We start from the raw sequence: 134,522 nt of genomic DNA on the forward strand, positions 1-134,522 counted from the left end.
CATGTTTTTTACACTTCTTGGAGGATGTAAGGGTTGAGTGGGGTGGGGTGGGGTGGGGAATGGAGGAGACCTGGGAAGAGATTTATTTATTCCAGCATATAACAGAAATTTCTTGAGTACTTACATGTGAGTCATTAGGCGGGGTTCTAGACTACAAGTATGAAATAGACATGGTACTTGCCCTCAAGGCACTTCCAGTCTAGCGGGGGAAACCAAAAAGGCAAAGGAGTTTAGGATAATCAGGAGGAGTGTGAGCTTTCCTGGGAGGGACAACTAACTCATATTTGACAAGTTAGAGAAGGTTTCCTGGAAGAATTCCCTAAAACTGAGATCAGAAGCATGGGAGAGACAGAAGAGGAGAGGAGATTGTTCCTAGGGAGGAAATTGTATGGGTAAGAAGCTCAGAGGCGAGAGAGAGCAAGTGTGGAGTATTTAAGGAAAAGAAAATGGTGCATAGGTGTAGGATTGGGGGACAGTAATGGGAGATAAGGAGTAGGGGTCCTCTAAGCCTGGTTAAGAGTTTCAGGGAATTTCCTGGTCGTCCAGTGGTTAGGACTCCACCCTTCCATTGCAGGAGGCCTGCGTTCAACCCCTAGTTAGGGAACTAAGATCCCGCGAGCAACACAGCGTGGCCCCCCAAAAAAATATTTTAAAAAATAAAAAATAATTGAAAAAAAAAAAAAGAAGTTTGAGTTTCAGCCTGAGGGCAAGAGAGTGGTATGATTACTCCCCCTTTAAAAAAGAGAACTCTGGGGGCTTCCCCGGTGGCGCAGTGGTTGAGAATCTGCCTGCCAATGCAGGGAGACACGGGTTCGAGCCCTGGTCTGGGAAGATCCCACATGCCGCGGAGCAACTGGGCCCGTGAGCCACAATTACTGAGCCTGCGCATCTGGAGCCTGTGCTCCACAGGCCGCGATAGTGAGAGGCCCGCGCACCGCGATGAAGAGTGGCCCCCACTTGCTGCAACTGGAGAAAGCCCTCGCACAGAAACGAAGACCCAACACAGCCATAAATAAATTAATTAATTAATTAAAAAAAAAAAAAAGAGAGAACTCTGGGGAGTTCCCTTGTGGTCCAGTGGTTAGGGCTCAGCACTGAGCAGTGGGACCAAAAAAGAAAAAAAAAAGAAGAGAGAACTCTGGCTTCAGGGGGAGATGGAAAGCTTTTGTCATCTAGGTGGTGAACAATGGTGAGCTGTACTCAGAAAGTTGCAGTGAGGATGGAGAGAATTAAGATCTAGTCAGTAGATCTTTAACAGAAAGAATCTGTAAGATGCTTTGATTACTGATGGATATGGGACATGCTGACAAAGGAAGAGAAAAAGTTTCTGTCTTTGGCAACTAAATGGTCTGACTCACTGAGACAGGAGATTTGGGGTGGGAGGGGAGTGTAAGCAGATAGGGTAGGGGTTCCGCAGAGAACCAGGCATGGCTTTCTTGACATAAGAGAAGCCATTTTTGGCCTAAGCCAATTTTGTGATCTAAGCCTGGGCACAATGCTTGCCCTTGAATGAGTCTCAGTAATTAATGATCTTAAGGGAACAAAAGAATGCAGGAACAAATGACTATTATCAGGCAAGAGAAGTAACAATAAAAAGATAATAAATCTGTTGTAAAGACTCCCAGTTCTGTTTCAATGGTAAAAATTAGCCTGAAGCAATTTCTTGAGTTGTTTTGCCAAATTTAACCTCTGCTCCCACCAGCACTCAACCACCAGATCAATTGGAACTTGAGGGATGAAGATATTGACATTTACTGACCTTCATGACTTCAATCAATGAAAGCTTGGACTCTGTCAACCTTTGCCCCAATTCTATGCTAATTCTCCTCTGCTCAGACCCCTCCATGAATATGCATGTACGCTTAGCTTTAAAATTCCCCAATTATGCTGTTCGGGGAGACACTGCTTTGGGAAGACACTGTTTTGGGAAAGATCCTGATGTTTTTCTTACTTGCTGCAAATAACAAACACTTCTTTCTTACAATTTTTGGCTGGGTTGTGTCTTTTGGCTCCACACCCACCAAGAGGAGAACCTAGTTTTCAGGCAACAAACAGGAGCAGGTTGATTGGGAGGTGGCCGAGGTTGAGATAAAGGCACTGGAGGATATGTTAACTTGAATCTCAGGAGGAGACTGGCTTAGAGGTTTAGGAATCATCTGCATGGGAGGGAAAAGAGAAGATGATTCAAGAACACGGAGAGAGGTCCATGTTGACGAGAAAGAGTTTGTGAAGGTGATTTAGATGATTGAGAGGTGAAAGAGAAACATTGGAAGAAGGTGGTATCAGGGGAACTCAGGGACAAGGGCTTTCCAGAGGGAGGGAGTGATCAGCAATGTTCAATGCCATTGAGAACCAGGTGGTAGCATCAGACAAACTGACACTGAGAGACATTCTACAACATAACTGACCTGTACTCTTCAAAAATGTCAACGTCAAGAATACAAAGACAGAAACGGAGGTTAAAGGAGACTAAAGAGACATGAAAACTGAGAATGCAATGCATGATCCAGGATTTTCTTTTGTTTTATATATATATATATATATATATATATATTTATTTATTTATTTATTTATTTATTTATTTAAATTTATTTATTTTGGTGAGCCACGGGATCTTCATTGAAGCATGCGGGATCCTTTAGTTGCGGCATGCGGGTTCTAGTTCCCTGACCAGGGATCGAACCTGGGCCCCCTACATTGGGAGCATGGAGTCTTAACCACTGGACCACCAAGGAAGTCCTGTAGCAAGTCGTAATTTTTTTGGGGGGCCTCACCTCACAGAATGTGGGATCTTAGTTCCCCAACAAGTTGTTATTTTTAAAGTCAGTTTTAACCGTTGCATAATCAGATAATTAATTTCATTCAATTATATTTGAGTTTGTCATTCCTAAAACGGAAAGGAAAATAACTTAATGTCATTCCAGGCTTTCTCTAATCACAATCTATCATGCTACTTTGGAAGAGTGGTTTTTGTGAGATACACATGGAAAAAAGTGAAATCAAAATTATACACTGATTGGGACTTCCCTGGTGGTCCAGTGGCTAAGACTCTGCACTCCCAATGCAGGGGACCTGGGTTTGATCGCTGGTCGGGGAACTAGATCCCACATGCTGCAACTAAGACCCTGCACAGCAAATAAATAAATAAGTAAATATTTAAAAAAAATTATACACTGATTATCAAAGCACAAAGCTGGAAGCAAAAGTGAAATTTACAGTCGCCTTGTTAGGTTTGTCTAAATATGAAGGAAAGTTCACAATTAGTTTTACTCTAATTATATCTTTAAGTTTGCCTTCAGAGATTTCCCTGGTGGCACAGTGGTTAAGAATCCATCTGCCAATGCGGGGGACACAGGCCCTGGTCCAGGAAGAGCCCACATGCCGTGGAGCAACAAAGCCCGTGCACCACAACTACTGAAGCCCGCACTCCTAAAGCCCGTGCTCCACAACAAGAGAAGCCACCGCAGTGAGAAGCCTGCACACCGCAACAAAGAGTAGCCCCCACTCACTGCAACTTACTAGAGAAAGACCACATACAGCAACGAAGACCCAAAGCAGCCAAAAATAAATAAATAAATAAATTTATTTAAAAAAATTTTTGCCTTCAAAAGGTCACTACATCAGTCAGCTTACTTGCCATAAGCTCAAAGTATCTGGCAGGCAGTTGGCCAAACCTCAGCTAGTGTAGGACTCCTGATTTATGGGGTTCTATCCCAATGTAGGCATCTATAGGAGGCTGTGAGTGTACAGGACGTTTTCAAGAAGATGATGAAATGGAACAATAACCCTCATCTCTTTCGCGTGGTCCTGCAGTTCTGGCAGTTGTGTACAGCTACCTGAATGCAACATGCTGAAATATTAACATTCTCTTTGTTAATTTCACTCTACTTTTTATGTTTTTTAAAATGTAGACGTTCAAGTTTTTAAACGTTTAAAATATTTCTCCTGCTCCCTTTAGTGTCCACCAAGCACATTTATCAATAAACCTCTAGAAATTGCCCAAACTAGCCATTTGCGGAAAGCATTGTTGGCGGGGCCAATGCCCTCAGTCAAGATGGCCGTAACTGCCTTCCCTTGTTCTTTCCTGACCTCAGCAAAGATGGTTCCTGCGACTTCCTTTCAAACTCTGCTTTTCCGGTAACAAACGTGGAGCCACCGCTTCCGGTTTGAGGCGGCTGCTGTTGCGGGGCGGTGAGTGTAATCGGGGCCTGGCGACTTTTCTGGGCCAGTTTTCTCTGCGGACTCACGAGTGGATCGGATTGGGGGAAGGGAGGGGGTCTCCGCAAGGCATCAGGCCGTTCTCTCCTAATTGGGAAGTTACGGCTGCTTTCCCTGGCCTGCTCTCAAACCCCTCCTCCCCCACCACGGGCGGCCTCTGCAGCGAACGCCTTGGGGAAGCCCCAGAATTTGCGTGCAGTGTGTGTAAATGAGCTTAGGTTCTTCTTTTTTTAAAAACAACTTTCTTGAGACATAATTGACATATTATAAAAATTTCCCATTTAAAGTGTAAAATTCAGTGGTTTTTCATATATCCCCAGAACTGTGCATCCATTACCACAATCTAATTTTAGAATATTTTCATCATCTCGAAGAAAAACCTTGTACCCATTAGCAGTCACTCTCTATTCACTATGGCCTCCCAGTCCTAGGCAATTGCTAGTCTACTTTTTTGTCTCTATAGATTTGTCAATTTGCATATTTGATATAAATAGCAGCATACAGTATGTGGTCTTTCTTGACTAGCTTCTTTCACTAAGTATAATGTTTTAAAATTTTGTTCTTGTTGTAGCATGTATCGGAACTTAATTCCTTTATTGCAGAAAAATATTCCTTGTATTCATATACCACATTTTGTTCATCCATTCATCAGTTGATGGACATTTGGATTGTTTCCACTTTTTGGCTCTTATGAATAAAGCTGCTGTGAACATCTGTGTACAGTTTGTGTGGACACATGTTTTTATTTCTCTTGAGCACATATACCTATGAGTGGGATTGCCTGATCCAAGTGTAACTAACCATTTGAGGAACTGCTAAACTGTTTTCCAAAGTACTTGAGCCATTTTATCTTTTTGTATGTGGATATCCAGCTGTCTTAGCGTTGAAAAGACTGTCCTTGCCCTGCGGAATTGTCTTGGCATCCTGGGGAACTTCAGTTGATAACTGTAAGATTTTACTTCTGGACTCTCAATTTTATTCCACTGACTGTTTTTATTCCAATACTACACAGTCTTGATTACTGCAGCTTGTAATTGGTTTTGAAATCAGAAAGTATGAGTACTCCAAATTTGTGTTCTTCGTTTTCAAGATTGGTCTGGTTTTATGGGCCCCTTGCATTTCCATATGTACTTTTAAACAGTTTTGTCAATGTCTGCAAATTTAAAAAAAAAAAACAACTGAGATTTTGTAAGAACCGTATTGATCCGTACATCAATTTGGGCAATATTGCCATTTTAAAATAGTAAGTGTTCAATTCCATGAACATAGGATGTCTTTCCATTCATTTAGAGCTTTAGTTTCTTTCAACATTTTAAAATAGTTCTCAGTGTACATGACTTACATATTTTTCATTATGTGTACCTAAGTATTTTATTCTTTTTGATGCTATTGTAAATGAAATTACATTCTTTTTAAAAAAATTTATTTATTTTATTTATTTTTGGCTGTGTTGGGTCTTCATTGCTGCACGTGGGCTTTCTGTAGTTGCAGCGAGCGAGGGCTACTCTTTGTTGCAGTGCGCGGGCTTCTCACTGCGGTACCTTCTCGTTGCAGAGCATGGGCTCTAGGCACGTGGGCTTCAGTAGTTGCAGCACGTGAGCTCTGTAATTGTGGCTTGCGGGCTCTAGAGCACAAGCTTGGTAGTTGTGGTGCATGGGCTTAGTTACTATGCGGCATGTGGGATCTTCCAGACCAGGGCTTGAACCCCATGTTCCCTGCGTTGGCAGGCAGATTCTTAACCACTGTGCCACGAAGGAAGTCCAAAGTTATATTCTTAATTTCATTTTTAGGTTGTTTATTGCTAGTGTATATAAATACAAATGATTTTTCTGTATTGATCTTGTATCCTGCAACCTTGTTTAACTTTAATTATTCTAGTAGCTTTTTTTTAAGTGGATTCATTGGGACTTTCTATACACAAGATCATGTCTTCTAATAGAAATAGTTTTACCTCTCTCTTTCCAATCTGGAAGCCTTTTATTTCATTTTCTTGCCTAATTGTGCAGCTAAAGGTTTTAGCTTCAGTACAATGTTGTATAGAATTGATGAGAGCAGTTAATATTAAATTGTTCCTGAGCTTAAGGGGAAAGCATTCAGTCTTTCACCATGAAGTACGATGCTAGCTATGGGTTTTTCAAAAATGCCCTTTATCAGATTGAGGAAGTTCCCTTCTATTCCGAGTTTGTTGAGTGTTTTGATCATGAATGGGTATTTGACTTTGTCAGATGATTGTGTGTTTGTGTGTATCTGTTGTGGTTTCTGTCCCTTATCCTAATATAGTGTATTACATTGATTGATTTTCAGATGTTAAAGCAACTTTGCATTTCTGGGATAAGTTCTGCTTGGTCAGGGAGTGTAATCCTTTTTATATGTTGCTCGGTTCATTTTGCTAGTATTCTGTCAAGGATTTTTGTGTCTGTATTCATAATACTGGTCTATAGTTTTCTTGTGATGTCTCTGTCTAGTTTTGGTGTGAGGATAACAGTGGGCTCATTGAGTAAACTGGGAAGTGTTCCCTCTTCCATTTTTTAGAATAGTTATCCACAAGAGGGAAGGACAGGTGCAGCGGAAGAAGCAAGGCTTATTGGAAAACCTGATGGAAAGAAAGCAGTGGGGTCAGAGGTTGGGGGAACTAGGCTAGAAGTTTCTGTGTGGTAATTAATGTTTCAGAGGAGGAAAGAAGAGGAGAAAGCCTTGGGATAATCCTTGAGGAAGTCCAGTTGGAGATGGAAGATGAGCCACAGAGCAGGCAGGAAGGAACAGGCAGAGATGGGATGTCAGCTGGGTGTGTGGCTTCCTGAAAAATAAAGAAAGAATGTCAGAAGAAGGAATTTCTAGAAGTTATGGTGGAGTGACTGAGGTGGTAGAGATGAGAAAATGAGCCAATTCTAGACTCTTGAGAAGTCTGTGGAAGTGAGAGGAAATTGGCTGTGAGGAAGGCAGGTGTCAAAGGTTTTCTTTTTGCTTTTCTTTCTTGACAATTTTCATATTGATATAATTTTATACCTTCAAAAAATTGCAAAACTAGTACAAGGAACTCCCAAATAACATTTTCCAGATTCATCAATTGTCTACACTTGCCCCATTTACTTTATCGTTCTCTCTTTCTCATATATATATATATATATATATATATATATACACATATATATATATATATACACTGCAGACATCATGTCTCCCTAACACTAAATATTTGAGTGGTATTTCCAAAGAATAAGGTTATTCTTTTACACACAGGTTTTATTGAAAATGGGAGTGATTTGGGCCTGTTGAAAAGCGTAAGTGAAGGTCCAGTGGAACAGAAGCCAGAGAAGGGATTATCGTCTCCAAAGGCTTCTGGAAAGGTCCAGAGAGTGGAATCTAAAGCCCAGGTGGAGTGGTTGGCCTTTGCCACACAAGGGACAGCTCCCTGATTTACGGAGAGGTAAAGCAGTGTGCAGACGTGGGAGCCTTTGTTATGTTGATAGAGCTGAAGAAGTTCCTCTCTGCTGGCTTCTGTTTCCCTTGTCAATTACGAAGTGAGATGATATGCTGAAAAGAGGAGGAAGGTGTGTGAGTGATGGAGAGGGTCTGAGTTGAAGAAGAGTGGAGAAAATATGAAAGAGTCAAGGAGGGGGTTGAGAGGAAGTTATGAGATAAACATCTCAGGATTCATTTAGCCAGATAGCCCATTCCAGGTGGGTGCTCAGACACTTAGAGTGAGCCAGCCTGCCCTGACCTGTTTGATGACTCTCATGTCCAGCACACAGAAAATAGGGAGATAGTTGAGGTCGGCTAGGCTGGATTTTGCCAAAGGAGTGTGATGAAAAGACAGAATGGGCAGGGCAGGGAAGTTCAGGGTATTAACAAGACTGTGAACCATAGAATCTACTGGAAAAGAATGAAAGAAGCAAGATGGCTATAGGATGGGAAGTAGAGGGGCAAATGGGCTGGTGGTTGGCTGGGAAGAGAGGAGCCTGTGATTTGTTTTTTAATTATTACTATTTTACTTATTTGAGCTAGCCATCATGAGCGCAGAGACTGTACTAAGTATTTTTTTTTTTTATAAATTTATTTATTTATTTAAGGCTGTGTTGGGTCTTCGTTTCTGTGCGAGGGCTTTCTCCAGTTGTGGCAAGCGGGGGCCACTCTTCATCGCGGTGCGCGGGCCTCTCACTATCGTGGCCTCTCTTGTTGTGGAGCACAGGCTCCAGACGCGCAGGCTCAGTAGTTATGGCTCACGGGCTTAGTTGTTCCGTGGCATGTGGGATCTTCCCAGACCAGGGCTCGAACCCGTGTCTCCTGCATTGGCAGGCAGATTCTCAACCACTGCACCACCAGGGAAGCCTGTACTAAGTATTTTACATGCATTAATTTTATATAATCCTTATGACAACCCTATGAGGTAAGCATAGTAATCAAGCCATTTTTATAGATGAGGAAATTGAGGTTAAGTGACTTGCCCAAGGTGACAGCTAAAAAGTGAGAGCAGTCTCTCCAACTCCAGAGCCCCTGCACATCTCTGGACATTTTTGCAGAGCTTCTTAGCTGTGTTCCTTGTTTCACGTTTACGCTCCTCTCATTTGTGTTTCACTCAGCTGACAGAGTGAACCTTTGAAGATGCAAATTGATTATATCATACACATCCCTTCAGAAGCTTTCCTTATATCAATTTTTAAATGGAAATATGTATAAAAATAAGTAAATTGATGGATGAATAGAGAGTTGGATAGCTGGTTATCTGATAAAGAAAATCATAGTAAAATGTTAATTATGAAATCTAGGAAAAGGCCATATGTGACAAGCCCATAGCTAAGATTAGGAACAAGACAGTGATGCCACTTTTGCCACTTCTTTTTTTTTTTTTTTTTTTTAATTTTTTTTTTAAAATTTATTATTTATTTTTTATTATTTATTTTTGGCTGTGTTGGGTCTTCGTTTCTGTGCGAGGGCTTTCTCTAGTTATGGCAAGCGGGGGCCGCTCTTCATCGCGGTGCTCAGGCCTCTCACTATCGCGGCCTCTCTTGTTGCGGAGCACAGGCTCCAGACGCACAGGCTCAGTAATTGTGGCTCACGGGCCCAGCTGCTCCGCGGCATGTGGGATCTTCCCAGACCAGGGCTCGAACCCGTGTCCCCTGCATTGGCAGGCAGATTCTCAACCACTGCGCCACCAGGGAAGCCCGCCACTTCTATTTAACATAGTACTGGAAGTTCTAGCCAGAACAGTTAGGCAAGAAAAGGAAGTAAAAGGCATCTCTATTGGAAAGGAAGAAGTAAAACTGTCACTGTTTGCAGATGACATGATATTATATATGGAAAACCCTAAAGACTCCATCAACAAACTGTTAGAACTAATAAACAAATTCAGCAAAGTTGCAAGATACAAAATCAACACACAAAAATCGGTTGCATAATGAACTATCAGAGAGAGAAATTGAGAATACAGTCCCATTTACAATTGCATCAAAAATAATAAAATACCTAGGAATAAGTTTTTTCTTTTTAAAAGTTTTTTGTTTTTACCTAGGAATAAATTTAACCAAGAAGGTGAAAGACCTGTACAGTGAAAACTACAAGACATTAATGAAAGAAACTGAAGAAGACACAAATAAATGGAAAGATATTCTGTGCTCATGGATTGGAAGAATTAATATTACAATGTCCATGCTACCCCAAACAATATACAGATTCAATGCAATATCTATCAAAATCCCAATGATATTTTTCACAGTAATAAACAAAAAAAATACAAAAATTTTGGAACTATGAAAGATTCCGAATAGCCACAGCAATCTTGAGAAAGAACAAAGCTGCAGGCATCATGTGCCCTTATTTCAAACTATATAACAAAGCTATAATAATTAAACCAGTATGGTATTGGCATAAAAACAGACACATAAATCAGTGGAACAGAATAGAGAGCTCAGAAATAAACCTATGCATATATCAATTAATTTATGAGAAAGGAGACAAGAATGTCCAATGGGGAAAGGACAGTCTCTTCAATAAATAGTGCTAGGAAAATTGACAGCACATGCAAAGGAATGAAATTGGACCACCATACACAAAAATTAACTCAAAATGGATTAAAGACTTGAGGTTGAGACCTAAAACTGTAAAAATCCTAGAAGAAAATAGAGGTGATAAAGTCCTTGACATAGGTCTTTTTTTAAAATTATTTATTTATGGCTGCGTTGGGTCTTTGTTGCTTCTTGCGGGCTTTCTCTAGTTGCGGTGAGTGGGGGCTACTCTTCATTGCGGTGCGCCAGCTTCTCATTGTGGTGGCTTCTCTTGTTGCGGAGCACGGGTTCTAGGCACAGGGGCTTCAGTAGTTGTGGCTCGCAGGCTCTAGAACGCAGGCTCAGTAGTTGTGCCACACGGGGCTTAGTTGCTCTGCGGCATGTGGGATCTTCCCAGACCAGGGCTCGAACCTGTGTCCCCTGTATTGGCAGGTGGATTCTTAACCACTGTGCCACCAGGGAAGTCCCTTTGACATAGGTCTTGATGATGATTTTTTGAATCTGACACCAAAACCAAAAGCAACAAAAGCAAAAATAAACAGATGGGACTATATTAAACTAAAAATCTTTTGCATGGCAAAGGAAACCATCAACAAATGAAAAGGCAACCTACTGAATGGAAGAAAGTATTTGCAAATCATATGTCTAATAAGGTGCTAATATCTAAAATATATAAAGAACCCATACAACTCAATAGCAAAAAAACAACCATTCCAATTAAAAAATGGGTAGAAGATATGAATAGACACTTTTTCCCAAGAAGAAGTATGGATGGCCAACAGGTACATGAAAAGATGCTCTACATCATTAATCATCAGGGAAATGCAAATCAGAACCACAATGAGATATCACCTCACACCTGTCAGAATGGCTAATATCAAAAAGACTGGTGGTCCAGTGGTTAAGACTCTGCGCTTCCAATGCAGCGGCGCAGGTTCGATCCCTGGTCAGGGAACTAGGATCCCACAGGCCACAGGGTGTGGCCAATAAATAAATAAATAAATAGAGACTAGAAATAACAAGTGTTGGCATAGATGTAGAGAAAATGGAAACCTCATGGCAATGTAAATTGGTGCCACTATAGAAAAGTGTGGAGGTTCCTCAAAAAGTTAAAAATAGAACTACCATATGATCCAGGAATTCCAATTTTGAGTATTTATCCAAAGAAAACAAGAACACTAATTAGAAAAGATATATGCACCCCCATGTTCATTGCAGCATTATTTATAATAGCCAAGATACAAAAACAACCTAAGGGTCCACTGATGAATGAGTGAATAAGGAAGATGTGATATATATGTACAATGTAATATTATTATATTATTCAGCCATTAAAAAGAATGAAATTTTGCTATTTGCAGCAACATGAATGGCCCTGAGAGCATTATATGTGAAATGCGTCAGAGAAATACAAATACTTTATATTAAGCTTATAGATACGGAGAGCAGATTGGTGGTTGTCAGAAGTGGCGGGGGGAGAGTGGTGGAAGAAATGGGTGAACTGTTTTTGGTTTTGTTTTGGTGTTTAAGTAAATTGAGTAAGAATAAAGAAATCTAGGCAGTAGCTATATGGATGGTCATTGTATTAAATTCTTTCCACTATCCTTTGTTTGAAATTTTTCATGTAAAATATTGGGAGGAAAGAGCCTTAATTGGAAAAAAAAAAAAAAAAAAGTACATGGTTCCCTGGCAGTCCAGTGGTTAGGACTTGGCACTTCACTGCCATGGCCTGGGTTCAGTCCCTGGTTGGGGAACTAAGATCCCACAAGCCACATGGTGTGGCCAAAAAAAAGAAAAAGAAAAAAGTAAATGAAATTAAACTGCTTCTTATACATGGACCCTGACTGAGTTGTTTTTGTAGATTTGTAAGAATCTGTAGAGCAACGGCTGCTTTCTCTTGGTAAGCAGGTATTTATGTACTGAGAAATTTCTTGTGCCTGCAGTCACAGGGCATCCTATACTCCCAAGTAATGGAAAATAATACTTAGATTGTGTAATTAAAACACCTTTAAGAGAAGAAAATAAGCACTTCTGGAGAAGGAAATTGAACCGCATATCAAAAGTTTTGGGGCAAAGGATAATCATTGCATTCTACTTGGCCAGCCTAGGTAGTTTCAGATCATTAGAAGGGTCTCATCTGTCCCTATTATTTGATTTCTCCTGTACAAATTCATTGAGTCCCAAATAATGTTTTACACGCCCAGGTACTTATTTTGTAATAAACAGGATTCTGCCTTTCAGTAGATTGTTTTTTTCTTTTTTTGTTCAAATAACCAGTTTGGGATGTATTTGACATTTAATATAAGTGATTATAAAAGAAAAGATAGATATCACATCAAGGTGCTATTTGTTTTCAAAAAGGATTCCTTTTGTTCCATGTCATTAATAATGACTTCTGTTGCTGGCTGATTTCAAGGCACTTTGTAGGCAAGCAGGATACGTGGCTGTCATTCATTAACCTGTTTGTTCCCTTCCAGAAACCTCCAGAGCAGTGTTTGGTAAGATGAGGGCAGAAGGAGGAGCCACAGATGCCTGCAGCAGAGGTGTTTGCTGAAACTTCGGGCTTGGTTGGCCAATATAGCAATGTGCAAAGACAGGATGTTCTTGCTTCTTTGGGAATCTTGATCACCTCACTCCTTCCAGAAGCAATCAGCTGATGTCTTGGCTCACTGTCTGCCTGAGCAAATGTCCACAACAGCATGTGACTGGGTGTCCTCAAATGAGAGGGGTCTCGCCAGGTCTCTCTGTTGATTTGTTTTTATACCTCCTATCTTTGCTTGATCAGGTGGTAGTTTGGGCTGCAGTCGGGAGGCTCTGGAGCTGGGTTCATCCTAGGTTGGTACTTTCTAGATGGGTTTCCTTGGGCTAGTTACTCTACTTCTCCTGTGTTTGGGGCTGACTATCTGACTGTAAATGAGGGTAATAATAAGATTACCTGCTTCATAGGGCTGTTGCAGATGAAGCTCATAGCACAATGCCTGGCAACCAAAAAGCACTTAATAAATGTTAACTACTCATATTATTATACTGTTCATGTTATTCTGAAATTGCTTCTGTCATTCAGACATAGATCTTTCAAGTTCTGACTGTCATTTTAACAGCTGGATAATATCCCATAATTTGGAATACTGCCTCCTCCCAAACCTATCCTTCTGTCTGCTCTCACTTAGTTGATAACACAACCCTGTCACTGAAGCTACCCCTCTTTGTTGACTTCTTGTTCCTCTTTAGCCCTTTTATCCATTCAGTTATTAAGTTCAACTCTTATTTCTGTTCCTAAATATCTTCTTAGTCTGTCCCCTGCTCTTGGCTGCTAGTGCCCTACCCTCATTCACATGCTCTTCCTCTCTCACTGGGACCACAACAGTTGTCTGAATTCCTGTCGCTCCTGAGATTGCCTGCTGTCCGGCTGCCAAATCTGCAGATCTGACCATGTGTCTCCTCTGCATGGTACATGGTGGCCTGTGGTAGTCACAGGGTGTGGTGTTGACCATAGTAAGATTTACTGATGACAACTTAAGAGGCAGAGAGTAGCAGAGGGTCCAGGATCTCCCCAGGCCCATAATTATTTTACAGAGAGGTGGGCAGGGCTGGATGTACTGCAAAGAGCCCTCCAGCCCACAAGTAGACATCAACCAGGAGGGGTAAGGGACACCTAATTTTTAACAAGAAATGTCCAGAACTCTCAACACCTCTTGCCACTTGTGGTTGCCCAAGCTGGTTCCTCTGGGGTTCATACTGTCCCCTGGCCATGGCCTGCCCCACACTTGGGGACAGCCTCCTCCAGAAAGCCTACTGCGCCTCTGTGGGCACCTCTTCATCTTATCATGGTGTTAGCACTGTCTGTCTCTGTGTTTGGATCATCCCAACCTGAGCAACTCAAAGGAAATGTCTATCACATTCATCTTTGCATCCCTGGGGCCTGGCATGTTAACAGTTGTCTGAAGGCCACAGAAGATGATGCAAATCATCTGTAATTTCACTACCCAGAAATTAAACCACTGAGTTAATTATCACTGGAATTAATTTGGGATATACCCTTCCAGACTTTTTTTTCTAGCTATAGGTCTGTATATTTCATACACACACATCCCACACACGATATTTTATAAAATCTGGATCAAACCCTACCTATAGTTTTTAAATCTTTTTCCATTTACTATATCATGGACAGTTTCCCATCTCATTAAATATTTGTGTAGTCCTTGGATTATAGTGCTGCACAGTATTTCATCCTTATCAGACATGCAGTTCACTTTCCAGCTGAAATGATTCATGGTTTCTTTCTGTGCTGAGAGTTATTTGTTTCTCATGATGAAGAAACATGGTAAACAAATACTGGCTCTAAAGCAAAGACAAGGAAGACAATTAATAACAGGAAAGTAAAGCGAAGACAAGGAAGACTGTTAATAACAGGAAAGTAAATTATTTTGGTTCTACTGTTGTTTGGTCTTTAAGGTGCTTTAAGCCATGGCTGTAATGGAGGCTTCTCTTACACAATGCCTTCTTTATTGAATTGTTTTATTTTTTCCATGGCAGGACTATGGCAACTCAGGAAGCCACTCCAGGAAGCCAATCAGAGGAGAGCAATGCTTTGGACCTGCCATCAGCTTGTGACGTAAGGGATTACGTGTTGCAGAGACCCAGCCAGGAGGCCAACAGTGAGGCTTTTAGTTCTGAGGAAGCCCTTTCTATTCCTTGCTCTTCTGATATGGATCCAGGTAAGAAGCACAGTTTAAAACAAACTAACATTGAACAAACAAAAAAATCCTGACATATACCTATATGTGATAGTTTGTTTCTCTGTCTTCCAAAGGCAGATCTCTGAGGAATCATTCATTGTCTCGGGGAGAAAAACATCTTATCTAAGCAAAACTGTTGGGAGAGACTTCAAAGGACAGCCTCCCTGGTGGAACCAGGACAAAGAGCTGTTTCCTGGAGGCCTTTTTGTCTGAGTCCCTTTCTGATCTCCATCCAAATGCATTTAGAGGCAGGGAGCACTTGATTCAGTAGGGAGAGGGTAGAATTGTTTTTTTGTTTTGTTCTTTTAAAACTTCAGAAATAGCCACGTGGGCCTGTTGTGTGTCATAGGGACCTTAGTGTTCCTCTTATGAAGTATACTCTGGATTTAGGTAACAACTTTTCTGTAAGTTTCCCTGACCGAATTGCCAAAAAGTCTGTTTTTTAAGTTTAATGATAATTCTTTGACATAGTTAGTGACCATCTCTGGTTGTAAAGCCAATCTCCTCCCTGTTTATTGCCTAATCCAGGCCTGTAGGTCCACATATTCAAAGCTTTGCCACTTACTGGTTGTGTGACTCAGGTCATACTTCTTAACGCCTCTGAGTTCCAGAATCATCTATCTACAAAATGGGGATCAAAATGCTTGCTTCATGGAGTAGGTTTAACTCAGGGAACAGTGCAGGGACACATCATAGTGTTTGCCATACATTGGCGCTCAGTCAATTGCTATTACAGTATTCTGGTGCTATTATTATTGTTGTTGTTGTTAATATTAAGAAACCCAAATATATATTTTTAAAGAGCACGCAGGTACTAAGAAAATGTGGGCCTTAATGAAGATGAATTCAACATTGGCAGTAAGTAGCGTGTGTACCTGTCATTATCTTTAAGAATTCTATGAAAAAAAAAATACTTTTAAACTCCCTGATGATTCTGTTCTGATTTTCAGGACATAGTAATCAGGACCAGTCAGATTCCTGTTTAATTTAGTTCCAGAGCAAGAATTAGATCATTTCTTATCCTTTTTCTTTCTAGGCTCAGAATCTTAGTTCATTTAACCTTTCCTCTTCCCCTTCCCATCCTGCTGCCTCTACATTACTTTCCATCCCAAAGAAAGCAACTGTTATTAATTTGAATTGAGTTGACCATTGAAATATTTATATTGGAGTATTTGTTTAAAATCTAGACATTTCATGAAAAAAGATTCTTTTGGAAGCCCTTATAAAGGTCTAAACATGGGAAGGAGCACTCAAATCCTGAGACAACCGTTTTGCACGGCATGGGGAGTGGTGGTGCTGCATTTGACTGTCTAGTTTGAATTCTGGTTCTGCTTCTTTCTGTGGTTTGGCCTTGGGCAAGTCACTTGGCCTCCATGTCTTGGTTCCTTCATTTGTAAAATGGAGATAGTAATGCCTATCTTGTCATGGGGCAGCCATAATGAGGGTCAAAGTGTATGAGGTGTAATGCCTGGCATGTGGTGGGCTTTGGAAATCCAGCTCTTCATGAGTTCAGCGCCTGGGCGCCTCAGCACACCACCATGCTGACCAGGCTTCATTTTTTTTTTTTTAATTGAGCTATAATTTATGTGCAATATTATATGTTACACGTGTACAACATAGTGATTCACAATATTTAAAGGTTATACTCCATTTATAGTTATTGTAAAATATTGGCTATATTCCCTGTGTTGTATAATATATCTTTGTAGCTTATTTATTTTGTACATAATAGTTTGTACCTCTTAATCCCCTACGCCATCTTGCCCCTCCTCCCTTCCTTCTCCCCACTGGTAACCACTAGTTTGTTCTCTATATCTGTGAGTCTGTTTCTTTTTTGTTATACTCACTAGTTTGTTTTATTTGTTTATTTATTTTTAAAAATTTATTTTATTTTATTTATTTTTAAAAATTTTTGGCTGCCTTGGGTCTTCGTTGCAGCACGCGGGATCTTCGTTGAGGCATGTGGGATCTTTCGCTGCAGCGCTTGGGCTCTTCGTTGCAGTGCTTGGGCTCTTCGTTGCAGCGCTTGGGCTTCTCTCTAGTTGAGGCCCGTGGGTTTCTCTCTAGTTGTGGTGCGTGAGCTTCTCTCTAGTTGTGGCGCACAGACTCCAGAGCACGTGGGCTCTGTAGTTTGTGGTATGCGGGCTCTCTAGTTAAGGTGCGCAGGCTCAGTAGTTGTGGCGCGCGGGCTTAGTTGCCCTGTGGCGTCTTAGTTCCCCGTCCAGGGATTGAACCTGCATCCCCTGCATTAGAAGGCGGATTCTTAACCACTGGACCACCAGGGAAGTCCCTAGTTTATTTTTTAGATTCTACATGTAAGTGGTCTGACTTCTTTAACTTAGCATAATACCCTCCAAGTCCATCCATGTTGTTGCAAATGGCAAAATTTCATTCTTGTTTATGGCTGGGCAGTATTCCATTGTGCGTGTGTGCGTGTGTGTGTGTGTGTGTGTATACCACATCTTTATCCATTCATCTGTTGATGGACACTTAGGTTGCTTCCATATCTTAGTAATTGTAAGTAATGCTGCTATGAATATTGGGGTGCATGTATCTTTTTTAATTAGTGATTTTGTTTTTTTCAGATAGGTACCCAGGAGTGGAATTTCTGAGTCACGTGGTAGTTCTCCTTTTAGTTTTCTGAGAAAACTCCATACTGTTTTCCACAGTGGTTGCACCAATTTACATTCCCATCAACAGTGTATGAGGGTTCCCTTTTCTCCACATCCTCATGACAAGATCCATTAAATTCATGACCTCCTACCTCAAGTGGAGCCTCCTTGCTGCCCATCCATCACACACTATTTTCCTAGCATGTTCATCCTCCTGCCCTCTTGGATGACTGTGTAGTATCTTCTTCTCTCTTTGCAAACCCCCATTACCTCCTTCAACCTCTCTCTCAGCTGATAATCTTGGTTTCCTATTTAATCAAGAAAACAGAAGCACTCAAAAGAGAATGAGCACACACACTTCACATCCATCAGCTTCCTTCCCTCCTGTTTCCGTGGGAGACCCATCCCTGCCTGTCCTTCTCTTCCTGTCTGCTTTCAGCTACTCAAGGTTGTCACTTCTAGTAATCTCCTGCATCTTTGATCCCACCTCTACTGGTCATTCTCATGATCATACAAACATGCTTTAATAGCTTCCATCTTAACAAAATGCCCACCCTAGACCTCAAATCCCCGTCTAGTTACAGACTCATTCCTCTGTTCTCTTCTACAGAAAACCCTCAGAAGAGTCATCTACACCTGTTGTCCCCAGTTCGTCTCCTCCCAGTCCCTCCTAAAACCCTCCAACCTGGCTTCTATCTCCATCACTCCATGGAAATAGCTCTTGTCAAGGTCGTGACCTCCACATTGTTAAATCCAGTGGTCACTTCTCAAGCGTTCTCCTTCTTGATCTGTCAGCAGCATTGACTTTTTTCCTTCTTGAATTCTTTCTTCAGTGGGCTTTCTGGGAAGCAGCATCTTATGGTTTTTTTCCTTACTTTTCTGTCTTATTTGTTCTCAATCTTCTTTGCCTGATTCCTTCCTCTCCAGCCCCTTAGTGTTGGAGAGCCCAGGGCTGAGTCCTCAGCTCTCCTCTCTGTCATCACACCCTTCCCTGAGTGATCTTATCCAGTCTCGGGGCCTTAAATGCTCTCAGTACCCCGCTCAGTCCCAGATTTCTCTCTCTAGTTTGGATCTCTGGCTTGACATTTATACTATCTATGTATTTCACATCATCATTTAGATTTCTATTAGACTTCCTAAATTTGACATATCCTAAACCAAATTCCTGATTCCTCTACCCTCTCATATATACATAGACACACCTGTTCTTTGAGGCTTTCTCATCTCAAAAAAGTGCTTCCATCCTTCTGTTCACTTAGGCAGAAACCTGGGAGTCATCCTCAACTTCTTTCTTTCTCTTTAATCTTATATCCAGTCCATCAGCAAATCCTGTCAGCTCTCCTTCATCTCCACTGCCACCACCCTGGTCCCTGCCAGTAACATCTGTCTTCTGGATTATTGTTAATCTCATAACTAGCTTTTCTCACATCTGCTCCTTATCCTCCTGCAGTTTCTTCTTCTTTTTTTAAAATTTTATTTATTTCTATTATTATCTTTAATGGAATATATAAAAGCAGAGAAACTTCACTCATAAATTGTGCTTTCACATATTCATATAGAAAGTATATGGAAATACATATACATGGGCTTAGAAATATTTTACTTTTCATGCAGGAATTCCAGTTCTGTTAACCAAAACTAAAGAAATAATTCATAATAAAAATAAGCTTTGTGTATAGTGACATCTATAATTACAGTAAATTGTCACTAAATTAAACATTGAACAGGGACTTCCCTGGTGGCACAGTGGTTAAGAATCCGCCTGCCAATGCAGGGGACACAGGTTCGATCCCTGGTCCAGGAAGATCTGACATGCCACGGAGCAACTAAGCCCGTGAGCCACAACTACTGAGCCTGCACTCTAGAGCCTGCAAACCACAACTACTGAGCCCATGCGCTGCAATTACTGAAGCCAGCACGCTCTAGGGCCTGCGTGCTGCAACTACTGAAGCCCGTACACCTAGAGCCTGTGCTCTGCAATAAGAGAAGCCACTGCAATGAGAAGACCGCGCACCACAATGAAGAGCAACCCTCGCTCGCCGCAACTAGAGAAAGCCTGTGCGCGGCAACAAAGACCCAACGCAGCCAAAATAAATAAACAAACAAATAATTAAATAATTGAATAATAATGGTTAACTAGGTACACCCAGTCAACTAAATATGAATATTCAAAAAAATTGCATTTCTTCTTTTTTTTTTTTTTTAGGTAATTTTAAAATTTATTTATTTATTTATTTATTTACCCTTGGCTGTGTTGGATCTTCGTTTCTGTGCGAGGGCTCTCTCCAGTTGTGGCGAGCGGGGGCCACTCTTCATCGCGGTGTGTTGGCCTCTCACTATCGCGGCCTCTCCCGTTGCGGAGCACAGGCTCCAGGCGCGCAGGCTCAGCAGTTGTGGCTCACGGGCCCAGTTGCTCCGCGGCATGTGGGATCTTCCCAGACCAGGGCTCGAACCCGTGACCCCTGTATTGGCAGGCGGATTCTCAACCACTGCGCCACCAGGGAAGCCCTCTTCCTTTTTTAAAATTAATTTTTATTGGAGTATAGTTGCTTTACAATGTTGTGTTAGTTTCTGCTGTACAGCAAAGTGAATCAGCTATACGTATACATATATCCCCTCTTTAGGTCACCACAGAGCATTGAGTAGAGTTACCTGTGCTATACACTTGGTTCTTATTAGGTATCTATTTTATACATAGTAGTGTATATATGTCAATCCCAATCTCCCAATTCATTCCACTCCCATCTTTCATCCTTGGTAACCATACGTCCATTCTCTATGTCTCTGTCTCTATTTCTGCTTTGCAAATAAGTTCATCTGTATAATTTTTCTAGATTCCACATATAAGCAATATTATACGATACTTGTTTTTCTCTTTCTGACTAACTTCACTCTGTATAACAGTCTCTAGGTCCATCCAGGTTTCTGCAAATTGCACAATTTCATTCCTTTTTACGGCTGAGTAATATTGCATTATATATATGTACCACATCTTCTTTATCTATTCTTCTATTGATGGTCATTTAGGTTGCTTCCAAGTCCTGGCTATTGTAAATAGTGCTGCAATGAACATTGGGGTGCATGTGTATCTTTTTGAATTATAGTTTTCTCCAGATATATGCCCAGGAGTGGGATTGCTGGGTCATATGGTAGTTCTAGTTTTAGTTTTTTGAGGAACCTCCATACTGTTCTCCATAGTGGCTGTAACAATTTACATTCCCACCAACAGTGTAGGAGGATTCCCTTTTCTCCACATCCTCTCCAGCATTTATTGTTTGTAGATTTTTTGATGGTGGCCATTCTGACTGGTGTGAGGTGATACTTTACTGTAGTTTTGATTTCCATTTCTCTAATAATTAGTGAGTGATGTTAAGCATCTTTTCATGTGTTTGTTGGCCATCTGTATGTCTTCTTTGGAGAAATGTCTATTTAGGTCTTCTGCCCATTTTTTGATTGGGTTGTTTGTTTTTTTGATATTGAGCTGCATGAGCTGTTTGTATATTTTGTAATCCCTTGTCAGTTGCTTAGTTTGCAAATAATTTCTTCCATTCTGAGGGTTGTCTCTTTGTCTTATTTGTGGTTTAGTTTGCTGTGCAAAAGCTTTTAAGTTTCATTAGATCCCATTTGTTTATTTTTGTTTTTATTTCCATTACTCTAGGAGGTGGATTGAAAAAGATCTTGCTGTGATTTATGTCAAAGAGTGTTCTTCCTATGTTTTCCTCTAAGAGTTCTATGGTGTCCGGTCTTACACTTAGGTCTCTAATCCATTTTGAGTTTATTTTTGTGTGTGGTATTAGAGAGTGTTCTAATTTCATTCTTTTATATGTAGCTGTCCAGTTTTCCCAGCACCACTTATTGAAGAGACTGTCTTTTCTCCATTGTATATCCTCACCTCCTTTGTCATAGATTAGTTGACCATAGTTGTGTGGGTTTATCTCTGGGCTTTCTATCCTCTTCCATTGATCTATATTTCTGTTTTTGTGCCAGTACCATATTGTCTTGGTTACTGTAGCTTTGTAGTATAGTCTGAAGTCAGGGAGTCTGATTCCTCCAGCTCCATTTTTTTCCCTCAAGATTGCTTTGGCTGTTCAGGGTCTTTTGTGTCACCATACAGATTTTAAGATTTTTTGTTCTAGTTCTGTAAAAAATGCCATTGGTAATTTGATAGGGTTTGCACTGAATCTGTAGATTGCTTTGGGTAGTATAGTCATTTTCACAATATTGATTCTTCCAATCCAAGAACATGGTATATCTCCATCTGTTTGTGTCATCTTTGATTGCTTTCATCAGTGTCTTACAGTTTTCTGAGTAAAGGTCTTTTACCTCCGTAGGTAGGTTTATTCCTAGGTATTCTGTTCTTTTTGTTGCAATGGTGAATGGGATTGTTTCCTTAATTTCTCTTTCTGATCATTCATTGTTAGTGTATAGGAATACAGGAGATTTCTGTGCATTAATTTTGTATCCTGCAACTTTACCAAATTCACTGATTAGCTCTAGTAGTTTTCTGGTAGCATCTTTATGATTCTCTACGTATAGTATCATGTCATCTGCAAACAGTGACAGTTTTACTTCTTCTTTTCCAATTTGGATTCCTTTTATTTTGTTTTCTTCTCTGATTGCCATGGCTAGGAATTCCAAAACTATGTTGAATAAAAGTAGCAAGAGTGGACATCCTTGTCTTGTTCCTGATCTTAGAGGAAATGCTTTCAGTTTTTCACCATTGAGAATGATGTTTGCTGTGGGTTTGTCATATATGGTCTTTATTATGTGTAGGTAGTTTCCCTCTATGCCCACTTTCTGGAGAGTTTTTAATCATAAATGGGTGTTGAATTTTGTCAAAAGCTTTTTCTGCATCTATTGAGATAATCATATGGTTTTTATCCTTCAGTTTGTTAATATGGCATATCACATTGATTGATTTGCATATATTGAAGAATCCTTGCATTCCTGGGGTAAACCCCACTTGATCATGGTGTATGATCCTTTCAATGTGTTGTTGGATTCTGTTTGCTAGTATTTTGTTGAGTATTTTTGCGTCTATGTTCATCAGTGGTATTGGTCTCTTATTTTCTTTTTTTGTGACTTCTTTGTCTGGTTTTGATATCAGGGTGATAGTGGCCTCGTAGAATGACCTTAGGAGAATTTCTCCCTCTGCAGTTTTTTGGAAGAGTTTGAGAAGAATAGGTGTTAGCTCTCCTCTAAATGTTTGATAGAATTCACCTGTGATGCCATCTGGTCCTGGACTTTTGGTTGCTGGAAGATTTTTTTAAATATTTATATTATTTTATTTATTTATTGGTTGCTTGGGTCTTAGTTGTGGCATGTGGGCTCCTTAGTTATGGCATGTGGGCTCCTTACTTGTGGCATGCTGGATCTTTTTTAGTTGAGGCATGCAAGCTCTTAGTTGCGGCATGCATCTGGGACCTAGTTCCCTGACCAGGGATTGAACCCAGGCCCCCTTCATTGGGAGCACCGATTCTTAACCACTGCACCACCAGGGAAGTCCCGTTTGCAGGAAGATTTTTAATCACGGTTTCAATTTCATTACTTGTCATTGGTCTGTTCATATTTTCTATTTCTTCCTGGTTCAGTCTTGGAAGGTTGTACCTTTCTAAGAATTTGTCCATTTCTTCCAGGTTGTCCATTTTTTTGGCATATACCTGCTTGTAGTAGTCTCTTATGATGATTTGTATTTTTGCAGTGTCAGTTGTAACTTCTGCTTTTTCATTTCCAATTTTATTGATTTGAGTCCTCTTCCTTTTTTCTTGATGAGCCTGGCTAAAGGTTTATCAATTCTGTTTATCTTCTCAAAGAACCAGCTTTTAGTTTTATTGATCTTTGCTATTGTTTTCTTTGTTTCTATTTCTGCTCTAATCTTTATGATTTCTTTCCTTCTACTGACTTTGGGTTTTCTTTGTTCTTCTTTCTCTAGTTGCTTTAGGTGTAGGGTTACATTGTTTATTTGAGATTTTTCTTATTTCTTGAGGTGAGATTGAATTGCTATAAACTTCCCTCTTAGAACTCCTTTTGCTGCATCCCATAGGTTTTGGATCGTGTTTTCGTTATCATTTGTCTCTAGGTATTTTTTGATTTCCTCTTTGATTTCTTCACTGATCTCTTGGTTATTTAGTAATGTATTGTTTAGCTTCCATGTATTTCTGTTTTTTACAGTTTTTTTCCTGTAATAGATTTCTAATCTCATAGTGTTGTGGTTGGAAAAGATGCTTGATATGATTTCAATTTTCTTAAATTTACGAAGGCTTGATTTGTGACCCAAGATATGATCTACCCTGGAGAATGTTCCATGTGCACTTGAGAACAGAATGTATTCTGCTGCTTTCAGCTGGAATGTCCTATAAATATCAATGAAGTCTGTCTGGTCTAATGTGTCATTTAAGGCTTGTGTTTCCTTACTAATTTTCTGTCTGGATGATCTGTCCATTGGTATAAGTGGAATGTTAAAGTCCCCCACTATTATTGTGTTACTGTCGATTTCCCCTTTTATGGTTGTTAGTATTTACCTTATGTATTGAGGTGCTTCTCTGTTGGGTGCATAAATATTTACAATTGTTATATCTTCTTCTTGGATTGATCCCTTGATCATTATGTAGTGTCCTTCCTTGTCTCTTGTAACATTCTTTATTTTAAAGTCTATTTTGTCTGATATGAGTATTGCTACTCCAGCTTTCTTTTGATTTCCATTTTCATGGAATATCTTTTTCCATCCCCTCAGTTTCAGTCTGTATGTGTCCCTAGGTTTGAAGTGGGTCTCTTGTAGACAGCATATATATGGGCCTTGTTTTTTATCCATTCAGCCAGTCTGTGTCTTTTGCTTGGAGCACTTAATCCACTTACATTTAAGGTAATTATTGACATGTATTTTCCTATTATCATATTCTTAATTGTTTTGGGTTTGTTTTTGTAGGTCTTTTCCTTCTCTTGTGTTTCCTGCCTAGAAGTTCCTTTAGCTTTTGTTGTAAAGCTGGTTTGGTGGTGCTTTATTCTTTTATCTTTTGCTTGTCTGTAAAGCTTTTGATTTCTCTGTCGAATCTGAATGAGATACTTGCTGGGTAGAATAATATTGGTTGTAGGTTTTTCCCTTTCATCACTTTAAATATATCTTGCCACCTCCTTCTGGCCTGCAGCGTTTCTGCTGAAAGATCATCTGTTAACCTTCTGAGGATTCCCTTGTATGTTATTTGTTGCTTTTCCCTTGCTGCTTTTAATATTTTTTCTTTGTATGTAATATTTTTTGTGTATTTAATATGTCTCGGCATGTTTCTCCTTGGTTTTATCCTGTATGGGACTCTCTGTGCTACCTGGACTTGGGTGGCTATTTCCTTTCTCATGTTAGGGAAGTTTTTGATTATAATCTCTTTAAATATTTTCTCAGACCCTTTCTCTTTCTCTTCGTCTTCTGGGACCCCTATAATTCGAATGTTGGTGCACTTATTGTTGTCCCAGAGGTCTCTGAGACTGTCCTCATTTCTTTTCATTCTTTTTTCTTTATTTTGCTCCTCAGCAGTTATTTCCACCATTTTATCTTCCAGCTCACTTATTCTATCTTCTGTGTATTTTTCATTTCAGTTATTGTATTATTTATCACTGTTTGTTCCTTGAAAGTTCTTCTAGGTCCTTGTTAAACATTTCTTGTATCTTCTCGATCTGTGCCTCCATTCTATTTCCAAGATCTTGTATCATCTTTATTATCATTACTCTGAATTCTTTTTCAGGTAGACTGCCTATTTCCTCTTCATTCATTTGGTCTTATGGATTTTTACCTTGCTCCTTCGTCTACAACATATTTCTCTGTTGTCTCATTTTGTGTAACTTACTGTGTTTATGGTCTCCTTTCCACAGGCTTCAGGGTCGTAATTCCTCTTGCTTCTAGTGTCTGCCCCCTGGTGGGTGAGGTTGGTCCAGGCACTTGTGTCAGCTTCCTGGTAGGAGGGACTGGTGCCGGCACTTTGTTGATTGGAACTGAGTCTTTTCCCTCTGCTGGGCTGGGCTGTGTTAGGTAGTGTGTTTTGGTGTGTCTGTGAGCTTAGTACGACTTTTAGGCTGCCTGTCTGCTAATGGGTGGGGCTGTGTTCCTGTCTTGCTGGTTGTTTGGTGTGAGGCATCCAGCACTGGAACCTGCAGGCAGTTTGGTGAAGCTGGGTCTTAGTGTCAAGATGGAGACCTCTGGGAGAGCTCACGCTGACTAATATTCTCTGGGTCCGGGAGTTTTCTGGTGGTCTGGTGTCCTGGACTTGGCACTCTTATCCCAACACCTGGCTGGGGAACTGAGACCCCACAAGCTGCACAGCCAAAAAAAGAAGAGAAGAAAACAAGCAGACAAGCAAAACCCAAGAAAAGTGATAAAAGCAAAACCAAACAGACAAACAGAAAAAAAGAAAATACAAACAAACAAAAAAACCCAAGAGAACAACCAAACAAAAGAACCCAAAAACAAACAATAAAAAACTAACAAAAACAACAAAACAAAACAAAATCAGAAAGCAAACTAAAATAAGCAAAGATAACATAAAACAAACACACAAAGATGATTAAAAAAAAGAACAAAAAGAAAAACAAGAAAAAAACCAGAAAACCACAATAAAGTAAAAATAGAAAAGTAAAAAATATATTTAAAAATTAAATAAAATTAAAACAGAAAACAACAACAGAACAAAATGAAACAAACAAACCAAAAAAGAGTGCTTGCTTTGGTAGCACATATACTAAAATTGGAATGATACAGAGAATATTAGCATGGCCCCTGTGCAAGGATGACATGCAAATTCATGAAGCATTCCATACTGTTTTGCTGTACAGTAGAAATTAAGACAACATTGTAAAGCAACTATACCCCAATAAAAAGTAATTAAAAAATAGAAAAACAATCTTATAAATTTATTTATTTATTTATTTATTTATTTTTGGCTGTGTTGGGTCTTCATTTCTGTGCGAGGGCTTTCTCTAGTTGCAGCGAGTGGGGGCCACTCTTCATCGTGGTGTGCGGGCCTCTCACTATCGCAGCCTCTGTTGTTGCGGAGCACAGGCTCCAGACGCGCAGGCTCAGTAGTTGTGGCTCACGGGCCCAGTTGCTCCGTGGCATGTGGGATCTTCCCAGACCAGGGCTTGAACCCGTGTCCCCTGCATTGGCAGGCAGATTCTCAACCACTGTGCCATCAGGGAAGCCCAAAAAACAATCTTAATAATGATATTTTCCTGAGGCCTCCACTCTCAGTGTCCTTGACCCCACAGTGAGCCACAGCCAACCCCTGCCTCCCCAGGAGACCCTCCAATACCTCTAGGTAGGTCTCTGGACCGGCTGTGGGCCCTGTGAGGGCAGCTCAGACTCTGACCTTGCCCATCTCCCACGTGTACTTGCCCCCAGAGTCCACAGCTGCTAAAGCTAGACTGGTCTCAGTTGTGGGAGCACATGTCCATTCAGATATTCCTCAGATGCAGGGTTTACCAAGCAGATCCCAGGGATTTAATCCAAAGCTTGTGCAGCTGCACAGAGAGAATTCCATTCCTCTTCCTTAGTAGCACAGCCCCTGGGGCTCAGCTTTGGTTTTGGTCCCACCTCTGCATGTGGGCTACCGTTAGGTGTCTTTTCCCCGCCCAGGCGAGAGGTGACGAAAACAACGGTGATTGAGGCACCCAGGCTGACTGGGGAACTTATTCACTCAGGCTGTGGAGGGATAAGGCAGCCACAACTGGGTCGTGTGAAGTGTCTGTGGTGACAGAGACTGGCAGGAAGTTGCAACAGACTGGGACACGCTCGCTCTGGTGGGAGTCCCTCCCAGGGCCCGTGGAGGCAGGGGCCAGCAGGGGGGGAAGGGAGTTGCAATGGCGGCCCCGCTCCTTGTGTGCCACTCAACAATGATACCTTGCTTCTATAGCAGCCCGGGTTTCTTCCAAAAACCTTCCCTGTTGTGGAGCTCCTTACTCCTGTCCCTGCAGGCTGTCTCTTCACAGCCAATCGCTGTCCCCCCTGGGTCCACTCTCCAAACCCTAGTTTCCAGCACCCAGCCCCCTCCACACCAGGAGACATGTGACTCAGGCTGGGGTGCGCAGGGCTGTTACATGGACCATGCGCGCAGTTCTTACTTTGTCCTGCCTTCCACAGACCGGTTGCTGTGTTCACCTCCAATCCCCCAAAGGTCCCTTTCTGCCCCAGCTGACTTTCCTGCCATGAATGGGCTTTTCTGAGTGCAGGAACCTCTCCCCACCTTCATTTCCCTGCCAGGGATGCTGTCCCTTCTCGTTTCTTTTCTTTTGTTTTTTCTTTCTTTCATCCTACCCAGTTGTGTGGGGATTTTTAATTGCATTTTTAGGTGTCCGAGGTCTTCCGCTAGTGTTCAGCAGATGCTCTGTGAGAACTGTTGCATTTGTAGAGGTATTCCTTTTTTTTTTTTTTAGGGGAGTATTTATTGATATTTCCAGCAGCCATCATATCTCTCCAGTAAGATCTAATTTAAAAAAAAGTCTCAAGTTCCAAAAAATCAATCCACTCTCTACAATCAGATGTAAAACTATGACCAACAGAAAATACAACATCTGGGCTTCCCTGGTGGCGCAGTGGTTGAGAATCTGCCTGCTAATGCAGGCGACAGGGGTTCGAGCCCTGGTCTGGGAAGATCCCACATGCCGCGGAGCAACTAGGCCCATGAGCCACAACTACTGAGCCTGCGTGTCTGGAGCCTGTGCTCCTCAACAAGAGAGGCCGCAATAGTGAGAGGCCCGCGCACCGCGATGAAGAGTGGCCCCCACTTGCCGCGACTAGAGAAAGCCCTCGCACAGAAACGAAGACCCAACACAGCCGAAAAATAAACAAGTAAATAAATTAATTAAATAAGTTTAGAAGACTTTAAAAAAAAAAGAAAAAAAAAGAAAATACAACATAAACTTTTGTCATGTTAACAGAGTAAATGGTTTTACTAAAAGCTGCTGACATTTCTATCAGTAGTAGCCATAGGGAGGTTGTTGGTTGTGACCATAGTGTCCATACTGATGGGGGTAGTAAGGTTCTTGTCTGTGCTGCGGGTAATTGTTACCCCAGGATCATCCGTGCCACTGATTGGATCAATTGTCACTTGGCCACCCCTGTCTGCTATTCCTACCTCTAAACTGTCTGTTATCTTGCAACCGATTGCCTCTATTTCTTTGGTTCCCACCACCTCTGCTATTCCATTCCTCAACAATTGGAGGGGACTCAGGAGGGCATTTCAGGTATTCCTGGTACTCTTTGTCATCTTCTGTGAATCTACTGGCAAACATCTCTTCAGAATTTGGAACAGCTTCAGAAGTGTCAGTTATTCTGAAATCCCCAGGGATTTGAAGCAGCTGTACTGTTTAATGTTTTGATTGTTTAGATCTCCGGCCCAGAACACCATCACAGGACCTCCAGACCCCTTCAGCTCTCCAAGGTAACAGGACCACACCTGTAGATGTATTCTTGATGTACTTGTGAGGAAGGGTGAATTCCGCATCCCCCTATTCTGCCATCTTGATTCCTCCCTCCTACAGTTTCTTCTTAACACAGAGACCAGAGGATCCTTTTAAAGTGTAAATCATATTATGTTAGTCTTTGGTGGCTTCTTACCTGACTCAGAGCTGAAGCCAAACTTACCAGGACTTAACCTGGCCCCATGTCCCTGGGGCCCTGGGCCTGGCCTCTCTGACCTCACCTTGTACCATCACCCACCCTTCCCACCCCGGGCTGGGCTGCTGCCTCACATGTTCACCCTTCAGAGAGGCCCAGCCTTGCCCCTCTCCTGCTGATGCTCCCTCATCATGTCCTTCCCTGGCTTTATTCTTTTCCACAGCACCAGTGTCATTGGGCACCCTATGTATTTTATTGTTACTTTATTTGTTTGTCTCCCACAACGAGAACATAAATTCCAGGATAGCAGGTACTGTATGAAGAATGGATGAGTAAAAATAAAAACAACAACAACAACAAAACAAAAATTAAAAAGAAAGAATGGATGAGTAAATGCTAACTTATTATTTCATTACGAGACAGGCCCACATTTATTTAGGGCTGCAGTTGATCACAACATAAAATGTCTCCATTCCCCTCCCTCCCCACTCCTCATGCACATACATAGCTTAAGGCTGCTTATGGGTAACTTTGGAAGGTTCCAGTATAAGGGTTGGGAGTCATAGGCAGCACTGAATTAGGTGAAGCTGATGCTGAAAGTTCAGCCTCTCTGTACACCAGTGCCGAACTGAATCTTGGAGACAGAGTTTTGGGTGAAGTAGAAAAGGATAGCTTTATTGCTTTGCTGAGCAAAGGGGGACACAGCAGGCTCCTGTCTTGAAAAACTATGTGTCCCCACCTGGGAGGATTTGATGAGGAGTTTATAGCAATAGTTCAAGGGTGGGGTTGCTGACAAGATGAGGGTGTGTGCAGGGTCCCTTAATCTTGATGAACCTCTCTGGTCCCTTTAATCTTGCCTCAGGTGGTTTCTTGGCTGCTCCTCCCTTGATTAGCAACAGTTCGAATCTGCCCTTTGGAACTCAGGGAAGGTTATGGAGGCTGGAGTCTTGCTTACAAGAAACGGGGAACAGAAAATTCTCCATGCCCGGGAGCCCCACAGGGTCCTCCTCGGTTTCAAAGCCTGAATTTAGCCCCATAACATGGTCAGTGTTGGAGGAGGAGATTGTCACATTTCCTCTGCCTCGCAAAAGAAAAGTCAAAATGTGTAACTGATGGAGACACGGCAGAACTGTCAGCCATTTAACATGTGCAAAGTGGGACTTCCCTGGTGGTCCAGTGGCTGACTCCACGCTCCCAATGTTGGGGGCCCGGGTTTGATCCCTGGTCAGGGAACTACATCCCACATGCCACAGCTAAGAGTTCGCATGCTGCAACTAAAGATCCCACGTGCTGCAACTAAAGAAACGATCCCCCGTGCCCCAAAAAAGATCCCGCACACGGTGACAAAAATCCCGCATGCCACAGCTAAGACCCAGCGCAGCCAAATAAATAAATAAATATTTTAAAAAAAATAACGTGTGTAAAGTAAGTTATAGACTCTTGTGCAGCGGCTTAAACTCTGTCACTTCTGTCAAGGCAAACACACACACACAGGTGAGTCACCCGCCTCTGTGCTCTTGGAGTCCCAGTTCTTAAGAGTACTGAGCCTTAGCCTAAAAGAGAGGTTCAATTTCTGGAATCAAGGCAGGTAGGAGAGAGATTTGGGGATTTGCCTGTCTGCTGTCCTTGAAAAGCATCCTGTTTAGGTTTCCCACCCCCACACCTTCTCACACTCCCCTCCCCTCCCCATCCCGGAGCTTGACCTTTCCCAGTGGAACCATCCTTAGCGTCCATCTCCCGCCTTTTGCCCGTGGCTGTGCCTGACCCTCTGCAGCACTCCCAGCACGCCTGCTGGGCTGCACACAGTCCCCCAAGGAAGGTTCTGTGCCTGGGCATTTCTCTCTGCACCACAGGGTTCTGGAACGTCTTAGAATGGGTGAGCAATGATTGCTTCTGTTTGTGGAGGACTTGCTGCCCATCAGGTTCTGTGCTGCTGGGCTCCACGCTTAGTGTTTCTCAAACCTTTGCCACTTTCCATTTTTACCACAAACCTGAGAAATGGAAATTAGCCCTGTTTTATACATGAGGACATGAGGCTTAGAGAAGTTAGGAAACTTGCCCAGTGTCACTAATTAAATGGCAGAGCCGGGGTGAATCCAAAGGCAGCATTTTAAGTCATACTTTGAGACAAGTTTGCTCTTTTCTAACCTGGAAAATAACCAAGGGGCTGCTACCCTTGGGACAAGGAGCTGCTGGAAATAAATGTAGGCAAGTTTGTTAGCTTGATAGAACAAACAGCTCATTTTGGGAGGTGGTAATTTTAGGGAGGAATATTAGGTTTTGATACTATTTTATTCAGACTTAAATATTTTCAAAAATTTTCTTTGGCTGTACACTCGGCCACTCTGTAGTACTTTTGTAGGTTATGCCATTTATTACTGACAATACTCGTGACCGTTTTAAAAACAGACCAGATCACCCAGAGGTTCCTGCGAACTAAGTGGAAATGGTATCTTTGAGCCATGATGGGAGCAAGGATTATGCTGGGGTCAAATGGGAGGCAGCCATCCGTTTATTTAACAGCCCGCATCTGAGAGTTTATGCTAAATGGGAATAACTGGGCTCAGGTTTATCCACCACAAAAGGACTTCATTCTGACATCAGTAGGAGATGCTTACATGGAAAGCTGTTTATTTTGTTGTAAACATTCCAAATCTGCCTTTGGTGAGATTTTCTACAAAGTAAACTTAGGTTGTCACTGTTAATCTGGCCGTTATCAAGCCATGAACTTGAGATGGACAGCCTTAACCTCTAGGGGAGTCACTGCCCTGAGTGCCCAGCCGATGGGCTCTGTGCTGACCATCTTCCACCACCTGTTTCTCAGACTGTCCAGGAGCCTGAGGGTTCACTTTCTACTTGTAAATTGAGTCGCTTTCCTCCCCTCACTGCATGTTCTTAGGTGCCTGTGGTTACAGGCTCTCTCCCTCACCAGCCCTCTGGAGACTTTGGCCCATGTTTTAATCTAGTCCAATAACTCTGGATCCCTAGTTTGTCAGAGACCCGGCCTATCTGCACGTTGGTTTCTGCAGCTGTCCTGATGGTGGCCATCCCGTCTCAGCTTCCCAACACATCCACTTCCCAAGCCAACTTCATTCTTGGTTTGCTTTTTGCTGCTGTGTGTTGTTAGGAAATTGCTCTTGGAGGGGTTGGTGAACGGTCAAAAGTTTCCGGTTACAGTCACCAGGGTCACCCAGCATTGGGCGCATCCAACCTGGGACTCACTGCACTTGGCTCCTTTTGTACGGATTCCCCGTGTCACCATGCAGCTGCCTTTGTTGTGGGCCTGTCACCCAACTTCTGGAAGGAGGCCCTGCTCTCCCTCCTCCCTCTTCACCTCACGCAAGACTCTTCCTCATTCTCCGGCCGTGACCTCCACCCCAACTGCTCCTGCTCAGGTGCCGGGAGCGAAACAGATACTCCTCTGCCCTTATCTGCTGTGCCCAGCTGCCACCTCACTGCCCGTGCCCCGGGGGAGTAGATTCGTGGCAAAGGACGTGAGGCTTGAGAGTGCTTTCCAAGAAGTGCACGGGTTGATAAGAACCTGAGAGTATTAGTCAGAAAAACCTAAAAGCCTTGGTCGTTTCTGTCTGGGTACCAAAGGCAGGTGAGGCCGGGCTCTGTCTAAATAAACAGAGCTCATCTGTCCTGAAGTGACCGATTAGCCACTTCCTATGAATTGCTGGGGAGCAAACAACAACTTGTCACCTTGGCCAAGCACAGGATTGTGAAACCCTCGCCCTTTGCGCTTCCTGGGGAGATCAGGCAGAAGAGCCACACGCCAAGAAGGTCCTCCCGAAACACAGTTGTCTTCACGTCCTCTATTTAAATCCCCTTGAGATGTCCTGGTCCACTTCGCTTTCCTGCCAACTCCTCTCAAGGCTCCTGCGCCTCATTTTCAGGACTGTGTAATCTGATGTCTGGGGTATTTGTTCAAAATATTTAACAACCAATTCAACAGTATTGCAATATTTTAACAACTGGCAAGGCTGTGCAGGTGCACACCAGCTGAATACAAGCCCCTGCTGGTGTCTAAGTACTCATTAACACAGGCCTGCCGTTCCAGTCGGGCCTGTTTCTATTCTGAGTCAGGCCCTGGTGCCTCAGCTGCTTTGCTTCCCTCTTTGAAGTGTGCTCTCCCCTCCCTGGTTAGCTCCAGTCCACTCCAGAGACTGATGAATTCAACCTGTCAATTAGTCCCAAGTACATTTTTGTTGATGAACTTGAACTCCCTGCCTCTTAGATACATATTTCCTTTCTCTTTCATTACTGGGCTCGAAGAAAGCATATAGTAAGCAGAATGAAAGTGCAGAGTGAAATGGCAAATAGTCTTGGAGAAACCTCTCAAACTCAAGGTCACAAAGGCTTCCTGGAGGTGCAGTCCTGTGTGTACCATTCTAGCTTGGTAAACTCTGGGTAGCTCACGTGGCCTGTTTCATTAAAGCCCTCGCAAACCTTTATTCTGGAGAGCACCCAAGATGTATTCTAATGCAGGACACAGCATTCCTCTGCAGTTGCTTTGACGTTGCAGCGTGGAGGTGGGAAACCTCAGCCCTTTCCTCCAACTTGAACTTCTAAGAGCAGTTGTTGGGGAAATTGGTTGAGTGTATACAGCAAGTTGAATATTAAACACAGTGTCTTTGATGATTAAAGGCCCTGCTGACAAGTGGCTATAAGTTTAAAGTAAATGGTGGTTTGATGCTCCTTATTCTTCTTTTGGAATCTGTCAACATCCCAATCTTCAAAGGCCATTTTATAACCTGTGTATTTAGGCATTTCATCTAAGGAATTTATTTTTTAAGAGTAGATAAGTATGTCTTTTTCCTTTCTGCTATTCATGTGGTATCCATTTGTAATTCTTGAAAATTTTATTTCCATAAGAAATTATAAGCTCTTAAATTCAAAATCTCAAAATAGAATTTACATAATTGTAGAATTTTGGATGTGGTGTTGTCATTTTAAACAGGAGTCAGGGTATATTTCAGACATGGAAATAATGTTAAAGACATTTTCTTTATAGCTGCATTAAATAGTACCCAACCTAGTAGCTAATGACACAGCCTCCTCTAAACTGGACCTAAGATACAGTCAGGAAGGGAAAGAAGGAGACTGATGAGCCAATTCTCTGAGAAATCATAGAACAAAATCTGAAACTTCCTATCACATATCAAGTTGATGGGTTTTATTTGGGAAGTTTGAGTATTCTTCATGGCAATGCATCTCTGCATTTTGTTACCACTTCCTGGATTGAGTTATGCAGATTCAGCCAACTAGGCTTAATTTTCAGGTTCTAAACGGATTTTGAACTCTTTTCTTGCCACTGTTGGAAGGCAGCAATGTGTCCTAATTGTGTGGCCCAAGGAGTGAAGGGTAAACCCTAAGTGTACATGATTAAGGCCCACAGAGTTAGAGAATGGTACAGCTTCTGTGCCCAAACTGTGCTCCAGGCAGCTCTTTGAGAGCTACAGGTCAGGACTGGGAGACAGTAGTGAGCCCTGGACTCTCCACTCTTGCTCATCCGTATTAGCTTATTTACACTGTGGGCTTCCAGATTCATTGGAAGAAAGGATGTCAGGGCCAAAAAAAAGGTTTGAAAACCACCAAGGTCTCCTAGTTGTCTCATTTTCTACAAGGGGAAGTTGAACCCCAGGATATTGAAGAAAGTGACCCAAAGTCACATAGTGACCTGGCAACTCCTATTTCCTTGGAGACCCTCTTTACAGACTACTTCTAACTGTGACTTTTCTATCCCTTAAAAAAAAAAAAAAAATTATATATATATATATATGTATATATATGTATATACATACATACATATAGTTCTGTATTTTAGCCTGCTAAATTGTAGACAATGTTAAATAGTCAGTAGAGGTGATAACAGTTTGAGTAGGCTCACTGGCTTCAGTAGTTGTGGCTCATGGGTTCTAGAGTACAGGCTCAGTAGTTGTGGCACATGGGCATAGTTGCTCTGAGGCATGTGGGATCTTCCCGGACCAGGGATCAAACCCTTGTCCCCTGCATTGGCAGGCGGATTCTTAACCACTGTGCCACCAGGGAAGCCCGAGTAGAATTATTTTTAAGGCTCAGGAATGCTATTTGTGATCTGTGCCATCTCTCATCATCCTTAGTTTTGAGTGTCAAGGACACTTGCTGTGGGAGAAGAGGCTTGTTTACTTCTGTGCACTCTGCCTGCAGTTACAGTTTTTAAAGACAGGCTGTGTTCCTGTCGAGAGCTGCACCAACAGGCATTTACTCTTCAGTCCAGGTGTACAGTGGTGGCCCCGTGGCCTGACCATATAGCTCTCTTCAGGGGCTTCTCCAAGTGAACATTCATTCCTGACTCGTCACTCAGCTGTGTCTTCTTACAATATGAGGAAACAACTCGGTGGAAACAGTCAAACATACACCATCACTAGTCGCATTCATTGTCATATATTGGTAGGACAAAGAAGATCATATACAATTAAGGGGAGACGGAATTCCTTGGCAGTCCAGTGGTTAGGACTTGGTGCTTTCACTGCCGGAGCCCTAGTTTGATCCCTGGTCAGGGAACTAAGATCCCGCAAGCCGCACAGCACAGCCAAATAAAAAAAACAAAAAAAAATTAAGGGGAGACAGGAAGATCAGTAGTTTATCATTTATTGTACACTTGCATTCCAGGCACTGTGCTATGCGTTTTACATGCATTGTTCCTTCTGATTCTCACAACCACCCCAAGAAGTAAATAATGTTATGATCTCCATGTTACCCATGAGGAAATGGAGCCATAGAAAGGTTAACATGTAACATATTAATATTTTACCCCGCAAACTGTGGAAAACTGAGACTCAAATCTGGGTTACATTGACTTCAAGGCAGAACTTTAAAGAAATGCAAACATCAAGGTATGAGTAAGTACTAAGTAATAAATATTGTCTTAAATATTTGCAGTTACCTCTTCTGGAAAGTCCTTGTGAGCCTCTTTCTGCTAACTCTGAATATCTTCACACCAGTCTCAGCACCGTCTCGGGCCACCAGGACTCTGGTTCATTGACCAGCATTGTGTCCGCTGCCCACTGAGCTCCCCTTTCAGCCTCTCATCTTCCCATCACTGAAGAAGCTCTACCTACCTGTAGACCTATCGGAAAGAAGGCATTGCCTTTTCAGATAAATTTCTCACAGCAGGCAGGTTCCAACTTCTTATGTTAAAACTGAAGGAAGAAAATGAAGTCATGGTTTTTTAACTTTGCTGGAATGGATGGAACTCTCAATAACTCTTTCTGTCCAGAAAAGATTTTCTCATCTGGACCCGGAACTCTTCTTATTCTTGGCTCTTTGCCCTTTGAAGCTGTAAATCATGCTCTTTGTTTGCTGAGTGGCTGCTGTTTCCCAACCCGCCAGCTCCCTGGAGTTTTTGATGGAGCTAGGTCTTGCTAACATGCTCAAAGTTACAAAAACCCATCTTACTGGCACATAACTTGCAAGGATAAGTGTTTTTTAATTCATTCCTGGGAGCCTGGTGCTTCCCTGTGTGGGTTCTTGTTTTGCTCTCTGCCTGGTCTCAGAACAGTGCCTGTTGCAGACACTGTCCAGACCTGAACCCTGGCCTGTAAGGAATAAGGGAACAGTGCCTGTCACATAGTAGGTGCTCAGCGGAGGGTGGTTGAATAAATGAACAACACACTTAAGTGAAATTTGACAAGATTTTAAAATAGATATCAAGTATCACGGTACCTTGTTCACCAGTTTATAACTTTACCATCAAATTTAAGCTGTGATTGAGCTTATGTGTACTATAGGACAAAAAAGATTCTAAGTTAAATAGTACATATGGGACTTCCCTGGTGGCGTAGTGGTTAAGAACCCGCCTGCCAATGCAGGGGACACGGGTTTGAGCCCTAGTCTGGGAAGATCCCATATGCCGCGGAGCAACTAAGCCCATGCACCACAACTACTGAGCCTGTGCTCTAGAGCCCACGAGCCACAACAACTGAGCCCGTGAGCCACAGCTACTGAAGCCCACGCACCTAGAGTCCATGCTCCACAACAAGAGAAGCCACCACAATGAGAAGCCCGGCACCGCAAAGAAGAGTAGCCCCCGCTCGCCGCAGCTAGAGAAAGCCCACGCACAGCAACGAAGATCCAACGCAGCCAAAAATAAATAAAAAGAAAATAGCGTGTACTCTCACATAAGTCCTGCAGATTTGCTCAACTCTCATATGAAAAGTGTTCAGACTAGCCCAGACTGGTCTCTCTCTAAAGCCCCCAGCTTTTTTCTTTGAAGGACTTCCCTGGTGGCGCAGTGGTTAAGAATCCGCCTGCCAATGCAGGGGACATGGGTTGGATCCCTGGCCCGGGAAGATCCCACATGCTGCGGAGCAACTAAGCCCGTGCACCACAACTGCTGAGCCTGAGCGCCACAACTATTGAAGCCCGCACGCCTAAAGCCTGAGCTCTGCAACAAGAGAAACCACCACAATGAGAAGCCCACGCACCGCAACGAAGAGTAGCCCCCACTCAATGCAACTAGAGAAAGCCCACATGCAGCAACGAAGACCCAGCATAACCAAATAAATAAAAATTTTTTTAAAAAGTCAAGAAAACAGCCAAGAAATGAGTATATGTGAGGAGCTATAATGCTACTGAGAGTAGAAAATTATCACTACATTTCCCCATCATGAAGAAAGTATGTTGTTTCCTTCATTTTTTTTTTCAGCAAAAATATCTCTCTAATTGTAGTACATGAGATTACAGTTATAAGGATACCCCTAAAGACTGTCTTTTTAAGGTATTTTCTTAAGAAAACTGTATTGTTATATTTTATAGTATTGTGAGTTTTTTCCTGCTTACAAAATAATACAAATGAGTGGAAAATTAAAATAAATTCTAAAAACAAACAAAGAAAGAGGTTTAACTTCATTTCTTTACAATGTATTCAGTAATTGTTATGTCCAGAATTTTCTTTTACAAAGAACTTTTTGGAAAATATTGGGGCATGTTAAGCACAGTATAGATAAAAAGATGAGGACGTTATCCGTGGACCAGTGGCATTTTAGAAGTAAAGTATAAGGGGAGAATGGGTTAAAATAATATCCCGTGGTTTTAGCCAGTAATACTTAAGCAGCTACTCTGGGTCTGGAGCCTGGACACCTGCTTGGCAGGCTCTTGCTATGGGGCAGAGTTGGAGTCTGCTGCCCTCTTGTGGCCACTTTTTTCATGTTCCTGAGCCTTACAGAGAAAAAGAATTTAAATGTACCATATGTGTTAAGCCTTTGTAATTCATTCTTTGCAGAGTTTTTTTCATCTTAAAACTTAAAGTTGTTAGAGATTATTTTACTCAAAGTCTGAGAAGCTAACTTATTAATTAGGCCTAGTTATTACACATGTTGTTATATAATTTGAGGACACCTTTTCACATATCTTGCTTGATTGATTACAGGGTGGAATACAGATATAAAAAATGCTATCTGATTTTTTTTTTGCACATTTGCCAAGTAAATGTTATGTTTTCTTCTGAAAAGATAAGATCAAAGGATTTAAATATGCCTTATTTGATGAAATTATAGGAGCATTAAAAGGTAAGAGATTTTGAAAATCTTTTGTAATCTGACAAAATAGTGTAGACCTATTTCTCCCTGCTTTTCTCTGCTAAGTACAACTATAGTCCTGGAAACGCAAGTGGCATCCAAAGTAGACCATTTGCAGTGGTAAGAAGAAGATGAATTGGTTTGGGGGCCCCAGGACTGAAGGAACAGCATAGAGAAGGTGGCCAGGACCAGTGTACCCTGACCTACATCTAGCAACAAGAAGGGGTCACATAGGCTCCTCTCGCCCCATGATTGACTGGTTGTCTATCCAACATCATCAGGAGAACCCAGCACCCAGCAAGGGGGAGCCTATAGGAGACCCGTAGCAATAAGTGACCAGGGGAAGCACTCTCCTCCACTGGGCCCGAGATGCCCCTCCCCTACTAAGCCAGACCTAGGCATCCAGGAGGCACAAACAGGGGGATTCTGCCAGCACTGCAAGTGACCCAGCCTGGGAAGTCCCTTTATCTTCATGGGCCTGAGACTCCCCTCCTTTACCCACATTCACTCGGGCAGATGGGGAGCAGCAAAGAGGGGGGCACTGTAAAGTGGAACCCCACCTCAACAAGCAGCCCTGCCTGGGAAGCCTGCCCAGGGGCCTGAGATCTCCCCCTGCCAAGGAACACCTATAGGCCAGGCCAGGCCCTCAGACAATACCAGCAGGGACCTGTGGGGGCCTCAGCAGCACCAGCCAAACCACAATGAACAGCAGAGTCTCTGAAAATTAGACCGCAGCCCATGAAAGCAGGCCAGAACCTGAGTGCTGAACCTAAAGAGAATGGCTGCCTGCTAAAATGAAGGATTTAAATAGGACCAAGATTCCCTAAAAAGAATAGTCTCTAAACATAGTGTATAAATGTTCAGGATACAACCCCAAATCTCCTGTCAAACCAAGAGCTGAAAAGTCACAACTTGAATGAAGAAGCAGTCACAGACACCAACAGTGAGATGAATCACACTGATTTGGAATTAAATGACAAGGGTTTTAAAGCAACCAACATAAAAATGCTTGACAATCAATTACAAATTCTCTGGAAATAAATGAAAAATAGAAAATCTCAGCAAAGAATTAGAAAAAGAGCAAATGTAAATAGTAGAATGAAAAATACAACAGCCAAAAAACTGATGAATTGAACCTCATCAAAATTAAAACCTTTTGCTCTCTGAAAGCCCACATGATGAAGATGAAAAGATAAGATACACACTGGGAGAAGTATTTGCAAATCTGATATCGGACAAAGGACCAGTATCTCTAGAGTATGTAGAAACCTCTCAAAACTCACCAGAAAAAAATAATCCAATTAGAAAATGGGCAAAAGACACAAAGAGACATTTCTCTGAAGGGGATATCCAGATGGCAAATAAGCACGTGAAAATATGTTCAACATCATTAGCCACAGGGAACTACAAACTAAAACCATAATGATACCTATCAGAATGCTGAGATAAAAAATAATGACAGCACCAAATGCTGGTGAGGAGGTAGAGAAACTGGATCATTCATACATTGCTGGTGGGAATGTAAAATGGTTCAGCCACTCTGGAAAATGGTTTGGCAGGTTCTTATATAAAACTAAACATGCAATTACCACATGATCCAGTAATTGCACTCTTGGACATTTAATCTGAGAGAATTGAAAACTTAGATTTGTGCAAAAACCTGTACATGAATGTTCATAGCAGGTTTATTCATAATAGCTAAAAACTTGAACTGCCCAGTTATCCTTCAATAGGAGAATTGTTAAATTGTGGTGCATTTATACCATGAAACACTGCTCTGCAGTAAAGAGGAATGAATTAGCCATACACACAATAGCTTGGGTGAATCTCCAGGGAATTAGGCTGCATGGGAAAAAAACAGCTAATTCCCAGAGGCTACATACTGTATTCCATTTATATAATATTTTTGAAATGACAGTATTTTTAGAAATTTCAGAACAGATTAGTGGACACCAGGGATTGGGGTGGGCAGAAGGATGTGGGCCTGGTTATAAAGAGCAACATGAGGGATCCTTGTGGTGAGGGAAATATTCTGTATCTTGATGGTGATTGTGGATGTGTGAATCTACACATGTGATAAAATCGTATAGATACACATAAATGATTTTAAGTAAAACTGAGAAATATAAATAAGATGGTTGGATTTATCAATGTCAATATACTACAGTTTTTTCAGACATTAAAAAAATATATATATATACTACAGTTTGAAGTACAATACATTAGGAGAAAGTGGGTAGATGTTCACAGGATCTATCTGCATTATTTCTCAGGCTTTTCAATAAAACTTCCTGTGAAAAAAATCTGTTGGACATCTCAAGAAATACTGGTCCTTTTTCTTTTAAAATGCTTGTCAGATCACCTTTTCCTTGTTGTGCCTTATATTTCTCTGAAACAACTTTTAAAATCATTATACAAATAAACAGTTGCCTATCTTTGATCATTTTCACTGTTTCTAATGTTCTGCTATTATAAAGGGCTGTGTTCAACATCCTTATGGTTAAACCCTTGCATATACCTTAAATTGTTCTTCAAGCTATGTTCCTATAGGAAAAATTGCTGTAATACAATAAATTTTTTAATACGCATTGCTTGTTTGTTCTCCAGAACGAAAGGGATAAAAATCACTTTTTTCCAAAAAAAAAAAAAAAAATGGAGGCAATTCACAGAAGAAAAAAACCCCAAATGACCAACAAACATATAAATCAGCCTCACTAGTAATCAAGGAAATTGCAAAATAAAACAACAATGAGATACCATTTTACATTTACCACCTAAGCAGAAGTTAAAATCTGACAATACAGCTGTTGATGGAGATGTAGAGGAATGAAATTCCTCTATGGTTGGTAGAGTCAGTTGGTATAAGCCCTTGGAGAGCAAAGTGAAGATGCTCATAGTCTTTGCCCCACCTCTTCAGTTTACTCTTCTCAGTAAATATCCAAGAGAGAAATCTTAGCAACTGTGCTCCTACATTTATAGCAATATTTATTGCAACATTGTTTAAAACAGAAGGAAAAAATGGACACAAAGTAATGTCCACCAGAGGAGAATGGGTAAACAAATTAAGGTAAATGTATAACAGAATATGATGTAGCAGTTAAGATGAATGAACAAGAGCTACCTGTATCATTATTACCCACAGTGTCAACTTATATAAATCATTAATAGTGAGCAAAAAAAGCAAGTTGCAGAAGGATACATAGAGTTTGATACCACTTATATACGGTGCTTTGGGGTCCAAAAAAATCACTTTTTTCAAGACTTATCAACACTAGTATTATAATTTTAAAATACTTTGATAATTCTATTATAGGCAAAAAATGATTTCTTGTTTTAATTTGCTTTTCTCTGATTGTGTTTTCTTGGACATGTTTTTTCTTCTATGAATCGCCTGTTTTCTATTAGAATTTTCATCTTTTCTTACTAATTTGTGCAAGTTCTCTATACATCGGGAATGCAGTTATTTTTTTCCAGTTTTGCCTTTTAATTTTAATGTATTGATTATTAATTATATGTATTGATTAAAGTTTGTTTTCTTTAAAGTGACCAAAGTAATATGTACTTTTTTTAAAAAAAATTAAAATACTGAAGACCAAAAGGAAGTAGAAATGGGACATTCTCTATTCTCACTCTCCCCTTTCTACATCCTAGTGGTAACCAGTAGTGTTGCGTGTATTTGGTTTTTGGTAGTGTACCCATAAATATGTCTCAGTGTGGGTAAATCTGTGCATGTGAACTATGTATTTTAGTACAGTTGTTTATGCACAACTTTTACCCAAAATATCTCTAACAAAAACATATTGTTCTACATCTTGTCTTTTAAAATACCACATTCTATAACGGCCATTATTAAATGTTAATACTTCAGTCCTTTTAATGTCTGCATAGTATTGTGGAGTGCAAATATCCTATAATATTTTAACTATCTCCCTATTAATGGCCATTAGTTCATCTCCAAGTTCTGATAATTACAAATAAATACATTGTTTTATTGATGTGAGAGATTTTAGGTTCTTATGTAGTTAGTTTTATCAATCAGTGCTTCTACTTTGGTCTAATATTTAGAAAATCATTCTCACTTCCAAGATTATATAAATAGATACCTCCTGGTATTATTATTATTATTATTATTATTATTATTATTATTATTATTATTTGACTGTGCTACATGGCACGCAGGATCTTAGTTCCTCGACCAGGGATCGAACCTGTGCCCCCTGCAGTGGAAGCGTGGAGTCTTAACCACTGGACCTCCAGGGAAGTCCCTCCTGGAATTTTTAAGGTTTAGTTTTTTTTGTACTTTGAAATCTTTATTTTGGTGAAAGGTGTGGGACAAGGTGATAGCTTTATTATTCCAAATGGGAACCAGTTGTCTTGATGCTATTTATGTACTTGTATCCTTTTCCCTCTGGTTTTAATGGTGTCCTGACTTAAAAAAAAAAAATTGTATTCTTTATTTTTGGTTTGAGAGCCAGAGTAGTTTGGGTTTGACCTTGATTCTATACCTACTATCTTTCTGACCTTGGGCAAGTTGCTGTACTTTGCTTTGCTCAGTTTCCTCATTGGTAGATTGAGAATGCCTGTTTCCTAGGTTGTCCGGAGAATTGAGTGAGGCACCTGGAGCTTAGCACACTGAGTGGCAGCCATTACAGCTGCTGCTGTTAGAACTAGCACCACCACTTGGGATGTTTCTGGACTCGCATGTCTTCGTTACTGAATTCCTTTCAGGAGGAGACCAAGCCTTGTCCTCCTTCATGTTGCTCAGTACTGGGCAAAAAAAGGGATTTGTACTGGACAGAGCCCTTACAGAGAAGTTATTAACACTGACCCAAAGTATCTGTAGAATTACTTCCTAGCATTTGCTATTAATATATATGTTTTCTACTCACTTTGGATATATATATATATATTTTTTTTAATTTATTTATTTTTATTTTCGGCTGCGTTGGGTCTTTGTTGCTGCGTGGGCTTTCTCGAGCTGCGGTGAGCGGGGGCTACTCTTCGTTGCGGTGCACGGGCTTTTTATTGTGGTGGCTTCTCTTGTTGCAGAGCATGGGCTCTAGAGCGCAGGCTCAGTAGCTGTGGCGTACGGGCTTAGTTGCTCCGCGGCATGTGGGGTCTTCCCAGACCAGGGCTCGAACCTGTGTCCCTTGCATGGCAGGCAGATTCTTAACCACTGCGCCACCAGGGAAGCCCACTAACTTTGGATATATTTTTAGGCAAATCATCTAATCCTATTCTCATATAAACTCTTCATTTCAAATGTTGTGTTTGTCAACAGATGCCTTCTCATTTGCAAAGTGCTTTGATTAGTATTTGCAGATGCTCCTAAGTAGTCTTTACAAATAATCTTATGATGAAGGCTCTCAATTAATTTGAGGTGGCTTTAAGCATAGCTGGGTCTGTGAGAATGTACTACATGGCATGTTTTTTACAGGTCTAACTAGTCAAATGAAACAGTTTTTTAGATTGTTGTCTTTATGTCAAGCTCCATGCTATAGATTGAGGGTGATATAAAATACTCAGAATACATGATTCCTGTACACAAGGAGTTGATGGTCTAGTTGGGAAAATAAGACATGCAAAATCTTAAATAAAACTTAAAATAAGAGGGGACAAAATCAGGCAGTGTGAGTTTCAAGGCTACACAGAACAAATAAAATGAACAAATTCATTCAAAAAAAGAGTAGTTGGGACTTCCCTGGTGGAGCAGTGGTTAAGAATCCGCCTGCCAATGCAGGAGGCACGGGTTCGAGCCCTGGTCCGGGAAGATCCCATGTGCCACGGAGCAGCTAAGCCCATGTGCCACAACTACTGAGCCTGCAATCTAGAGCCCACGAGCCACAACTACTGAGCCTGTGTGCCCCAACTACTGAAGCCCACGCACCTAGAGCCTGTGCTGTGCAAAAAGAGAAGCCACCGTAATGAGAAGCCCACGCACTGCAACCAAGAGTAGCCCCTGCTCGCTGCAACTAGAGAAGGCCTGCGCGCAGCAACGAAGACCCAATGCAGCCAAAAATAAAATAAATAAATAAATTTAAAAAAAGAAAAGAGTGGTAATCTTCTTATTTTCCCATGTGAGAATCCTCTATGAAAAGATTAGCTGTTGAATCTATTACATTCTGGTGACACTAAAAAATATTACTCAGGGGTTAGAAATTAGCATCTTATTTTACATTTATGGCAGAAGAGCAGTAATACCAAATTTAATCAAATCTTAGAGGAAACATTTTTATAACTTTATTACTAGACCTCAGTTTTCTTATTGTGAGTGTTCTCAAAATTACCTGTAGAGTTTTAAATTATTGTTTTTAAATTGCCCAGTTGGCTATAGTTATTTTTAATATATTATTAATAAAAATATAGAGAGAAATAGTCATAATAAGGAATCAGTAATTGCTCAGTTATGATTTAAAGTGGTCCCAGCTTAGTTTTTCCTTTTATGGTACATCTCAGATACCCTAGAGTTTCCTACTGCTTTACCTCTGCCTATAAACTCTCAGCTAATTTCCTAAATTTGAATTTGAGTTACTTTGTGAAGATGAGAAGATTATTGATCTTTGTGGCCAAGTCCATGGCTAATCATGATTTCTTCCTTCAAAGAATGGGTGATCAAAATGTGCTGTCTCTCAAACTTGGAGCTCATGGATGTGGATTATGTGATAACTCCCTGCAACTACCCCAAGATAATAGCAGCCTGAAAAAATATAGAAATTGGCAGGATTCAAAAATTGCGAAAAACAAATTTGGAATTGGCTATATAATGCTATAAATGAGAATTTTTTTATACATTCAAGTGAATTTTGTGGGGTCAGTATGAACTAATAATATCAGATAATCATACTTATTCTATACAGTGAACTCAGTTGTCTTACATTATTTCCACACATTCACGTTACTGTCTATTTAATGCTTTTTATTCATCCAGTAAGCACTGAATAAGTGCATGCTCTGTTTTGAATACTGTGTCTTGTATTGAATATCCAAGAGCTTTACAGAATTGTAGAAAGTAAATGTCTTTCCTACTGCTAGATTGTGGCCACAACCCTTGCCACTACCTGAAGCTGTTTAAGTCCTTCCAAATAGAATCTTCCTACTTGTGATCTGTCTCTAGATTTCATCTAGTGAGGAGGTGACATGATGTGTACCCATGTGGTAGGCACTCAGTAAACAATTGCAGGGTGAGTTAGAACATGGGAGGTGAGTTGAAAGATACTTGGTATCTCCCAGTATTAGACTACAAACTTACATATAACTTTTCAAATATTAACCTTCAACAGGCATGAGAAGTTGAAGTTGTTTGCAACTAGCCCAGAACCTAAAAAGGATTATCGAGTGTCTTTCTGCATGTTAAGACCTGGGAAGAAAAACAAAAACAGAGCTCTGGATTCTGTGTTTTGCTCAAAGTAGTGACAGGAAGCTTTCTTTCATCTAACAGTATATGATGCGATTTAAAAATTTTTTAAACTACCCTCTTGATAAAAGAAGGAAGCAGGAAGGGTGGTAGGGAAGGAGGAGGGTGGAGGAAGAGACAAGTATGCTTATCTTCCAAGACTGTTTCAAGGATTAAGGATAATGTATGTAAAGTACCCAATACAGTGTTCACTCATGCTAGACACACTATTAATAATATCTGCCATGATGATGGTCATGTAAAATTGTACATTCCAGGGAATAGTATTCGAAGACATGTCTACATTTGTTTAGCAGGTCACCTTCTACTTTGCCACTCATTCACATTCAATCACTTGATTTCACTGACATCTCTGAGATAGTCGGGAATTTCACACTCCTGGCCATGCAATCCTAGACCCCGCCATTGTCACAGGCTTCTCCACTTACTATTTCCTGGGCCACTCCTTGAACATTATGCCTGTCTCACATGTATATGTGACCCGTCTGGTCTCTGTCACTAACAACAGTTGGATCTGAGGTCATGTTTTGGTTATGTTGCTGCCCAGCTCCTCCCAAACTTAGTGGTTTGAAACACCATTTTATTATCTCTCACAATTTTGTGGGTTGACTTGATTCAGATGGATGGTTCTTTTCTTTTTTTAAAAATATTTATTTATCATTTATTTATTTGTATTTTTGGCTGGGTCGGGTCTTAGTTGTGGCATGCAGGATCTTTGTTGAGACATGCAGGATCTTTCGTTGCGGTGCATAGGCTTTTCATTGCAGCATGCGGGCTTCTCTCTAGTTGTGGCATGAGGGCTCTAGGGCACATGGGCTCTGTAGTTGTGGCGCATGGGCTTAGTTGCCCCGCAGCATGTGAGATCTTACTTCCTTGACCAGGGATCGAACCCGCGTCCCCTGCATTGTAAGGCGGATTCTTTACCACTGGACCACCAGGGAAGTCCCAGGTGGATGGTTCTTATGCTCCAAGTAATGTTGGCTGAGGCTGCAGTCACCTGGAGCTTGAATGGTCTGGAATATTCAAGATTGCTCATCCATATCACTGACAGCTGATGATGGCCATCAGCTGGGGGCTCAGGTAGGCTGTCAGCTGCAGCACCTGCATGTGGCCTTTCCATGCCCAGGTGGCCCGGGCTTCTTACAACATGGCGGCTGAGTTCCTACAGGGAAAATCCCAAGAATGAGCATTCCAAGAGAAGAAAATCAGAAACTCCCAGTCCTCTCAAGAGCTTGGCTCACTTCTGTTGTATCTGTTGGTCAAAGCAGTCACAGCAGCTCAAACTCAAGGGGGGGAAGGAATCGACTCCATTCTTGATTCGGGAATGGCATACAGAGCGGGGAAGGAGTTGATGACTGGCCATCTTACAACATAGTAAACCTCACTTTCCTTTAAATTTGCCTTGGGTCTAAGTCTTTTAAAAGGACACTCACAGGCTCAAGGTTCGTGTCCCAGAAGTAATTCTGGAAAAGGTGGTGAGACATCATTGGCCTAAACATCAGAACCTGGACTGATTTGTTTTGGGTCTGGTTGTGTCAGTACATAAACATGGTACTATCTAATCTCTTATGAAAGAAAATTGTTATCCAGTCTATAGGAGAAGGTTTAAGTCTATTTGTGACCATAGCTAGTGCAGAAGTTCTCAACTGAAGGTGACTTTGCCCCTCAGGGAATATTTGGCGATGCCTAAAGGCATTTTTGGTTGTCAAAATGGGTTGGGGGCAGTGTCACTGGAATCTAGTGGGTAGAGGCCAGAGGTGATGCTAAATGTCCTGCAGTGCACAGGACGGCCCTTCCCCCGCAACAGAGAATTTTCCAGCCCCAAATGTCAATAGTTCAGAGGTTGAGAAACCCTGAGCTAGAGCAAAGATTCTTCCCATGCTGTCTTGTAAATTCATGCAGAGCACATTTCTTTTTATACTCCAAGACATCTATTGTGCCTTTCATTTTATAGATTAAAAAAATCTTTTATCTGTATATTTCCAGATTCAAATTGTGAGATTTATCTAAGGGCTCTTAAGGCTGCAACTTCTATTTACTTTTCTTTAAAAATTTATTTATTTTATTTATTTATTTTTGGCTGCATTGGGTCGTAGTTGCTGCACACGGGCTTTTCTCTAGTTGCAGCGAGCGGGGGCTACTCTTCGTTGCGGTGCACGGGCTTCTGATTGCTGTGGCTTCTCTTGTTGCGGAGCACGGGCTCTAGGCACTCAGGCTTCAGTAGTTGTGGCTCGTGGGCTCTAGGGCACAGGCTCAGTAGTTGTGGCACACGGGCTTAGTTGCTCCACAGCATGTGGGACCTTCCCGGACCAGGGCTCGAACCCATGTCCCCTGCATTGGCAGGCGGATTCTTAACCACTGTGCCACCCGGGAAGCCCTTCTATTTACTTTTGTATTGAAATCATTTATATACAGAGATTGGATCGAGATGGCTGGTAGGGTTTCCACATGTTCTACCCTCTTCCTCCCACTTCAAAATCTAAGAAATAATAAGAAAAAATTATTTCTGTGACTATATCTATATATGACTCTATGTATCTCTGTCTCTTTCTTGGAAAATAAGGGGTGATCAGAAACTATGGACCAGAAACTTTGAGCCTCACTGAAAGGCTTTGTCAGCCAGTCAGTTATGCTGTGATAACAAACAATCCCCAAATCTAAGTGATTTTAAACTCTATAGTTTGTTACTCATGTTGCACGTTCATTTTGGGCAGTTAGGATGGCTCGTCACCCCGAGACCTAGCCACCATCTCACATGCTGCCATTGTCATGTAGAGGGAAAAAAAAGAACTCCAGAGAGCCTCTCATTGGCAGTTAAATGATCCCTCCTGGAAGTGACAAGCATCAGGAATTCTACTCACAGCTCATTGCCCAAAACTAATGATGTGGCCCCATTTCCACAAAGAAGCCAGGAAGTGCAATCCTGTCAGTGGCCTGGAGAGGGGAGAATTAGACATATTTGGCATATAGCTTTACTGATCCCTAAAAGGCCAAGGTAGAGGGGATCTAATGGAAGGAAGAAGCCACAGCTCAGAGTATGCACAGGGAGGAACTGTGGAGGTGGAGTGGCTCCTAAAGACACTGGGAGGAGGAGGGAACCTGTACCAAAAATAGAGTCCTGTAATAGGAATAGCCTGAGAGATTGATAGCCACCAATACCCTAGAGCTGGGAGAAGTAGGAGTGTTCTATTTTAAAATTTAGATTTCTTTTTTTTTTTTTGGCCGTACCATGTGGCATGTGGGATCTTAGTTCCCAGACCAGGGATCGAACCCAGGCCCCCTGTGTTGGAAGGGCAGAGTCTTAACCACTGGACCACCAGGGAAGTCCCTAGAAATTTTTTAATGTTTAAAAAATATTTAATGTGCTATGGAAATGACAAAAAGTCTCCTTCTTTAAAGTCCTGTGTTCAAAGTCAGTGTGCCTAGTACAGTGCCTGGTAGATAGTATGTGCTCAATAAATACTAATTGATTGAGTGATGGCTCTAAACTTACCGTAGGAAAAAAGCAAGCATTGTTGTTATTATTTATCATCATCATCATCATCCTGTTGTCTCAGAGATAAATTTGGTTTTGGAAACAAGTCAGTGTCTTGACCCCTTGTGAGGTCACTTTAAGGAATTTCTCCTGCCCAGCAAGCTGGCAGGATCCAAATAAAGGGCACTGAAGCCTGGGGCTTTAGATCCTGAGTTCCCTTTTTTCTAGCTGAGTCCTCATTTTTCCTTGCAACTTTCTTGACCCACCCACCATGCCTGCTCTTCTCACCCTCTCAGCTTTGAGAAAGGATGTCCCTGGTCCTCCAGGCCCAGCCTTCCTGTTGGTGACCTCTGTCTGCATTGGGTCTCTGGAGACACTGGAGGTTGGGAGTGGGCTCTGGTCAGACTGCCTGGGTCCAAATCTGCCACGTACTCACTCCATGACTTTGGTCAAGTTACTTCATCTTTCTGGGCCTCATTTTCCTCATTTACAAAATCTGAATAATACTAGTATATATGTCATAAGGCACTGTGGTATTAAATGAGGTGATGCTTCGAAAGTTCTTAGAATGGTGCCCACCACTTTGTTAGTACCTACGATTATGATCATGGCTGTCTACACCACCTCCCCTCCAAGCTCCATCCGCATCTAGCTCCCAGGACTTCTCCCTGGAGCTCCGCTGACCTGGATGGTGTCTCTTTGACATTAGTTTGTTTTGTTTTGAATTAATTTCCCAGTACTCCAGAGTCCCAGGTTATCATTTTTAACACTGCCTTAGTCTCAGATATTTCTAGCTTTTAACCCACACAGCTTCAAAAGTCATTTAGTGGTTCTGTGCCCCGGTTTCCTTCTCTGTGAAATAGGAACAAGGCCTTTTTCTCCCCAATTCCCAGGGATTTTGGTGTTCTTTCTTCTTTGTTTTTCTTCCTTGGCTCTGTCTTTATTTTATGCCATCTTGTGATTTTGTGTGTCCTTAAAGCCACCTTCAGTCCTCGATGGGAAAAGGTAGGGGTATAAGTAAGTAAAGAACCACATAAATAAAATAAAGAGTAGTTGTGAAAGCACTGAAAGAAGTTCAAAGCATCACACATATGAGACATTTTTAGCCAGTGAGTGTTATCAATGGCAGAGGTTGGAAAATCCACTTTGCCATTTTGTCTGTTAGTTTAGAAATGTTCAAATCATTGTAGACTTCATGCAATATCTACAGAAGATAAAATATTAGAAAAACGTGGATGAGATAAACTTTCTTTGGTCCTTTGAAGATAGAAGTTCTGAAATAGTTAAGTAGCAGAGCTAAGAATATACTTTTTTTTTTTAGAATATACTCTTAAGACATGTGGCTGGAAGTTCTTAAAAAGAAGAATTAACATAGAGATTATAATACATCTCTCACCCTCAGGAAGTGCTCACTGCAAAGGTCACACAAAAGAATGATTACAAAGGGAGTATAAAGTCACTTATAAATAGTCATCACAATAGCTGACATTTATTGTTTCCTTGGCCCTATCCCAGGTAATCCTTCAATAAGCAAGGGGAGAGATACTGTTTTCATCCCCATTTTAGAGATTTCTTTTTTTTTGGCTGTGTGGCATGTGAGATCTTAGTTCCCCAACCAGGGATCAAACCCGTGCCCCTTGCAGTGGAAGCACAGAGTCCTAACCACTGGACCACCAGGGAACTCCCTCATCCCCATTTTAGAGTTGAGAAAACTGAGGCCCAGCTAGGTTATTTAACCAAGGCTATGGTAGAACTAGGCAGTCTCACTCCAGAGCTTTGTCAGTGACCACCATACACAATATTGCCCAAGTGGTTCCCTCAAGCAGCAGTGCTTCTCGAGGTTTCCTCCGAGGCTTACACCATCAAGTTCTCTGTCACACACACTCCTGGGCCAGGGCCAGGATAAAGGGAAATGGGTGACTTTTTGCTCTGGCTCCCATCTGGCTTGATCACCAGCCCTGGCCTTCCCTTTTCACTGTCCTGGGCTTATTCTCACCCTCAGCATATGCTCAATAAGCCCACAATACTTGTAACTCAAGAGGGGCTGAATTTCAGCACAACATTCTTGAAGACCAGAGAGGTATGAGGACATTTGTTCTTCACCTTGTTTGACTGAAGATTCCTTCAAAAATCTGATAGATGGATAAAGAAGATGTGGTACATATACACAAAGGAATATTACTCAGCCATAAGAAAGAATGAAATTATGCCATTTACAGAAACATGGATGGACCTAGAGATTATCATATGAAGTGAAGTAAGACAAAGAAAGACAAATACTATATGATATCACTTCTATGTGGAATCTAAAAAAATGATACAAATGAACTTATTTACAAAACAAATAGACTCACAGTCATTGAAAACAAACTTATGATTACCAAAGAGGATAGCGGAGACAAAGGGGGAGATAAATTAGGAGTTCGGGATTAACATATACACATTGCTATGTATAAAATAGATAAACAACAAGGACCTACTGTATAGCACAGGGAACTATATTCAATATCTTATAATAACCTATCATGGAAAAGAATCTGAAAAAGAACATATAGATATAGGTGTGTATATATATAGATAGATGTGTGTATATATATATATGAATCATCTTGCTGTACACCTGAAGCTAACACAACATTATACATCAACTATACTTCAATTTTTTAAAAATGGTTTTTAAAACGAAAGAATCTGGGGAATTCCCTGGCGGTTCAGTGGTTAGGACGCGGTGCTTTCACTGCTGGGTCCAGGTTCAATCTCTGGTCGGGGAACTAAGATCCTGCAAGCCATACAGCGCAGCCAGAAAAAAAAAAAAAAAAGAAAAGTATCTGATAGAAAAAATGAAAACTTTCCCCACGGGGGGAAAAAGGGGGCCTCAAATGTAGCATGTGGTTTTGGGGGAACCCCCGCCAGAAGCCTACGCCTTGATTTAACATTTAAAGGAATAAAACAACAATGACAAGAGGAGGTGTTGGTGGGCTTGCTAACTGGGAGTTGCGAGGCTGTCTCCTTCCTCCTCAGTCAAAAGAGGAAGTTGCCTGTTCCTATGACTCGATCATTAAAATCAATGCAAAACATTAGTATAGTTCCCGAAAAGAATAATCTGTCTTCCACTCAGTCTCTTGTGTGTTTTCTACGTGACTTTAAGGTCCCTGCAGGCTAGTTTTGTTTGTTCAGGGTCTGCCACATCCTGTAAAATCTTTCACTGTCTTGGAAACAGTCTGGGAGTGTACAAGAACATTTCCGTGATGGCCTAACAGGAATTCCATCGCAGACATTGCCCTAGATGAAGGTGTCTGTCACCTACCTAACCCTGTAGACCAGTGCACTTGACATTTTGCCACTGGCATGGATATGTGGATACATGTGCTGGTGTATCTAACAGGGATTTATGTTTAGAAGCGGGATCTTGTTCAGCTTTGCATGAGATGTTTCCTATTGACTTGGTAAACTTGAAGTGTTTGAAGGCAAAGGGAAAAACAACAAACAACCCAAGAGATGCCACATATTCAGTCTCTTTGGCAGTTTATTTACTGAAAAGAGAGCTATGTGCTGGTGGTGAATAAGGCCTTTGCCCAGCCCGGGAAATCTTGTGGAGTCCAGGCAGCAGGAACCCTGGCAGCATCCCACGGTGATCAGCTGAGGGAAAAACAAAAATCTTACAACACTGTCCCCAAATGCCCCCTTTCCCTCCCAGAAAATAATCTTGTCTTGCCAGACCTAGGAAAGCTGTACCTGACGCTCAACTCTTGGTCTCACAGTCATGAAGCTGCAGTAACATGACTGTGTTTCCCCGGCTCACTGTCCTTTATCAATCAGTTCCCCATCACCCTTTTAGTTTCTTGAAATAAAGAAATTAGACCTTTCTACAAGTGGTACATTTTTCAGTTTCTTTAGACAGGGAAAAGGTACTTTGGGGCAGGCAACAAAGTAAGAATGTAAATATTTGAACTGTCTGCTAAATTTGTGATCAGACAGAGGTGAACCTAATGTTGTAGGACACATGGCTGGGCCTGGCGACCTCCTTTTCTCTGTTGAATGGGGAGAAAGTACAGCTTTTGGGGTTTAAAGGGTTTTATCATTTTTTACTGGGTGTCCTTAGGCATGTTAAGAACTTCTCTGAGCCTCAGTTTTTTCATCTGTTTTATGGGGCTAATAACACCTAACCATTGGGGTTGGACACACAACAGGTGTCACAAATGACAGTCCTCACCTCCTTACTTTTAACTCTTGTTTAAGCATCAGGCTCAATGGTCCATAATGTATAGATTTCTGGATTATACCTTCTTCCTCCCTGTTGAAAATTAAGACACTTGCTTGTCTCTTTTTCTTCTATCATATATCCATCTCTTGTGATGGTTAAGAGCACTGATCATTTTCCTATATTACTGTGAGAAAGCATATTATCTGCAATAAATGCCTTGTGCCCATTTCTACTCTTACCAGTCAGGCCTGAGTTTTGATAAACTACTTCCCAAGTTCTGAAGGAATTGGATTTAGGGCTAAAAGAAATCAAACAATAATCTTGATAGATGTGGAACAGAGGCCCACAGTGTTGTCCCTGGATCTGTTGAGGTCTCTGGTATCTGCTTCTGGCCATGGACAGAGAGATTCAGCATCACTATGTCTCTTCAGAGTGATGGGAGAATTGACTCTCCTAGCCATCTTGCCTATGCTGTGCGGATCAGTTAAGGTACCAACATTCCTTATTTGTATCCCCTGTTTTTGTTTCTGTGCACCCAGGGGATGTAAACTGAGTAACTTGGGGTGAGAGAGGGTGTAGAGTGGCAGTGATGGTTGCCAGCCCTCTGTCACCATCTTCTCCACTAGAATGCTGCACATTGTGTCTTTCACTGCAAGACTTGCTTTTAGTACCTGAGAGCAAGTGAGTTGTCCTGTAACCATCACCTGTAATTTTCTGCCTTGAATCCTCATTGTGTTCATGAGCACACTAGCTTAGAAGTCAGCTGGCTAGCAGCCACATGCTGGGACAGTGCCCACTGCTTTCAGCTGCAGCCCCGCAGGGCTGTGCTCTCTGTCTTGGGTCCCTTTCCTATGCTGGGCCAAGGGCAGCTCTTGGCCACATTTGATTCTGCTTGAATTGTGATTTAAAATTGGAACAATGATATCATTTTGGTATTAAAAAAATTAAAATCCAGAAATACAGTGTAAACTCCTGACTTCTGAAAATATCTCTGAAAATAATATATAGGATACTGCATTATTCAAAGCAGTTTCATAAGTTAGAGTCCTATTTCTGTGGAATGTTCCCAATTTGGCAAGCCAGATAACCCTAGAATTATGTGAACACTACTGGAAAAGCAGTGCCCTGGAGACTTCCTTTTTAAAGATATAGCCTTTCTTTGTCAGGCTTCAGGATTCGTGCTCCCTGGAAGCCATTAGTGATTTCAGGCAATGAGCTGTAGAGAAAATCCAAAGCATATCTTTCTTGTTGCAGACTTGCTGCTACATTTTTGGAAGGAGGTCCTCACTTTGGTATATGTATGATTGTTATGATATTAGTGATGAAGACATTAGTCATCCTTTTAAAAAATTTATTTAAATAAATAACACAGAAGGGTATGAAATGAAATATAAGTCTCTTCAGTACTTCTCCCTAGAGATCATCATAAATAACTTCTGTGCATCTTTCTAGATATTTTCTATGCAATTATAAGCATATACATACATGTAGTTATACTTACACATACATACATATACACACATACACATACACCACATATATTACATATAACACAAACAGCTCATATATCTGTTTTTTAGAAATGCAAATAGGATTTTACTATACATACCATTTTGTATCTTACTCTATTCACTTAATGCTATATTAAGGCATCTTGCCATTTTAGTACATGTAAATCTCATATTTTGGGTGGCTGCATAGTATTCCACTGTATGGTTGGACCATACTTTATCTGATGTGATGTCTGTTGATGGATGTTTAGGTCATCCCCACTTTTTAACTCTCACAATCTGGTAGTGGGTTTCCTCATAACATATCTTACCCAGTGCTTTTGGTGAATGAATACTCTCATTAATAGAATCATATCTTGAGAACTATATTGCTTTATTTTAAATATTAGTGATTTAGTAGATTTTAGTGGAGAATATTTATAATAAAGCCTAATGACTAACAAAAGATCCCTTTAAGAATGTATAAGAAACACATTTACAGATGGCAGAAGGGCTATAGAAGTCAGGTTAGTTAGGTTGATCTTACTATTTGCCAGGAGTTAATTCATGGTAAAGTATTTGTTTTAGAACATCAAATTAATATGCCATGAAGGAATTTAAGGGGGTGGCATTTTTAAATGAGTTTCCATAGTGGCAGATACAGAGCTGTGGCACATGCATCATTAGAATGTTCTTCCAGAGGTGGAACTATAAAAGAATTTTTCATAAGAGGAGGTGAGAAGTGTTGGGGTGGATCCTTCTTTCTAAAACTGTGTTCATAAGTGATTAAAGTGACAGCTTTTTAAAAAGTCACTAAAGAACTAGATGTACAACTAAATAGTAGAAAGGAGCTGAATGTACATGTTTGCACAAAAATGGGCAACCCATTTTAATTACATGAAATGAATACTAACTACTGTTTAGAGTAAATCTTGATAGCATTAACAGATATGCTCTCCTTGAAGTAACAACTGACACCGCAGAAATACAAAGGATCATGAGAGACTCCTACAAGCAACTATATGCCAATAAAATGGACAACCTGGAAGAAATGGACAAATTCTTAGAAAAGTACAAACTTCCAATATTGAACCAGGAAGAAATAGAAAATATGAACAGACCAATTACAAGCACTGAAATTGAAACTGTGATTAAAAATCTTCCAACAAACAAAAGCCCAGGGCCAGATGGCTTCACAGGTGAATTCTATCAAACATTCAGGGAAGAGCTATCACCTATCCTTCTCAAACTCTTCCAAAATATAGCAGAGGGAGGAACACTCCCAAACTCATTCTACGAGGCCACCATCACCCTGATACCAAAACCAAACAAAGATGTCACAAAAAAAGAAAATTACAGGCCAATATCACTGATGAACATAGATGCAAAAATCCTCAACAAAATACTAGCAAACAGAATCTAACAGCACATGAAAAGGATCATACACCATGATCAAGTGAGGTTTATCCCAGGAATGCAAGGATTCTTCAATATACACAAATCAATCAATGTGATACACCATATTAACAAATTGTAGGATAAAAACCGTATGATCATCTCAATAGATGCAGAAAAACCTTTTGACAAAATTCAACACCCATTTATGATAAAAAGTCTCCAGAAAGTGGGCATAGAGGGAACCTACCTCAACATAATAAAGGCCATATATGACAAACCCACAGTCAATATCATTCTCAGTGGTGATAAACTGAAACCATTTCCTCTAAGATCAGGAACAAGACAAGGTTGTCCACTCTCACCACTATTATTCAACATAGTTTTGGAAGTTTTAGTCACAGCAATCAGAAAAGGAAAAGAAATAAAAGGAATCCAAATTGGAAAAGAAGAAGTAAAACTGTCACTCTTTGTAGATGACATAATACTATACATAGAAAATCCTAAAGATGCCACCAGAGAACTACCAGAGCTAATCAATGAATTTGGTAAAGTAGCAGAATACAAAATTAATGCACAGAAATCTCTTGCATTCCTATACACTAACAATGAAAAATCAGAAAGAGAAATTAAGGAAACACTCCTGTTTAGTATTGCAACAACAAAAATAAAATACCTAGGAATAAACCCCACCTAAGGAGGCAAAAGACCTGTATGCAGAAAACTATAAGACACTAATGAAAGAAGTCAAAGACAATACAAACAGATGGAAAGATATACCCTGTTCTTGGACTTGAAGAATCAACATTGTGAAAATGACTATACTATCCAAAGCAATCTACAGATTCAGTGCAATCCCTATCAAATTACTAATGGCATTTTTCACAGAACTAGAACAAAAAATTTCACAGTTTGTATGGAAACACAAAAGACCCTGAATAGCCAAAACATTCTTGAGAAAGAAAAACGGAGCTGGAGGAATCAGGCTACCTGACTTCAGACTATACTACAAAGCTACATTAATCAAGACAGTATGGTACTGGCACAAAAACAGAAATATAGATCAGTGGAACAGGATAGAAAGCCCAGAGATAAACCCACGCACATATGGTCACCTTATCTTTCACAAAGGAGGCAAGAATGCACAATGGAGAAAAGACAGCCTCTTCAATAAATGGTGCTGGGAAAACTGGACAGCTACATGTAAAAGAATGAAATTAGAACACTCCCTAACACCATACACAAAAATAAACTCAAAATGGATTAAAGACCTAAATGTAAGGCCAAACACTATAAAACTGTTAGAGGAAAACATAGCAGAACACTCTATGACATAAATCACAGCAAGATCCTTTTTTTTTTTAAAGTTAATTAATTAATTAATTAATTTATTTATTTATTTATTTATTTATTTATTTATTTTTGGCTGTGTTGGGTCTTCGTTGCTGCATGCGGGCTTTCTCTAGTTGCAGTGAGCGGAGGCTACTCTTCGTTGCAGTGTGCAGGCTTCTCATTGTGGTGACTTCTCTTGTTGCAGAGCACAGGCTCTAGGCACATGGGCTTCAGCAGTTGTGGCATGCAGGCTCAGTAGTTGTGGCTCACGGGCTCTAGAGCACAGGCTCAGTAGTTGTGGCACACAGGCTTAGTTGCTCTGCAGCATGAGGGATCTTCCTGGACCAGGGCTGGATCACATGTCCCCTGCATTGGCCGGTGGATTCTTAACCACTGTGCAACCAGGGAAGTCCCAGCAAGATCCTTTTTGACCCAGTTCCTAGAGTAATGAAAATAAAATCAAAAATAAACAAATGGGACCTAATGAAACTTAAAAGCTTTTGCACAGCAAAGTAAACCATAAACAAGACAAAAAGACAACCCTCAGGTTGGGAGAAAATATTTGCAAATGAAGCAACTGATAAAGGATTAATCGTCAAAATATACAAGCAGCTTATGCAGCTCAATATCAAAAAAACAAACAACCCAATCCAAAAATGGGCAGATGACCTAAATAGACACCTCTCCAAAGCAGATATACAGATTTCCAATGAACACATGAAAAGATGCTCAACATCACTAATCGTTAGAGAAATACAAATCAAAACCACAATGAGGTATCACCTCACACCAGTCAGAATGGCCATCATCAAAAATCTAGAAACAAGGGCTTCCCTGGTGGCGCAGTGGTTGAGAATCTGCCTGCTAATGCAGAGGACACGGGTTCGAGCCCTGGTCTGGGAGGATCCCACATGCCGCGGAGCAACTAGGCCCGTGAGCCACAACTACTGGGCCTGCGCGTCTGGAGCCTGTGCTCTGCAGCAAGAGAGGCCACGATAGTGAGAGGCCCGCGCACCGCGATGAAGAGTGGCCCCTGCTTGCCGCAGCTAGAGGAAGCCCTCGCACAGAAACGAAGACCCAACACAGCCGAATAAATAAATAAATAATAATTTTAAAAGGCGCTAATAATTAAAAAAAAAAAATCTAGAAACAATAAATGCTGGAGAGGGTGTGGAGAAAAGGAAACCCTCCTGGACTGTTGGTGGAAATGTAAATTGATACAGCCATTATGGAGAACAGTATAGAGCTTCCTTAAAAAACTAAAAATAAGGACTTCCCTGGTAGCACAGTGGTTAACAATGCTCCTGCCAAAGCAGGGGACACGGGTTCGATCCCTGGTCCGGGAAGATCCCACATGCTGTGGAGCAACTAAGCCCGTGCACCACAACTACTGAGCCCGCGCACCTAGAGCCCGTGCTCCGCAACAAAGAGAAGCCACCACAATGAGAAGCACACGTACCACAGTGAAGAGTAGCCCCAGCTCGCCACAACTAGAGAAAGACCGTGTGCAGCAACAAAGACCCAATGCAGTCAAAAATAAATAAATAAAAAATAAAATAAAATAAAAAAACAAAAAAAATCTAAAATAGAATTACCACATGACCCAGCAATCCCACTACTGGGTATATACCCTGAGAAAACCATAATTCAAAAAGATACATGTACCACAGTGTTCACTGCAGCACTATTTACAATAGCCAGGACATGGAAGCAACCTAAATGTCCATCAACAGATGAATGGATAAAGAAGATGTGGTACATATATAAATAATGCAATTATTACTCAGCCATAAAAAGGAACGAAATTGTGCAATTTGCAGAGACGTGGATGGACCTAGAGACTGTCATACAGAGTGAAGTAAGTCAAAAAGAGAAAAACAAATACTGTATGCTAATGCACATACATGGAATATAAAAAAAAGTAGTACTGATGAACCTAGTGGCAGGGCAGGAATAAAGACGCAGACGTAGAGAATGGACTTGAGGACACAGGGGGGAAGGGTAACATGGGACGAAGTGAGAGAGTAGCATTGACATATATACAGTACCAAATGTAAAATGGATGGCTAGCGGGAAGCTGCTGCATAGCACAGGGAGATCAGCTCGGTGCTTTGTGATGACCTAGAGGGGTGGGATATGGAGGGTGGGAGGGAGGCTCAAGAGGGAGGGGATATGGGGATATATGTATACATATAGCTGATTCACTTTGTTGTACAGCAGAAACTAACACAACATTGTAAAGCAATTACACTCCAATAAGATATTAAAAAAATAAAATAAAAATAAATAAATAATTTATGGGGGCTGGGGAACAGATCCTTAGAATTAGATTTATTTGTTCTGCGTTCACACTTAAATCCCCTTTTCCCTTTGTGGGCACATCCCTTCGGTCAGGTGTCTGATTAGTGGCGTCCATGTTGGGAAAGCTGTGTGTCTCATGTGAGGTGGGTCTCCAGTGCCACACTCCAGCTTGCTCCTGAAGGGACTGCCGCTCTGCCACCAAGAATGGCCCTCGGCAGCTCCAGCTACAGGCTGGGACAAATTTTCTTCTAATTACTATTATTCTATGTCTTATAACAATGCATCCATCCTCCCTCACTTGTGTGGATAACTCAAGTTTTCACCCCATACCAGTGATTCTCAACCAGGGGTGATTTTGCCCCCTGGAGACATTTGGCAGTGTTTGGATACAGTTTGGGTTCTCCTCCTCTCTCTCCTCCTCCTCCTTTTTTTGAGGCCCAACAGAGATTGGCCCAACTTTTTATTTTGCCAATGAAAGATCTTAAAAACAGCCTATACCAGTCACTCCACAAATCCCCCATCATTCTGTGAAAGAAAGGATATTTTAATATCCACAATGGAAGAAGAACCTAATCCCAAAATAACGATCAGCCTTCTCTAGTCACTAGTTTTCTCACTTGGCCGTGGACTGGTGAGAATTTCATCATGGCCCAGAATGAGTTTATAGGCCAGCACTCAGGACACTTTGATGTACAGAGCATATAAAGCACTGCTTACTGTGCCCTGGTACTTAATAGGCAACTGGAAAATGGTAATAAATACTATTAATAACTATTTCTTAGAGATTATGATTTATGAAATTTGAGTCCTTCCTTCCATTTTTAAAAATTCTGGTATCTTTGAACAAGTGAATGGTTGGCTGGCTATTCTTTTCTGTTGATTAAATTTTCTCTGGTGGAGAGATTTCTGTAAAGTTTGCGGATCATATTTTTAGTAGATTATACCAAGATTCAAGCTCAGTTAAAATGTCTCTCTGCTTTCTAGAGCAAATCATTAGGTTAATGAGAAGTAATTTTTCCATGTGTATCTCTCTCACCAGGTGTTAATGCCTCACCAACATGCTGAGTTCTTTTCTGTTTTCTCCATATTGTAATCGGTTGTTTACCTGAACCCCTGATGACTGGATTCTTTAAAATGCAGTGGATGTTGTTCATTTATCCATTCAAGAAATGTTTATTGTGCATCTACTATGTGCCAGGCCCTGTGCTTGGCACTGGGCATACATAGTGAACAAAATAGATAAAAACCCTGCCTTCAAGGAGCTTTTATTCTAGTTACCAGGGTCCTGTTTGGAGGGGGTACAGAAGGGGTAAATACACAACAAAACAAATAAATAAATACTGTATCAGCTGGTGCTATGAAGAAACAGCATGCAACATAAGAGATGGGGGTGCAATTTAAACACCATGGCCAGGAAAGGCCTCTGACAGGTGACATGCGCATAGAGGCTGGAAGAATTTTAGTTTTAGTGGAGTAAATTAGTACATTTTTCTTTTGCTTGTAAAGTTAATTCTGTGATAAAGAGCCTCTTCTATACTTTTCTATGGAAGAGGAGAAAATGCAAATATCAGAAAATAACAATTAGAGAAATAGTCATATATTTACAGCACTATTTCCTCAAAGTACAAAGCAAAAAGAAACAAACAAAAAGGACTGATGGTTGTTTTGGACTTTATATCTAGAAATGAGCCAGGTTTTTTCAAAATACCTATTACTGCTTCTTCTCCACCAAGTTTTACTTGATGGTTGGACTTCATGATATTACATTGTTAAGTGTCTGGATTTTGCTGTCTTTAAAAAGTACTGAAGTTTGTTTTGGCAGTCAGTTAAGTTACTTGCTAGTCAACTTGATGGTTTCAGGCTTGTTTTTAAGTTCGTTAGAGAGATTTGGGAGTAGCCTTTACTCTGTACTTAGTTTAGCTTACTACCAAGGTGTGGCCTTTCTGGGTCTCTACTGAATACCCTGGATGTTCAGCAAGGTCTCTCCACTGTGGTTGTCAGAACATGGATGTCTCCCAGCCCTGTGCAAGTTCTTGGAGTTGTTCAGCTCAGCTTCCCTCCCTGGCTTTGCCTGGCTTTATGGAGTTTCACCATAAATGTGCACAGCTTAGTGTTCAGTGGAAGACTCAAAAAGAATCCTTGTTCCAGTCTCTGGAGCTCTTTCTCTGTGTAGCTCCCTTCTCTCTAGGACTTAGCCTCACAAATTCCAGGTATCTTAAGCTCAAATCTCTGTCTCCTCACTGTGGGGACTGCTGTGCTCTGCTTGGATCCCACTCCCTGCACTGTGGTCCAGAAAGTGCCTCCAGGCAGGAAGCTGGGGCAGTCATAGGCACATCTTGTTTTGTTTCCCTTTTCTCAGGGGTCAAAGTCCTATACTACCCATGTCCAGTATTTGAAAACAGTTGTTACATACATTTTGTCCTGTTTTCTAGTTGTTTACAGCAGAAGTGCAAGTCTGGTACCAGTTAGTCTGTCATTGCCGGAGGTTATTTACTTAGATTTTTTTTTCTACTATTCTTCTGTAGTAAGTAAAGGCAGAGATCTTGTCCCCATTTTATAAGTTAGATGACAGAGTTGCCAAGAGTGATTAAGAGATTTGAGATCACATACTGAGTTGGCAGGATGGCAGGAACTGTGAATCACATTATCTGGCCCTGCCTCACTAAACTACATCCCGCCTGCAGACCTAAGCACCCCAGTGAGTGTTACTGGTTCCAACTGAAAGAGACAAAAGCAGTGGAGAAAAGAGAAGAGAAAATAGTAAAAAAGAAAGGTGGTAGAAGAATGGGGTAGGGGAGAGCTCTACAGCTGTGTATCAGGAGAGAAATTTGGGGTTGCTATAGTAACACCAAGAGCTGTATCAGATATCACTCACTGTCACCCATAATAATATAGAAGTAATAGCCACCATTTACTGAACTGAGATCCTTCAGTGTATTATCTCATTTAATCTTCATTCTCTACCTAAAGAAGACACTATTATCCCTATTTTATAGATCAGGAAACTGAGGCTCAAAAAGGTAAAATTACCTCCCCACAGACAGAGCTAATATTGCAGCCATGCTGAGATTTGAACCCAGACCTGCAGACTCCGAAGCTCGTGCTCTTCATCATAATGGTTCACCAGCAGAGGTCGCCTTTCCCTGACTCATTTTTGCTGACTTGCCTAATATTTTTCCCCCTTTCACCTGATTCCACCCCTTCAGGAATACCATTCGTTTTCTTCTGATTTTTAAAACCAATACATGCTAATTTTAGGACACTTTGAAAATACAGAACATTAGAAGGAAAAAAATCATCTATACTCTTACCTTTATCCATTATTTTCAATCTCAAACTTTGCTTATTAATTGTAATTCTCACCTTTGTAACTGCTTTGCCTTCATTACATATAATAAGTACTCAGTGAATGTTATATTGATTTCAGGCACCAAAGCAACTCTATAGACTATTTAAACAGCAGGTAATTTGCTAAGAAAGTCACACGTTTGTGTTTATGCCTAAAGAACTACTGAATTCCAGTGGACACACATGGGGACCTGATAGTATTTTTCAGTGCCTCAGGTCTATGCCATGTTAAGTTTCATGGCCCTTATAGCTCCTTCCACCATGCTGTACCTATAGGCACTCAGCAGATACCCTTTGACTGATAGGTCTTCAAAGATAGAAAGTAAATTCATAGTTGGTAAATAAATGCACTGTGCTAGCTCCTGGGGAGAAAGTGTGAACTAGATACAGTCTCTGCTGTCTTAGAATTTAAATTCACCCTTTAGTGATAGAAAACCCAAGCAACCCATTTCTGAAATGTCCAGATTAGAAGACATTTTCCCACAGTGATGTATTTATCAGCAAACTCAGAGTTGTTTGTCACGGGTAGGTTTAAAAAAGAATGGCTGTGGAAGTCCAAGTAAAGTTCATAAAATAAAGAAAGGAAAATGTTACTTCAGGCTGATATTAAATGATCGCTTAGCCTGCTGTCATGCTGTCTCACAGGGGAAAGGTTTTATTTATGTCTCCTTTCGTCTTGTCTTCTTTTCATCTCCGGGTTTGATGGATAAGCTTTAGCCTGGGCCTTTGATTTACAGTGTCCTGGAGAAAGAGACCAGGGATGACAAAGCCAGCCAGGCCATACCTAAGAGCCTGATGTATTGTCCCAGATCCAGAGCCATCTGAGAGGCACATGGAGGATTTCAGCAGCCTGCTCAGGGGAGCCTGCTGGGAGGCAGCACCCTGAAAACCTTTATGAGAGAGTTTCCCAGTCCTACTTTGAAAGGCACAGTTTGCTCAGGTATTGGGTTATGGCAACAATCTGTAGTCCTTTGAAACATCTTTTACTATCAGAGTTTCATCAACTGAGAAAATAAGAAATTATGGGGACTTCCCGGGTGGCTCAGTGGTTAAGAATCCGCCTGCCAATTCAGGGCACACGGTTCGAGCCCTGGTCTGGGAAGATCCCACATGCCACTGAGCAACTAAGCCCGTGCGCCACAACTACTGAAGCCCACGTGCCTAGAACCCGTGCTCCGCAGCAAGAGAAGCCACCGCAATGAGAAGCCTGCGCACTGCAATGAAGAGTAGCCCCTGCTCGCCACAACTAGAGAAAGCCCGCGTGCAGCAACGGAGACCCAGTGCAGACAAAAATAAACAAATAAAAATAAATAAATAAATTTATATAAAATAGATAACTAATAAGAACCTGCTGTATAAAAAATAAATTAAATTAAATTTTTAAAAAATCATGTGGAAGTCTGTGACCAACATTTCTTAACCTCTAAAATATAGTTTGGTAAAAACTTCATTGTAGCATACTGGATATTGAGGGACAGTGAGCTCAGTTACCTATTGGGAGTGATAACAAATTACCCCCAAATTCAGCAGCTTAAAACAACAAACATTCATTACCTCACAGTTTCTGGGGGTCAAAAATCTGGGAGTGGCTTAGCTGGGGGCTTCTGGCTCTAAATCTCTCATGAGGTTGCAGTCAAGCCAAAGCCTTGACTGGAGCTGGAGGATCTGCTTCCAAGAAGATTCACTCATGTCACTCCTGGCTGGAGTTTTCAGTTCTCCAGGCCCCTCCACAGGGCTGCTGAGTGTGCTCAAGACATAGCAGGTGACTTCTCCCCAAGTGAGCTGAGAGAAAGAGAGAGAGAGGTGGAGGGTGCTCAAAACAGAAGCCACAGTGCCTTTTATAATCTAATCTTGGAAGCAACAGACCATCACTTCTACCATGTTCTATGGGTCACACAGGCCTACCCCACTACAGCATGGAAGGAGGCTACTCGAGAGTGTGAATACCAGGAGATGGGGATCATTAGGGGTCATCTTGGAGTCTTGGCAACCACGTGGGCTATTGGTCAGGCAAAATTTCATTTAAAAGTCCATCATGGGCTTCCCTGGTGGCACAGTGGTTGAGAGTCCACCTGCCAACGCAGGGGACATGGGTTCAAGCCCTGGTCTGGGAAGATCCCACATGCCGTGGAGCGGCTGGGCCCGTGAGCCACAATTACTGAGCCTGCGCATCTGGAGCCTGTGCTCTGCAACAAGAGAGGCCGCGATAGTGAGAGGCCCGCACACCACGATGAAGAGTGGCCCCCACTTGCTGCAACTAGAGAAAGCCCTCACACAGAAACGAAGACCCAACACAGCCATAAATAAATAAATAAATAAATAAATAAAATTTTTTAAAAATGGAGATTTCAAAAACAATTTTTAAAAAATAAATAAATAAAAGTCCATCATGTTGGGTCAGGTGAATTGATATTTACTGCTTCTGTTGTTCATCTTCTTGAGAGATATAAAGTGAAAATCCAGAGCTGTGGGGCTGTGAATGTGTGTGTTCATGTGTGTGTCCTTAAATCCCAACAATGAGGCCAATTATATAGTTTCTTATCATACAGTAAGGCCAAAGAGCTGATACTTGAGAGGCACAGATTGATCACCAAGCAGACTTTTGGATTTGGAGGAACAATCTCAACCTGAACAAGACCAGGGACCCAGTACAAGGGAAAAGCCCCTTCTCTTGTGTCCACTGAAGGGGGCACTGACCAGGCTCAAGGTGTGGGAAATCTGGAGGGAACCTATTTTCAGTGGAACATCCTGGGAACACCTTCTCAAAGCTATGGCGCCTTTTAGCCCTCATTTTCCAAAAAGGGAAAGAGAGATCCAGTATCAGGCTGCTGGTAGAGCCCTTCCTTTATTCTCCCCTATATGAGTTCCCGGTCTGGTCTTGAGCAAGTCACATGCTTGCTCTAGAACTTAAATTCTTCAACAGTAACAAAGTGGTTGGACTAGAAAGAAAGGTGATCAGCACAGGCCTTCCTTCCAGCTCTGTCATGTTGCAACTGCTGTTTCACCAGGTACTGATCCACTGAAGAGTTACCTGGGCATTCAGATGTGAAATCTACTGGTTTCTAAATGGCATTTTGTTTCCACTCAGAGACCTGTAACTAGCCAATCTTATGGCATGCAAGTGGAGGTACCTGACAGTACCCCAGTTTCTCCAATAACAAATAGAGGGAATTACTGAGGTCCCCCAGGCATTCTGAGCAGTGTGCAAATGATTTGCTTGTTTCCATTCAATGCTGCTTTTCAAGAGGTTCGTGTTTGTTATAATGGTAATAGGTTAACATTGTAAAATACAAACAAGCTTAAAGAAGAAAGCTTAGAAAGAAGAAACTCTAGGATGAAAAGGATGGAAAGAAGTTGGGATGGTCTTCAAATATATCTAATGACTTATTTTCTCATAACTGTTAACATCACTTAACTATGGTTGCTGGGTACATGGAGGCTTGCTGTTTTCGGTTTTGTATGTTTCCTGCTTGTTTGAGTATTTTATACATTTTTTAAAAGCAATGCTGAGAAGAAAACCATCTCCTTTTTAAAACCTGGAGATAATCCTTAATCACTGTTACCATTTTTGTGATTTACTTGTAGCTCTTTATTTTTTTTAAACCAAATAAGGGTCATTCTCTACGTATAATTTTGCATGCTGCTTTTTTTCATTCTGTAGAACAGGTGCGTAGAAGGTGGAATTACTGCATCAAAGGGCATGCACGTTTCCAAATTTGTTACATAAGTACTGCTAACACTCCAAAAACCTGTACCAAAAATGTCTGAGAGTGACTGTTTTCCCACATCCTTACTGATATGGGTGAAAAACAAGAACTCGTTCTAATTGGCATTTCTCTGATTACTAGTAAGGTTTGAGCATCATACTATATAATTTTCTTAGACATTTTAATTTATTCTCCTGTGAATTACCTGTCCATATCACTGGCTCTTTATTTTAAATTGGGTTATTTGCTTTTCTAAAAAATTATACCCTGCATTCATATTCTCCCATTGAGAATATTCTACCACATTTGCTTCATCATTCTCTTATCCATTTGAGAATTATATTATTTTTTCTCTTAATCATTTGAGAGTAAGTGTAGACCTAATGCTCCTTCACTCATAAATACTTTAGTACAGTGTGTATTTCCTAAAATGGGACATTCTCCTATACAGCTACAGTACAATTATCAAAATCAGAAAAATCAACATTTATACAGAGCTCCACTGTGGATTATTCCACAGACCTGTTTCAATTTTTGCCAATTGTCTGTTTTCTTTAGACATTATACTGTGAGCCTTTTCTGATATCATCTAAATTCAAAAATATCATTTTTAATTGCTGAAAAATATTGCATTATATAGATATGCCATAATTTATTAACCATTTTTGCCAGCTATTATTAATATTTTTACTCTTACAAATAATGCCACTGTGCACATCAGTGTCCCATGCGTTTCGTGTTGCATCCTGCTGACACACACCAGAGCTGGCAGCTCTGAGAAGGAACATGTTTATGGTGTGTGATGGGGGAGACCTGGCTCAACTCTACTGATCCCTTTAAATAATATCCAGACAGACCTCCTCCTCCTCCCTTCCCCACACTTCCTCCTTCCAGCTCCTCCTGCTTCTGACTACAGGATAATTTCAGATTTCTGCTAGAAAACTCACTTTTTGCATGCCATTTTCTTTCAGCTGGGTGGGGTGTGGGTGTCCAGCACCTTTGAGTTTTATGGTCTATCTTGCCCATTGTGCTTTGTCTCTTCCAGACACTCCTCCAAGTTGTCGTCCATTGGTGGTGCCCTCCTGGCCTTCCAGCATAGAGTGGATGCATACATATGCACTTAGCTAGATATTCTGAGCCTGGCTACTGATGCTTTCTTTAGAATAGACTCTTGACAGCCAAATTACTGTGTCAAAGCATTTGAGTCCCATAGCCCTCTGGGAAAGTGACACTGCTTATCCTCCACCCAGCAAGCTGGGAGGGGGCTGGTCTCCCTGCGTCCTGGGTGACATCCACCTCTTCCACAAGGGTCTTACCCACCTGGTGACCTCACTGAGGATAGAGTATGGGTACAAACTGTCATCTCGTTATTTTGTTTTGTTGTTTTTTTTGGCTGCATTGGGTCTTCATTGCTGTGCAGGCTTTCTCTAGTTGTGGAGAGTGGGGGCTACTCTTCATTGCAGTGTGCGGGCTTCTCATTGCGGTGGCTTCTCTTGTTGCGGAGCGCAGGCTCTAGGCACGTGGGCTTCAGTAGTTGTGGCATGCAGGCTCCGTAGTTGTGGCTCACGGGCTCTAGAGCACAGGCTCAGTAGTTGTGGCTCATGGGCTCTAGAGCGCAGGCTCAGTAGTTGTGGCACACGGGCTTAGCTGCTCCACGGCATGTGGGATCTTCCCGAACCAGGGCTCAAACCCATGTCCCCTGAATTAGCAGGTGGATTCTTAACCACTGTGCCACCAAGGGAGTCCCCATCTCGTTGTTTTAATTTGCATTTCTTTACCAGTTAAATGCAAATTTTTTTAATTTGTGGTATATAACATATAACATAAAATTTACCATATTAACCATTTTTTTAAATGTGTAGTTTAGTGGCAATAAGTACATTGTACCATCCAGGACTGTTTATACCACCCAAATCCAGAATTTTTTTAATGTGCCATCCAAATCCAGAACTTTTTCTTCTTCCCAATCTGAAACTCTGTACCCTTTAAACACTAACTCTCTATTTCCCTCACCCCCACCGCTGGCAACCACCATTCTACTTTCTGCCTCTATGGGTGAAATGCAGTAATTTTTTCGTATGGATTGGCCATTCATGTTTTTTACCTATGAATTCTTTGTGAATGTCCTTAGCCTGTTTTCCCTATTGGAACATGAGTATTTTTCTCACTGAATAGGAAAGGTTCACTAGGGAAATTGAAAGCAAATGGATCAAAAATTTTTAATTTTTTAAGTGTTGCTGAAGGATTAGTAGTTTTTCCCTGCTGGTTTTTATTCCTCAGAGATTTGCCTTCTTTTGCCCTCTCCTGGCTGCTAAGTCAGGTTCTCCCAACTGTTTCCTCTTCTTAGAAATGGGCTCAACATTTTTTTTACAGCTTTATTGAGGAATAAGTGACAATAATATAATCGTATATATTTAAAGTTTACAGTGTGATGGTTTGATATACTTATACACTGTGAAATGATTACCAAGATCAAAATAATTAACACATTCACTACCTCATAGAGTTAAAGTTGTGTGTGTGTGTGGTAAGAATGCTTAAGATAAAAAATAAAAAAAAAAAGCCCCGTAGGCTTATTGTGCTTAATACAATTAAAAAACCAAAGCAATAAATGACAAAACTAAAAAATTAACAGCATTAATTTAAATGTTATACACTGTATTATTTTGCTAAAACTAAATTGTAGCTCAGTTTACAACATGAGTAAACTCCGCAATGGGAATCAATCACAAAAAAAAGAGAGAGACAGAGAGAAAGAAAAAGAAACAAAGAAAAAGAATTGGGTTTGGCAGTTGGCAGTTCTCACGTGGGGAACTGGGCTGCCCAGTGGGCTTTGGCGCCCCCATCGGACCATCGGCTGCTTGTTGCCCAGGTCTAGAGGAAGCAGGGTCATTTCGGCCTCTATTAAGGATCACCCTATGAGCCATAAACCTTGCTTCTTGCTTCCCATTTTACTGAGAAAATTCAAACAGCAGAAAAAGAACTCTCTCATCTCCTACCACCTGCCTCTGTCCCCAGATGCCCCTGTCTGTTACAGTAACTAAGTCTGTGCTCCCGTTTAAGGCCGTTCCCTCCACTCGTATGCAATTCCCACTCCTCTCTCCTGGTCACGGACATCACACCTCCAATTATCTCCTCTCTCCTGCATTATTGATTTTCCCCTCTTGACTGGCTCATTCTTTCCAGCATAAAATCTCTCATCTTGAGAAAAAGAAATCCTCCCTTCACCCCGTATTGCTCTTCGGCTACTGCCCCCATTTCTCTGTTCCTTTTTATAGCAAAGGGCTGTGAAAGAGGAGTGTAGCTTGTCTGACACACTCTCTTCATTCTTCCTAATTTCTCTCCAACCCACTCAGTCGGGCTTTTGCCTGCCCTCCCCACCAGTCCTCCCCTCCCCTACCTCCACACACTGCACCCCTGCTATTATTGTGGACTTGTGGTGCCTTTTGTCTCCCAAATCCCATGGTCAGTTCTCAGTCCTCATTGTGTTTAACCAAACAGCACAGTTGATGCAGCTGGTCACCCCCTTCCTGGACACATGTTCTTCACTTGGCTTCTGGGACATCCCTTCCTCTTGCTTCTTCTTCCTCCTCATTGGCTGCTCTTTCTCAGCTTCTTTTGTTGGGTTCTGGCTCTTCTAACTGATTTCCAACCCCTGGAGCATCTCAGGCTCAGACCTCAGGCCTCTTCCCTTCACCCTCTGCCTCAGTCCCTCGGTGATCTCTTTTAACTTCTATGGTGCCAGCTCTCCCTGAGCCCCAGACACGTACATTCAGCTACCTACTCAGTTGCTCTAGATGGCCATCTAATAAGCACCTCAAACTTAAGTTCAAATAGAACTCTTGATCCCCCTCAAACAAACAACTCAGCCTCTCTCCTAATTTTCTTCTCTTCACCCAGTTCTTCAGGCCCCAAACCTGTCCTCTGTGTCCAGCACAAATTAGTCCCACAGGCTCTGTCTCCAAGATGTGTTCCAGGTATGGCAGTGTCTCACCACCTCCATCACTCCACCCAAGCCCAAGCTGCCATTTTGCACTAACTCTGTAGTAGCCTCCTAACTGGTCTCCAGTCACATTCTTGCCCTCTTTGACCCACTCACCAGCAGCAGCCAGAGCAACCTTTTTGTAAACTTTCAGTTCTGCCACTTCACTCTCCTGCTTAAACCCCTCCAGTGTACTTAGGACACAATCCAAATCTCTTCCATTGGTCTCTGGGCCCCACGTGATCTGGCCACTCCCTGCCTAGCTATGCCCCCTCCTCCTCACCCACTTCTCACCAGCCACACACAAGCTCATTCCCACCTCTGGGGTTTTGCACTTGCAGGTCCTTTAGCCTGGAATGTTCTTCCACTGGAACATTGTTTGTTCCCTCACCTCCTTCAGATCTCTGCTCAAATGTGACTCCCCAGAAGCCTTGTTGGCCTACCCCATCCAACCTGGCTTCCCCATCCACATCATTCTCTATCCCCTTCCTCTACTTTATCTTCATCATGGGATTTATCACTGTCTCTAGTTAAAGTCTCTATTTGCTTGTTTATTGTCTGTTTTACCAGTGGGAACATAAGCTCCATGAGAGCAAACAGTTTGTTTCTCTTATTCACTGCTGTATCCTCAACATTTAGAATAACGCCTGACACATAACAGCTGCTCAAGAAATTTGTGTTAAACAATGAATGAATGAATTGAATATTCCTCTTCCACCATAATTGAAGAACTATCGTTTAAACACTGCAGTAGAGATCTGGGATGAAATATTAACATGTGTATCTACATTTTGCCTTGATCTAAAGTGTTATTTCCCAAATGAAGCAGTAGCAATGTAGAGTCTACAAGATTCAGCTCAAGTTACCATCTTGCACAAGGATCTAAAGCCTACAGCTATCTACTGTCTACTTTTACCCTTTAGTCAAGAGGACTAGAGGTGCTACTCTTTATGGTAGCTATCAAACGTAGTTTAAAGTGGACTAGAATTTTGACTATGAATTTTACCCATGATCATGGTTTGAGTGAAATGAACCTCTCCTTCTTGGAAAAAGGAGGGGGCTTAGGGAATTGAGCGAGATGAAAGCAAATGGTAACAGGGAGAGAAATATTACCAGTCATTGGATAAATCATATTAAAAGAAATCCGGATTCAATGTTTCAAAATAGATCAGAAACATAAGAAATAGAATTAGTTAAAATTATATACATTTGTATATAAATTGACCATATCCAGCCTAAAAAAATTTCTCTTTCCCAAACTGGCATTTTTAAGGGAAATATGTTCCCATGGAAGAATTTAATGATGAAATCTCCAGTTTTCTGCAATGTGGATTGAAGTTTGTGTCTTCCCAACTGCCACGGTCATCAGAGGCCTTAGCTTCCTTTTCAGAACCACCAGATTGCTTAGTGTGTTGTAAACGGGGAGCCAGTGCCCCTCGTGGGTTCCTTAAGGATGCTGTCAGCACAGCCGCACTTGGAGAAGCATACTAAGTGAGAGGGTTTATTATACTCACAGGTCCTAGAGGAGGGAGGCACGCAGGCTAGGCAGCAGGCCTCGTGGGAGGAGCACTGGAGGAACCGACTCAGCAAGAGGGTCAGGAGCTGAGAGAGAGTGAGCACCCAGGTACAGGCACGATCCCCACACAAGCAAAAGGTGTGAAGGGATTTTTACTGGTGTGTTTGAATGTCACTCAGTCACAGTCAGGGAAGGGCAAGAAGGGACCAGCCTCATCACGCTGCGCATCTGGTCTCCTGGCGGGTGCTCACAGCCTCTGCTCAGGGGTGTTGAGACATCAAGAAAACAGGAGGTTTTAAAAATTGGCAATACGCTCAGCTAAACCATATCCCTTTCAAAGTCCTTTATTGACTGTCTCCTGTTATACGGCAAAGAGAGGGTGTCCTCCTTTAAAACAAATTAGCAGTTTGAACCTGAAAGGATAAATATTCACAGTAGCGTAGGTTTTCTTGGCTCCTTTTAATATGAGTGTATGGAACAGTACTGATTAACAAATGTCATCTACCAGCTGCCCCCTCTTGCAAAAAGAAGTTAAGTGTACACACAGTCATGGCAACCTGCCCTGATGTCGAGGGAACAACCGCAGAAACGGACCGTTCTCTGCAGCCCCCGTCTTTCCTGTGCCTGGGACCCCGCCTGAGGATGTTCAGGAAGAACAGAATAAGGCAGAGACCCTTCAGCACAGTCAGCAGCTATCATCAGCTATCGTCAGACACCCACCGTGCGACTGCAACCCCCCCACCCCCCGCGACATTTCTAAGAGCTCGTTGTTGCATTCCTCCTTACAACCTCGCCGTGCACCGGGCAAATGAAAAATATACGAGTCTGGCTAGGGAGCATTTTCCCTTCCTCTCTTTCTCCTTAAGGAAAGGAAAGTTGTTGCCATGGAAGTTATTTGAGTTCAGGTAGTGAGTTGAGATGGTGAGATGCCATTTAAAAGAAGTCACGGGACATGCCCTGCTGTAATTACGCGTCACAGAGCCCTGTTGATTTCATGACTTTATCTGCTGCAGGAGACCCCACACAAACATTATTGACCAATATTTTCCTTACGGTGTAAGTTCATTCTGCGAACTGGGTATTATGCATCTGAGTGTGTTGGAAGCATGTTTTGCATTTTCTGGACCAGTAGGGGTTGTGATGTGAGCGCCCTCACAGGCTCCCCTGGGCTGGAGGAAGGAAGCGGCTGCCCGTGGAGCACAGGGCACACGGCCGCACTAGGTGAGTGGCCCAAGGCCAGCTTTTCTTTGTCTTCGCTGGTTGTGAACTTGGATGCAGGTTATTTTTCTGTGCTGTTCAGGTTTTGCTTTTGGTTCTCTGTTGGTCTGTGATCAAGTCATTTATTCTTTTTAGATGGTAACAAAATATAATTAAACTCTTTATTGTCGAAGCTCCTACAGGAAAAATTATCTAGTCTTGCCAGCTCTAACCACCATCCTCCTTTTCCCATATTGAAATAACTATTTATGTGATATGTGTTTTGATAGTGTGAGGTTTCTTAGGAACATAAAATAATTGTGGTTTTATGGTAAATCCGTAGGGTTTTATGTTTCTGTTATTGGCCACACCTTGCAGCTTGCAGGATCTCAGTTCCCCAACCAGGGATTGGACCTGGGACCTCAGCAATGAAAGCCCAAGATTCTAACCAGGGAATTCCCAACTGACTGTAATTTATTTGGACATAGTCTTTTTTTTTTTTTTTTTTTTTTTTTAGATTTCTGCACAAGATTCTACATTGTCACTGAGGCAGAGTTTGTACAGGGTAGCAAGGTTTTCTTCAAGTAGCCTTACTTCAGCAATCTACACAGATGGCTTTCCCCAGAGTTGTTGTCACCATTGCCTTGCCTCCTCCAAGATCTTGAATTCTGAAGGGCCCTTCTCTGCCCAGCCAGAGCGGTCAGGCTAGCACAGAGGTTTCCGGACATGACTCTGGTACTAGACTTCCCTGGGTTTAAATCTGAGCTTCACCACTTACTAGCTTGGGACCTTAATCAAGTCACTCATGCTCTCTGTGCCTCAGTTTCCTCATCTGTTCAATGGGATGCCTCATTAGGAAGCTGTAAGAGTTAAGTGAGTTTTGTTAGAGCCTGTGGCATGGTGCCTGGCACACGGCAGTTTTCACATAAGTGCTGTAGTCTGTTGCTAGTCTGGCATTCCACCTCCCCGATGACCCACTCTTCTCTGTCATCATGACCTTCCATCCCCCAGTCCCCTCCTTCTCCCACAGGCATCTCCCTCTCTGCATTTGCCTCTAATGCCTTCCTCAGCCACCTCCCGATTCCCTTGCTGCATGACTGCATCAGTTCAGGTCTTGGTGGGGAACAGATAACACAGTCCAACCAGGTAATTTGAGGGAAGCTTAAAAAGAGATTATGTACAAAGCTGTGAGTAGGAGTGAGAAAACCACAAGGGGAAGCATGGCCGGGGCCTGAGAGAGCGTGCTCCCAGGAGCCGTGGTGAGTGGGCTGCCTGACGGGAGTTGTGAGCTTGGAGGAGGGATGCAGTCAGCCCATGGCAACCACCCAGGAAGGGAGCCAGGGAAGTAGTCCCACCTTACCTTTCTCCCTCCTTGCATCTCCTGCCAGGCCTTTCTTTGGTTCTCAACCCCAAGAAAGAGGGCAGGGGTGCCCATCTGTGCAGTCCATGTGGTCAGCCTCCCAGGGCAGAGCAAGGTGGAGCCAGGTAAAGAGTGGATCTAGGTAAGAGGGTGGGTGGAAAATGTCTGCATAGTGCCCTGTGGTACCGCTGCTCTGCAGCCCCCACTCGGCCTTGAGTCATGGCCCCTTGTAGTCTGGCCCACACCCATCTCTCCACCCATAAGCCCTCCTGTCTCTGCCCTGGAATCCACCACTCTGGTCCCCTCCCCTGCTGCTCAGCCAGTCTGCAGGCTGCCCATCAAACATGCCATGACCTGTGTACCACTTTAAGGTTTTTCATGCCCATTCCCTTTCCCAAGAGTTCCCTTCCCTCCTTCTAGGCCTGGAGAAGTGCTACATTTTCACAGGGATACCCTTGTTCTCTGCAGTCTTCCCCTGCCTTCAGTTAGATTCCCTCACAGCTTCGTTACAGTGCATTTCACGTTGTGGTCTGGAGGGTTATTTGTGGGGCTGCTTCCTCTGTAGACTTGATCATCCACTCTTTGAAGAGAGACCACACCATACTCAACTCTGCATTTATTTGTGGTTGAAATAAAAATAAATGCCCCCCCCAAAATAGTTATATTGAAATAACTAATGGAAAGATGCAGTAAATATTGATATCACTTACCTGGCTACAGATGGTGTTAGTTATGAATAATGGATTCAGCATATTTAACACTTGGTTAACTGTATCACATGTCGTATGTAACTAAGTCACCCCCGACCCCCTCTCCCTACAATATCCAGTATTTAGTTGCTGTCTGGGGCACCCTATATGTCACTTACTAGAATTTATCTGTGGAGTTCTCTATTTCTTGTCTTACCTCCTCTTCTAGATCTTTAGCTCCATGAGGGCAGGGACCATAGCTGTGTTGTTCATCACAGAATCTCCAGACTGTAGAACAGTGTATGGTACATAATTGATCCTTCACAAATATTTGTTGAATGAATAAACATATTGGTCTGTGGCATGTCATAACCTTAGGAAGCCAGCAGAGTAGGGATTCTAGGTGCCATGGAAGGGCCCATGAAGTTCCTTTTCATGCCCTTCAAGTTATTCCTTACTGCTTTAAGGGGTCATTTCTTTATGACCCCACTCTCCCATCCATAGAGTAACCACCCTTTCTACCTGAATGGGAGTAGATCTTGTACCAAGAGCAAATTCTTTTTTCCTTCCATCTCCATAGGGGATATGCTACTGGGGGAATTTTTTTCCCTGAAATTATTCTATTTCTCATTTCTCTTTCCTTATTGTGTTTATTTGTAGTTTCTTCATCTGATGGTGCCAAGCAAAATGTATTTGATTGTTATTTGGATCGTTTCAAACCTATTCAGTAATATTGAAGATGTGTAATAAGCATTATCAGGTCTTATAATTGAAAATTGGCATCATTTTACATTATTCACTATTGTAATAGTCTAACCAGATTTTATTATGAATGAATGACTTCAGGGAGTTCTTTTTAAAGGTCACAGGTGATGTTTGATAACCTGAAAAAGATTACTTTTTGCAAACAGAAGTAGCAACACAGCCTGAAAGCCTTAATTTGTTTCAGCCCTACCATTGCTCAATAATCTTGTCATCTGCTGTTTTTCTGAGGTTTAGTATTATGAAAAAAATGTTCTGGAAAAGAAATTAAACTTTGAGTTTGAGATAACAGGGCTCATATGAAGCTTATATACTGAAAATATTAAAAAAAAAAAAAGACCCCGAGCAAAAGCAAAACAAAACAAAAAGCAATTAGTTTGGAGGGACTATCTAAGTAGGATTGTCTAAAGTGAAAACCTGAAAAAATTGGACAGATGGACTTCATAAATTTGGGAACTATTAACTCTGGGGCCACATTGTAACAGGTTTTTACTGACACATCTGTTACAAACTAATTGCCTCTTTACTGCCTGATAACCGAAGTTTGGGTTTGGGGGTTTTGCAATAGAAGCAATTAAAAGCTGAACACTGTCATATTTTTCATTAATTTACCAGTGAGTCATTGGGTTTATACAGATAATTTGATTTATTTTGAAGATAGTTGTAATTATAAGTTGTGTTTTACTAGGCAGCTTGTCCTTTATAATTTGCCTTTAATAACAATGTAATTTCTTCTGCCCTTCGTAGTTAACAGCCTTTTCTTTAGGAAAAAATAAGCATAGGCAATGTCTATGAAGACAATATTTTTAAGGTAGATGAAAATAGAATGGTTTGGGGGTTCCCCATCTTCAGTGATAGATCAGATTTGGACCAGGCCTGATATAGGACTCCGTCATTAGAGCCAGGAACAGGAAAAAGCAGAGATGGGCCCTTAATTCTCAGATAAGCTATGACACCTACCTGCAGGATTTCTAAAAACTGAACATTTGTGTACCCTGTATCCCAGCAGTTAATGCACCCATATGTTCATGGAAAGGCATGCACTGAAATAGTCATATAAGCACCAACTATAACATCCCTAAGTGGAAACCACCCACATGCCCATCTTCAGTAGAATGGATAACTAAATGGTCATGTATTCATACAATGGAACACATATGTCATTGAAGATGAACTAGCTGCTACTCTCTACAACAACATGGATGAGTCTCACAAACAGAAGGTTGAGTGAAAGAAGGCAGATATCAAATGTATCTACTGTGTAATTCCATTTATATACAGTATAAAAAAGACAAAGCAACCTAGGTGTTAGAAGTCAGAATGAGAGTAACACTTGGGAGGGTAGTAACTGGAAGGGGGTACAAGAAAGGCTCCTGGGGTTCTGGTGCTGTTCTGTCTCTTGATCTGGGTGCTGGTTATACCAGGTATGTTCAGTTTGTGAAGATTAATAGAGCTATGATTTAGGCACTTTTATATACGTATAATTTATAAAAAGTTAAAAGTATATCAATTTGAAAATATAACATTGCTATAATTTTCATGCCAACTCATTAGAAATGGTAGAAGTCTACAGTGACACTTTGACAAAAGGTTCAAGGGCACACAAGCCCTGCATTGTCTTTAAACAGAACCATATTAATTAACTACCAAGAGAAAGCAGAGACGCTTCAACCTAGCCTTGAACATTTTGTGGAGAACCATGGGAGTTTATCCAAATCCCCATTTCCTTTAGGAGCCAGGTCTGGAGTCCCGGTTCAGTGAACTCTTTATGGCACCTCTGACTCTGCTCTCTATAAGCTCTGAGTATAGCTGTCATCAAAAGAACATGGTTTAGCATTTTATAGTGCTCTTGGTGTTTTATTTCTTTTGAGTCTTTCTTGACGGCAAGTTTGTTGAGGACAACAGCCCCACCTTTCATTTCTCCATCCAGGGTCAGGCGTTTGGTGCACATTTAATAAATATTTGACAAATGACTGTTGTCCTTGAAGAAACAGGAAGATGAACAGAGACACTGCCTGAGACAGAGCAAGCATTTGCTTTTAAGTGGCAATAGTTGTGTGGCTTCCTTTGAGTTGTCTCAATTTGATTTCTCTAATCCCTTTGATCTCTCTCTCTTTAAACATTTTCTTGTTTACATGTTTACTGTAGAAGATTGGAAAATATAAAAAAACACAAGAAGAAAAAGATAAACACCCATAATCCTTCCACTCAGAGAGAAACTCTTACAGTTTTGCTATATTTTCTTTTTCTTTTCTTATAATGCATTGCTTTCATGCTCCCGGTCCTCCTCTCCCCCTATTTTTTTCTTTTTTTCATTTCGTAAGAGTGATGGAAGTGAGCCTAGGAGAGACTTCTGCACATTTTTGAAGGATTCTTGGGTAGAGTGAAAACTGCATGTGTTCCTGCCTTGGTTTTCTTTACTCTCCCTGTGTGAAGGGGGAACTTAGATGGAGTGCTAGGCCGTAAAATAGAATTTCATGATATTTACCTGAAGCTTCTCTTATCCACTGCTTACATTTCTGGGATTAGCATGGCTGGTGGGTATATTATACTCCAAATCACTGAGAAGACTTAGAATTCTTCCAGCATAGAACCATTCTGTTTACTAATAGTATTGTTCTCAGTCTCATCCTGAAAGCAGGATGAGATCTTTTAGATCTCTTAGAGTTTAACATCTTTTAGACCTTAGCATCCCATTAATCCTAGGTCTCTGCTCAAGAATCTTACAGAAGATCTGCTTCTCCAGGTGGAGGTTTCTGGGCAGCTGTCCAAGGCTGTGCTGTTCTTTACATTTCTGGAACAAGGTGGTCATTGCCTTCCTGCAGCAGTGTTATGTGGCTGACAGGTCTGTCCTCCTGTCACACCCGGAGCTCCCCATCTGTCGTGCCCCTGGTTGCACACACCTTACAGTGTTGTACTTTTGCTTTTTCCTCTTGAAATAGTCCTAAAATAGGCTCCTCTGCTTCTCCTCTTCCTTTCTTCAGTTTTTTGCTCCAGATTCCTCTGAGTTTTGTCCCTAGTTTCTCTTTAGACTCTTAAAGGATTTAAATGATACTCATTTAAATGAGATTATTCATCGGTAAGAAGAAAAATCACCCCTGTAACACTGACAAACTGTTTCTCTTGATCTTTAAAATACCTTAATGGGAACATTGTTTGTTCAGCTCAGCTCTGGTTGGGGGCCTCGTGACATCTGCATTATCTGTAGGCTTCACCATGTTATTATAAATGATTGTCCTGAACAGAGTCCATCTAATGTGGGCCCTGTGCTGTGTGTGTGTGTGTGTGTGTGTGTGTGTGAGAGAGAGAGAGACAGAGAGAGAGAGAAATACACACATACACACACACACACAGAATAGTTATAGAAAAGCTAGCTGTAGAAATAGTTATAGAAAAGAGAAAGAGGCTAAAGTTTAGATTTGCATCTTTATCATTTCCATTTTGTCTAACCCTTGGCCTATGTTCAGTTACCTGAGTGGTCCTATAATTCTCTTGCCTAGAACCCATTCATCTAAGATGTGCCTGCTGTCCTTGGCATTGAGGAGACAAAACTTCACGTGTGTTTACATTTGATTCCCTTCATCTTTGTGACCCTTGGAATGCAGATATCTACTTAAGCGTGTGTTCATAGATGTGGTATTTATGCCCTCATTGTCAGGAAGGCAGTGCCAGTTTTGGGGAAAGCAGATCAGGAGCTACCCTCTAAGCCCAAGCCTTCTGGAGGCCGCAACAGAACTGCCTGCCAGGAGGAAGGTTTATGGTGGAGGCTTCCCGTACCCAGGGTGAGAGGTTCTCCTATCCTGTGAGTGCTTTTCTTCAAATATAACTTTCCAAAGTTAAAAAAAATTTTTTTGATAGCGAAACTAATAGTGTGTAACTTTAGAAAAAGGATCATTTCTATAATAACACAGGAAAAAAAAATATAAGCTCATCCAACTAGGTTACATTCTAATTTGACTAATTCTTTTAGTAAAATAGCTTTTTTTTTAATTAAAAATAATCTATAGTCATTATGGGAAAAAAAATCTACAGAGTGTAGATGGATGAGAAGAGCAACAATAATGAAAATGAGAGTCAGTGTTTTCAGGGGTTTGGCCTGCTCCGCTTCTTTCCATCCTCCTCCAGGTGAGACACTATTGCACAAAGGCCTACGGTAAAAAGACCTGACTTATGCTTTTGACCCCACCATCTGGAACTTATTGGAAAATCGAGCCCCTTTTTCATGGAACACCTGCTACCATCTCTCAGGACACAGGCGGCGTTCTGCAGACTCAGTTTGGAAAATGAGAGAGGTTCAGTAGTCACACGGCTGGCCAGGGCCTGAGCTGGGGCCAGACACAGTTGCCTCCCTCTACCCTCCACCAGCTTTCCAGATTCTTCCCTCTACTTGTTGATGGTGTTTTGAGATTGTTCTTTAGCATTAAAATCTAGAGCAGTATATTAATTCATTCTGTCTCATTCGCTAAAACCACTTTCGCCAGGCTCGTGTTGGGTCCAGTGTCTCACTGTAGCTAGGACAGGGTCCCTGTCTCGAGGAAGCCACAATCAGATCTAAGAAAACAGCTACGCACAGGCCTTCAGCAGGATGTGGAAGAGCCACTGGGTGCCATACACTAGACCCTGCCGGACGTGGGGCGGGGCGGTCAGCTCTGCCTGGAGACCTGCGGGGGCTTCATAGAGGAGGGGGCGCAGGGACCCCAAGAAGCACTGGAGCCTCCAGGTGGAGAAAGCTGGCAAGGGGAGAGTCGAGACCGTGTTTGGCAGCCTGCGGGCGGCAGGACTTTTAGCGGGGTGGCTGGTTGAGGAGCACAGATGGTGTTTAATGTCAGCTCTGAGTCACCCTTTGAAATTGTACAAGTTCAAGGGGAAGGATCTGGAAATCCTCCAGCACATTATTTGACCTTCCTCCAGTCTCTCAATAACCATTTGGTGTCTAGCTCATAAGTGGAAGTTCTCTGCAAAATCGTGTCATACAGGAAAAGTAGCAGAATAATTTCAAGTAAAGAAGGTAGTTCTTATGCCTTAGCCTGTGAACCAGAGGGTTTATTCCCCTCCCCTTCAGCGCTTTTTACTAGTGTGTTGCTCACCCCCCAGCTTTGACAGAGGCCTGGGTTCTGTGGATTCTCAATTCTTCCACCGTCTCCGGGAATGACTGAATAAAGGTTAAATAAAACTTTGAAAGCAGGGCCAGAAGATACTCAGCTTTCGAATGTGATAGTGTTTGAGATGGAAAATATATTTTCTGTCTAATTTTTTTTCTTGTTGCCTTGGCAACTGGTTGGGTTTTTTTTTTTAAGCTTTCGATTTTTCTCAACATGAGCTGCTTCCTTTGATTTAGCTAAGATGTGTGGACAGATTTATATCTTATTCAGAGTCTCTAGTGTAAGTGTTTATGAGGTATAGATTTTTCATTTTTCACAATCTTCACAAGGTTGAACAAGGGTAAATAATTTCACATAACTGTAAGCTTGCCTGATTAACCAAACAAAGGCAAGTCATCGTGATCTTTTTTGTCTGATGTCAAGTACCATAAAAATGATTCAGATTCGTTTTTATAAACTGTCACTAAATATTTTGATATTAGGCTTTTTAATGTCTTTGACAAGGTCTATGTGAAAATTGTTTCCATAAATTATAAATGCACATCGTTCCTTCTGTCTCCCCGTTGCTTCCTCTGCTCTAGCCACAGGGCCCTCCTGGCTGGTCCTCATCCTTGCTAAACCTGTTTCTATCTCAGGGACTCTGCATTTGCCGTTTCCTCTGCTGAAACCCATCTGCCCCAGATATTCACATTGCTTCCTCCCTTGTTGCATTTAGGGCCTCCCAGTTAAATGCCATCTCCTCAAAGAGGACTGTCTGGACCTTTCTGTCTAAAACAGGATCCTCATGCATCACTCCCTGGCCATTGCGGAGATGAGAGGATCCATCTCTGGAAAACCTGAATGAAAATCAGTCACCCTATATGAAGTCCACCAGTCTATAAGCCCTACCCATGGCAAGAGTTTCCAATTATCATTTTAATACCTCACCCTTAAATTATGAACTCATAGCCAAAGATCACCAGGTATTTGTGGAAATCCTCCATTGTAAAATGTAGAAACCAAGACTAATATGAAATAAAGAACTCAAAAGAAACAGAGACAATGATGGAGCAGAAGAAATCTGCAAAAAACAAAACAAAAAGTGGGGCAGAGGAAATCATCATAGAAATAATACAAAAAATTTAGGAGAGCAACAAAGGGGAGACCCGGGTCAACAGCCGTGGAGCAGGCCTGGAGCTGGAGGGCGGAGAGCTGCAGAGGCAAGTGCTCAGGAGGCTGGGGAACTGAAAGCCTGTTCTGCCAGGTGGACATGTGGACGTTACACTGAGAGGCTCTTGGGGGGTGTGGGTAGAGTTAGGGATAGCTACAAAGCAAAGCAAGCAAATGCAAAAGAGAAATAACTATTAAGCACAGAAACAATAATATCGTACAATAAAGCAGTGATCAACTTTATATAGTTGTAATAACTTAAACACTGAATGTTGATTTAATTTAAAAATGTGACATAATTGTATTTAGAGAACAGGGGAAGGTAAGTCTCTATGCACAGGGGCATGTGTAAGTGTATGTGATGAGGCCTAATGATATCAACATATAGTGTCTAAGACTGATAAGTTATCATACAGGATCATGGTCATTAGACATAAAAAGATTTTAAAAACCAGGAGGAACAGCAAGTTGGAATGTAGACTCTGAGGAATGGGGAGGAGGTTGGAGGAGGCAGGGAAGTATTGGTTTTTTTTTTTAAGTTTATTTATTTATTTATTTATTTTTAGCTGCGTTGGGTCTTTGTTGCTGCGTGCGGGCTTTCTCTAGCTGCGATGAGCGGGGGCTACTCTTTGTTGCAGTGCGCGGGCTTCTCATCGCAGTGGCTTCTCTTGTTGCGGAGCAAGGGCTCTAGGCACACGGGCTTCAGTAGTTGCAGCACATGGGCTCGGTAGTTGTGGCTTGTGGGCTCTAGAGCACAGGCTCAGTAGTTGTGGCGCACAAGCCTAGCTGCTCCGCGGCATGTGGGATCTTCCCGGAGCAGGGATCAAACCTGTGTCCCCTGCATTGGCAGGTGGATTCTTAACCACTGCGCCACCAGGGATGTTCCAAAGTATCGTTGCTCATTGTCAGACTTTTAGCCTCATCTGACTTTTAAAAGCTCTGAGCATATATTACTTCTATAAACATTACTTCTATAAACATAAAAATTATCAATAAAATATAAGTGTTGAGCAGCCCTACTTCTGTGCACGTCACTGATTCAGTCTGATGTACGTTTGATTAATATGAATTCAGTCCAGTGTCCGGCTGATGTTTTTGGCGAGTAGGCTCATTTGTTTAACCAAATCCATTTGCACTTGCACACGGAATAATTAATTCAGACTCACTTTGTTGGAAGTCATGCTGAAAACATTTATCATTTCCTTCTGCACCGTGGAGATAGATTAGACTACGGCTCATGGTTATTGAGGCTGTGTGCTCATTAAAGATGTAGTAGAGGTATGTGATAACAAACTGAGCTTTTTAATCACTTTAGATTTAATGATGTACCTTTGCCATGTACTTAATCTTCAGCAAATATTTCCCCTTCCCAAACTGACAGTTTTGTGATTTATAACTTGTCATGTCAGATGAAGCATTTCCTCTTTCCCCCACCCCAGAAGGGTCTCTGTTCCAAATTATAGTCTTTAAAAAGTAGCTGACACATTCTCCTCTGTGGGGAACTTTCAACATTTCCATCCTATGATTTGGAAATGACCCTTCTCACTCCTCTCAGCCTTAGTCCGTACTTATTGATATATTTATTTTGGATACAGTTTAATGTTTTTATTCTGCTATCTGGGTCATTCTCATAGAGAGATGGATGGGTGGGTGAATAGATGGAGAGAGAGAGAGATAGGCAGACTGACAGATGGAACTGTGCTAAGGATGTGTGGCAATACAGTTCCAGATAACAGAGAATACACCACAGGCTTTAGTCTCAAGGTTTCCAGTCCATAAGAGCTGTATAATGGTCAACTTTCCAAGCAGAAGCTAAACAACCATCATTCTACTGCATGCAATATAGTTTCTCAAAATTTTTGATGAAAGTAGAATCAGTAAGATGTTCCATTAGAAAGTCCTAAATAACTTCAAGATACTTTTAAATGTTCTTTTAATTTGTACCGTGGAAGTAATATGAGGAGCTGGAGTTGGAGGTGGTTATTGAAGCCTGAGTATGGATGTCTTCCATCACTAGTTGGTGCCATAACCTTTTTCGGCTTTCTTCCCCACCCTCTCCCCACCCTGAAACACTTAAGAACATTTTCTAGACCAAAATTAAAATGGTCAAATAAATTAATGATATATTTTTGAATTTTGAAGATGAGCAACTACCAGACTTAAAATTCTAGAGGTGATGTCAGGATTAATAAGTATAGTAAATTAGAAGTTGCTCTTTATAAGCAAAAAAGTTTGTATGTCAGGACTGGAAACCTCACACCCATGAGCCTGCCTGTGCACTGAATTATTATCATTTTCTCCAATGCCTTATTAGTCTTTGGGGCCACTTCCTGAGTTTGAATCCTGGCCCTGCCACTTACTAGCTATGTGTCTTTGACCAAGTTTCTTAATCTCTGTGCCTCAGTTTCATTATCTGTGAGTCTATTAATTAGCCCACTTAATGCCCATTCCTGCCTCCTCCTAGCATCATTTCTTGTCTTACAGAGGGTGGCAGTTTTCATTTCTAGAACCTGTTGCAGCTAGTGTTCTGGATGCGAGTTAGATCTGCTAATCAAATGCATTCCCATAAAACTCTGATTTCAGGCTTAGATAATGTGGGAAGAGAGATGGGGCTGGGACCTTCATTTCTAGCTGGTGTGGATAATGGCAGAGGCAGCATGGTTCTGAAACTGGCAACTGTAGTAATAGCTTCCTGACTTGACAGGCAGCTTCCTGATTGAGAAGCTTCCAAATTGTAGCAGAAACTGAGTTTGGAGCAGCATCTGTAGCAGCAGCTTCCTGGTTCTTTAGGTTCCAGCAGCCCCTTTGGCTGTCCAGTTCTGCTTAGTGATTTGAGGAGTAACTCCTAAAAGTTTAGCTTAGAGTCTGTCTCTGCAGCTTTCCTAACAATGATATGAATTATGTTATACTTCTTAATACCTCTCTTTCTGCTTAAGGTAGCCAAAGTGATTTATGTTGGCTGCAACTAAAGATCAGGAACAGTAAACTTCCCTCACAGAGTTGTTGTGAGGAAAGATAAGGCATTTAAAGTGCTTAAAACATGTGGCACGCCTATTTTTTTTTTTTTTGGACATTCTTAGGGTTTTTTCTGGCCTCAATCAATGGTATACCTACAACCGTGAATAACATAGATATTTATTAGTTTGTTGGTTCATCATTCACTCATTCATACATTTATTGAAACAAATATTTGCTGAATGGCTATTCTAATCAAGACATGTTCCAGCTGTCTTCGGGCAGCTGAACCTAACTGAACATTAGATGAACATTAGAATCATCTGGGAATCTTTAAAAAAAAAAAACTTAACGTCTATGCCACATTCAAGACTTATTGAAGACAGGGAGTGTGTGTGTGTGTGTGTGTATGTGTGTGTCTGTGTGTGTAGATATTTTTTTAATTGAGATACAATTCTTATAAAGTACACAAGTCTTATGTGTTACAGCTTGGTGGATTTTTACATATGTGTATACCCAATTATTTACTACCTAGGTCAGTGTATAAGAAAACAGAAATATGCATGAAAGATTTATTGCGTGCATGGGGTTTGGGGGGCTCCTTTTAAAAGAGCTGAAGTTTCAAATGCATTTGAGGTTTTGCCACTCAGAGGTCAAAGAAATTTAGTTATCTGGAATGACCAGTATAACTAGGTCATTTTCCTCTTTTTCCTTCTTCATAGTCCCCTACAAATTTGTACCCCTTTCTAGGTTTATGCAAGAAAACTGTTTCATTTATATGTGAAATGAAATGAATTTAAGAAGGATCTTAGGTAACAAAAAATCAATAAGGCAGTAAATGTTACTGCTAATAACTTTGTGAGTCATAACCTCTGATTCTGTTTATCTTCTTATGATTGACATAGTTCATTGGCTAAAAGAAAGTTTGCTTTCTTAAAATTAAGCTATATTTCTTCTTTCATGTGATCTCTTCAAAGAGAGTGAATATCATGAGAGAGTAAAAATAATTATTTTCCTTTTTTTCCCAAAAGAGTGCTTGATCTGTAAGCCAATGGCTGCACAATTAGTATTGCAATACTGAGGGCACTAGAGTAGCAGCATGAGCTGACTTAGGAAGATCAAGTGAGTAATTTTTGAAAAACATATGGAAACAGTTGATTACAGAGAGAAAATGACATCTGCAAAACATTAAAAGCATCTACATTTTTAATAAAACCAACTAGAACAACTTTGAAGTTGAATGATTTTGCATAATTAATTCATTACAGAATGAAACTTTTGGGAAACAAAATGTAGAATAAGCTACACTTTTAAGGTGATCACCTGTGATTTGGGATCAAAGTCTAGCATTGGAATACCGTTTCAAGGATAGTTGAACTATATTAGTGAATCACCAAAAGGAATAGAAAACATGAAAATTCTATGTAGCTCATTCCTCTGCCTTAAGATAAAATCTCCATAAATTGACTTAGGTGGTATGAATATTGTCCATTTTAAGCACTCTTAGAGAATGAGCTTTGGATATGAGGGCAGTCTGGCTATGACATTTATGATTTTGTTAAATGGCCAGTTAAATATCTTAATTTCCTCCTCATTTCCTGAGTGGCCCTGGGTTGGCAGTTATTTTCTCTTAGAACTTCAAAGATATTATTCCACTGCCTTCTTGCTTGCATTGCTGCTATTGAAACATCAACAGTCAACTTAATTATCATTCATTTATAGGTAATCTGTCTTCTTTATGGCTGGTTTTAGGATTTTTATTTTTGCCTTTGATAATCTATAGTTTTATCTTGTACCTAGCCACAGAATTCTTTTTATTTATCCTGCTTGCAAAACACTGTGATTGCTAAATTTGAGAATTCATGCTTTTATCAGTTCTAAGAAATTCTCACTCATTAACTCATTGTCATTGCCTTTCCTACATTCTCTCTATTATCTTTTTCTGAAATTCCCATTAGATGCATGTGAGAACATCTCACTTTGACTTACACATCTCAATTTTGTTTTGTTTTGTTTTCTCCATCTCTGTCTCTCTGTGGTAAATTCTGAGTAAATCTTCAAATCTGATTTCCATTTTCTAATTCTCTGTCCAGCAGTGTCTAATCTTCTGTTTTACCTATCTACTGAGGTATAAATACCTATTATTATAATTTTACATTTTTCTAAGCTTTTTTGTCTTTTTTTTCTAATTTACCTGTTTATTTTTTGTAGTCTCTTGTTCTTTAGTCAAACTTCCAAATCCCTATTTTTTTTTTTAATATTTTCTTCATTCATTCTTTTTTTTTTTAATTTATTTTATTATGGCTGTGTTGGGCCTTCGTTTCTGTGCGAGGGCTTTCTCTAGTTGTGGCAAGTGGGGGCCACTCTTCATCACGGTGCGCAGGCCTCTCATTACCACGGCCTCTCTTGTTGCAGAGCACAGGCTCCAGACGCGCAGGCTCAGTAACTGTGGCTCACGGGCCTAGTTGCTCCGCGGCATGTGGGATCTTCCCAGACCAGGGCTCGAACCCGTATCCCCTGCATTGACAGGCAGATTCTCAACCACTGCACCACCAGGGAAGCCCCGAATCCCTATTTTATTTCTTTAACAAAAACATATTTATTTTATATTCTGTTAAGTCCAATAATCTGTTTCTGTGAGTCTCATTCTAGTGCTGGTTCTTTTTCTTTACTCCCTCTCAACAAAGGTGCCTTGTTTAAATAGGTATTTTGTGAGTATTGTTTTTACTGTAAACTCATATTCCATGGAACTTTGTGTGTAGGGTTTCTTTTGAGATTTGGAGTGAGAGTACAATCTTCTAAAAAGGGCTTGCATTTGCTTTCTCTAAACATATGAGAGCACATCAATCTGGAACCATATTAAAATAAATACTAGCATAGAGGATTTTAGACCACAGAATAGTCTCAACTCAGACCACAAATATATGTGAGGTCTGGCTCATGGTTATATTTCTGGAGAGATGGTTCTTTTTTTTCTCTCCACTCAGAGCAAAGCCAAGACAGACAAGTGTTTTTAGTGCAACCCTTTATTTTTATTTTTTTATTTTTTAAAAATATTTTTAGCCTCACCACATGTCATGTGGGATCCTAGTTCCCCAACCAAGGATTGAACACATGCCCCCTGCAGTGGAAGCTCGGAGTCTTACCCACTGGACCACCAGGGAAGTTCCTACAACCCTTTCCAAGGCACATTTCTTTCTAGTCCATCTTTTCTCTGAGGGTGGAGCTACAGGGCTCTCAGCCTTGTGCAGTGAGCTTCCTTTCAAGCACCCCATCTGGCCATGACCTAGACTTTGTGTCCCGAATGCTGTGTGGCCATTAAAGCTGATATGCTAGGTTTAGGCACCAGCTCAGGAGTCACTTACCTCTTGGAACACCCACTCCTGTTTTCCTTTTGGTCTCTAAGGACTTTATTTACTTTATTCCAGCTTAGTCATGCACGTAAGAGATTTTTAAAAAATATCTTAACCAGCGTTTTTAGATATTTGGTCACAGGGAGGATTTGTCATATCCTTGTAAAGGTGGAAATTCAAAATTCCATATTTGCACCCACTTCTAGCCCTTCTAGCTCCTGTTTCCATGTTAGAAACATTTTCAACACAAATACATCCTAAACCCCTCACAGCCCATATTTTCTGTCATTTAGTCAGCCTTAGCTTTCATTTCTCTGCTGTTTATAGGCCTTTTCTGCATAGGTTGTATATTATGCTATTTAAAAATTTTGTTTATGGCTTTTTTCCCACTTCCACTGAGTTTTCTGTGCTCTCTGAAGTTATTTGTTACAGATGAGAAGGCTCAAAGCTTTGCCTTTCTTCAGATTCAGCTGTTAGTGAGAGAAGGGAGAAGAGAGAAGGAAATTAAGAATTATCTCCTGTAACCGTTCTCATTGTATTTCCCCGTCTCATCTTGCCTTTTAAAATTTAACTCAGCACTACAATTCTGACTCAGCCAGCAGTCATTCTGTGAACCCAAATCTTTTCTTCCTAGTTTCTCAATCTTTTTTTATTTTTAATGTAACCTGTTTCTCTTTCATATGTATTTATTAACCTAAACTTTCCCTGAAGTTCTTCACTTGATCTCCATCTACTTCCAAAACCACCACCCCCACAGACTCCCTGGAGGTTGAGTCATTTCAGTCCCACCCACACTCTGGTGCTGGTGCTCCTTTGGGGGACAGATGAGGGCTCCACCAGCCTGGGCTTCTGTGTTTGACATGCCCACACGCTGAGGCACCTGCTGTTTCCACCCACAGTGGGATTGTGTTTGCTTTGCAGAGCATGCACTTGGGACCTCTCTGTAATCATAGTCCTACTGCTGTGAGATGGGCAATGTTCACTATGATTCATCCCACTAACTCTGACACCAGGATGGAGCAGTAATGAATGCTTGTTCATCTAGACTTTGCTTATAATGTTAATTTATCACTGCAGAGAAGACCTACAGGAGCATTTACAATTCACTTTTTAAAATCCTGGATGCTGGGACTTCCCTGGCAGTCCAGTGGTTAAGACTTTGTGCTTCCAATGTAGGGGACTCAGGTTCAATCCCTGGTCAGGGAACTAAGATCCCACATGCCGCATGGTGTGGCCAAAAAAAAAAAGGCCTTGATGCTAAATGGCAAATAGCTTAATACATACATGCAACAACTCTGCTTCTGGTACTATTCTTGTCACTGTGATAATTATAAAGTAACTTATATTTGTTGAGCACTTACTACATGCTAGGTTTTATACTAATAAATCATTTAATTCTTACAACAGTCCTATGAGGCAGAGCTATTATTCCCATTTTACAGATGACAACATGGAGATTCAGAGATGTTAAGTAACTTGCCCATGGTCACATAGGCAGTAAGTGGCCATGGTAGGACTAACTCAAGTCTTCTAAACACAAAGTCCACACTCGCCAACATCTTATCTGTCAGGACAAAAATATTCAGATTTCTAATCTATGACTATGAGCTTTTTTACAATAGCCAGAACTTAAATCCGCATTAGCTTGTCCTTTAAGGTAGCAAATTTGAACATATATGTACATTGAAACCATGCTGCTTGCTATTGCATAGAACTGACTTTGGAATTCCTTTGTGAGAACTACTTTCAGAACCAGCATGCGAAACATAAGAAAAGCAATTTCCTTTTGGAGATAAACCTTGCTTTTTAACCCATACCCAGTTACCCTGCAGGATCACCTACATTATTTATCAGATTTCACTCCTAATGCCTCTTGACATTTTCCAAAAGGGTAATTCTGTCCTCTGTGGATGGAGATTTGCCACCAATGAGGACATCCAAAAGAAGTTTCCTTCAATTTGTTAATATGGTTTATCACATTGATTGATTTGCGTATACTGAAGAATCCTTGCATTCCTGGGATAAACCCCACTTGATCATGGTGTATGATCCTTTTAATGTGCTGTTGGATTAGCTAATCTCATCTCAGTAGATGCAGAAAAAGCTTTTGACAAAATTCAACACCGATTTATAATAAAAACGCTCCAGAAAGTAGGCATAGAGGGAACTTACTTACCTCAACATAATAAAGAACATATATGACAAACCCACAGCCAACATCGTTCTCAATGGTACATAACTGAAACCATTTCCACTAAGATCAGGAACAAGACAAGGTTGATCACTCTCACCATTATTATTCAACATAGTTTTGGAAGTTTTAGCCACAGCAATCAGAGAAGAAAAAGAAATAAAAGGAATCCAAATCGGAAAAGAAGAAGTAAAGCTGTCACTGTTTGCAGATGACATGATACTATACATAGAGAATCCTAAAGATGCTACCAGAAAACTACTAGAGCTAATCAACGAATTTGGTAAAGTAGCAAGATACAAAATTAACGCACAGAAATCTCTTGCATTCCTATACACTAATGATGAAAAATCTGAAAGAGAAATTAAGGAAACAATCCCATTTACCATTGCAACAAAAAGAATAAAATACCTAGGAATAAACCTACCTAAGGAGACAAAGGACCTGTATGCAGAAAACTATAAAACACTGATGAAAGAAATTAAAGATGATACCAACAGATGGAGAGATATACCATGTTCTTGGATTTGAAGAATCAACATTGTGAAAATGACTATACTACCCAAAGCAATCTACAGATTTAATGCAATCCCTATCAAATTACCAATGGCATTTTTCACAGAACTAGAAAAAAAAATTTCACAATTTGTATGGAAACACAAAGGACCCCAAAAGGCCAAAGCAATCTTGAGAAAGAAAAACAGAGCTGGAGGAATCAGGCTCCCTGACTTCAGACTATACTACAAAACTACAGTAATCAAGACAGTATGGTACTGGCACAAAAACAGAAATATAGATCAATGGAACAGGATAGAAAGCCCAGAGATAAACCCACACACATATGGTCACCTTATTTTTCATAAAGGAGGCAAGAATATACAATGGAGAAAAGACAACCTCTTCAATAAGTGGTGCTGGGAAAACTGGACAGCTACATGTAAAAGAATGAAATTAGAACACTCCCTAACACCATATACAAAAATAAACTCAAAATGGATTAAAGACCTAAATATAAGGCCAGACACTGTAAAACTCTTAGAGGAAAACATAGGCAGAACACTCTATGGCATACATCACAGCAAGATCTTTTTTGACCCACCTCCTAGAGAAATGGAAATAAAAACAAAGCTAAACAAGTGGGTCCTAATGAAACTTAAAAGCTTTTGCACAGCAAAGGAAACCATAAACAAGACGAAAAGACAATCCTCAGAATGGGAGAAAATATTTGCAAATGAAGCAACTGACAAAGGATTAATCGCCAAAATTTACAAGCAGCTCTTGCAGCTCAATATCAAAAAAACAAATCACCCAATCCAAAAATGGGCAGAAGACCTAAATAGACATTTCTCCAAAGAAGATATACAGATTGCCAACAAACACGTGGAAGGATGCTCAACATCACTAATCATTAGAGAAATGCAAATCAAAACTACAATGAGGTATCACCTCACACCAGTCAGAATGGCCATCATCAAAAAATCTACAAAGAATAAATGCTGGAGAGGGTGTGGAGAAAAGGGAACTCTCTTGCACTGCTGGTGGGAATGTAAATTGATACAGCCACTATGGAGAACAGTATGGAGGTTCCTTAAAAAACTAAAAATAGAACTACCATACAACCCAGCAATCCCACTACTGGGCATATACCCTGAGAAAACCATAATTCAAAGAGTCATGTACCACAATGTTCATTGCAGCTCTATTTACAATAGCCAGGACATGGAAGCAACCTAAGTGTCCATCAACAGATGAATGGATAAAGAAGATGTGGCACATATATACAGTGGAATATTACTCAGCCATAAAAAGAAATGAAATTGAGTTATTTGTAGTGAGGTGGCTGGACCTAGAGTCTATCATACCGAGTGAAGTAAGTCAGAAAGAGAAAAACACATATATGTATGCTAACACATATATATGGAATCTAAATTAAAAAAAAAAAAAGTTTCTGAGGAACCTAGGGGCAGGACAGGAATAAAGACGCAGACGTAGAGAATGGACTTGAGGACACGGGGAGGGGGAAGGGTAAGCTGGGACGAAGTGAGAGAGTGGCATTGATTTACATACACTTCCAAATGTAAAATAGATAGCTGGTGGGAAGCAGCCACATAGCACAGGGAGATCAGCTTGGTGCTTTGTGACCACCTAGAGGTGTGGGATAGGGAGTGTGGGAGGGAGATGCAAGAAGGAGATATGTGGATATATGTATATGTATAGCTGATTCACTTTGTTATAAAGCAGAAACTAACACACCATTGTAAAGCAATTATACTCCAATAAAGATGTTAAAAAAAAAAGTTTCCGGAGCAAGTGAAGACACTTTCTAAGAGGCTCCAAAATGTTCTCAGCAACATCAGCATTTTTAAAATAAGAACTCGCCCCCCCACTCCCCAGGGCGATTACTTTGAAGGGGGAACACTCAGCTATATATTTACATTCTGGTGTATTTGTTTCCAATTCAGTCTGTCACTTCATAGATGTACTTAACTTTGATTTGATGTGGAGTGAAATCTGTTTACACAAATATGTGTCTAACAAAAATACTGCTATGTGTAGAGATATATCAGACTTTCCTTGTCTGTCTCTCTCAGAAAGTCTTACTGCTGGTGTCAACACTGGAACTGGCTCAGTTTTGACAGGAATTCTGTTCTGTTCCTCTTTAAATCTTAAAACTAGGAAATACTGACTTGTGGATTTGGACAGATTGTGAGTAGGCCCTCATTCTTCTTCAAGGAAAACGGATTGGCTTTTTGCTTCTCCAGCAAAGGGGAATGATCTTCTTGCTAAATATGTCTCCAGCAACACTTCAAGCATCATTTTTAAAGTGCTTACTTTTTTCTTACAGTGAAGGTTAAGGTTAAAGTTTCAAGCATCATCTTAATTAGCGGCTCACGTTTAAATCAACTCTGCTGAAGTAAACAGCCGTATTCAAAAATGGTAATGTTGCCATAGCAACCTAAATCCAACTCATTTGCTTTTTCTGCTCACAATTGTTCCTTACTATCTAGGCCAGGATTTGAAACAAATCTGCTGAAACATCCCATGTAAATGAGATTTTAAAAACCACCTGGGGGAAAAACACTTTAAAACAACGGCTTTAAGTGTTACTGTGAAGCTCCTAATTCGAAATGGCTCCTGAAGGAGCTTAGGTCCCTTGTCTAATGGCCTCTCCTGGTCATCCCTTCTCAGGACTCCTCGTGCCCAGAACGTGGACGGGGTCAATGGATCACAGTTCTTTTTTTTAACAATCAATGGATTACAGTTCTTTTTTTTTTAACAATTTTTTTAATTGAAAAACTTGATTTACAATGTTAATTTCTGTTGTACAGCAAAGTGATTCAGTTATACATATACATATATATATATATATATATATATATATACATTTTTAAAATATTTTTTTCCATTATGGTTTATCTCAGGACCTTAAATATAGTTCTCTGTGCTATACAGTAAGACCTTGTCGTTATCCATTCTATAAGTAATAGTTTGCATCTGCTAACCCCAAACTCCCAGTTTATCCCTCCCCCACCGGCCCTTCCCTTTGGCAACAAGTCTATTCTCTATGTCTGTGGGGACCACAGCTCTTGTTCCAACTTTAGCTAAACAGTTCTGGTCCAGAAAGTGAGAGAGTTGAACAAGGTAACTCCCCTTGGCTTTTCCAGCTGTGAAAGGGTCAGGTTCTCTGTCCCATTAACTTGGTTACTACTTAACAAAATACGAAACCAAGCTGTTTTAAATCAAGCCTCAGGCTAATCCTCAGTCTCATAGTAAAGAAGAGAATTGTTATGCATTTCTAGGATCTAAGCCTGTGGTCTCTAAACGTCAATTATAAATCATCTCGGGAGGCTCTTGAACCCCTTGCCTGGCCCATCATCACCAACATGTAAAACCATCAGCGATCCTCATTATGGCAAATGATAGTTACATGAAAATGATTTTAATTAAGAAAATTAATGAGCAGATTAGCCTTTTTTTGTGTTCTAGTTGCAAATCTCTGCATTAAGTGACTCTGGAGACTTGGTCCTATCTTAATTTTCTTGTCTGGAAAATGAGACTCAGTAAGCTGGATGTGATCCCCGCCCCTGGATCAGGCTTGGTGTATGACTTTTTTATTAAATCGAGTAGAAACATAATATCACTTTTTGGTAGTGATAAGCTGACACCAGGAGAGTTGTTTTGCTTGAGAAAGTTTGCCATTAGAACAAAAACAGAACTTGAGGCTTCTCATGAAGTCTGTTTTTCATCCTCACATTTTTTTTTTTTTAATCCCCTTCAGACTGGAAAAAAAACTAGTCATGAGATTAATTGGAGAAAAGTCAGACAAAGATATTGTTTTCTTTATAATTCATTTTCTATGCCATTAAAAAGACTATAGAAAAGAGATAAAAAAAACAGAAAGAAAAATGGTAAAGAATATGAACAGGCAGTTCACAGTAAGGAAACTCAAGTGGCCAATAAGTATATGAAGAGCAGTTCAGCCATGCGAGTAATCAGAGAAATGTGAACCCAATAATGAGATACCGCTTGAAATGTCTGACAATATCAGGGTTTGGCGAAGCTGTGGAGAAACAGGAAAATCTAGACAGTGCTGGCGGGACTGTAAATGCTGCAACCACTTTGGAGAGTGATCTGTCAGGATCTAGTGAAATCGAAAACGCATGTTTCCTTCAACTCAGCAATTCCACTCCTGTATGTATTTCCAGAGAAAGTCTCACAAGTGCACAAGGGCTCACTAAGGCCTTGTTTGTGATAGTGAAAAATTAGGCACAACCCACATGTCCTTCAGCAAGAGGATGGATGAAAACTAATGCAGCCTGTCCCTACATTCACATATATATATATATATATAAATAATGGCTAGAAGTAAAAAATCATAAGGTTGGGTGAAAAAAAGCAAAACTTTGTATATTGAAAATAAGATTAAAAAGATCATCACGGGCTTCCCTGGTGGCGCAGTGGTTGAGAGTCTGCCTGCCATTGCAGGGGACGCCAGTTCGAGCCCTGGTCTGGGAAGATCCCACATGCCGCGGAGAAACTGGGCCCGTGAGCCACAACTACTGAGCCTGCGCGTCTGGAGCCTGTGCTCCGCAACAAGAGAGGCCGCGACAGTGAGAGGCCCGCGCACCGCGATGAAGAGTGGCCCCCGCTCGCCGCAACTAGAGAAAGCCCTCGCACAGAAACGAAAACCCAACACAGCCAAAAATAAATAAATAAATTTATAAAAAAAAAAAAAAAAAAAAAGATCACCCATAAAGCAACACTGTCTTGCTTATGGATACATATATATGTAAGGTATAAAAATGGGCTGGAAGGAATCAATTTCTATGTAGGAATTTCTATTTCTATGTCAACTTTAATTGAATTGTTTAATTCTTCTTTAATAGGAAAAAAAGACTTGAAGCAAATATGACATATGTTAATTGTCAATCTGGAGTGGTGTGAACTTAGATATTATAGTTCCCTGTAATTTTCAGAACATTTTAATTTCTTTAGAAAAAGACATAAAATGCCAAGGTAAAAGTAAGATAGCTTATGAATCAGACAGTAGAGACTGACCTTATTAATTGCCCTGGGCACCTACTTTTAGGGCTGTTCACCTATCACACATATTTTTGTATTTTTCCAGCATTCATTTTATTTCACAACAGTTGCCTTTTAGAGGTCTGTGTCCTCTGCCCATTGCATCTGTTCGTCATTAGGATGAAAGGTGACAGCATGGGTGATTCATCCAGTTTTTACTTTCAGATGTAAGTAAGTACAGACCTAGACTGTGGTTTCAAAAGCACCTGACCAGACCATCCATCCTTTGAGGTGTTAACTGGGATTAAATATCTTGATGTCCACACCTCCTTGGGCTCCCTTGTATGCGGTTTTTGTCCTTTAAAGGAACAGCTGCAAATTCTAAACTGTATAAACCATCAGGCAAAAGGAGGCTTAAGCTGATTGATTTTTCTTGTCATTAATTTTATGTTATTAATAAGATAGGAAGTAAGTAACAGTGCTGGTGTTATACCTTAAGAGGAGGGGGACAGTCAGATGAAACCAGAAAGAGGAATCTAAGCAAGTTGCTGATGGGGTAGAGTGAACCGAGGCCCTTCACTTGCAGGGCAGTAATAAAAAGGTTCTTGGACAGCAAGAGGGTAGGAGAAATACCAGGTATGAAAAAGAGGGGAAAGGAAAAGAGGATGGTCTTGGAGTACAGTAGAACAAATCCACAGAAGGTTTAGAAAAAAAAAAAAAAAAAAAAGTCTGTAGGTACATTATTTATACCACAGACTGGGATTATTTCTGGCATCAAACTCAACCCCCCTGCCCCGCCCCAGGTATGTGTGGTGGAACATCTCACTGTTGACCAAGATATATCTGCCCCCTCCTCCAGCGTCAGCTTATATATGTAATTTATCATGATTCATGTATTCACATAGTGGATTGTGTAATCCAAGGCCCGTTTGAGAGTGAAAAAGGGTGCTATTAATAATTAATTGAGACAATAGGCACAAACTGGGGATTTCCTGGGCAAACACCCCAGTTACGCTAGTGAATAGTGGTCACCCTACTAATACACACATTTACATGTGCATTTGAAAGTAAAACTCATCAAATAAAACAAAACATCAAAATTTTTAAAATGTATCTACCATGTGCTGGCCCTGGGGATACACCAGGTAACAAGAGAGACAAAAAACCTTGAGTAGGAGAAGATTGACAATAAATAAACAAATCATATATTATTAGGTACTATTAGGTTTATATGGAAAGTATAAGGCAGACAAGGGAGATAGGGACAGCCAGGGTCTAGGGAGTGAAGGAAATGTAATTTTAAATAGTGTGCTCAAGGAAAGTATGGCAGACTGAATTATTGTTCACCAGTAATCTCTGCCTCTCCCTACAGGAGAATTTTTCTTCCTCATTCTTTTGAAATCAGGTTTGGCCATACAACTTAACATTGGCAATGATATGTGAACAGAAGTGACAGAGCTCTCCTGGTGACTGTCTGCTCCACCATGCTCTTTTCCCTCTGCTATAGTCACTAAACAATGTTGAGGTAGTGGCTGCCCCAGTGGCCTGGGTTCCAGGGAAAGGGCAAGGATGATACAGATCCACTTGTAGTATGACACAGAGTGCAAGTAGTAAGAAACAATCCCTTGTTGTTTTATGAGATTTGGGGCTTGCTTGTTAAGTAGCATACCCTAGCCCATCCTGACTAATACAGAAGGCCTCACTGAGAAGGTACCATCTGAGCAGAGAACTGAAGGTTGTGAGGAAACCAACTGTGCAGATATGTGGAAAAATCATGTTCCACAGGGAGGAACAGCAAGTGCAAAGGTTTTGAAGAGGGAACATTCTTGATGCATTCGAGGATCAGGAAAGAAGCCAGGATGCAGAGGTATCAGCACCCTGCAGCCTGTGGGGCTGGAGGTAGGACTTATTTTTGTCCATCCAGTGATCCTGCTCAATCCTCTATTCCTCCACAAAGTATGGAGTGGGGAGGCAGGAATGAGAGGCATAGGAGAGGATATGAAGGAAAGGTAGGTGAGATCTGGAGCAGGAAGATGCAGCCTAGCAGAGTGGTGCCCCACATCCTTGGACCACAAACCCTAATATACTAAAATTGGTAGCTCACCCATGTAGATACCTTGGGAGGCCTCTGACTGCTGTCATGAAGAAGATGAGTCAGTGCATCCAAAGTGTGCCCTCCTCCCATTCACCTTGTTCTCATGCCCGTGACTTTTTCTTAGAGCCTCCAACAGACAAACCAAGGCAGCAGGGTCACCCTTAGGAGTGTGCCATGCAGTGCCCTGAGAAAGGGGCAGCTTCCCCTCCAAGCAACAAAGAAGACCATACAAACCACATGTTCCTTCTTTCCTTGAATCCTGATAATTCGTCATATTTTTATTGTCTTAGAGTAGATTTCTTTCAGCTCTGTACAGCCTTGAAGCCACAGATCCTCCCAATTAGCAGTTGCTGGTAAAAGAAACTCTGGACAAATAGGCAGAGTGGGCAGCTATTGATGCTGCTGCCTGGAGGAGGCAGAGTTAAACGTCAACCCCATTTAAAGGGAACCTGTTAAGGATGGAACCTAAAATGTGCCGCAGAGGTCAAACCCCACTGTGCACTTATCAGCTGCAGAAGTAGGCACTGAAGAGTCACTGGAAGAAACCCCCATTAAATATCCGGGTTTCTGATGGCCAATGGCATTAATCTCAGAACGCAGCCATTAATCTCAAATGCTCCATGCTAATTGACTGTCTCGGATTACTAAACTCAAATAACCTCTATAACTCAAGATATAAAAATAGTTTTAGGTTTATAAGAATCTCAAATATCTATACGTTATCTCTTCTCTCTTTGGTCAAAAGAAAATTTAACAAACGGATGTTCTGGTGGATAGATGACCTGGAAGCAATGCATGCAAGAGCATTGTGGCGTCAAGCCCCATCCTTCTCTCTTCTTGCAAATCCTAGAGAAATCTATTCATGATGGAAAGCATATTGAAATAAAAAGGGAAATTCCACCCAATTTATATAATGCCAAAATCATTAGGACTGGGGCCCTTACTGAGAAAAAAAAAAAAAAAAGCCATCTCAAGGTCTGAGAGGGAAGGAAAGCATGGTGCAAATAGGTGCCAGCAAGAAGGGCATTCACTATGCAAGGATCAGTAGCAAAGATGTCTCGGGGAGCTCAAGGCAAATCAATCTATTACAATTCAGTGGGATTCAGCATTCACTTCCCACTCCTTCCAGAATCCTTTGAGCCAGTGTTGCTCTCTGGGGGTGGAGGGCACTACTGGCATTTGGGGAAAGGATGATTCTTTGATATATGGGACTGTTCTGTGCATTGTAGGATGTTTACATCCTTGAGCCCACTCACTAAATGCAAGTAGCACTGTCCAATCACTGACACAAAAACATCCCCAGTCTGTCCCTAGAGTAGAGTCCCCAGTTGAGAGCCCTACAGGTCTGAGCTCTAGCAACAGGTAGAATAAAGTGGGGTTTGAATATAGCTGTGAGGATGCTCCACTGAGCAGGAACTGACCAAGTTATCAGAGATCCATCTTCCGTCCACGTGTAGGTGCATCAGGAAAAGAAGTGATTGGCTTTGTATACTGGTGAAGAAACTTTTAATACGTTTGGGTAAATTTAAATTTAAATAATTTTTTTTCATGATAAAATGTTTTTTATTTGTACTATAAATGTTAATTAGGAATTATTTAATGAAAAGTTTACCTTTTTTGGAGATGGGTCAAGGGAATGGTGGGTACAAATAGCTAAGAAATAGTATGAGCCAATGTAAAAATAAGGAGTTGTTTGAAAGCCAAAACTGATCCTTAAACTGTCTGAGAAATGAAATGTCAGGATCCCAGTGTCAAGTGTGAGCCTCACTACTAACTAGCTGTGCAACTTTTTGTTGTAATTTTTTTTTTTTGACCACAACAAAAGCAACAATGATTGCAATTACCAAACATGAAACACACTCATACTATGTCATAATATTGACATTCAGTCCAGTAATACTCCACTGTAACAGCTCCTTTACTTTGCAGTGAAAATTGATTTGTATATTCTTTGCCTCTGAGTCCTTGTGGGATTTTTTTTTTTTTAATTCAGACAGAAAGTCACAAAAATTATACTCATCCTCATCAGTTCACTCAGTCCCATGTAATTAATTTTTTTTTTCATCTTGATCTTTTGTTAGCACTTTTATGAGTTCATCAGTTTTTCATTAGAGTTCTGAAAATGCTTATTCATTCAGTTCAGCAGTACAGTCAGTTAGCAGAAACCTGTACTTGTCAGAGTCTTTTCCATGAATTTCTTGAAGCTGAAACCCTTTTATGTGCAACTTTTTAAACCCCTATATCTCTCTGCCTGTCTCTCATCTGTGAAATTATTGCAGCAGGTCTCTTTACACATAAATAAAAATCAAAGCAAAACAAAACCCTTCAACTGCAACAGCAACAGGATAGAGCTGACAGAAAAGTTCATGTCTTAGAGAACAAATCAAGAAATGGATTACTTTATGTTAGAATAAAAACATTTAAAAATGATTTGGATGCCTTCCTCCCAGGATGGAGTGAGGAAAACAGCCTAGATGCCTCAGAGCCTCATTCTTGGTTGGATTTACTCCACCAGGACCGTGCTTCACACCCAGTGGGAGCACAGTAAATGCTGAGTGAGTGCTGACACCTGCTTTGTGCAGCATGCATGAATGGCAGTGCATTCCCTAGCAACTGAACAGCGTACAATAACTCTTATGAATTTTTAGATTAAATTTACCCAAACATATTAAATGTTTAAATTTAAATTAAATGTTTTAAATTTAAATAATTTACCCAAACATTTAATATACCCAAAAGGCCACAACAGCCACATGATTAGAGAGATGGCTTTGTAGTTGGAAGTAAAGCAAATTTTAAAAGGAAATCAAAGTCTGAAATGAACTGGAGGCAGTGTTCAAAAGAACTGATGTAGTAAATAACTCAATGCATGTTGTCATTACTCTTCTGGAAAGGGGAAGGAGGGTTTCTTTGAAGACAAGCTGCTGTCTGCTTGACATTTGCATGTAAAATAGAGGAGACAGGCTAGTTTTTTAGGTTCTTTCGTGGATACTGAATTTCAAAAATTAAATGAAATATAACAGTGAGACACAGATGAAAAATTTTTAAATCTGCATATCAAAGTTATTGATCAGTTACTTAATAAGTACCTGCCCTGCTACTTGGAGTGTCACTGCTGAGCTCTCCTTCTCTCTCCCACTCTTCCCATTGACACTTCTCAGCCTCTGGCTTCCTGCCTTACCCCCCAGGACCAGATCATCTGTGGGGAGGAAGGTGTGAAGGAACACCTCATGCTGCCATGGTGGGACCCTTCCCCTTCCCCTTTCTCCTCGCCTCTCTAATGGCAGTACATTCGTTAGGCGAGTACATTTGCCAAGCCCTGGACTAAGGCTGTTTTGTTTGTTTTAATTTTAAAGTAGGCCACCCAAAGAAATTTTAACAATTATTCCTCCAGAGGTTTGTTTTAATTTTTTTCTTGAAACAATCTCAAACTCAGAAAACTTGCAAGTACAAGTAACATTTTTTTTCATGAATTATTTGAGAGTAAGCCACCAACCTGTTGCCCACCATCCCTGATTTTCCTACAAACAAGGACATTCTCCTACAAAGCCCAATGAAACCATCAAAATCAGGAAATTAACAGTGACACATTACTACCATCTCATCCCCAGACCCCATTCACGGGGCCCAAGAATGTTCTGTAGAGCAAAAGGAGCCAGAGGAAATCATGTGCTGCATTTAGTCGTCCTGTCTCTGTAGTCTCCTTCAGTCTGGAACAACTGCTCAGCCTTTCCTTGGTTTTCATGAACTTGGCACTTCTGAAGAGTACAGGCCATTCATTTCGTAGAATGTCTCTTGATTTGGTTTTGTCTGCCGCTTCCTCATAATTGGTTCAGGTGATGCACCTTTGGCAGGACTATCCGAGAAGTGATGCTGGGTCTTCCCGTTACACCTGGTCAGGTGACACATGATTTTGATTTGTCCCGTTACTGATGGTGCTCATTTAGATCACTTGTGGATGGTGATATTTGCCATGCTTCTCTGCTATATTTAAAGTTATTCTTTTTCCCTTTGTAACTAATAAGTATCCTATGGGGAGGTACTCTGAGGCTGTAAGTATCCCATTCCTCTTCAAACTTTCAATTATTTTATGGATTCATGGTTTTCTGTTTTAATAAATGGGTTATAATCTGTTAACTCTCATTTTTTTGATGCTCAAGTTGTTCCAGATTTGGCCAGAGGATCCCTTTTGAGCCGGCCTCAGCTCCCCCTTGCTGTGCCCCCATCATTCTTCGAGCATTAGAGAACGGTGAGATGTTCCAGGCTCATCTTGTACTTTCCTATCACCAGCCTGGAATCAGCCATTCTTCAAGGTTGGCTAAGTGCTTTGCATATATTATCTTAGTTAATTCTCACAACATGAGAATCATGAGCTGATAACTGGTAGTGTCTCCATTTTGCACACCAGGAGACTGAGTCTCAGAGGTGTTAAGTAACTTAGTGTTGCACAACTTGAATTTGGCAGAGCAGGGATTTGAACTTGGGTCTACTTGACTTTGGAGACTGTGTTACAAGTCACTCTGCTTTAGATGATCCCCAGCTTTCCACTCTGTCTATCCACATCACCTTCCACGTTGTAGAACCTATTGACCTATGTGGATAAGAAAGTTGCTATTGGAAAGTGTGCTCAGCATTCCAAGTGAGGTGGCCAGGAAGTCCTCTCCTGCAGTTTCTCTGACACAAGGACTGGAAAGAGGCCAGCCTCTGCCACCTTCACCCTCTGCCCATCCAGGAGGCTGCAGTTCAGCAATGGGCTTGTTGGGAGGAACTTAGGCAGAACTAGGCAGAAGCTCTGGGCATAGCAGCAGCAAAGGAAATTTCTTTTCCTTTTTTAAAAATTTTATTTTATTTTTTAGGCTTGAGGGGCCTGGGACATAAACTAGGCTTGCTGAAATCCAGTGTAATGGAAGCACCATCCCTGCCACTGAATTCTTTAAAAAGCACGGTCGCTGTTGTCTGTCCCAGGAGCCTGTCCGGCCACTCTGTGAATTCTCTCTCCTTCTGCCTCCAGGCTGGGTCTCAGGCTGCTGAAGGTACAGCCAGCTGGTAGAGGGGGATAATGACAACCAGCCATGGAGTAGTTTAGTTTCTGCTTCTTCTTGCCACATGGCCTTGTTCATTAACCCTCCTCCTGTTTCCACAGTCTCTGATTCTGGTCCCTTCCTAATAAGACTGCACGTAGCCTTCTCCAAAGAGGCACCCCTCACTAATTCTGCTACGTGCTGATCCTTCCCTTACACTGCATTTGTCTTTGCATCCACACTGTCCCCAGTCAATGTCATCACATCTTTGTGTATTTATGTATATCCTGTGAGTATTTTCCAGTTGTTTGATGTCTAGAAGTATGTCTCCTCTTCCTAGTTAAGGTCTAACTATCTCAGGTGAAGAACATGGTCTTCAGCATCCTCTGTTTATCTTGTAGCAACTTGTAATGAGTTACATTTATATCATCACCTTTCTGTAAATGTGTGTTGAGTCAATGAATGCTTGTCCACGTGTGGCCCTGCGTGTGTCTCACAAAACGTGTGTCCACATTCTTTTTGGATACTCTAATGCTTTGGATTATACTTCTCCATTCCCTGTATTACCGTAGAAGTTCTAGGCGAGAGATCGTTTAGTAAAACTCTTGTTTTGTAGATGAGAAAGCCGAAGCTCAGAAAGGTGTCATATCTATCTGGTAGTAAAACTAGAGTCAAAACCCCAAATCCTGCCTCCTTTTCTAAAACTTCACCCACTGCATCATTCAACATTCTTCATCATTAGCAAGTACAAATATTTTTTATTATAGCTACTTGTTGAATTAGCAAGGGTGGGGTGTGTGTGGAATTAAAGTTAGTAATTTAATAAAGCTTATATCGGAGTGAAAAAAGGAAAATATATTTTGATTTAAAGTATGAAATTTTAAAGAATAAACCTGGTAGTTGTATAAGGAATTCTGCAACTTGCAAATTAATTTTTTGTATGAAGTCTTTTCTAGAACACATCGATAGGAACATTCTGTTTCAAAAGACCTAAGAGATTCCTATGTTAAGAATTAGGGTGCCCAGAGAGGTACAGAAAGTTACCTTTCTGTTACAGAAAGTTACAGGAACTAGGGTTTGTCTTCAGTTCTGGTTTCTTCTTGTCTATTATTAAATCACTTAGTTTGTTACCCCTCCTTTAAAAAGCACAAAGGTGGTAATTTTAATTTAGAGGTAAAGAGTCTATAGGATTATTGTAGGGGGTAGAAAAGAAAATGTCTGAACTGCATAAATGCCCAGAATCGTCCACACTGGGGTCACTGCTGTGTTTGTGCCATGGATCCCTTTGGCATCTGGTGAAGCCTCTCGACCCCTTCTCAGAATAATGTTTTTAAATGCATGAAGTAAAACATATAGGATTACTAAGGAAAATATATTGAAATGTAGTTATTAAAATATTTAAAGATCAAAGATATGATATTGTAAAGAATATGTAATGCTTTTTTATTAAGACTTACATAATAAGATCTAGTGTCAGAACTATTAACTATGGTGATTTCAGAGTAGTGTGTCTTAGGCTGCTCGGGCTGCCCTAACAAAGTACTGTAAACTGGGTGGCTCACACAACAGAAATGTATTTTCTCACAGTTCCAGAGGCTGAAAGTCTGAGATCAGGGTGCCACCATGGTCAGGTTGTGGTTAGGACTCTCTTTCTGGCTTACAGAAGATCACTTTTCCATTGTGTCCTCACATGCTCACACGGCCTTTCCTTGGTTTTTCCACATCTGGAGGCGGGTGGGAGGCAATAGGGAGAGAGAGGGGTCTCTTCCTCTTCTTATAAGGCCTTCAGTCCTATCTGATTAGGGCCACACCCTTATGACCTCATTTAACCTTAATAACCTCCTAAAAGCCCCATATCCAATTATAGTCACATTAAGGATTAGGCCTTCAACATATGAATTTTGGAGGGACACAGTTAGTTCCATAGCATAATGATAAGCATAAATGGTATTTTAAAACATCTTCAACAAGCTCTAATATGAAATGAAAATAACTGTGATCTGTTGGTAACAGGGTCACAGGTACTGCTGCTAATAAGTTTGTTGCCTACATTCATCATGGACGGAAATTCCTAATTTCAGGTAGAGGTTAATGAAAATAAGATAAGATTTTTTTCCCCCATACTAGTTCACAGCCACCCTGAATTTCTATATAAGGACTCCCAGGTTAAGAACCCCTGATACATGCAAGTATCTTACTTTGAGCAAACAAGTGGCATAATCCCAGGATAGTGGGAACAGATTCTGAAATCAGCTGATTCTGTCCATTGCCAGTTACCCAGGAATCGTGAGTGTGTTAAATTGAAAAGAAACATCATCTGCTCTTGCCTTGCTTTTTGATATTTTAAAATATGTGTTTGAGTATTGGAATGTGTTTTGTCTTACAGACACTAGTAACCTAAATACTGAACAAAATGATTCCTGGACCTCTGAGAACTCCTGGCTTGACCCTTCTGTGAAGGGCCCACCAGAGACCAAGGCAGAGGAGGCTGGACTTCGGAAATCTCTGGATAGATTCTATGAAGTATTTGGCCATCCACAGCCAGCCTCTGGAAATTCACTCTCCACATCTGTCTACCAGTGCCTGTCTCAGAAAATCAATGAACTGAAGGGCAAGGAGAACCGAAAGTACACTCTCCGCAGTTTTCAAATGGCACGCGTCATCTTCAACCGGGACGGCTGCTCCATCTTACAGAAACATTCTAGGGATGCCCACTTTTACCCAACCAGAGAAGGAAGTGCGTCTCTGGAGGATGAAAAGCTGACCCCAGGACTTTCAAAAGAAATTATTCATTTCCTCTTGCAGCAGAACTTGATGAAAGACCCATAAGTGTTGCCTGGTGGTGAGAGCAAGCATGTGCGGGGTAGCCCTGTGGCTGATACTGTTGGTGCATCACCCAGAACCCCTCAGGTCTCTTGCCAGCTCTGTGTGCCCAGCCCCCAGCTAAGTGCTTTGCAGGCAAAGGCTGGCATCTGTGATCTGGTCCTGGAGCCAGTTCGGCCCAAATGGAGAGCCAGCAGTGTCTGGGGGTTTTATTGCCTCCATGGCCACCCCATCTCCTACCCAACCCTTTGACCTAAGGCTGGTGACCAACTGGTTTGGGAGTCTGAAAGTCCAGCTTCCTTGTCTCCAGGAAGGACATGCTCTGAGGCATGATTCAAGTTCCAGAGCTCTCCTCCTGATCAGGCCAAGGCTGGGGTTTCGCATGAAATCTTACTCTTGCCTGGCTCCTTCCTTCCCCTGTCCTTCTCCCACTCACTGGTGTCTCCTGGGAGCGTTTCCTTAATAAATCTCTTGCACCTGAACCCTTGACTCAGATTCTACTTCTGGAAGAAGCCGACCTAAGAGAATAGGCTTCCGTTCAATGAGTTTTTTTTCTTGTTTTTAATTTATTTATTTTATTTTTATTTATTTTTGGCTGCGTTGGGTCTTCGTTGCTGCATGGGGGTTTTTCTCTAGTTGCGGCGAGCGGGAGCTACTCTTCGTTGCGGTTCACGGACTTCTCATTGCGGTGTCTTCTCTTGTTGTGGAGCATGGGCTCTAGGCACGTGGGCCTCAGTAGTTGTGGCTCACGGGTTCTAGAGCGCAGGCTCAGTAGTTGTGACGCACGGGCTTAGGTGCTCTGTGGCATGTGGGATCTTCCCGGACCAGGGCTCAAACCTGTGTCCCCTGCATTGGCGGGTGGATTCTTAACCACTGCACCACCAGAGAAGCCCTCAGTGAGTTTTTTTGAAGGGAACAAAGCCTTATGCTGAATCAAGTATAAGAATTTTACCAAATTGTAAAACTGTGACCATGTGATTGGGAATGTATGTCCCCCAATAATACAAAGATTTAAATATGGTTCCAAAAAGTGCATCAAATCTTAATCATACCTTTGCCTCTCCAAAACCAGAGTTTCCTGTTTTATAACATCAACTGGGCATGGAAGGAACATTTGAACCATCTAAAATAACAGCTAAGATTCACAAATTTTTTTTTTAAAAGTCTTTTCATCTCCACCAGATTGTAAACATGAAAGGTGAGAAAAAAAAATGTGTACCACCCACCAAAGTATGTGTAAGCTCACTTATGATAAGCTAGGCTGATGGATGCAGGCTTGTCAATTTGTGGTGGAAGAGAAAAAGGAATACTTTGCCCAAGTGGACTCCTTCCTCTCATTATTTTTGTCTTCTGCCTGCCTGCTGCCAGCACCCTCTGTCGCCCTCTGAACGGCTGGCCCCTCACCCCTGTCCTGCCCTTGCTTTGCCAGGGAGCAGCTTTATTTATTTATTTATTTTTAATTTAAAAAAATTTTTATTGGAGTCTAGTTGATTTACAATGTTGTGTTAGTTTCAGGTGTACAACAAAGTGAATCAGTTATACATATACATATATTCTCTCTTTTTTAGATTCTTTTCCCATACAGGCCATTACAGAATATTGAGTAGAGTTCTTCCCTGTGCTGTATAGTAGGTCCTTATTAGTTATCTATTTTATATATAGTAGTGTGTATATGTCAATCCCAATCTTCTAATTTATTCTTCCCCACCCTTACCCCCTGGTAACCATAAGTTTGTTTTCTACATCTGTAACTCTATTTCTGTTTTGTAGATAAGTTCATTTGTACCCTTTTTTTATATTTTTAATTTATTTTTCATTTTCATTTAATTTTTTTATGTTTGGCTGCTTTGGGTCTTCATTGCTGCATGCGGGCTTTCTCTAGTTGAGGCGAGCTGGGGCTACTCTTTGTTGCGGTGTGCAGGCTTCTCATTGCAGTGGCTTCTCTTGTTGCGGAGCATGGGCTCTAGGCGCAAGGGCTTCAGTAGTTGTGGCACACAGACTTAGGTGCTCTGCGGCATGTGGGATCTTCCCGGACCAGGGATCAAACCTGTGTCCCCTGCATTGGCAGGCAGATTCTTAACCACTGCACCACCAGGGAAGTCCCCGTACCCTTTTTTTAGATTCCACACATAAGTGATATCATATGATATTTGTCCTTCTCTGTCTAACTTCACTCAGTATGGCAATCTCTAGATCCATCCATGTTGCTGCAAATGGCATTATTTCATTCTTTTTTATGGAGAGCAGCTTTAAATAGCCTGAGCAGGCCTGTGCTGGCAGGTCCTCTGCTCCTCAGCTGTGTCCTGAATATTCGTTTGAGATTTGGTTGGTAGAAGGACATCTCCCTGCACTGAGCTCCCTGAAATTGTAATCAGAAGCCTCGTGCTAATCCCTCTCTCGAAGGTCCTTCGAACAAATTGTACTGACAGAAAGGGCTCTATCACTTGACTGCGGGAACAGTGAGAGAAGCTGGAAATACTGAACAATTAGATTTTGAGGACTCTGGATGAAATTTAATTGGCATAAGACTCCGTAAGATTTCCAGAAAGCAGATTATGCAGATAGATCAGCCTACATGTGTATGTTAAGAATGAGGGCACCCTCTCAGGCCAGGTCTCTTAGGGACTTTTTTTTTTTTTTTTTTTTAATTTGCTTTTTTATTTCCCTGATTCAGTTTTGGAGGGAGGCTGCTTCTGCTTTTTTTTTTTTAGCAGATATTCATTTTTAATTTTTATTTATTTATTTATTTATTTACTTTTGGCTGTGTTGGGTCTTCGTTTCTGTGCGAGGGCTTTCTCCAGGTGCAGCAAGCGGGGGCCACTCTTCATCACGGTGCGCGGGCCTCTCACTATCGTGGCCTCTCTTGTTGCGGAGCACAGGCTTCAGACACGCAGGCTCAGCAATTGTGGCTCACGGGCCTAGTTGCTCCGTGGCATGTGGGATCTTCCCAGACCAGGGCTCGAACCCGTGTCCCCCTGCATCGGCAGGCAGATTCTCAACCACTGCGCCACCAGGGAAGCCCTCTTAGGGACTCTTGACTGGAGAGAGAAGCCCTTTTAAAAGTCAGGAATTACTTAGTAAGGCTTCCAGCTTTGGGATGATCAGAGGTAGGAAGAATATCCACTTCAAAGGGCAGGCACCACTGGAAGGAGACCTAACAGAAAGGAAATAGGAAATGAACATGGCTTTGAGAAAATAAGACTCCAGATCTTCCTCTGACAAGCAATAATCTGCATTTTCTCCAATTCAACTGCCCCCCCCCCAATAATTATGAAACCAGGGAGACTTACAATTGAAATTCTACAGGTTGAATTTTGAAGTTGCTAGTTTTATTGTTTTTTGATGTGTAGCAAATCCATAGATGCCCTTGAATGCTGTAGTTTTTAGCATTATTCTGTCACCGAAATATTGGACTTTAGTTTCCATGGCTACCAACAGAAGGAAACTAGATTATTTTATACTGTTTTTGAAAGACAAAAGATACAAGCTATTTGAATTTCCATGCTGGGAAGCAGCAGCTTCTGTTTGGCAGTGAGATTTTAATATCAGTGACTTTGTAAACTTTATTAATATCAGTGCTGTGGCTGTTCAGAAAAAAGGTAAACTCTGAAAGCAGAGAATTTAGAAGTCTAAAAACCAGAATCACCTTAGGGTAAAAAAAGACTGTGGTGTGTGTTTACTTGTTTCTGAGTAAGTGCTTGTGACAGGTCAGTACAAAATATTTGATTCCCTGCAGTCTCGCTCCTTAATTTGATCTTCATGCAGTTAGGATGGCATTTTCCATTTATCACTGTTTACCTTTAATAAAGACTAAGAGATAAGGATATTAAGGCTCTGGCCTCTGGCATCATTGTCTAACTCTGCCCTACAGATCACTTCACTGACATCTTATCATCCTCTGAACGTTCTATCTAGGATATCATCTGTGGCCCATTTCAGAGATCTATGGGAGGATGGATTTGCTTCCAGGAACCTCAGAATTCTATGGAAGAGAACTGCTACCAGTGTTTTAAGTTTGTGTAACTGTTATTCACTTCATTAATCTGTTTCTTTGCATGACCTATATATGTAATAGATTTTATTACCGGTAATTAGCACGAAACAATACAGTGATACTTTTAAAACTTTTAAAAACTTACTTTTTAAACTTTTTATTCGTTATAATCACACAGAAAAGTGTTTATAAGTGAACATCTTGAAGATTTTTGCAAACTGAACCCACCTGTTAACCAGCCTCCCGCTCAGGCAGCAGACACTAGCAACCAGCCCAGGCTGAGTGGAGATTTTCAAAGAACTGATCAGAATGGTTTGCTCAGATCAACGTTACTCAAACCACTGGTTGTACACAAAAGAACTTTAGGTGCTAGATGGACGATGTTTATTTTCATTGTTATCTATTCATTTATAATTATAAAATATTATAACTACTATGTCTGATCTATGCTTTTACAGATATTACATAGGATACTCCTAATGTAAGTATTTAAAATTTTAAAGTGAATTGAATTAGTGAAAAATTAACTTAATAATAGTGTAGGTGACATTTAGATATATCAATAATTATGAAAGGTGGTATACTAGAAAATGACTAAAATTTGGAATACAATGGGGTAATCTATGGTAACGTCTGTGTTCTATTCTCTATTCTACCATCTCTCTCCTGGAATACTGCAAGGAAGTTCCATCAGGTCAAGCCACATCCACCATTTCCATTCTCTTTACCCTGCAGCCATAGTGCAAATCATTTTATTTTATTTTTTGGCCATACCATGTGGCTTGTGGGATCTTATTTCCCTGACCAGGGATGGAACCAGGGCCCCCCCGCCCCCGGCAGTGGAAGGGCGGAGACCTAACCACTACACCACCAGGGAATTCCCAGTGCAAATCCTTTTAAAAAGCAAAATATGCATCAATAGGTAGCAAATTAAAGAGAAAGAGCTAGCCTTGTCAAAGGTGAAAATGTTTCTAACTCTACAGTGATTAAAGCAACTAGAAAAGAAAAATAGACAAAGAAAAATAATTCAGCCCATAAATAGATATAAATGTAGATGGAAACTGAATATATGATGAAGGTAGCATTTCAAATCCATGAGGAAAAGTGGATTTTTTAGCAAATAGTCTTAGCACATTTGGCTCCCCACCCTGGGGGAGGAAAGGAAAAAAGTTTAGATTCTTCACCTCACTCCTGATATCAAAATGAATTCCAGATGGATTAAAGATTTCAAATTTAAAAAATAAAATCATAAAAATGTTAGAATAAAAAATGAGTGTATACATATACATATATGGAAAGAGCTATCTAGATATCTTGGAATAGAGGAGATCTTTCTAAGAATGGCACAAAACCTGAAAATCCTAAAGGAAAAATGTGATAAATTTGACTTTTTAGAAATATTAAAATTCTGCAGGCCAAAAATATTTAAGGTCATAAACAAGATCAAAATGAGGAAAAATACTGGGAACACATGTAATAAAGAGACTTTTTTTAATAAACAGAATTCTTACAAATTATTAGAAATAAACCAAATGAAAAACCTGACAAAGGATATGAACTGATAGTTAAGAAAAAAGTATATATAAATGGCTAATAAGCATAACAACCATACTCAAACATGAAGAACTGCAATTTATGAGGTTAAATTTTCATTTATTTCAATAAGATACCCTTAGTTGTTTTGGGTTTGTCTGTTTTTGTTTCTTGATTTTTGTATTTTGGAGGTGGTAAAAAGTTGGAAGGACTCTAGTTCTGGCAAGAGTACAGGGAGACAAGTGCTCTGATTGACTATCAAGGGGAAAGTAAAGTGGCAAAGCTTTTCTCAGGGCAATTTGGCAACTTCTATCAAAATGATGAAAGTCTACTTTCTTTGACCCAACAGCAGGGAACCAGACCTGGAAGGTCTCCTGCTGTCATGGAGTTTACCCTCTAGTGAGGGTGACGGACAAAGGCAAGGTAACTTCAAATAGTGAGAGGTGCTTTGGGGCAATAAAAGGGATGTAGTAGTGCCTGGGGTGGGTGCTTAGACTGGGTGGTCTGAGAAGGACTCTAAAGAAGTGCCATTTGAACTGAGAGCTGCAGGGTTCCCCAGAGCCAGCCGCACAGAGGCTGGAGCACCCAGGCAGAGGGAATGGCATGTGCGAAATCAGTGTGCAACAGCCTGGTATGAGCTCTGAGTGCCCAGATGGAAGGAGGTCCCTGGGGCTAGAGCACACTCTGCAGAGGGCAGAGTGGTAGTTGAGTTTCGTAAGCAGGGGGAGGCCTTTTAAGCCCAGGTGAGGAATTAGAATTTTATTCTAAAGAGAGTGGGACTTGAAGATTTTAAGCAAAATTAAGATAAGTTGCCATATTCATGGAAATTTTTTTAATTAATTAATTTATTTATTTGGCTGCATTGGGTCTTAGTTGCAGCATGTGGCATCCTTCCGTTGCGGCACACGGGCTCTTCGTTGCGGTGCACAAGCTTCTCTAGTTGCAGCTCACGGGCTTCTCTCTAGTTGTGGCATGCAGGCACCAGAGCACACGGTCTCAGTAGTTGTGGCGTGTGGGTTTAGTTGTCCCTTGGCATGTGGGATCTTAGTTCCCTAACCAGGGATCAAACCCTGCACTGGAAGGCAGATTCTTAACCACTGGACCACCAGGGAAGTCCCCATGGGAACTTAGTCTGTGTTGAGGGTAACATTTCAAAACTCTGGTAAATGTTGAATTACCTAAATATTCTATAAATGGTGAGATCTCTTCCTCACAATATACACAAAAATAAATTCCAGATGATTAAAGATCTAAGTGCAAAAAAAAAAAACTCTATAGAATTGTAGATGACAATAAAGATAAGTTTTTTAATAATCTTTGCATGAGAAAGCACTTCCTAAAACAGATAGCAATGCAAAACAATAAAAGACTGACAGTTATGACTACATAAAAGTAAAAAACTTTGAAAGATATCATAAATATGTGATAATGGTATTATGGTTTTGTAAAAAAAAAATAGAGATGTATACTGGAGGATTTAGGGTAAATGTCTTAATGTCTATAATTTTTTATTAAATAAAAAATTTTATAATACTTAAAATACTTTATCAGAAGCAAGATAATGAAACAAATATGACAAAATGTTATCAGTTACCACATCTAGGTAATGAGTATATGGAGATTCACTAGTCTTTCTACTTTTCTATGTGTGAAATCTTAATAATAGAAAAAAAAGTTTATTTAAAAAAGAAGGAAAGAAAGGTTGAAAGACAAGAGACAGACTTGAGAAAAAATTTGCTCAGATATTAACAAACAAGAGTTTAATGTAATATATGAAGAGTTTCTGTAAATAAATGCTAAAATGGCAAATGAATAGAAAGATGAACTAAGAGTATGAACAGGTACTTCACAGAAGAAATGCAAATTGTCAGTAAATATTGTGGACAAAAAGCATTGCCTGGCATTTCAGTAAACAATGACTGTTGCAGCCATCACGCCCTCAGCCAAGGCAGCTGCCCTGATGGTGCACCCTGAGGGGAACTCAGGACAGAGAAAAACTAGATGCTGGCCCTTCATAGTTAAGGTGCATATCAAAGGAATAATTTCAATGAGTCCAGACTCTTGCATCTTCCCATACTAAAGCACTAAAATCATTAACTTGAAATGTCTGGTTTTTGGGATTAGCAGTAATCTTTTGATGTTCAACTACATGTTTTGTTTTGTTTTTTTCAGCAAAAACTCCTATATATCCTGGCTCCTCCCTTAGCTCTTTGGAACAGTTCCCCAGAGCTATCTGGGAGGCTGCCTTCCCAGGCTATAGTCCTCAGTAAGTTCCCTGAATAAAACATAACTCGCAACTGTTAGGTTGTGCGTTTTTTTCTCAGGGGACAGTATGAATAGCTGCTTGATGTAAGTTATCACAGAAGTGCAGTTTTTAGGGACTTCCCTGGTGGCACAGTGGTTAAGAATCCGCCTGCCAATGCAGGGGACACAGGTTCGATCCCTGGTCTGGGAAGATCCCACATTCCACGGAGCAACTAAGCCTGTGAGCCACAACTACTGAGCCTGAGCTCTAGAGCCTGCGTGCCAGAGCTACTGAAGCCCATGCAGGGCAACTACTGAAGCCCGTCCGCCTAGAGCTCACGACCCACAACAAGAGAAGCCACTGCAATGAGAAACCCACACCCGCAACAAAAAGTAGCCCCTGCTCACTGCAACTAGAGAAAGCCTGTGCACAGCAATGAAGACCCAACACAGCCAAGAAAAAAGAAATGCAGTTTTTAAAAAGTGTTGCCATTTTAGAATATATATGATTGGTAAGAAATTGAAAAGATCAATCCCGTCCAGTGTTAACAAAGGTGTGGGGAAAAGGCAATCCAAAATGAAAGCATGTATTACCTTTGCGATGACATAAGTAACTGAAAAATTAAAAACATAGACCCAACCTTGCCACTTGCCTTCCATGCTTCTCGCTGCCCTTGGTCTAGCAGTTGGTCCTGCCCATCCCAGGGCTTCACCCTTACTCTCTTTGCTGCAGCCACAGCGGCTTCTTAGTTGCTCAACATGCTACCTCCTTAACCAACAGGTTTTGGGTAGGACTGTGGATTCCTTAATAAGTGGCAACCATCATTTCAAACACCGCTGTTACTGGCCCCATTTTACAGATGGGGAAACGGAGGCACAGAGAACTAATAGGTAGTGGAGTTGGTGCCAGAGCCCATACCTAACCCCAAGCTATCCTTCTCTGCTCCCTGCTCCAGAATGCTGGCCTTCCTCCCACCCCAGGGCCACCCACAGTGTGCCTTCCTCAGAGAAGCCTTCTGGGACCTCTCCCTCCCACCTTCCCTGATGGGAGGGGCTACCTTCCATAGGTGATGGCTACAGCACAGAGCATCACCTTCATAACTTGATTACACCAAACAAATGTAATGATGTGGTACATGGTTTAAGTCTCTTCCCACCTCTCCATCTCCCACCCCCACCAAAGGAACATGAGCTCTATCTTGTTCACCCATGCTTAGCACATCCAGGCTGGCAAACAGCGATGCTTATTTATATTTATAAAATAAAATGTAGGAAATGTCTGTATTGTTTAGAGATGTGTACTGAAGAATTCAGCGGTAAAACATTTTGATGGTTGTAATTTACTTTAAAATACTTCAGTGGAAGCAAGATGAAGCAGATATGATCAATTTCATTCGCATGTTGGTTTGTGTATATCCAAGTAAATGACAAGCCAGTTTGCTTTTTTCGGCATTTTTACTCAAAATATTTTTTTATTCCTTCCCTCTCTCTATTCCCATTCTCCCAGGTCACTTTGCAGTGGCTGACTCTCTCAGACTCTACTTTCTTTTCCAGGGGAAAACCACTTTCCCTATCTGTCAGAGAGCACAGTCTCCATGAGCAAGTTTACCTTCAGAGAAAGCCCACTTTTTTTTTTTTAATTTTTACTTTATACTGGAGTATAGTTGATTTACAATCCACAATATATTTTTTAAAATGTATACAACTTAATAGAAAATAAAACAAACAACCCAGTTAAAAAGTGGAGAGAGGATCTGAATAGACATTTTTCCAAAGAAGACATACAAATGGCCAACAGGTACAGGAAAAGGTGCTCAACATCACTAATCATCAGGGAAATGCAAATCAAAACTACCATAAAATATCACCTCACACCGGTAAGAATGGCTATTACCAAAAAGACAAGAAATAACAAGTGTTGGCAAGGACGTGGAAAAAAGGGAACCCTTATGTACTGCCGGAGGGAATGAAAATTAGTGCAGTCACCATGGAAAACAGTGCGGAGGTTCCTCAAAAAATTAAAACTAGAACTACTATATAACCCAGAAGTTCCACTTCTTGGTATCCATCCAAAGGAAACAAAATCCCTATCTTGAAAATTTATCTATAACCCAGTGTTCAAGGCAGCACCACCCACAATAGCCAAGACATGGAAACAACAAGAGTTCATCAAGAAATGAATGGGTTTTTTAAAATGTGGCATATATACAGTCAAATATTAGTCATTAAAAGAAGGAAATCCTGCCATTTGTGACAACATGGATGGATCTTGAGGGCATCACACTAAGTGAAGTCAGACAGAGAAAGACAAATACCAATACTGTATGATCTCGCTTATATGTGAAATCCAAAAAAAAAAAAAAACCCAAAAGTGAAACCAAAGCCATAGATAGAGAACATATTGATGATTGCCAGAGGCAGTGGGTGAAATGGGTGAAGGTAGTCAAAAGCTACAAATTTCCAATTATAAAATAAGTCATGGGGATGTAACATACAACATGGTGAGTAGAGTTAATACTACTGTATTACATACTTGAAAGTTGCTGAGAGATCCTTTTTTTTTTTTTTAACCAGTCATCTTTTATTGTTAATTTTCCATTAGGATATGAAATGATTCAGGGCTGCCAGGCAAAGGTCATGGTCAGGAATGTAGAGTGTGCCCTCTTCAGTGGTACTCATTTGGCTACTCATGTTTATGGAAGATTTCTTTTCTTTTTACCTTATTCCTTCATCTGCAACATATTCCTCTGTCATCTCATTTTGTCTAATTTACTGTGTTTGTGGTCTCCTTTCTGCAGGCTGCAGGGTCATAGTTCCTCTTGCTTCTGGTCTCTGCCCCCAATGGGTGAGATTGGTCCAGGGGCTTGTGTAGGCTTCCTGGTGGGGGGGACTGGTGCCTGTGCTCTGGTGGGTGGAGCTGGGTCTTGTCTCTCTGGTGGGCAGGGCCGTGTCAAGGGGTGAGTTTTGAGGTGTCCGTGAGCTTAGTACAACTTTAGGCTGATGGGTGATGGATGAGGCTGTGTTTCTCTTGCTGGTTGTTTGGCCTGAGGCGTCCTGCACTGGAGCTTGCAGGCTGTTGGGTAGAGCCGGGTCTTGGTGCAGAGATGGAGACCTCCGGGAGAGCTCATGCCAATTAATATTCCCTGGGGCCAGGAATTCTCTGGTGGTCCAGCGGTCGGGACTTGGCACTCCACCACAGGGGCTCAGATTTGACCCCCAGCTGGGGAACCAAGACCCCAAAATCCGGGATCGTAATTCCCTGAGCAGGGATCGAACTCAGGCCCTAGCCAGTGAAAGCATGGAGTCCTAACCACAGGACCGCCAGGGAATTCACATGTTTAAGTTCCTTGTAAGAATGGCAGTAGTTGGGCTTCCCTGGTGGCGCAGTGGTTGAGAATCTGCCTGCCAATGCAAGGGATACGGGTTCGAGTCCTGGTCTGGGAAGATCCCACATACCGTGGAGCAACTGGGCCCGTGAGCCACAACTACTGAGCCTGCGCATCTGGAGCCCGTGCTCCGCAACAAGAGAGGCCGCGATAGTGACAGGCCCGTGCACTGCGATGAAGAGTGGCCCCGCTCGCCGCAACTAGAGAAAGCCCTCGCACAGAAACGAAGACCCAACACACTAAAAATAAATAAATAATTAATTAATTAAAAAATAAAAAGAATGGCAGTAGTTGAAAAGCACATAAGCTGCCAGCACCGTAGAAAGCCCAGCGACACTCCCCTTCTTCCCGTTAAAATACTTGTGGTAATACCGGTAATAACCTCTTTGAAATGCTCCAGCAATGCATTTAGGGATGAAATCCTGCATTAGTATCCAGTGTGGCAGCTCCCCTAATTTGACATCCAGGAACTTCTCCTTCAGTGGTACGACTGATGCCATCTTGGAGTCCTGGCTGTCTGCTCCAATATGAACTCTTCCGTGTTGAGCAAGGTTTGAGGCATAACTAAAGGCCTTCCCACATTCTTTATCTTCATAGAGTTTCTCACCACTCTGAATTCTCTGATGCAGAAAAAGAGATGAACATTTTCCAGATATAAAAGTTTTTCTATCGCTGATTATTTTATAACTTGAATCCAAATCTGTACTCCAGCTTCTTGTTTCTTCCCTCACAACCATCCAGGGTTCTTTCCCTGGCTCCAATAAAACAATTACGTCTGGCTTAGAAATGGAATGGCCCACTGAGACCAAGTTACTATAGTTCTCCATCATCACATCCCAGTACAATTTCTGAACAGGGTCGAGAAATTCCCACTCATGCTGACAGAACTCTATGGCCACATCCCTGAATGTTATTGGTCCATGGGCCATGGTTTTAGACCTTTCAGAGCTGATCAGTCCTCATGGTTCGTTTACCAGAAAAACACAGTGTTCAGAAAACCCAAACTGTCCCTTGCAGGCTTGGGCTATCTCTGCACAGTCGTTTCTGTGGACACCTACGCCAGTTTCTTGCTTGGATGGAGAAAGCCCATGTTAAGGAGACCCAAATGACAGCCCCTTTGGGATAAATGATTCTGTCAGCAAATAGGCTTGTGGACCAGACTCAAGCCTGCTTACCTGCTTGCAACCCACTGGCCTTATTCTCTCATTGCTTTTTTCTTAAATACCTGAAAGCTGTGCATTGGAGAAAGTGGTTTTACCAGCAGCTGAAGCAAGAATTCTACAAATCCACCCAAGTGAATCCTTTCCAACTGCTGTCTCTCTGGATAGTGCATTCACAGAAGACACAAGACTCAGGACCCCTCTCTCACTGTTATTTTTTCCTTGGCCTCCTTCAGCATTTGCAGCTTAATGTCAGATGCCTTAAGCACAATTTATTATTTTATGAGAATGTAATTCATGTGTATTCGAGCTGTGAAAGCGTTCTGGTTACTTTGCCAGGTACCCCTGGGATCCTGATTAATACTTGCTCACTGACTCTCTAGAAGGTGTGTGGCCCATTTGGATATAAGGTGTGGAATTCTCAGATGCTCTGGTTCAAGAACTCCTGGCAGCAAGGATGCAGTGCCTAACCCTCCCCTGATTTTTCACATTCTCTCCCCACTGTCTTGTATCCTCAGCCTTCTCCCATTTCCTCTCACTTTTCCATCATGTATTTCCAGGTTTCCTTTATCTTAAAAAAAAAAATTACACACACATACACACACCCATACACACACACACACACACACACACACAGCAAAAAAAAGACCCCTTCATTTAATGATGTTAGCTCTGTCCATCTCCTCTTCTTCCCTTTGCTTCCATCTTCTGGACCAAGGAAATAGCTAAGACACAAGATGCTGGAATTTGGAAACAGAGAAGACCCTGAGATGGCTCTGCTGCTGTTCACCCCCAAGCATGTCACTCAGCCTCTCTGGGCCTGAATTTACTTATCTGCAAATTGTAGATAATAGGTGATTGTTATGTCTCAGAGTCTTTATGAGGCTCTCATAAGTTAATGAATATTCAACATATCTTAATATAAAATGTGCCTGAAAGCCCTTTGTAAATTATAGAGCACAGTGAAATTGTGAATTTGTAAGAATGGCAGTAATGTTCTGTGCTCACTAGTTCATCATCCCTTTCTAATCTGGCCTCTACCCTACCTACTGCTGCTCAGTTGAAGCCCCTTTCAGCCATGACTGTGACTAGCACCCTCCTCCCTTGAAAGTGAGGCCATTGTTAGTCACCCCCTCAAATCCCAGCAGAGCCTTTAATGTCCCATAGTAAGGAGTGGTTAGATAGATTATGGCATATCCACATTATGGACCACTATGCAGCTGTAAAAGAATGAGGAAGTTCTTTTTATCCTGGTGTGGAAAGAGCTCCAAACTCTATTATTTTTTTTTTTTTAATTTATTTATTTATTTATTTTTGCTGTGTTGGGTCTTCGTTTCTGTGCGAGGGCTTTCTCTAGCTGCGGCAAGTGGGGGCCACTCTTCATCGCGGTGCGCGGGTCTCTCACTGTCGCGGCCTCTCTTGTTGCAGAGCACAGGCTCCAGACGCGCAGGCTCAGCAGTTGTGGCTCACGGGCCTAGCTGCTCCGCGGCATGTGGGATCTTCCCAGACCAGGGCTCGAACCCGTGTCCCCTGCATTAGCAGGCAGATTCTCAACCACTGCGCCACCAGGGAAGTCCTAAACTCTATTATTAACTGGAAAAAAAAAAGCAAGGCGAAAAAGAGTCTATGCAGTAAATTACCAATTGTGTGGGGGAAATGGAGGCAAAAGAGAAATGTTTGTGGATGCATAAAATATCTTTGGAGACATGCGGCAGAAACATAACTCTTGCTGCCTCTGTGAGGAAGAGCTGGGGAGCTGGGGAATCTATATCCAAAAGTACATCTATTAGCTTTGTAACAAACAGAAGACTGGCCCCCAAAGATGTCCATGACCTAATCCCTGAAACCTGGGAATATGTTACCTTACATGGCAAAAAGGACTTTGCAGATATGATTGGTATGATTCAGTTAAGGATCTTGAAATGAAAAGGTCATCCTGGATTGTCCAGGTAGACCTGATGTCATCACAAGTGTCCTTATATAGGGGAGGCAGGAGTTTGAGAGTCAGAGAACGAGATGTGATGATGGAAGTGAGGTCAGAGTGATGCCATTGCTGGAAGGGGACCATAGATAGCATTCCTTGGAAAGGCAAAGAATGGATTCTCCCCAGAGCCTCTGGAAGGAATGCAGCCCCGAGATAATATATTTGTGTTGTTTTAAGCCACTAAGGTTGTGGTAATTTATTACAGCAGCAGTCAGCAGCTAATACAATGGCTTAAACAAAAACATTTGCTCAAAATCCTGAGGCAACTTCCAGTTCCAGAAGATGATATAGACTCATTTCTCCTGGCTCCTCCCCTCTAAAAACAACCAAATGCCATGGAAAGGATTTGACAGACAATCCTACACTGAAGGACTCTTAAAGATGGAAAGAAGAAAGTGGACTGGCTGGGGACCTCACGTCTTGAAGAACAACACCACGGTGAATTCCCTGGGTGTTCTTTTATCTTCCATAGATCCTGGGTACCAGCCAACCTGAAACCTGAAACCAAAAGCAGACAACAGATTAAAAAAAACAAAAACAATAGACAAAAAAGAGAGAGAGAGAAAGAAAGAACAAGAAAAAGCAAGCAAGCAAGCAAGCAAGAGATGGAAGAAAGGAAAGAAGGAAGGAAAGAAGGAAAGAAGGAGAGGAGGAAGGAAGAAAAACCTGTCCTCTCTGGCTAAAGGACCAGGAAAAGAGAATGATAGCAAAGGCTTAGTGGGGAGACTCATACCCTGTGGTAGCAGCAGGCCTAACCCGCTCACAGCAGCAGCAAGAAGCAGAAATGAATTTCCAACCCATCCCCCACCCCACAGTCACAGACAGCAGCAGACTGATCTGCCCATAGTGGTGGTAACAGCAAAATGCAGGTTGGCCAACCCATCCCATGCCCTACCCTCCCACCCCCAACAACAGTCGACCCAATCTGCCCACATCAGTGGAAACAGAGAAACCCAGGAACCAAGCTCATCCACTGCCCCACACCAGGTGAACAACAGGCAAGCCCCTCCAAATTCACTAGTAGTGCCAGCAGACTCAGTGTCTCCAGCCTTCCATGCAGTGACAGAAGGTAACCCAGGACATCTCCCTTCATCTACCTAATGACACCAAGCAGCCCAGGGAAGCACCTTTAACCCATGTAGGCATCATGTGTAGGGATCCAGTTGGAGCTTAAGCAGAGCCAGAAGAACAAAGTGGATCAGAACAACATTGCAAGGGCTCAGAAAACTAAACTGTCATTGAAATGATAGCCTACAAAAGTAAGCCTTAAAAAAAAAAAAAACTAAACAGAGTGGCTGCCTACTAAAATAGAAGATTTATGTAAGATCAAGAGTCTCCTAACATTATATGCAAAATGTCCAAATACTATAAAAAAAATCACTTGTCATACCAAGAAGCAGGAAAATCACAACTTGAATGAGAAAAGATAATCAACTGACACCACTAGTGAGACGAATCAGTTGTTGGAATTATCTGGCAAAGATTTTAAAGCAGCCACTATAAAATGGTTTCAGCAAGCAATTATGAAATCCCCAGAAACATGAAAAAATAGAAAACCTCAACAAAAAATTAGAAGTTACAAAAAAGAACCAAGTGAAAATTATAGAACTGAAAAGTACAACCACTAAAATAAAAAACTCACAGGATAGGCTTAATGGTAGAGTGAAGATTACAAAAGATGGAATCACTGGACTTGAGGACTACTCAATCAAATTCACTCAGTCTGAAAAACAGCTAAAAGAGACTAGGGAAAAAGAGGGACCTGTGGGACAGTAACAAAAGCTCTAACATATATATCATCAGAATCCCAGCAGGAGACAAGAGAGACTGTGGGACTAAACAAGCATTCAAAGAAATAATGGCTGAAGTAATGGTGAAAGACAGAAACCTACAGATTCAAGAGCTAAGTGAACCTGAAATAGGATAAATCTAAAAAACTCCTCATCAAAACATATCATAATTAAACTTCTGAAAACTAAAGAAAAAAATCTTCAGAGCAACAAGAGAGAAATGATGCATTACTTACAGGCAAATACCAATTCAAATGACAGCAGATTTCTCATCTGAAATCATGGAGGCCAGAATGAAGTGGCACAACTTTTTTCAAGTGCTGACAGAAAGGAGCTAACAACCACACCTCTCCCGAGTTCCTGTCCTATAGTTCTAATTTCCCACAGGACATTCTACTCAGATGCAGCCTTGTCAACTTAAACAAAATATATAAAAAACCAAGTATATGTATCTGCTTTCCCCCAGGCTAATATTCTCATTTAATGTATCTAACTTGTCAATGGCATTAACATTTTCTAAGTCACTTAGTCATGATGGAGTCATCATGACTTTAACCTCTAACTCCTTTAGTTCACTATAGCATGCAGTGGTGAAGAGCTGAGACCCAGCAGCCAAACTGCCTGGGTGTGATCTTGACTTTACCGTTTATCAGCGTGTGTCCTTGGGCATGTGACTTAATCTTCCTGTGTCTCAGTTTCTGCATCTGTAAAACAGGAATAACAATGATACTAGTTCAGGGTGTTCAAATAAGTTCAGATTTGTATGGTATTAGAACAGCACCTGGCACATCACATAGTCTTGGGGGGATTTTTGGTGTTGTTTTTTTTTTTACTTAAAAGTCAAAGTTCTCACATCTGCCTTTTCTCTCTCTTCCCACTGCCATCACCTGCTCCACGTTTTCATCTCCTTAGGCCCTCCTCATGGTTCTCCCTGCTGCCAGGCACTCCCACACACTGTTGCTACCATTTTGGTCTTTCTAAATCCAGTCAGTGTTGGATCCCATCCTGTTCCCCACAGAAATCTCCCAAGCTCTTTAATACCAACAGGGTGAAGCACAAACCCAGGTCTGTGTGATTCTAACCCTAGGATTCTTCCCTCTCCTTGGTTCTCTGACCTCATGCCCAAGCTCTATGGCCTCCAAGATATTCCTCCCTTCTCCAGCCCCACTCCCCACCCCCGGCTGTACCCAGCTACTCATTTATGCTTTAATCCTACACAACAGGACCATCCTCTATTAACATGTGTACATCTGCTTTCCCCAAATAGACAGAAAGTTCCTGAAGGCCAGAGGCACAGAGCAGTGCTGGATAAATACTGACCATTACATGAACCTATTCTATAGTTACACCTCATGTTCAGCCTCCTGGTGGGGTCAGCTTGACAACTTCTTTCTCTTTCCTACAACTGAAACCATATAATTTTAAACCAGGAGCAAGGGGCAGTGGGTGGGAGGTGGACTTGTACGTTCTGAGAAACATCATGGCCAAAGGAACAGTCCAATTGTAGGCATCAGAGGCAACAGCACTGCCACTAACAAGCGGAATATCCAGTGAGGCTCATATAACTTCTCTGGCCCTCATTTCCATTTGCAAAATGAGGACATTAGCAAAGCTCCAAGTCCTCCTCAGTCTCAAATGTTCCGTGACAAATCTCTGTGAGGGTGGATTCAGGAAACTGATTTTCAAATTGATTGAGTGGTGTGTTGTTAGTGCATGGAGAGTTAAACCACTCTTCATAACAATTCATTTCCTGAGTTTAGCCTATCAGTCAGGGTTTATTAGGGACCATTAACTCTGCAGTATTGTGGGTTGAGTGCTGTGGAGGAACAGAAGTGATATCTCACAGGATCCTTGGCCTCAAGGCGTTTATTATATAATCTGTTTATTATAATTATATACTAAAAGCTCACCAAGCTTATGATCCAGGAAATTACTTTGTTTACCTAAGATTTTTGTAAAATAAAGTTACATATGTTATGTAAGCTGTGTGAGCTATGAATCTGTGTCATTTCTATATTATTTTATTTGAAATACACACATATTATACATATATAATATATGTTTAGATATAAATATATGCATTGAAAATGTATGTATTTAAAATATCTCCATTAACAGACTGGGTGTTTAAAAACTATTTAATAAACCAAATGATGTAGATTTTCAAACTTTCACAAAAATAGAGAGAATTGTATTATGTGCCCATCACCTAACTTCAACAGTCATCACCTTTCTGCCATTCTTTTTCATCTATCTCTACCCACCCCTGCTCCTCATTGTGTGTGTGCTAAAGCAATTCTTCTTAAGTTATCAGTGGTGAAGAATCCTTCTGTTTAATTTCCAATCTGTCATGGACCACATACAGTTGGGCATGCAAGTTCAACAATACCCAACTGGGCTCTGCGCTGGTCAATGAGACAAGTCCACTCATAGCTGCTTGGATGCCATGACAATGCAAAGTGCTGTCCCAGTTTCTAAATACTCATTGTCAATGTCTGCACGTACCACAGACTAATAGCACACAATTGGCAAACTGGCACTGATCCACAGACCACACTTTCAGTAATACTGTGCTAGAGTATTTTAAGGCAAACCCAAGACATTCTTTTATTTCACCCACAGATTCAGCATGTATGTCTAATGGATAAGGACTTGGGGGAAAAAACACACCATAATACCACTAATACCTCCAAGATAATCATCAATAACTCCTTAACATCATCTAATAGTCCGCGTTCTTACAGTTTTAGTTGAATCAGGATTTAAACAAGGATCTACCATTGCTTTTGGCTGACATATCTCTTAAGCCTCTTTTAATCTATAATAGTCTCCCTTTCCTTCAAAAACTGTTTTGAACCACTCTCCAGACTGGTTTATCATTAACTACAAAAGTTTCCCTGATTCATTGTGTTTCAAGTGGGTTTTCCCTTGAAATTGTTATAGTGTGACCATGGGAAGGGCTTAAAAACAAATGACCTCTACTCTCCCCACCAAACTCCATGATCTATGCATGTTATGACCACACTGCCCACTCTCCAGACTGTTTTCATGGCTACAAAGTCATTCACATTACTGAGTACGTAAAAGTGCCAGTCACTCTCCCTGTCTTAACATCTCTGATTCTTTGTCTCCAATGGGACCATTCATATAGCAGACCTGTGAACATTTTTAATTGAACTATGGGTTTCCTTTGCCTTGATATGCCCCAAACAATGTTTACCAGATACAATCATATGCACCATATAGAACTGAGATATTTGGGGACATATGCACAATATAGACTTGAGATACTCTTTGATTGTTTGATTTGGACCAGATCCGTCTGTGGGCTTCACACAATGGCATTTTTTTTTTCCAGAAACCCTCTTCTTACCACTAAGGATACAGAAGCTCAAGTAGTTTTGTGTCTTCACTGTCCAACACTCCATGTAGTGTCATAGACTTTTAGAACAGGAAAGGAAACTTAATTATGCAATCAAGCCCTCTGCAGGGAAGGAGATAAAGCCCCTTTGACTAGTTATCTAGACATCTAGATGCCCCCTAGACAAGAGCTAGGTCTCTGACCTACAGGGGAGACTCTGTACACTTGGGGATATCACTCTCTGTGCCCCTCAGGGTTCTGGATGGCACATAACAGGAGTAGACTCCGGCTAACTTTAGTAGAAGGATAATGGGGGCTAACAGAATTGACCAGAAGCCTGGATAACTAGGTTTTAAAGACAGGCAGGATCTGAGAGAGGCTGGGCAGCAGGAACACAGCTGAGGTCATGCTGCAGGGACAGCCTGATTTGAATGTCCCTAACCCTGGCCCTGCTGCCTCTCTGGCCGATGGACACCACCACAGCTGAGGCCAAGAGCCCAAGTGCCTCTGCTGTCATGGAATTCTGAACTGTCCCTGAGTCTAAATTAATCAGGGAACACCTGAGCTGCTGAGGCTGGATAATGTGACTGTCCTCTGGCAGCCAAGGGTCAGGGAAAGGGCCATCTGGCTTGGCTTGCTTCTACAGTAGGAAGTGAATCCTGCTTCCCACCATGACCCACATCATAGAGGAAAGAGCCTTAGGATGCTAATTATCCTCCCATGATAGCAGATGACACTTTATCTCCGCAGTTGAACTTCTGTTAGTGTAAGGACATAGACAACAGTAGTTATTTTAATTCTACAAAATATAGAGATATTTCCTACCACCTCCAGAAAATGGATTACATCCCCAGACAAACAGCACTATTCTAAGTGCTGATTTTGCAAAGGATTTAACCTCATTGAAGGAGAAACAGTTTCTTTTGTGTCCTAGTAGTTCAGTGACTGTCTCCTGGCCTAATTTCTGGGGGAAAACTGAAGATCGATCTGTCCACCTGACTTTCACTCAGATGCTCAGTGTGAGCACAGTGACTTCCAAGGGCATTAAAACTTCTTCTATAAGGATTCCATTAGTGATTGGATTTGCATTTGAAAATATTTCATGTTGCTACATATCAGATTGGGGCAGAGATGAGCTGGAACATAGGAGATTTGTTGAGGCAACAGCTAGGATTCTGTCACTGTTCTCTCAGTGCATTTCTGATGGCTCTCAAATTCTATAATGGGAGGTAGTATTGTGTGGGTAAGTAATATGAAGCCAGAGCTGACACTGTGACAGCTGTTCCCAAAGGCAAAGAATATTTTTGTTACCAGGAAAAGATGTCCTTGCGTTTCCTGGGCTGAGGTAAGAGTGCTTGGCAGTCCCTGTCTTCTCTGTTTTCTGATTGTCTTAACAGATTACAAGAGAGAAAATAATGAGCCAGAGGGATCTTCAGAGCATTTGTCCACTGCCTGTGTGTCTTAGTTTAGGTTCCCTTAGAAGCAGACTCTGAGGCACAAGTTCAAGTGCAAGTAGTTTATTTGAGTAGGGGAGTGGGGAACTGAGACAGGAGAGATGGAAGCCAATAGGAGGTGCTTGCTTAAGGAAGATGCCACTGTGGACAATCGGAACTCAACCCTATTGGGGAACTCTGGGGGGCAGTGCAGAATGTAAGCCTCAGTTATCCTGAACAAGGAGTTATGGAGCTGGGGTATAAAAACACCAATTCCACAGTGTTTGGTCGAAGGCTGCAGCTGGGAAGGCACTAACTCTCCAACACTTCTGGCCTGCTGTGTGCTAGGCAGAGCAAACCCAAACCACCAGACAAAGCCCTCCAGCAGTTGGAAGTCAGGCTTCTGTGCACAAAATGTCAAGGCCCAGGATGATACGGGCAGGGTATCCTCAGCACCTGCTACACTGTGTTCTCTCATCCTCCAAACTAGTGGACAAACTTTCTGCTCCCCATCCGTTCAGAGCCCAGAGTAAATCTTCCCAGAATCAACTGGGAGATGCACATCCTCTGCCTCCCCCAAACCAAATTTCCAATTGATACAGATTGCTTACTTCACTACTCATTGTTCGGTAGCTCTCCACCCATGTTACAGGGTCACTCTGTGGTTTAGTCCTCTTTCCTCCCTGTCTGGTAACATGCTAGCAGCTCAGACCCTGACCACAGCCCTGGAATAACTGAATAAATCTCACTGACTGACTGACTCCAACCTCCATCCATTCAGTAACATCTTAGATATTTGGAAATGCCACAGTCCACAGCCAATGCACTTTAGACAGGTCTCTGTCAGCTTTGATGTTTTGGAGAGATTTACTATCTGCTAAACATGATAAGTTTGGGGTATGTGATCTTGAGGGGATATAGTATTTCTCATCTCCAAAGGAAAAGGTCAGATTCCTTTAGGACTACAGATAGCGTCAGTGTAAACTGTGGGCCAGCCAGCTGTGAGTTGGCAACTTGGCGATGTCTGGGAAGAAAGGCTGGGACCTCGGTGAGAGCAGAAACATTTACTCAGTTGTTGTCTGGTGTATGAACATCCTACCAAGAAGATTCACCGAGTGAGTTGAAAGGCCATCTGAGGCTTGATGTATAATCTTATATTAATGAAGGGATAGCCTGAGTCTGATGTCTTTCTGGTTTTCATCATTTTTATTTTCTTTTTCCACCCTGATTATCAACCTTTAGTAAAGACTGGGAGATCTCAGAGTCAGTTGGCTCTAATGAAAAGGACCTTAATAGATCACCTGGGAAGTTTCTCTGCCTTCAGGCAACACTACACTAAACCATTCTTGACAGGAAGTTGCTTACCCTTGGTCTGAAAACTCTCCCAAAAGAGGTGGGGAAATGCCACAGCCTCCCTGTTCTCAGTGTCTCTCCTTAATAAGCTCTGGGCTTATCCTTGCTTGAATTTCAGCTTCAAATTTTTAATAAATGTCATGGTGACCTCACTACAAAGATTTATTCTGCAGAACATCCCAAGTGACCTATGACTATCACAAGTAAAATGATAGTATTTAAATATATGAAGTAAGTAATTTTTCAGGAATTTAGTCTTCTAAGAAATCAATTAAAAACATAAGTAGGACTTGCTTTGAAATTCATCAACAAGTAAGATGAGGTGATGGATGGATAGATGGTGGCTAGATGGATAGACATGAGATAAGTATGGATAGTAAATGTTAATGGTAAAAGCTGGTGGGTATACAGCTCTTATTTGTAAATTTTTATCAAGGGACTTCCCTGGTGGTGCAGTGGTTAAGAATCTGCCTGCCAATGCAGGGGACACAGGTTCGATCTCTGGTCCGGGAAGGTCCCACATGCTGTGGAGCAACTAAGCCTGTGTGCCACAACTACTGAGCCTGAGCACTGCAACTATTGAAGCCCGTGTGCTCTAGGATCCACGTGCCGCAACTACTGAGCCCGCATGCTGCAACCACTGAAGCCTGCACGCCTAGAGCCCGTGCTCCGCAACAAGAGAAGCCACCACAAATGAGAAGCCCACGCACTGCAGTGAAGTGTAGCCCTCACTCGCCGCAACTAGAGAAAGCCCGCACGCAGCAATGAAGACCCAGTGAAACCAAAAATAAATAAATAAATAAATAAATTTTTTTATCAAGTTTTCTGCATGTTTGAAATTTTTCATAATAAAATGTTGGGAAAATATATGAAGGATGTTCTTTAAGTGTATTAAATGTCTACCCACATACATTTGTTTATAACTTGGGGTTTTAAATTACCACAAGCTTTCCTAAAGATAATCTGTTCTTAATAGAAAGCATACTTGAAATACTAAAGAGAACTTTATTGGCTCCTAAGTGGTAGAACTAATTAAACAATCAACAGATCATTAATGAACACCTCCAAATTACTCTTGGAGATATGAATATATACCACCTTCAAAGAACTTAAATTCAAGTTGGGAAACTTACTTCTATATTTATCTGTCTAGATATCTATCTCATCACCTATACTTAATCCGTGTCATCTGCATCATTAACACCTACATTTTCCTGCCCAGATCATAAAATTTATATTTATGCCATCTATCTATATCAAACACATCATCTACATCTATGTTTAGAGCTATATCATTCATATCTACTCTTACATCATCATCTACATCCATATTTACATACACTTTACCTACATCTATGTTTACATCTATATCATCTACAGCTACATTTTCATGTTCATCATATGCATCATCTACACTGATGCTTAAATCTACATCAGTATCTACATTGGCTACATCACTGGCTCTCAACCCAGGCAACTTTGCACCCAAGAGGCATTTAGCAACATCCAGAAACATTTTTGATTGTCACAACTTGTGAGTGGGGGAGAGAGTGCCCCCAGCAACTAGGACAATACACAGAACAGCCCCTGACAGCAAAGAAATATCCAGCCCAAAATATCAATAGTGCTGAGATTGAAAAAATTTAATCTACAACCATGCTTACAGCTATGCCATGCACATCTGCACCTATATTGAAATCTACTCTGTCTACAACTGTCTTTATATCTACAGCATTTACATGTGCATTTACATCTATGTGATTGACAGCAACATCTACAATACCTACATAAACCACATCATCTATATCAGCACCTGCATCTATGTAACCTACGTCTTTGACATCTACATCTACCTGTGTATCTAATTAGCAGCTCAGAGCATGTTTGTTACATTGGAATGAGTGATCCATTTAATCTAAAATTAAAATTTAGTCTTAATTCTCCCTTCCTCTGACCATGAAGATTCTGATGAACCAATTCAAATGTGTGTGGGGGGGGGGCAGTTTGGGGTTTCCCTACACCACCAAGCAACTATAAGACAGCAACTGGGGGTCTTACAAGTCAACTCAATTCTGACACTGTCAACCCAGAGATAGCATCAGATGTCATTGGTTGAGGGCTCAGTTCCACAAGACTGCCCTCCACTTCAGGTGCCAATCACAAGTCCAAGACTGACTGACTGTAAATGAAGGGTTCCCATGACCCCCTCCTTGGATTTAATTAGTTTGCTAGAGTGGCTAACAAAACTCAGGAAACCAGTTTAGTCAATAGATCTCTGTTTTTTTACAAAGGATATTAAAGGACATGAATCAACTGCCAGATGAAAACATGCACAAGGCAAAGTCTCAGACAAAGGGGCTTCTGTTCTCATGGAGTTTGGGGCCCAGCATGATGGCACATGCAAGCACTTTGGTTCACCAACAAGGAAGCTCTCCAAACCCCATCCTTTGGGATTTTTATGGAGGCTTCATTACATAGTCATGATTGATTAATGAATTCAACTTCCAGCCCCTCTCCCTTCCCTGGAGGTCAGGGGATGAGACTGAAAGTTCCAGCTCTCCAATCGTGTGGTTGGTTCCCCCAACAACCAGCTCTCATCCTTAGGTGCTTTCAAAAGTCACCTTCTTAACATAAACTCAGTCAAAAGAGGTTTGTTCTGAATATCAAGGCAACTTTATCACTCTTAGGAAATTCCAAGGGTTTTAGGAGCTCTTTGCCAGAAACAGGGACAGAGACTAAATGTATATTTCTTATTATAAATCACAATATCACAGGCCACATACAAAAATGTTACATCAGAAGGAGTGGTCCATTTAATCTAAAATTAAAATTTAATTTTAATTCTTCCCTCCTCTAGCCACATACTAAAATGTGAGCGGAACAGAACATGACCTTTGTCGATGACACTTGCTAAAGTGTAAGAGTTGTGAACTCTTTGCTGGCTTTGTCCTGGCTTCAAAGGACAACTTTGGTTCCTGTTAGAAGAAGCCAAAGAGACTCCCATTTTCACTTGGATTGAGGTGAGAAGTTAAGCATGTGCTTGATGATTTTCATTCAAGCCCTCTCTTTGCTTGCCAGCCCCCAGGACCAGAGGGCATCTGCTGCAGACACAATTGTCTCTACTATTGTGATAAAGAATAATTTACTCTCAAGAGAGCAGTCACTGCCCTTTGAGAACTTGATATGGTTGGATCACATCTTGCTCCACCTAAACTCACCTGGGCTGGAAAACATACAGTTGGCACGTGGGAAGCCACAGATCTTGCGATTTCACCCTGAGCGCTTGGGCCTCAGAGTAGTTAAGAAACTGCTATCCTACAACCAAATGGCAACTCAGGTTGCCACATTCTTTTAAGCCCCCATGGGCATATGAGCTGACTTGTCAGCCAAGGCAAAAGTAAAATGATGTTTTAAATGAAATTGAGAACATGGGAGACAAAACAAGCAAAAGCAACTTTCTGTGGCTTCTTTAGCCTATGACATTTACTAAATAGCTATGCTTCCTGTAGAAACCCACGCCTCTTGGAAACTGTTATTTGTCCTCCAGGAACAAGACTGACCCTGGGTAAAGTTTCAAAACAGATTCTCAGTAAACTTTTTGTATCCTCACTCACTGTAGTGTTTCTAAATTTTCAAAAAATATTAATTTTTAGAAACTGAAAGTGAAAAATTAGCAATTTTTTACTCATTATTATGGATTTCTTAAAATATTTCAATATATAAGAAACACACAGCTTAGCAGTATTTACAAAAAACTGTAGCCTATGGAAAATATCCAAACATTGTAAATGCCAGTGAACATAATTGAATAGTTTTTAAAAATAATCTAACATTTGAATTTAACCCAGCAAATGCTACACAATGTCATAGTTTTAATGTTCTCAAAAGTAAACCACCCACCCTCCTACTGGTTGAATGTCCTCCCTAATAATGATTCCCACATTTGGTTGTTCATCAGTCATTCACTCAGCAACATGCACTGAGCAGCCACAATGTACCAGGCCCTGTTCTAGGTGCCAGGAATAGAGTACAGAATGAAAAGTGCAAAAACCCCTGCCCTCATGGAGCTTGCAATCTAGTGGGAGAGGTAGGCAGCAAACAAATAAGTAAAATAAATGTGCTGTTTTACTAGTGGTAATAAGTACTTTGGAGAACAATAAATCTGGAGAAAGGATAAGGAGAGCTGGCAAAGTGGGAGAGGGGAGGTCTGGGAAGGCCTCACTGAAAAGGTGGCAATGAAGCCACAGAAAGTGCCAAGGATCTGAGGCAGAAGGATGCTTGGCATGTTTTAGGAAGAGCACAGAGGCCTGTGTGGCTGGAGCAGGGTGCATGAGAGGAGAAGTGAGAGGGGTAAAGGAAACGAAATCATGAAAGGCTGGTTGTGAGTGAAATGGGAGCCATTGGAGCATTTTGAACAGAGCAGTGACATGACTAAACATTTCAGTCTCTGTCTGGCTGCTATATGGAGGATGGACTATAAAGAGACCAGAGTGGAGGCAGGGAGAGCAGTGAGGAGGCCATTCATTTAGCTAGCTGAGGGATGGTGGTGACTTGTAGTAGTGGTAGTAGTAGTTAGAGGTGGAAACCAGCAGTTAGATTCTGTACTTATTTTCAATTAAGAGTCTTCAGGATTTTCTAAAAGATCAGCTATTGGTGTGAGAGAATAGAGGAGTTGAGGATGACCCCAAGGCTTGTGGCAGAGCACCTGAAAATATGGAGACACCATTTACAGGAGTGAGGTCCCAAACTCTTAATCATACATTATATAGTTTTGGGCTACAGTAGAGGTGGCTGAGGACAGGTCAGAGACGAATCAGAAATAAGACTAGTCACAAGAAGTCAGACTCCAGATTGAGCCCGACCACATAGAAACGTGGCCTGATGCTGAACTCTGTGAATCTCTCCTAACAGAGGCTAAGAGGGGTCCTAAGATTCGGGCAAGGCTGAGCCCATAGGCACAGGGTAAAGTGTATTCATTGTGGACAGTTGAGGTCAGCAGAGGCAGTCAAGTGACACCCCGAGACAAATACCTCCTTGACCCACTGAAGTTAGATCAAATGCTGTCAGGGGACAGAGATTTAAAAAGGCCTGCACCCTCCTCCTAGGAGTTCTGGAAGGGCTTCCCACCACGCACTTTGCAGTGTTCACAGAAATGTCCACTTCAGCA

General features: G+C 41.3%; 1 protein-coding gene, 1 non-coding gene and 1 pseudogene across 12 annotated transcripts; 2 read left to right on the forward strand and 1 right to left on the reverse strand.

Moving 5' to 3' along the window:
• The first annotated feature begins 4,145 nt into the window (after positions 1–4,145).
• Positions 4,146–107,599, forward strand: SHLD1 (shieldin complex subunit 1). 11 transcript variants are annotated; one of them, XR_005016571.1, is made up of 5 exons: positions 4,146–4,191; positions 12,698–12,958; positions 14,760–14,941; positions 103,434–103,586; positions 106,681–106,787. XR_005016571.1 is itself a non-coding variant. In XM_036826813.1 (5 exons), the coding sequence occupies exons 2-5, from the start codon at positions 12,906–12,908 to the stop codon at positions 36,121–36,123; spliced, it is 315 nt and encodes a 104-aa protein (XP_036682708.1). In that variant the 5' UTR covers positions 4,146–4,191; positions 12,698–12,905; the 3' UTR covers positions 36,124–37,089. The 11 variants fall into 11 exon arrangements, 9 of the variants coding, with proteins under 9 accessions (XP_036682708.1, XP_036682702.1, XP_036682712.1 ...); XR_005016572.1 differs by lacking the exon at positions 106,681–106,787 and adding an exon at positions 104,130–104,280; XM_036826813.1 differs by lacking the exons at positions 103,434–103,586; positions 106,681–106,787 and adding exons at positions 28,941–28,994; positions 36,098–37,089.
• Positions 26,274–26,380, forward strand: LOC118882144. The gene has a single exon (XR_005016695.1). It is a non-coding gene; the product is annotated as a U6 spliceosomal RNA (small nuclear RNA).
• On the reverse strand, positions 28,489–28,920 carry LOC118881685 (annotated as a pseudogene).
• Positions 107,600–134,522: the final 26,923 nt, after the last annotated feature.

This window comes from Balaenoptera musculus, chromosome 15 (genome assembly GCF_009873245.2).
Source record: "Balaenoptera musculus isolate JJ_BM4_2016_0621 chromosome 15, mBalMus1.pri.v3, whole genome shotgun sequence".
Taxonomy (NCBI): Eukaryota; Metazoa; Chordata; class Mammalia; order Artiodactyla; family Balaenopteridae; genus Balaenoptera; species Balaenoptera musculus.

Bases quoted from the DNA above. Each gene is read 5' to 3' on its own strand.
- SHLD1 (XM_036826807.1), top strand. From the start codon at position 12,906: ATGTCCACAACAGCATGTGACTGGGTGTCCTCAAATGAGAGGGGTCTC. The intron at 12,959-14,759 runs GTCTCTCTGTTG...TTTCCATGGCAG, and splicing joins AATGAGAGGGGTCTCGCCAG to GACTATGGCAACTCAGGAAG. The intron at 14,942-106,680 runs GTAAGAAGCACA...TTTGTCTTACAG, and splicing joins CTCTTCTGATATGGATCCAG to ACACTAGTAACCTAAATACT.